Source organism: Microcaecilia unicolor, chromosome 2 (assembly GCF_901765095.1).
Source record: "Microcaecilia unicolor chromosome 2, aMicUni1.1, whole genome shotgun sequence".
In the NCBI taxonomy this organism is placed as follows: Eukaryota; Metazoa; Chordata; class Amphibia; order Gymnophiona; family Siphonopidae; genus Microcaecilia; species Microcaecilia unicolor.
In genome coordinates this window covers 336341203-336456769 of record NC_044032.1, presented here as the reverse complement: position 1 = coordinate 336456769, position 115567 = coordinate 336341203, and the positions used below count along the sequence as shown (strand labels likewise).

The following is a 115567-nucleotide window of genomic DNA, read 5'->3' as shown; positions in this document are numbered from 1 at the left end:
GGTTTCATCCAGTTCCTAAGCAATGTCTCCTTAAGGACATTATGCAAAGGAGCAGTGGACAACTCCTTAGGTGGTGAAGGATAGTCAAGGACCTCGAGCATCTCAGTCCTGGGCTCATCCTCAGTTACCATCGGGAAGGGAATGCCCACAGACATTTCCCGGACAAATGACGAGAAGGAGAGACTCTCCAGTGGAGAAAGCTTCCCCTCAGGTGAAGGAGTTAGATCAGAAGGAAGACCACAAGACTCCTCAGAAGAGAAATACCTGGGGTCTTCCCCTTCATCCCATGAGGCATCCTCCTCGGTATCGGACAAGAGTTTTCTAACTGCACTCCGAAACCAGGCCCGTCTCGACGCCGAGGAACCCCGTCCTCTATGGCGATGTCGAGAAGTCGACTCCCATGCCGGCGACGATGAAGCTCCCGCCAGCAACATCGAAAGGGAGTAGACCTGGGTGGCAGCCAAGGCCGATGCCGCAAGCAGTACTGGCGTCGGGGACTGCACCACAGGCACAGAGCCAGCTGCCACTTCCATCGACGGTACTGAGGGCGCAAGCACCCCCGGTACCGAGACAGACTGACGCAGCAGCCCTTCCAGGAGACCTGGAAGAATGGCTCGGATGCGCTCGTCTAGAGCCGCTGTCGAGGAAGGCTATGGGGCCGGTGCAGAAGTCAGCGTCAGAATCTGTGGAGGCCTGAGAGGCGGTACCGGGCTGTCCGAAGATCTACGCACCGACACCTCTTGTATGGAGGGGTCAGCACTCCTCCCGGCGTCGATGCTTCTCTGGTGCCGAATCCTTCGATGCCCCGGAGCTCCCGGTACCGTGTCTCAAAGGAATTCGATGACAATGCTTCTTTGCCTTTGCTCGATGCACGTCACCGGCACTCCTCGGTACCAACAAGGAGGACATCGAATCCACACGCCTCCTCGAAGTCGGGTCTGACAGCGGTCAGTCCCGATGGGCCTGCACAGCAGGAGCCCTCAAGACAGGTGGAGACCTGCTCGACAGCTCACTACTCCCAGCTAGTGGTGAAGTCTGGACAGCCATTACCTTCTCTCCCGGTGCCGATGTTGACGCCGCCGACCTCGGTACCAATGTCGATGCCGAGGAATCAGTCGGAGCTCCGAAAAGACGGTCCCGAAGAGCTCTTCTCGACGCCTGTATCCGCTTTTTCAAGCTCAGAGACAACTTACAGGCGTCTGGGCGATGGTCGGGCCCAAGGCACTGGATGTACAGTACCACGCATGCGGGTCAGTGCCCGAGATCGACCGTTGGCACCGAGCACACTTCTTGAAGCCGCTGGGAGGCTTCGAGGACATGAGCGGAAAAATTGCGGCGGCGAAATCAAAAGGCTCGATTGTGCCAACAGAGGGGCACAAAAATGAGAACCACCTTGAAAGCGAAAGGAAACTTAAAAAGGGGGGAAAAATAAGAAAATAAGGATTTCTTTTTTTTTTTTTAACTGGAAAAAGAAAGACACAAGAGGCAATGAAAAAAAGAAAGCGCAAATTAACAGCGCTAAAACGCCGAATTCTTTCTCTGGGCCTGAGGGAGAGAGACCAACATGCAGCCACTCTCCTCTGTGGTGTAAGGAGGTTGGAGGGTTTAAGCAGGCTAGGAGGAGGTATGGGGCCAGACTACATTCCCCACAAGACCCTGAAAGAAAGAATCGGGGTGGTAGGTTCCAAAACCCGGTAGGGACACCCCGTGGAAGGGAGGGAGGTAAGGACTGGAAAGAGCAGCTGTTATGGCAGACAAGGGCCAGAAGGGGGAGCCGGGATGACAAAGCTCAATTCCCTTGGGTCAGAAATCAGTACAAGATTCCTCCCACCTGGGAGGAAGGGGAAGGCACTAACCAACAAACTAGCATAGAAGCAGAGTTAATGGAGTGCTTGGAGGAAGGAGAGTCAGGAGGGCCCAGCTCACCAGGTTTGGAGGAACCGATTGTCATGGACTGTAATTGTACTCTGGGGCAGAGTTTCAGGGATTGAAGGCAGTGGGTGGTCACAGGAGTCAAGTAGCTGTGTTGTGGGAGGTGTACTGCCATTCTGCAACCACCCAAGAGGAGAGACTTTTTAAAACTAAAACCCAGGCGGTTGGAACTGGGAGAACTTGGATGTAAATTGAGAGTTTTTCTTTTTGCTATGTTTGGAACTGAATGGAACATTACCCCCCTTTGAACTGAGTTTGTGGAGGAGGGGGAATAAACTGGGTTTGAACTAAAAGCTGTGTTGTCTGGAAGGACTTTGTTTTGGACTGCTGAAGGGAGCTACCACCACCCCAGAGGGATTGCTACCGGGATACAGATATTACAGCGGAAAAAGAAAAACTGAGGCGGGAACGGACACGCGCAGGTGGGAAGATGACCGTGCATGCACAGTGCGTCTGTCCCGCGCTCCAGAAGCTTCCACAAAGTTTGTTGATTTTTGCTGGAAAAAATCTCCGTTCCTGGGCCACTGTGGACGCCGACCCATCAGTGAGAACAAGCAGCCTGCTGTCCTCAGAGAAAGACCTGAATGGTCCATCTAGTCTGCCCAACAGTCACACTCATTATCAAGTCATGAATACTTGATCATTGTCTCTCTTTGGTATTTCTGGGACAGAGACCATAGAAGTCCACAAGACCCTGTCCTTAGATTCCAACTACTGAAGTTGATGTCGAAGCCCACTCCAGCCTATCCAAATCCTTCTTGTCAATTTTCAAGAAACGGACTGTAAAAGTCTGGCCAACACTGTCCTCATGTTCCAAATTACTGGAGTTTCAGTCAAAGCCCTCTCCAGCCCATCCTAAACCGGACCATACAAGCTTGCGCCTAGCACCGGCCTTAGTTCTTCACAGCTGGAGTCATCAAGCACCACTTGATATGCAACCATTTTCAACATTTTTTTTTATACCATTCATTTTCTAAATAGAGATCCTCTGTGTTAAAGGGGATAGGATTTGATATACCACCTTTCTGTGGTTACAATCAAAGTGGTTTAGAATTTACCCCATTATGCTCCTAACTCCATTAAAAGGGCAGTTGGGGATGATACGGGAGATTCGCTAGAATTTCAATTTGATTGCTATTTTTGAAACATGAGTGGGACACCACACAGAGGTACTGTGGTGGTTTCCTTCATGAATGCTTTGGAATGGGATTTGATTTTGGAAAAATTAATTCTTACCTGATAATTTTCTTTCCATTAGTCCCAACAGATCAATCCAGAGACCCGTGGGCTGTATCCCTCCACCAGCAGGTGGAAACAGAGAGAACCTCCGAGGTTTGCTATATGTGGACCTCTGCAGCCAAGTAAACCTCAGTATGAACGATACCAAAGCAGTGGAATGGAAACAATAGAAAACTCTCCTGACATTGTCAGACCAAATGCCCAACATACTTCCACCACTTCCAAATTTATTTGTTTTTATTATTTAATCAAATGAAGGTGCATTCAGAATAACGAAATCTGAAAAAAACTAACCAACCGAAACAAAACCACAGACAGTAAATCCAGGGGGGGGGGGGGCCTCTGGATTGATTTTGGGGACGTGCGCCAAGATTGAAATTACTGCAAGGGCCGGACGGTAACTCCAATTTGGCGAGTGTAGGCGCCTACGCGGCTTAGTAAAAGGGCCCCTCAGTGACTTGTCCAGAGTCACAAGGAGCTGGTTCTCAGGTCACTGCACTAACCACTAGGTGACTCCTCGAACGTTATTACTTTATAAAGAATTCTATCAATGAAAAGCTCATAAGAAAAAGAGAATGATAAAAGCTCTTGTAAAAAACAACATGGAAGGAAAAATAAAATCATTATGAGAAGTGTCTTGACAGATCTGAAAGGATCAGGATCATTAAAGATCAGGAAGAAGATCCAAAGAATCCATTCTGCATTAATGGAATATGACCAAAAATTAATTTGCTTCAATAATGAATTCAAAGTGGAAACTAAACCACAAAAACTGTGGAGATACAAAGAAAATAGAACTATCAGAATAAACTATTTAGAGAACCAAAAGTGTTTCACAGGGCACTGGGGAAGGACATTAGAATGATAGAAACACTACTTATTCTATAAAGGTTATGCTCCTAAATTATGTGTAATCTATGCTCCTAAATTTATGCTCCTAATTTAGGGCCTATCATGCTCGTAAGTTTAGCATACATTTAGGAGCATAAACTAAGCAAGTACAAATTTAGAGGTGCATAAATTATGTTCATAAATTTAGGAGTGTAAATTTAGGAGCGTAACATTTATAGAATAAAGCCCTATATGGATAAAATGGAAACAATCTGGAGAAATGTATTCAAAGATCCTGTATAGCACAATTAAGAAGCAGAATAGGTATGCAAATTCTCCCTGCATATGGGAGAATTTGAACAAAGCAAATATCACACCAAAGAAATGGTCTGAAGTAACAACAAAAGAGTTGGACAGCAGATTAAAAACAGCCCCGGGCTGATAGAGCCTCGACTCAGATGGACTGATCAATTTTTGCCTCAAACATTTAAAATCATCTCTCAAAATTGATTGATCCTCTAAGATTCTTGGAATCATATTAGACACTTCTCTTTCCTCAGAACCACAAGTAAATCATCTCTAAAAAGTTACGTCAGCTGCGTCACGTTTGCCGGTACTTTGATAGACCACATTTTGCCATTGTAATTCAGTCTTGTATTTTGAGTCATTTAGATTATTGTAATGCTCTGTATTCATCCATCACTGTAATTATAAATTACAGTTGTTGAACTTCCGGTCATGCGGTGAGCAAGGCAGCAGCAGCAGCTAGCAGCTCTGGGACCCCCCCCCCCCCCCCCCCCGCCCCAAAATGCATGAATTAACAGCTTTATAGCGCAAACTGACCCTCCAGAACGACCCCGCGTGTGAAGGACTGCATGGAAAAGTTTCTTACCAAGTCCCCAACAGAAATAGCACAGAAAACGGGCTCAAAGGCAAAAGGAAAGGCTGGAAGCGGAGAATCCAAGATGGCGGAAGGGCCCACGCCGCAAATCCCCGCTTTCACGGAGGCACAGTTAGACCAGCTGACTGCAGTGGTGATCCGCGCCTTAGACCCACGCTGGAATGCGCTATCAAAAAATATAGAGGCGATACAGGTAGGGCTCAACAGTTTGGAAACCAGGACGGGAAACCTCGAGGCCAGAGTCTCTGCCCTCGAGGACGATACTCGCACACAGGGCCCAGATATCGCCCATCTGCAAAAACAGCTTGTGGAACAGTCAGATAAAATTGAGGACTTAGAAAACCGGTCCTGCCGGAACAACCTCAGGATAATAGGGCTCCTGGAGCGGGTACCGGAGAGAAACTTGGCAGACTGGCTGGAAACATGGTTTTTGAAAGAATTTGCCCTGACGGATTCCGCAGGCCCATTAATCATAGAATGGACACATAGAATGGGGTGTAGAGTCGATGGCGCGCAGCGCCCAAGGGCGGCCATAGCAAAGATACTGAACTTCCACCACAATGAAGAGATCTTACGGGGCTACCGCCAGAAGAGAGACAGCCTAACATTTGAGGGGTATAAGATCATGATTTTTCAGGACTATTCTCAGAAAGTTCAGGAGCAACGACGAGTATTTCACCCTTTATGCGTGGAACTAGCGCGGAACCAGGTAAAATTTGCACTACTGTATCCAGCACACCTAAAGATCCAGCACCAGAACGTGTGGCGCCACTTTCAGACAGCGGCAGAAGCACAGGTGTTTGTAACTAAGCATAAACTCCTGCAGGCAGCCTAAATGACTTAACCGGAGGGTAATACAAACGGTAATGTATGAGACAGATCATCAAGCGCAATTATATGTTCTATAGTACCCACGCAGAATAGGGAAGGTCCACTCCGCGAGTCCGCTCACGGAGACGAGAGGGAGAGTAGGGTTGGAAGGGGGGAAGGGTTTGGGTGGAAAAGGGGGGATAATAAGATTTCTGTGTATTCACTTGACGGGGAATACAGAGGGGTGACCGCTGACGCAACCACAGATAATAGGGGTAGATACCCCCAAAGCAAAAGACTGAGGCAGCAAAATTGGGTGGAGAACCCGGTAGGGCCAAAAGTTTTAAACACCAGAGGCAAAAAGTGGAAAGCCCATAGGAGGAAAGGTAGAAGTCTAAAGAAGCAGATTAAAGCGTATACTGCCGCAGTAAAGAACTTGCAAGGCAGATCATGCCTGCCAGAATCATAACATGGAATGTGGGAGGCATAAGCTCTCCCATTAAAAGAACTAAAATATTGACAGCCCTGAAGAGACACAAAGCCGATATCGCATACCTACAGGAAACCCGACTCACAGAAATAGAGCATGGAAAACTGCAGAAATTATGGGTGGGTGAGACTTATGCGGTGTCCTCACAAGGAAGAAGGGGAGGAGTAGCGGTATTATTTCAAAAAGGCCTAAATTATAAAGCTAAATTGTTAACTAAAGGGGAACAAGGGACTTATATCATTTTGCAGATATGGCTCCAGGGCATTGAATTCATACTGGTGGGGGTATATGGACCAAATGCGTACGGCCCAGGGTTCTATAAAGTTTTAGCGAGCCACTGTTTAAGACAAAAGATTAAACGATTATTGATATTGGGAGATCTTAACATGGTAGCCGACCCGGACATTGATTGTACGAACCCAATGTCACAGCACTATTCAGGGGCCAGAACCCAAGAGTTTCAGACTTTCTCCCAAATGTTAGACTTAATTGACGTTTGGAGAACATTACATCCTGGAGAAAAAGACTACACCCATAGGTCCAGGGCACATGACACACTAGCTAGACTAGATTACATCCTAACAGATAAATCCCTATTCCCCTGGGTGAAGGCGGTCACTATAGGTCCTGAAGAATTGGTATGGGTAGACATAGAAATGCCAGAGGACGAGAGGGGAGGAAGAAGATGGCGATTCCCGTCCCACTTACAATCTGACCTGCAATTTCGACAGCACATCTCAACTAAGTGGGAGGAATATGCCCTCAATAATGCAGAACATGCACGTGCACAGCCAATTTTATTTTGGTCCGCCTCCAAGGCTGTGTTACGAGGGGAAGTGATAGCATACAGTAGTCTGAAAAGAAAGAAAAGGGCACAAGGTATCTTATATTTAGAAGAACGATTGAAGAAAGCTAAGAGAGCACATATACAACATCCTACCAAAGCCTCATTAGATGGGTTGAGGGCTGTCCAAATCGCGCTCAATACTTTATTACATGAACAGGGAACTAAATCAGCTCTGTACTATAAATATAAACTACAGAGATATGGTAACCACCCTGGGAGGCTCCTGGCAAGAATTATACGAAATTGGGGTGGCCCTAGGACAGTGACAGCCTTGAAAGACACACATGGGAACATTGTTACAGGCAGGGAAAAATAGGGAAAACGTTTACTGAGTACTTCACAGCACTATACTCGGTAGAACAGGGGCCGATCGGCAAGCAACTCCCTGAGTACCTAGAGAGAGCAGGACTAACACAATTACCCCAGGAGGGTTTAGACCTACTCAATAATCCGCTTACAATATCAGAAATACAAACTGCCATAAAATCTTTAAAAGAGCAATCCGCTCTGGGGCCAGATGGGTTCACGGGGGAATATTACAAAATGCTCCCCCCCAGGGGCACTAGTATCTCTCTTAGATTATTATGAAGCAGTAATTAAAGTAGGTAAGTAGTATGCAAATACTGCATATATCACGCTGATATCTAAACCAAACAAGCCAGCATAAGAAGTTGGCTCATATAGACCAATTTTGCTGTTAAATGTAGATGTGAAAATACTGTCTAAAGTGTTGGCGGAGAGGCTGGCCCAGTGGCTTCCCACACTTATAGGCCCCGAACAAGTGGGGTTTGTCCGGCACAGGCAGGCAACCCATAATGTTAGGAAACTACTATCGGCAATGGCATCTTGCCAAGCAAAAGGGGAAACGGCAATAGTGACTAGTTTAGATGCCGAAAAGGCATTCGACCAGGTGCGTTGGGATTTCTTATTTAGTACATTAGGTAGCATGGGTATACAGGGATGGTTCGTGAAAGCAGTGAAGACCCTATATAGGGATCTAGGGGCTAGGGTAATTGTAAATGGCCTGAGTGAGGAAGAGTTTGCTATTGGGAGAGGGACAAGGCAGGGCTGTCCATTCTTGCCTCTCCTCTTCGTACTCGCCCTGGGCCATTGCTCCGAACTTTGAAGAATACAAAGGAGATAACAGGCATTGAGGTGGGGGGGCAAGAAGTGAAGGCGTTGGCGTATGCTGACGACTTGTTATTGACCTTGTCAGATCCGGGTAGTTTTTTGAAAGCCCTCCTAAAAGACATAGAACAATACGGCCACTTATCTGGATTTAAACTAAACACAGACAAATCTTACATTTAAGGTTGGGCCCTGAAACTCAAGCTGATGCAAGTAAAGAAACGCCACTGAAAACAGCGAAGGGTGTCATCAAGTACTTGGGGGTGAATATTCCCTCAGATCTCACAAAACTGTACGACCAGAACGTACACTGGTTGATCAAAGAAACTGAAAGGAGGCTGCAGGCCTGGACCCCCCTGCCATTGTCACTGGGGGGGGTAGAATAGCGCTATACAATATGATGATTATTCCCAGGTGGCTATCCAGCTTATTTTCGAAAGAGAAAAACGCCTATAGTGTGACCTAAATCAGGAGATAGACGTTTGTCTCGCAAAGGCGCCCAAATCGGTATAATCGAAAGCCGATTTTGGGCGTTTCCAACTGCACTCTGTCACGGAAACAAATAAAGTTGACGGGGGCGTGTCAGAGGCGGAACTGGGGCGTGGTTATCAGCCGAGGATTGATGGGCGTCTTTAGCTGATAATTGAAAAAAAAAAAAGGCGTTTTTACCGTGATTTTGGGTCACTTTTTTTTCACGAACAAGTCCCAAAAAAGTGTCCCAACTGCCCAGATGACCACTGGAGGGAATCGGGGATGACCTCCCCGGACTCCCCCAGTGGTCACTAACCCCCTCCCACCAAAGAAAACCCACTTTAAAAACTTTTTTCCCAGCCTGTATGCCAGCCTCAAATGCCGTACCCACCTCCATGAATGTGGGTATGTTCCTGTCACAGCCTTTCCCTGGGTTAGATGTGGCTCTCGGGTGCAGTACAGGGTCACATAAGCATTGCATTGTGGTGGGTGTAGGGTATTGGGCTCCGTGATTTCATTAGCTTGTGTTACAGTCTCACAATGTTGGTAGTTGGTAGGCTCTTCTCCCATGGTGCTTTTCCCTCTGCCTACTGGGTCAGAGTGTGCCCTGTTGTGTTTCCTGTTGTAGTCCATGCGGTAGTGGCCATTTTTGTAAGCCAGTTTTAGTTCCCTTTCCTGTGTTAGCCACGTTAGAGAACTTAGTTCTTCCCTTGAATGTGGCTGAAAGAGGGCATTGTACAGCATTCTGCCAGCTCTGACCTATTGCTCATCTCAGTACCAGGGAGACTCGTTGCCAGTGGGGCACAACCTCTGATCTGCAGTTAACTGTGAGTAAAGACGGTTATTCCAATAAAGGACGTTTTCGTAGAGATTAATCTTCAGGTGTCAACTGGTGTGCCAAGGTTATATAGCAGCAATCAGTCCTAGAGGCCTGCATGTATGCAGGTCCCTGGAGCACTTTTAGTGGGTACCGCAGTGCACTTCAGCCAGGTGGCCCCAGGCCCATCCCCCCCCCACCTGTAACACTTGTGCTGGTAAATGGGAGGCCTCCAAAACCCACTGTACCCACATGTAGGTGCCCCCTTCACCCCTAAGAGCTATGGTAGTGTTGTACATTTGTGGGTTTGGGGGGAGGGGGGTTGGGTGTTCAGCATCCTTGGTAAGGGAGCTATGCATGTGCGAGCTTTTCTGAAGTCCACCGCACTGACCTAAGGTGCCCAGTTGGTGTCCTGGCATATCAGGGGGGCCAGTGTACTACGAATCCTGGCCCCTCCCACGACCAAATGGCTCAGATTAGGACGTTTTTGAGCTGGGCGTTTTTAGTTTCCATTATCGCTAAAAAAAAACAAATGCCCGGCTCAAAAACGTCCATTTTTTCGAAAATACGGTTCGGCCCGCCCCTTCACGGACCCGTTCTCGGCGATAAACACCCATGGAGATAGGCATTTCCGTTCGATTATGCCCCTCTATATATACTCCAGACAATCCCGGTGTACTTAACCAGGGCAGATGAGCAGAAATTAAATTCTATGCTACGGCGGTTTCTGTGGCGAGGAAAGGGGGCACGCCTCCCATTTGCAACACTGCAGATCCCGGTAGAATATGGAGGATTGGGGCTCCTTAGCATGCGATATCTAAACGTGGCAAGTGGTATGAGACACATCAATGATTGGTTCAGAGCAACACAGGAGTACTCTAACACGCAATTAGAATTGCAATTAACCTCAGGGGTCCACTTCAGTAACTACCTACATGGCACAGGGGCCCCAATTCCGGAAATATTAAAAGTAACTAATATTATACAATCCGCTAGAGCGTCTTGGCGATGGATTTGTCGGATGCATAAGTTCTCTCATAGAACAACTCCATTTTTGCCAATATGTGGTAATGTACAATTTAAACCGGGGCAGCTATACTCAGTCTTTCGCCGATGGGAACAGAAGGGAATAAAATATTTATTGCAGGTAGTCACGGAAGAGGGGCATATGAAATCTTTTGCTGACCTGCGGGAAGAATTCACCCTACCAGAGACAGACACCTTCCACTATGCTCAGTTGCAACACTATGTGGCCTCACTGCCTTGGGATTCACTGACTGAAGACATACAGGAAGAGTTATCATCAGCCTTTTCATTGGAGTCCCAACACAAAGTACCATTATCTTTTTACCATAGACATATAAGAGACACAATGCCAGAACTAATCTATGGAGGCCGCCTGGCAACAGGACCTGAACATAGTATTACCAGTGGATACGATCAAGACGTACGTCCTGTCTATCAGGAAAAGAACAAGTTGGGCTGAGCTTCAAGAACAACAGTACAAATTTGTACTCCGTCTATACATACCACTGAGGAGAGCCTTCCATATGGGACTGTCGCCTTGGGGAGCATGCCTGAAGTGTGGATCCAGCGGGGCAACATTGGGGCACATGTTTTGGTCCTGTATAGGCATCCTCAAATTTTGGACAGACTTGGCGCAATATGTAACCAAGATATGGGGCAGCACATGGAAGTGCAAACCAGCCCAGCTCTTTGGTTATGCTCAATTGGGACATCCAATTCCAAAGGGCTACAAAAAGTTTATCAACAAAGCGATAGTGGTGGCCCAACAAGTCATTCTGCGGCAATGGTTGACATACAAATACCCAACTGTGGCACAATGGCGAATGCAAATGATACGCTTGCTGCGTATGGAACGTATAGGAATAGCGGACATAGAATCCACTCTTGGAGAAGAATTACAAATGGTGTGGTCACCCTTTTGGAATACCCTGACACCAAAGGCCAGGAGCTATTTGTTGAACTTGTGAAGACGCAGAACGGACGAAGAGAGATCAACGCATGTGAACATAAATTCTAAATAAACACAAAGCAGGTACCGCAGCAACAGGTTTTTGCTTCCCTTCTAACGCTCGTCAGTTTATTCCCTCTCCTTGCCCCCCCTTTCCCACCCCCCTTCCCCCCTTTCCCACTTCTCACATTCAATTATCATTGGGACATGAAGGAAGCAACAACCTGTAATATCGTCAATCTCACTCGAGAGCCAATGCATGTCAGCATAGACCTATTAATGAAATTAGTATCGTTCCTCTTAGTATTTTCCCTCTCTTCACCCCAGCTTGGCTCTCTCATCCGTCCTTTATCTGGTGTTAACAGGAGCCAAGACCACAGTTCATCCTAGCATGCGAGTACTGGTGCCCCCCTCATGTTGATTGCCCAGCCAGGTAACGGGGGAGGGGGGGGGGGTGTAAGGTTCTGACCAATGGCTATCTGAAATATGCCAGGCTTTGGATCCTTCCCCCCATCTCCATCAGTGTTAAGCTAAATTATGCTATATCTAAAAGGCACTAAAAGTTTAGCAGCAAACTTCTTCCTCTACGCGGAAGGGTGTCCCACAAAGGCTCCCACTGTGCCCGAAATCGCCGACCTGGTACGCTATCCATGTCAGCGATTCCACATTGATCTACTAGCATCTGTTTTATCAGTTGTGTCCTCCACACCTGCAGAAGGGGCTCCTCTTTAGATCTCCAAAATTGCAAGATTGACACAATTCCAAAATACACAGTCATCCTAGCAAACGCCCTAAATCCCTCTGGGGGTTCTGTTGAAAATTTGAAAATATGAAATAAGAATAGGGGATCCCTGAGAAAGGTACAGTGCCATATCTGATCTGTCTCTCGTCCCACCCTTTGCCAAAACCGCGCAATGTACTTGCAGCTCCAAAACATGTGCTCCAGTGTGGCTAAGCCATGGTTGCACTTGGGGCGATTCCCAGATGTTGCAATCCCTGCTCTGAGTGCCCTGCAGGGGGATATGTGTGTTCTCAGTACCCACCTATATAGTCTCTCTCTCTGTGGCACCGAGAGCCTCTATGTGTATAAGGATTTTAGAAACGTCCTGCAAGTACCCACCGGGATCTTGCAGCCAAGATCCCCTGACCATTCCTGGGCTAGCCGGACAAAGTCCAGCTCTGCGGTTGTGTCTTTTAGCTGTTGGTGGTGAACTCTCAGGGGCACCGGGACCTGGGCACCCAAGGTAAAATCCTCAGATAGGACCTCGACCACATCTTCTGTCAAATCTGTCCATTCTAGGGAGGAGACATAATGCTTGAACTGATAGTATGCAAAGGGATACCCTGCCTGGATCTTGTATTTCAGTTGTAATTCTGGATACGAGTATATTTTCCCTTCTTCCGTCACTATATGTGCTAGGTATACCATTCCCGTTTTTGCCCATTTGCTAAATATGCTGCCCCCCTGGCCTGGTGGGAATTGGAAAGCCGGATTATTGCAGATAGACAGCCATGGGGATATCCGGGCCGAAAAATGATGGCGTTTACACACCCATCTCCAGGTTTCCCTAAGGGCTCGCACCAGTGGATGGATTTTAAAGACGTCTCGGGGTAGTTTACCCCCGGTGTGGAGCAAATGGCTGAAATCTACTCCAGGGAATCTGTAAACCTCCACCGACGTCAATGAGAAGTCCGAGGTCCCTCGGTACCAACCATTGATATGGCGCATAGAGCAGGCAACTGTTAAGAACTTAACATTTAGAAGACCCATGCCCCCTTCGTCCCGCGGGGATGCAATTTGTTGGTATGGTATTCTAGGTTTTTCCCCTGCCAGAGACAGCAAAGCCTTTTATATGGTCCCTCTAGAAATTACAGACCAATACACAGAGTTCGGTATGAGTGTTGCATGAGGATACATGGAAGATATGTGTGCTTGAGTTAAGGAAGGGGTCGGGGTTGTTTGCTGTTGGGTGCTATAGGGTAGGGTGAGATGTTCACATCTGGGGGTCTTGCGGGGGGTGGGGGGATGGATCCCTCTGTACCTTACGCAAAGAATGTTAGATGGGTAGAGGGGAGGGGGAGGGGCAGTGGTGTGCTGGACCCAGCTCGCACCGGCTCGCAAGAGCCGGTTGTTAAATTTTCTTCCGGCTTGCGAGCCGGTTGTTGAAAATAGCGAGCCGGCTCTGGGTCTCCTCCGGATCCACCTCACCGCCCGCTTATTTTTTGAATTCTTCGGGGCAGGCAGTCTTGCCTGCCCGCTTCCAGCGCTGACTGTCCTCCTCCCTTGCCGATTTGCGCTTTAAAAATGGCCGCCGAGACTTCCAGAGCCGGCCTCGCGAGACTTCGGCTGAAGTCTCGCGGCCATTTTGAAGCGCGAATCGGCAAGGGAGGACAATCAGCACTGGAAGCGGGCAGGCAAGACTGCCTGCCCGAATAATTCAAAAAACAAGCGGGCGGTGAGGGACCGGATCGGGAGGGAGGAGAAGAATTCACGAAACAACTCGGGAGGGGGTGACGGGGGAAAAGGGAGTCGCTGCTGGGCATGGGTGGATGGATGGGGTCGCTGGGTATGGGTGCATGCAGGGCAGGGAAAAGGAGGGTACATTGCTGGACATGGGTGCATGCAGGGCAGGGGAGAGGAGGGTCACTGCTGGACATGGGTGCATGCAGGGTAGGGGAGAGGAGGGTACACTGCTGGACATGGGTGCATGCAGGGGAGAGAAGGGTCACTGCTGGACATCTGGGTGCAGGGCAGAGCAGAGGAGGGTCGCTGGGTATGGGTGCATGCAGGGCAGGGGACAGGAGGGTCACTGCTGGACATGGGTGCATGCAGGGCAGGGGAGAGGAGGGTACACTGCTGGACATGGGTGCATGCAGGGGAGAGAAGGGTCACTGCTGGACATCTGGGTGCAGGGCAGAGGAGGGTCGCTGGGTATGGGTGCATGCAGGGCAGGGGAGAGGAGGGTCACTGCTGGACATCTGGGTGCATGCAGGGAAAAGGAGGGTACACTGCTGGACATGGGTGCATGCAGGGGAGAGGAGGGTAACTGCTGGACATCTGGGTGCATGCAGGGCAGGGCTGAGGAGGGTCGCTGGGTATGGGTGCATGCAGAGCAGGGGAGAGGAGGGTCACTGCTGGATATGGGTGCATGCAGGGCAGGGGAGAGGAGGGGAGAGAGAAGAAATGCTGGACATGGATGGAGGGCAGAGAAGAGTGAGGAAGGAGATGAGATGAGGGAAAAGGAAGGGAGGAGAAAAACTGCACATGGATGAAAAAAATAGGCAGAAGCTGAGGACCAGAAATGAAGAAGAAAGGAGGAAAGAAATAAATGGAAAGGAAGCCCTGGAAACGGAGTTAAGAGCAGCAGAATCGGATACTGGGCCAGCATGATCAGAAAATGTCACCAGACAACAAAGGTAGAAAAAAAATCATTTTATTTTCATTATAGTGTTTGGAGTATGTTCACTTTGAGAATCAGGTGCTCAACATTAAAAGTTTATATTTATTTACCTATTTATGGCATTTTATCCCACATTAAACATGAATTAGATTGGAACCTGGGATCATTTATTTTTTTTTTCCTGGAGAGAGTAATGCATTGCCCCCCCCCCCCCCCGGCTATAGCCAGCTCTGCAATTTTGGGGGGGCGCAGAGGTGGACGGGGGGGGGGGGGGCGCAGTGGTGGACGGGGGGGGGGGGGGGGGGGAGGTGCGCTGAGGTGAACCAGGGAGAGAGCCTGTTGTTAAAAATTTACCAGCACACCACTGGGGAGGGGGGTTGGGATGTTAGAGTTTCTCCCAGGGATGATTGTTCTGTAGTAGAGAGCGTTATGTGGATGTGTGATTGCCATTACTAAATGACTTCCCAAATGAGGATTGTAACCTTTAATGTGAAAGGACTTAATGTGCCAAGAAAGAGACAATTGATCTGGCAAGAAATACTTAGACTGAAACCCCAGGTTGTGATGCTACAAGACTAAGACGGAGGCCATAGCAATGGGGTTGACTGAAGAAGAGTATGGTAGATGTAAACAAAAGTATCCCCTAGCTTGGGTGACCGAGAGTATGAACTACTTAGGGATCCGCCTTACGAAGAGCTTTGAATGTCTGAGTGATGCTAACTATGTCCCATTGTTGAATAGGATTAGGATTGATCGGGACCATTGGGAACACCTGTCCCTATCGTGGTTTGGGCGCATAGCCACTATTAAAATGAATATTCTCCCTCGCTTACTCTATCTTTTTCAAGCTCTACCCATACCAATTAAGGGACAATTAATCCAGTCGATGCAGAATCGCTTACATAAATTTATTTGGCAGGGAGGCAAACCTAGACTTCCCTGGGCTGTTATGTATAGGGCACGTAGGACAAAGCGGGGACTGGGTGTTCCTAAATTGGATCTTTACCATCTGGCTGCACAAGCCAAAGCTGCGGTAGAGTGGTTCCAGGAGCCATTGCATAAGTTATGGGTACAGATGGAACAAAGTTTGGTTAGAAGCCCCTTGAAATTGGGACATTTGATTTGGCTGGCCCCTGGACGACGATATCTGGGATCTACCCTGCCTCCTATTATTCAGTACACATTCACATGCTGGGATAAATTGGAACGTAAAAAGGGTTTTTATAACTCTCGATTGTCCCCTATAGCATATCACTCAGCTTTTCCACCAGGATGTGTTCCCTCTGCCTTCACTAGATGGAGGTGACAAGGATTAGATTTATGGGGGCAATTAGTGGAGGGTACTGGATTTGTTCAGTTTGCTGATCTGGCGGATACTTACAGTTTGCCCCACAGGGATCAATATGCTTATAACCAACTTTTGCATTTCCTACAATCTCCTGGTGTTCGGCATGAAGGCACTAGGGGGCTGATAACTTTGTTGTATGGATACTTGAGGGATTCTCTGCCTGAGACTAGTCATTACCGTACTAGATGGGAAAAGGAATTAGGCGTGTGCTATGAGGAAGCCGAATGGCAGAAAATGGAGAGAGGAACCGTTAAGTGTTCCCCAGCAGTTAATATTCAAGAGAATAGTACTAAAGTCTTATATCGTTCGTACCTCACACCATCCCGTTTGAGTCACATGTTTCGGGGGGTTTCGTCCCTTTGTTGGCGGAACTGTGGCCAAAGGGGCACTCATGGTCATATTTGGTGGTCATGTCGGAAGGTGCAGGCTTACTGGAAGGCGATTCAGTGGAAGGTGCAGATGTGGGTGGCCCACCCTATTCCTTGGGACCCAGCTATATTTTTGTTTAACAAACATGTTCCTGGGGTGCTGGGAGGGAAACAGATCCTGGTTAAACACTGCTTTAGTGCAGGTCGGTTGGTGATTGCTCGATCATGGAAGCAACCTGGGTGTCCTTCAGTGAGTAAGTGGAAGGCTCTTCTTGAGTATATTGCTGAGAGAGAGCGACTGTGGGCTAAAGAGAAGAACACTTTGGCTAAATGGAAACAGGTATGGGCAGTTATGGGTATTTCTTAGGTTGTTTTTGATATGAGGACTGGCAGGGTATAAAGGTGGGGAGGTCCCTGGGAGGAAGAGTTGGGGGGTAGGGATTAGGGAATTTTATTTTGGCTGAGGTTTTGGTGTTGATAATTTTGTTATAAAATGTTAAAATGTAACTGGGAATGGCTTTGTATTAAGAAGGTGTTCTGTGACAGCAGAGACCTTCGGAGAATTGACTTTGTCTACTGGAAATGATTAGCTGTGTTTATGTCATAATGTATGTGTGATAAAGTCTTTCAATAAAGCTCCTGGTTAAAAAAAAAAAAAAAAGAAATTACAGACCAATAACATATCTACGCACAATCTATAAGCTGTTCACCACAGTAGATGCTGACAGAATATACGATCATATCAATTACAATACTATCAAGGCAATAAAGCAGAAGGGAAATACAAAGGGAGCATGTGGAATGAAAGACCAGCTATTACTGAATAAAGCCATCATGCCCAATGCTAACAAATGAAATCTCAATATAGCATTGACTAACTCTACTACTACTACTTAGCATTTCTATAGCGCTGCCAGGGTTACGCAGCGCTGTACAAGTTTAGACAAGGGGAAGGACAGTCCCTGCTCAAGAGAGCTTACAATCTAAAGGTAATAAGCTATGTAGTCAGTGTATGTATCTGGAATGGGGAAGGTGGTTAGGCGCCAAAAGCAAGAGAGAAGAGATGGGCCTTGAGTAAGGACTTGAAAATGGGCAGGGAGGGCGCATGGCGTATGGGCTCAGGAAGTCTGTTCCAGGCATAAGGTGAGGCGAGGCAGAAGGGGCGGAGTCTTGAGTTAGCGGTGGTGGAGAAGGGTACAGATAGGAGTGATTTGTCCTGAGAGCGGAGGTTAAGGGTGGGAACATACGGGGAGAGGAGGGTAGAGAGGTAATGGGGGGCTGCAGATTGAGTGCACTTGAAGGTCAATAGGAGAAGCTTGAATTGTATACGGTAGTGGATCGGGAGCCAGTGAAGCGACTTGAGGAGAGGGGTAATATGAGAGTATCGGTTCACGCGGTAGATAAGACGTGCGGCGGAATTTTGGACAGATTGAAGGGGGGATAGGTGGCTAAGTGGGAGGCCAGCGAGGAGAAGGTTGCAATAGTCAAGACGAGAGGTAACGAGTGAGTGGACAAGAGTTCGGGTGGTCTGTTCAGAAAGGAATGGGCGAATTTTGCTAATATTATAGAGGAAGAAGCGACAGGTCTTAGCTGTCTGCTGGATATGGGCAGAGAAGGAGAGGGAGGAGTCGAAAATGACTCCGAGATTGCGGGCTGAAGAGACGGGGAGGATGAGGGCATTGTCAACAGAGACGGAGAGTGGGGGAAGAGGAGAAGAGGGTTTGGGTGGGAAGACAAGGAGCTCAGTCTTAGCCATGTTCAGTTTCAGATGCTGGTTGGACATCCAGGCAGCGATGTCGGAGAGGCAGGCCGAAACTTTGGCCTGGGTTTCGACTGTGATGTCGGGAGTGGAGAGGTAAAGCTGGGTGTCATCAGCATAGAGATGGTACTGGAATCCATGTGATGAGATCAAGGAGCTCAGGGAAGAGGTGTATATCGAGAAAAGAAGCGGTCCAAGGACAGATCCTTGAGGGACCCCAACAGAGAGCGGGACGGGGGTGGAAGAAGAGCCATTACAAAATACTCTGAAGGTGCGTTGGGAAAGATACGAGGAGAACCAGGAGAGGACGGAGCCCTGGAACCCAAATGAGGACAGTGTGTCAAGAAGTAACTTATGATTGACGGTGTCAAAGGCGGCAGATAGGTCGAGGAGGATGAGTATGGAATAGTGACCTTTGGATTTGGCAAGGAACAGGTCATTGCAGACTTTAGAGAGTGCTGTTTCTGTTGAGTGTAGTGGGCGAAAGCCAGATTGAAGCGGGTCGAGGACGGCCTGAGAGGAGAAGAATTCAAGGCAGCGGCTGTGGACAGCACGTTCAAGTAATTTGGAGAGGAAGGGTAGAAGAGAGATGGGGCGGTATTTGGAGGGACAGGTGGGGGTCAAGCGATGCTTTTTTGAGAAGTGGTGTGATTACAGCGTGCTTGAAGGTGTCAGGGAACGTAGCAGTGGAGAGAGAGAGGTTGAGGATGTGACAGATTGAGGGGTTAACTGTAGGAGAGATGTTGGTAAGCAGGTTGGTGGGAATGGGATCAGAGGAACAGGTGGTGCACTTAGAGGAAGAAAGAAGGCGAGCAGTTTCCTCTTCGGTGATCTGAGGGAAGGAGGAGAAGGAGGCCAGGTTAGGTTGGTTGAGTGAGTGGGTTAAGAAGCCACAGGGAGGAGAAGGCTTGGAAGTGAATTCAAGGTTTATCTTCTGTACTTTATCACGGAAGTAGTCAGCTAGTGTTTGAGGAGAGAGTGAGGGGGGGGGGGTGGGAGCGGAAGGTACTTTAAGTAGGGAGTTGAGGGTGGCGAAGAGGCGACGAGGGTTGGAGCCAAGAGAATTGGTTAATTGAGAATAATATTCCTGTTTGGCAAGGAATAGGGAGGACTGGAAGGAGGATAGCATGAATTTGTAATGGGTGAAGTCTGACAGGGTACGAGATTTTCTCCAGAGTCGTTCAGCAGATCGGGTGCAGGAGCGGAGGTAACGGATGCAAGGGGTTAACCAGGGCTGAGGATTAATGCGCTTAGTGGGGCGAGAGACAGATGGTGCTAGGGTATCCAGAGCAGTGGAGAGAATTTCATTGTAGGTAGAGACAGCCGTGTCGACAGATTCAGAAGACGAGATGGAAGGGAAGAGAGTGGAGATGTGAGAGGATAGGGTAGGGGGGTCGACAGCTTGGAGATTCCTGAAGGCAGTGGTTATAGTTGGGCGAGGTTGAGGGGGAGGGTGATGAAGTATGAGGGTGATTAGGTGATGATCTGAGATAGGAAGGACTGAGGTGCAGAAATTGGAAGGTGAGCAGGAAGAGAAGAGAACGAGGTTGAGACAATGGCCATCACGGTGAGTAGGGGAGGTAGAGCATAGTTGGAGGTTAAAGGCGGATATCAGAGTAAGGAATTTAGAAGCGTAGGAGTTGGATGGGTTGTCAACGTGGATGTTAAAATCGCCAAGAATGAGGGATGGAGATGCGGGATCAAGAAAGACGGTGAGCCAAGCGTCGAAGTCAGTAAGGAATGAAGAGAGGGGCTTATCAGGGGGGCGGTAGATGACTGCAACTCTGAGTGGTAGTGGGTAGAATAGCCGGATGGAGTGAGCATCAAAGGACGAGAAGCAGTGAGATTGCGGTAGGAGGAGGGGTTGGAAGCTACAGGAGGGCGAGAGAAGTAACCCGACGCCTCCGCCACGGCCATCTGGGCGGGGAGTGTGGGAGAAGAGATAACCTCCATGACAAAGGGCCGCGACTGAGGCAGAGTCGTCAGGGGAGAGCCAGGTTTCGGTTAGGGCAAGCAGTTGGAGGGAACGAGAGATGAAGAGATCGTGGGTGAAGGGCAGTTTGTTGCAGATCGAGTGGGCATTCCACAAGGCGCATGAGAAGGGGAGGGAAGAGGGGGGGAGGAGGGGAATAGAGACGAGGTTGGAGACGTCACGGAATCGTTTGCATGGATAGGAGGACAGGTGAGGGGGGCCAGGATTAGGATTAATGTCTCCCACGGAGAGCAGGAGAAGGAGTAAGAGAGTGCGGAGGAGGGTGGGGGAGGTCGGGCGACGAAGACGGGGTGCACTTAGGAGGAATGGTGAAGGGTTAATGGCAGGAAGGAGGTGTTGGAGATTAAGGGCTAGGAAGAAGGAGGAGGACAAGAGAGATGGAGAGGTGGTGAGGGATGGGGGTGAATAGGGTATTGCCGTAGCAGGCAGGACGGGAGGGAACACAGGTGGGCAATGAGTTCCAGCGGTAGACAGGGGTAAGGGGAGGGGAAAAAGATTAGGAAGGGACAGGGCAAGGAAGAGGATGTGGACAGGGGCCATAAGTAGTGATTGCGATGTGACAGGTATAAGTGTAGTGACTAAGGTGAGAAGCAGGTAGATAGAGCGAAGAGCCGGAAGTTTGGAATTGGAGGGATTGATGAACTGGAGATTGGTTAAGTCAGTGGCTGGCAGGTTAGCAGGCAGGCAAGTCAGGCGGTGGATAGCAGCCCACATTCATGGTTTATAAATTGACTTCAAGTGTACAAAATAAACTCTGCATTGATCAATACATCATGTTCACCATTAAAATGTGGCAGACCACACTCATTCTGCAGTTTGGCGATGGGCAGTTTGTCATTCCTAATAAGGATCTAGTGAGGAATACTCCAGGGATACACTCTGTTGCCCCTTTTATTTTGTAAATCACTTAATCCACTGAATAACCTTATTAACTCATTGGTCTATATATTTAGCTCTACTCATGTGTACACCCCCTAGCAGTTACAAGCTATGGGACTCTTTAGCAAAGTGGCGGTTAAGCCCAATGCGAGTTTATCATGTGCCAATCTAGAGCTACCGCCGGCCCAATGTGGCTGCCGGCGGTAGTTCCACCACCTTGCGCATTTCCAATGCTAGTGGAAATATTCAAAACATATTTCTGCAGGCGCTAACCAGGCAGCACAGCATGATACCCAGATATCAACGGGTTAGCACAAGAGCCCTTACTGCCACCTCAATGGATGGCGATAAGTGCTCCCCCCCCCCAACATGACCATGCTGTAAGTGAAATCTTACCACATGGCCATTTGTTTTTTTAACCGCTGCAGTAAAAAGGGCCTTGGCGCACAGCAAGACTGACCCCCCCCCATCACCACCACTAGCACCGGGCCCTTTTTACCGCAGCTTGATAAAAGGACCCCAGCACTTACGTGCTACCATATAAAATAGAGCATAGTGCAATTATGCACATAAATGCATTTTTCTGTGCGCTTACACAAATAAGGCATGCACAGTAAATGAAACTCTGCCCCCCCCCCCCCCGCGATCACTCCTGGCTCTCCGCCCCATGTCTGACACTGGTAGTCCCTCCCAGGTCTAATGATCTCTTTGGGGGCAGGAATGAACCCTACTCATCCCTGCCCTGTGTGCTGCTCCAATGGAAATAGCTGCCCCCAAACAGACTGCAGGACCACGGGCCGAAAGCCAGCACGAGTGAACAACCCGAGACGACCTGCCTGCTGTTTGCCACGAGGTCGAAACGCATCCCTGGCCGGCAAGGACTACCTGGGCATATTTAAGCCTGCCTGGATCAGTCTGATCAACCCCGGCTGCGCTGAATCTGGAGCTGAGACCGCAGCTGAAACCGACCGGTGGAACACCGGCGGTCCGACCGGTCTGAAATCCAGCCGGACCGAGGCCGACCGACGGCCTAGCGGGAGACCGCCATGAGACTGGCCACGAGGTTGCGCCCCCGCGATCCAAATCCGGAGCACCGAAGAGACCATCGAAACCAGTGTGGAGAGGGAGAGCCCAGAAGTGGAGAGCCCAGAGGTGAGCCGCGACTACATCTTGCAACTCCGTGCGGCCACTCAGTGAGCTCGGGGAGCCGTGTTCGCGGCACCGGGGACGATCCAGCCGACCACGCGACTGGTGGAGAGTCGGCCAGAAAGTGGTTCGTTGCCCGGAAGGCCGCGGAACGAGCGGAGCGCCGACCGGCCTGGTTGGCCTGAGGTCCGGAAAGCAGGAGCAGCCTATCCCCTATGCGGCGCGCTCCTGAATCGTCCGACTGCAGCCCAGGACGCCGCGAGCGGATTGAGGGAAGCAGGCGCACCCCGCACCCGACTGCTCCACGCTTCGGAACGCCGACAGACAGGAGTTGATCAGCTTGAGGAGCGGCAAAGCGACGACGACTCCTGAGCCACACGCAAATCATGTGGTGGCTGTGTTAGAGACACCGAGCACCAGACAACCGAGCCACTGGTCCCGTGGCCGCCGTTCGGGACATCAAGGCCGAATGCTGACAACCAAGATCGACTGAGAGGACCAACCTGCCGGGAACAGGAGCTGCCTGCCGAGGCTGAACAGAGTAATAAAATACCTGCTCATCTTAAATGCATGCATTGCTTTAGCATGATTTAAAAATCCTCGCTATACTCTGCTGTGTCTTATGGCAATATAGCACCTTAACTGTTGCCATGCTTTAATTTAAATTGCTGCTAAGACTAATGCAAATGTAAATATGACCTCATTCGCATAACAGCGAACTGTTACCAAGCAAGCTTGCATGCACTGCTTTAGCTTTTACATAATTTAAAAAATCCTTGCTTTACCCTGCTTTGCTCTGCTTACTCTAAACTGAAAGCCACAGTGTCCTATGCCAAAATAGCACCTTTAACTGTTGCCATGCTTCAATTAAAATTGCTGCTAAGACTAACGCGAATGCAAATACTACCTCATCTGCCTAATAGTGAACTGTTGGCAAGCATTCAGAGTAGGCTCGCCCAGCAATAAACTGTTGCCAAGCTCTAAATTAAATTGTTGCCATACTAAAATACAAAGTTAAGTGACACTGTGCCTGCCTAGCACTGAACTGCTGCCAGCTTTGAACTAAATTGTTGCTAGATTAACTGAAAATGTTAGCACTACTTCGCTTAAATTGTAACCAAGCTCAAATGCAATTGTAACGTAGTATTGCTCAAATACACACCAATTACTTATTTGCCACAGCACCCAACACATAGAAATGAACACCAGCAATACACTCATAACCATCCAGTGTCTCATTATATTCTCACATGCAAACACAACACAAAACCTAGACAACAACAACTCCACTACTCACAATCCGCATAACACTCACACACACACCATGCACACCCAAAACAACAACCACAACAACCCACTTACATATCACCAATCCCATGCACAACCTTTAAACAACCTACCAAATCAAAGACACAACAACCAACCAACAGGAACAAACCCCGAATATTTACGAGAAAACAGGGAAAACAATGACAACAGCAAATTCAACCATCGAAGACACAGACAGTTAATAAAAATAAACACATCTAACCCCGCCTTGGAACCACATCACCAAATCAAACTAGGATACGTCAATGCAAGATCAGCAGTAAGCAACTCGATAGACATACTAGATTGGATCACCACAGACAAACTAGACCTCTTATTTATCACAGAAACCTGGTTCCATAGTCCTACAGACCCCGCCATCCTACAAACGTGCCCACCAGAATACAAAATCACGCACTGGACAAGAAATGGAGAAAAAAGAGGAGGCGGAATAGCTTTAATATACAAACCTGAATTCACCATCACAATCACAGGCGAATCTACCTCACCACAACTTGAAATTGCATCGACAAGAATCAACCATCCAAGTCTAATAGGACACCTTAACACAATCCTATTCTACAGGCCACCAGGAAAATGGCAAGACGCCCAAACACAACTCATGGATTTCATCTCGAATACCTGCGTATCAACCTCAAACATCCTCATACTAGGAGACATCAACTTACACCTAGAAGATGACACCCTACCAAGTACACGAGAATTCAAAGAATTCCTACAACTCTGGGATCTGCAAACACCCAACTTACAACCAACACACGAAAAAGGACACACACTAGATATCATAACAAATAGACTCGAACCGAACTCAACTATCACACTCACCAACACAAGATGGACACCCACACTATGGTCAGACCACCATAAAGCAAATGTCACACTTTACTGGCAAAAAACACAACCAAACACAATCAACAAACATGAGCGAACAACCTACACAACAAGAGGAAAAATAGACCCCACAACATTCTGGCAACAGATCTACCAGAGTGAATGGACTGCAAACGCTGGCACCATCCAATTCCTCCAAGAATGGGACGATATAAGCACAACAACATTAGACAAAATCGCCCCAGTCCAAACCAGAACATCACACAGGAAAAATGCAAATCCATGGTTCAACGAAGAGCTGAAAAAACTGAAAACACAAGTCAGGAGACTTGAACGAGCCTGGAATAAAAAGAGAGATGAACAAACACTAAACGACTGGAAACAACTTCGGAGAAAATACAAATACACCATCAAACAGACAAAAAGACTACACTATAAAACATTAATAGGACCAAACTACAAAGACACACATAAACTCTTCAACCTCGTGAACAAACTGTTAGACACCACACCTGTTACAACCAACGGCAAAGATACACCAAGTGTTGACAACCTTGCAAAATACTTCAAGGAGAAGATTGTACAATTACGACAAAAATTACCCGCCAGCATTATAGAATACACCACTCTCCTAGACTGTCTAGATCCAGAAGAAGGAACACACCCAGCAGACAGAACCTGGACCGAATTTGAACTATTACCAGAAGAACTCATCTCTAAAACTCTCAAAAAATATGCCAAATCCAACTGCAAACTAGACATATGTCCAAATAGCCTCATGCAAACTGCTCCTCAACAATTCATAACAAACCTAACAAATCACATAAACTACATGCTACAAAATGGACTCTTCCCAAAAGAAAAAGGAAAAATCCTACTCACACCAATTCCTAAAGACACAAAGAAAAACACGAGCGAAATAACCAACTACAGGCCAATTGCATCCATACCACTAATAACCAAGCTAACCGAAGGTATGGTAACCAAACAGCTCACAAACTATCTAGACAAACATTCAATACTGCATGATGCCCAATCAGGATTCCGTTCGAATCACAGCACAGAAACAGTATTAGTCACCCTAATGACCAGATTCAAACAAAGAATTGCAACCGGCAACAATATACTCCTCTTACAATTCGACATGTCCAGCGCCTTCGACATGGTTGATCATTAAATCCTAATACACATACTTGAATACTTTGGCATCGGAGGAAATGTCTTGAATTGGTTCAAGGGGTTCCTAACCCTGCGCTCGTATCAAGTCACATCAAATTCAACCACGTCCAAGGCATGGATACCTGAATGTGGAGTCCCACAGGGATCACCTCTCTCTCCAACTATATTCAACCTAATGATGATCCCTTTAGCAAAACTCCTATCAAACCATAACCTCAACCCGTACATATACGCCGATGATGTGACAATATACATCCCATTCAAACAAGACATCAAAGAAATCTCCAGCGAAATCAATAAAAGTCTACACATCATGAACACATGGGCAGATGCATTCCGCCTGAAACTGAACGCAGAAAAAACCCAATGCCTGATACTCACCTCCCAATACAACACAACAGAATTCAACGTGATAAACACACCAAACCTAAAACTTCCAATCTCAGAAACACTAAAAATCCTTGGAGTGACTATCGACCGCCACCTAACACTCGAAACTCACGCAAACAACATAACCAAGAAGATGTTCTTCAGCATGTGGAAATTGAAAAGAATTAGACCATTCTTCCCAAGATTCGTCTTCCGCAGCCTAGTGCAATCCCTCGTCCTTAGCCACTTGGATTACTGCAACTCATTATACGCTGGCTGCAAAGAGCAAATACTAAGGAAACTTCAAACAGCCCAGAACACAGCAGCCAGGCTCATCTTCGGAAAACCTAAATATGAAAGGGCAAAACCACTACGAGAGAAACTACATTGGCTTCCACTCAAGGACCGCGTTACTTTTAAAACTTGCACACTAGTCCATAAGATCATTTACGGTGAAGCCCCAGCGTACATGTCTGATTTAATAAACCTACCACCTAGAAACGCCAAAAGATCATCCCGAACTCACCTCAACCTTCATTACCCAACCTGCAGGGGCTTGAAGTACAAGACGATACACGCGTCAACCTTTTCCTACAAGAGCACGAAGTCTTGGAATACATTACCACGCAACCTAAGAATGATCAACGAACAAGCCTCCTTCCGTAAACTACTGAAGACACACCTGTTCGAACAAACTTATGGAAAGAGCCAATACACATAGAGACCACTCACTGTCCACAATGCAATACACATCCACATCTGATCCATCATCCCTTTATCCAGTCAACCATACATTCGTCCACGGAACTATGTACACTATATGTCTAGGCGCCTAATAATGCCCTTTTTTCCCATTGTCTCTTTCTAATGTCTCTGTGTTTTGTCCCATTGTTATACTACCAACGATATTCGAATGCCTCGCACAACTCTGTTCAATGTAATCCATAACTTAGTTGTAACAAATGTATTTCTATTATTCAAGTCTTATTGTAAGCCACACTGAGCCCGCAAATAGGTGGGAAAATGTGGGATACAAACGCAACTACTACAGCACCAGGGCTTTGTAAGGTAAGATTGGGAAGGGGTAGGCTTTTTTGTTTGGGGGGGTGTGGGAGGAAGAGGCATTTTTATTTATAGTTACAGTTTCTGCCGAAACCAAGCAGCCAATTTTGGTTGCAGATTCAGTTTTGGCAGAAACCAAAAATTCTGGTTTCAGTCAGACTCTATGTGGAACTGCATACTTTGCTTTTGCCAAGTCCTTTGTCTATGCTTACAGTTATTAGTTTCACTGTGTTATCAGTGCTGAATTAAAATCTCTGCACACCTTAAACTGCCTCTCTGATTGGAGGAGTCAGATCCCACCAACACTGGCACAGCCAATCAGAGATATTTGCAATCGAGTGAGAATTACATAAGGCACATAAGTATCGCCATGCTGGGACAGACCAAGCGTCCATCGAGCCCAGCACCCTGTCACCGACAGCGGCCAAAAGAACAAGCAATTTGTCCCGCCCATCCTAGAAATACTGTATTCCCTCATCCATTCAACAACATTCTATGGCTTTTTCCTCCAGGAAGCCGTCCAACCCTTTTTTGAAGTTCGCTAAGTTAACCGCCTTAACCACCTTTTCCGGCAGCGAATTCCAGAGTTTAAGTACGCGTTGAGTGAAGAAAAATTTCCTCTGATTCGTTTTAAATTTATCACACTGCAGCTTCATTGCATGCCCCCTTCTCCTAGTATTTTTGGAAAGCATAAACAGACGCTCCACATCGACCCGTTCCATTCCACTCATTATCTTATAGACCTCTATCATATCTCCCCTCAGCTGCCTTTTCTCCAAGCTGAAGAGCCCCAGCCTATCCTGATAGGGAAGCCGTCCCATCCCCTGTATCATCTTTGTCGCCCTTCTCTGCACCTTTTCCAATTCCACTATGTCTTTTTTGAGGTGCAGCGACCAGAATTGAACACAATACTCGAGGTGCGGTCGCACCATGGAGCGATACAACGGCAGAATAATATCCTTATTTTTGTTTTCCATCCCTTTCCTAATGATACCCAACGTTCTATTTGCTTTCCTAGCCACAGCAGCACATTGAGCAGAAGTTTTCAATGTATCATCAACGATGACACCTAGATCCCTTTCTCGGTCTGTGACTCCCAACACTGAACCTTGCATGACGTAGTTATATTTTCAGTTCCTCTTTCCCACATGCATCACTTTGCACTTGTTCACATTAAACGTCATCTGCCATTTAGATGCCCAGTCTCCCAGTCTCGTAAGGTCCTCTTTTGTAGTTTTTCACAATCTTCCCGCGATTTGACTACTTTGAATAACTTTGTATCATCAGCAAATTTGATTACCTCACTAGTTACCACCATTTCTAGGTCATTAAATGATTATGTTAAAAAGCAGAGGTCCCAGCACCGATCCCTGAGGGACCCCGCTAACTACCCTTCTCCATTGCGAATATTGACCTTTTAGTCCTACTCTCTGTTTCCTATCTTTCAACCAGTTTTTAATCCACAGTAAGACACTACCCCCGATCCCATGTCCCTCTAATTTCCTCTGTAGTCTTTCATGAGGGACCTTATCAAACGCCTTCAAAAATCTAGATACACAATGAGGCTTATTTTCAAAGCACTTAGCCTCCCAAAGTTCCATAGAAACATATGGAACTTAGCCTCCCAAAGTGCTTTGAAAATATGCCTCAATATCAACCGGCTCACCTTTGTCCACATGTTTGTTTACCCCTTCAAAGAAATGCAGCAGACTGGTGAGGCAAGACTTCCCTTTACTAAATCCATGTTGACTTTGTCCCATTAGTCCATGCTTTTGAACGTGCTTTGTAATTTTGTTCTTGATTATAGTCTCTACCATTTTGCCTGGCACTGACATCAGACTCACTGGTCTATAATTTCCTGGGTCTCCTCTGGAACCTTTTAAAAATATTGGCGTTACATTGGCCACCCTCCAATCTTCCGGTACCACGCTCGATTTTAAGGATAAATTACAAATCAATAACAGTAGCTCCGCCAGCTCATTGTTTAGTTCTATCAGTACCCTATGGTGAATACCATCCGGTCCAGGAGATTTGCTGCTCTTCCGTTTGCAGAACTGCTCCATTACGTCTTCCAGATTTACAGATATTTCAATAAGTTTTTCCGACTCTTCAGCTACGAATGCCCTGTCCGGCACCGGTATCCCACCCAAATCTTCCTCGGTGAAGACGTAAGCAAAGAACTCATTTAGTTTTTCTGCTATTTCTTTGTCTTCCTTGATTGCCCCTTTTACACCCCGGTCATCCAGCGGGCCAACCGATTCTTTTGCCGGTTTCCTGCTTTTAACGTATCTAAAAAAATGTTTACTATCAGTTTTCGCCTCTAACACTATCTTTCTTTCAAAATCCCTCTTTGCCTTTATCATCAGCGCTTTGCATCTGACTTGACATTCCTTATGCCGCTTCTTATTTTCCTCATTCGGTTCCTTCTTCCATTTTCTGAAGGATTCCTTTTTAGCTCCAATAGCCTCCTTTACTTCACTTTTTAACCACGCTGGCTGTCGTTTGGTTTTCCATCCTCCTTTTCTGATACGTGGAATATGTTTGGCCTGAGCCTCCAGGATGATGCTTTTGAACAGCATCCATGCCTGTTATAGGTTTCTTACCCTCTCAGTCGCTCCTCTTAAGTTTTTTTTTTTACCGTTTTTCTCATTTTATCATAGCTTCCTTTTTTAAAGTTAAACGCTAGCATATTTGACTTCCTATGTTTACCTTTTTGAAAGCAAATTTCAAAGGCGATCATGTTATGATCACTGTTGTCAAGCGGCCCCCGGACTGCTACCTCCCGTACCAGATCATATGCTCCACAAATTAGATGAATCATGTCCTCAATGAGGAGACAGAAGGATGACGAGGAATGCACTAGTACAATTACTGTACATAATAGCAACTTTGTGTCATCTTCAAGGTTTTCATAGCTAAATTTAATGCTCAGGAAGTCCCTGGTACTAAGTTTGCAGCATATACACAGTAGAAAACAAAGAACAAGGTCCATATTCATTCTTCATTTTCTGGCAGCATAGCCTTGACAACTGTTTAACAGGTCCACAGTGCTTTGTGGCAGTATCCATGATGGTGCTCTTGAGCACTTCCTCTGTAGCCTAGTGGTTGCTACAGAGCTCCCTTACAGGCTAAGTCACAAGAAAATGAATGGTTTAAAGGGTTGCATATGTGTTTGTATGTCAAGTGGTCAACTAAGGCCGGTGCTGAGCTGGCTTTTACTGCCTGAGTCCCGAATATAGAATCTGGTTTGGGATGGGCTGTAGAGAGCTTGGACAGAAACTCCAGTAATTTGGAGTGCAAGGACAGTGGCAGGTAGACTTTTATGGTCTGTGTCCTGCAAATGACAAGATAGCTTTGGATAGGCTGGAGTGGGCTTTGACAGCAACTCCGGTGGTTGGAACTTAAGGACAGAGCCGGGAGGCCTTCTATGGTTTATGTCCCAGATTCAACAAAGAGAAACCATGATCAAGTGCATAATATCACATTCATTGTTGATTTAATCTAGAATTAAAAATGAATGTGACTGTTGGGCAGACTAGATGGACCATTCAGGTCTTTATCTGCTGTTATTTACTATGTTACTATGATGGTGAGCTTCTGGCCTCATATGCATACAATCAAGTTGATCAGGTTGTGCCCCTATAATATGATAGGAAATTTCTTTATTTTTCTGCCACATCCTTCTTAGAAGCAGATTACATTATCTCCTTTATCTGCAGGAATCCACTTAAATACAGTTAATGTCTCCCATGTGTTTATTCCATGGCTAAAATAATTTGGCCTGATGCTCACAGGAAGAGATACACCATTAGCCAATCATAAGTTTATCATAGAAGCTTATTTATTACAAATAAGAAAATAGACATCTAATTGCTGTTTTGCCAATTTACAATTATAGTACATAAGTAGAATATACAAAAAGAGTCTCTTTCTTCCTGTGAGAAGAACTAGACCGGCCTGGAAGCAAAGTGCTTCTCAGTGCTAGCAAAGTTCCTGTTTCTGAGGTAACAAACCATTCCTTCTATACGTTTAACTGTGTGCACATGACCATTTTCACATCTGCTGTCTCTGCCCCCCCTTATCTAACAACATCTGGCTTTACTTGTTCCTGCAAAACCAAACTCACCAACTCCAACCACAAATCTTGCACATGATAGTCCTAGGGCTTGTTCATCCCTCCCTGTTGCTGTGCTTACAAGTGCAATGTTAGATAAGAACTTATGTTGACATTCTGTCTGAACTCCTGATGACCTTATCTTGCTGTATTACAGAAAGAAGAGCAGGATCTTAGGAGTTACACAGTGGTCCACCATCTTATGGACCGCAGATTTATACACACACAAGTCTTTTGGTGAATTTTTAGACTTGATAGCCAGATGAACTTTACATTACCACAATCTCACTTTGTATTTGTTAAAACCGATATTGGCCATCGCTTCTACGGTACTATGTAAGCCACATTGAGCCTGCAAATAGGTGGGAAAATGTGGGATACAAATGTAAATAATAATAATAATAATAATTACACTTAGTACATGGAAATGGTTTCTCCCACATATGGCTCTTTTAGTGAAGTTTTTATGACACTCAATATATGGAAATAGTTTCTCTCCCATGTAGATCTTTTGGTGAATATTTAGACTTGAAAGCCAGATGAAGCTTTTATTACACAGTACAGAGAAATGGTTTAACTCCTGTGTGGATCTTTTGGTGGGTTTTTAGATTTCAAAGTTGAGTGAAGCTTCTACTACACTCCGCACACTGAAATGGTTTGTCTCCTGTGTGGATCTTTTGGTGGTTTTTTAGATTTGAAAGTTGAGTGAAGCTTCTACTACACTCCGCACACTGAAATGGTTTGTCTCCTGTGTGGATTCTTTGGTGAGTTTTTAGAGCTGAAAGGTGAGTGAAACTTTTATTACACTCTGTGCATGTAAATGGTTTATCTCCTGTGTGGGTCTTTTGGTGAATTTTTAGACTTAAAAGCCAGGTGAAGCTTTTATTACACTCAGTACAGTGAAATGGTTTGTCTCCTGTGTGGATCATTTGGTGAGTTTTTAGAGCTGAAAGGAGAGTGAAGCTTTTATTACACTCTGTACATGTAAATGGTTTATCTCCTATGTGGATCTTTTGGTGGTTCTTTAGAGTTGAAAGCTGAGTGAAACTTTTACTACACTCAGCACATTGAAATGGTTTATCTCCTGTGTGGATTCTGTGGTGAGTTTTTAAAGTTGAAAGTAGAGTAAAACTTTTATTACACTCAGTACAGGTAAATGATTTATCTCCTATGTGGGTCTTTTGGTGAAGGTTTAGAGTTGAAAGGCGACTGAAGCTTTTACTACATCCACTATATTCAAATAGTTTGTTGACCATATGGATCATTTGGTGCTTTTTTTAGATTTGAAAGCTCAATGTTCCTTTTATTACACTCGCTGCAGACAAATTGTTTTTCTCCTGTGTGGATTTTTGGGTGCTGTCTTAGAGTTGAAACCTGAGTGAAGCTTTTATTACACTCAGCACACAGAAATGGTTTATCTCTTGAGTGCATCAATTGGTGCTTTTTTAGATTTGAAAGCTCAGTATACCTTTTATATTACACTTGCTGCAGGCAAATAATTTCTCTCCCGTGTGTATTTCTTGGTGATTTTTTACAGTTGAAACCTGAGTGGAGCTTTTATTACACTCAGTACTTGGACATAGTTTCTCATTTCTGTGATTCCTTTCGTGCATTTGGAGCTTTGAAAACAAGGGAAAGTGCTTATTACATTTCGGACAAATAAAACTGCTGCTCCTACTATATCCAGTACATGTAAATTCATGTTGGTGTATTTTTCCTTTCCCCCCATCTTGGTGGAATTTAGAAGTCACTTGATCACTTTTAATAGTTTGGAAGGGTCTTTCTGCTAGGTGTCTCTGGTGCACAGTGATGTTATTGAGCTCCCTGTCATTTCTCTCACACTTACTGACTCCAACCATTGAGTCTCCTGCAGGGTCTCTTTGCTCCACTGATTCCTGCTCACAATTCCTTGTGTTAATCCTCTTGGATCCTTGGGAAATACTCTCAAAGACATTTTCTGAATGTCTTTGAATTTCTTCCATTTCTACAAGATGTTCTCCTTGATTCTTTTTAGTCTTTTTTTCTTGTGTAATCTGATGATCAGCTGGACATAAACAAAAGGTATTAACCATGTGCTAGAAGACAGTGGTGTTTTGTAAGATATTACCTATGCATAATAAGAAACAGAATATGATATATTGTTGGATTTTCTAAGCAGTGGCGTTCCTAGAGGGGCTGACACCTGGGGCGGATCGCCGATGCGCCCTGCCCCCCTGGTGCACCGCGACCCCCCCCCCCCCCCGGCGAAAGGACACCCCCCCACCCCAGCGAAGGAACCCCCCCCCCGGGTGCACGACGCTGGGGAGGGGGGGGATGCTGCGCGCCAGTCAGCGTCGTTCATTTCCATGCTCCCTCTGCCCCGGAACAGGTTACTTCCTGTTCCGGGGCAGAGGGAGCATGGAAACGAACAACGCTGACCGGCGTGCACCCGGGGCGGACCGCCCCCACCCCCTTGGTACACCACTGTTTCTAAGCATGGCTTAAACATTGGTGGGTTTCTTATTTGCACACCGCTTCTTGAAGCCTCGCTCTCTACACACTGCAAGATTGTGAGATGATGGAATGTCCCTTTCAAATGGCAATGTGTAGACATAAGAGCTTTGAAGAATGGTCTGAATAAGAATTATATCTATCTGCTTACCAGGGAGTTTCTTCCACAGTGATGAACCATTAACACCTGATCCAGACCCCTACTGAAACACGGCCACTGTTGGGTCAAGTTTGTCTCCATCCTAACTTCGAAAATGAAGAACTTCTGAATGGAACATGGAGACATATGACAGAAAATCTGTTTAATGTGACCCAACATAATTAATGATGCGCTGTTTATAAAGTACTCAAATATAAGGGGCCCAATATCCAGGCAGAAGAGGCTCCTACCCTAAGTTCTGCTCATTGAGTCATATCTGAATTTTCAGCAGCACTTATGTAGACAGCGCCACTGAAAATCTTGTCAGACTATGTCAGTACTATTCATGTATTGCCAAGGCAGTCCGGATGAAGTCAGGAGTTACCCGATTAGCACAGAGGCAATGATCTGCATGTGGACAATCTTCAAACAGAACAAAGCAGACCAGAATATAAGAATATTACAATATTTATTAAACCAAATGCCCAACATGGTCATGTTTCGCTTCCCAGAGGCTGCATCAGAGGCTGTACTTTCCATTACTATTGTCGCAAAGGGTACATAAACCCAATAGCGGGTAGCATTAAAACAAACAGTAGCATGAGATTCGAGGTGGAGGAGTCCTGTCTGTTAGAGCATTTGCTATTGCTGGCATTGAATCTTTGCTGCTGTTTGATTTAATCAGCCTCTGGGAGCAAAATGTGGTCACGTCAGGCATCTGTTTAATAAATATTGTGTGGTTCTTATATTCTTGTCTGCTCTGGTCTGTTCAAGGGTTACTCGATTAGCAGCAATATTCAGTTCCCTAATCATAGAACTAGCCAGATAAAGTTAGGACAGCAAAAGAGGCTATCTTAACCTATCTGTGTACTCTTCTGAATATTACCAGTATTCAGTTAAGTAACAGAAGCTACATTACATTCAGATATTCAGCATTGGTATCTGGATACAGCCTAGTGTCGAATATCCAGTTATATAAAATGCCTGTGGTGGAAAACATAAAAAAAAAACTGACTACAGTGAGCTGAATTTTGATCTGCAAATACTTATGGGGCATAATAAGGGCAACTTTGCAGAAGTCAGTTATGTTAAGAAATGGGCATCTAAGTCAGCAGTGATCCACTTATAAAACACGCCTATCACTGCCCCTGAAAATACACATGTAAGTAGCGCCATATATAATATACACACACAAAAATGTATGTGTGGAACATATAAATGTCACAACTCTGAATCTGTGCATAGAAGGCTCCTCTAACATAGCTAGCCCTGTAATTCCTGTGCTTGTCCATCCAGGGTCCACTCAGGTCCCAAGACATCCCGTGCAGCCAAAAAATACCTCAGGTAATGTTAAAATGCCACAGAACAGCAAATTGTTACTCCCTGGAGACTATTTTTAGAGGCATTAATATGGAAACATAGTTCATGGGACAAAACAAATGTGTGCAGCTCCATTTTAGTAAAGTCGTGGAAGTTGGAGCATAGATATTTAGAGTCTGTGACATATTTTAGAAATGCAGGGCTGAACATTTTAGTCCATTGTAAAACTGATATATCTCCACTCCCGAGTAAGATGTCTTAAAGGCCGCCAAAAGTACAGCACATCAAGAGTGATGTTTCAAAATGTGTGAATGTAAAACACTGAAGCAAATAAGTGTAACCCAGGTTGCCCAGGAAGCTGAAAACGGTTCACAGGAGCCCACAGAAGCATGGACAGGCACATGGTGTCTCTGAGGTGTCCAAATCAGTGCTTGTAAAGCAGAACGCCTTGTGCCGCTTCTGGCTCATGTGCAAAACGTATAAGCCCAGCTGCAAAGCATAGTGCTAGCCCCGTCTACAAAATGTACAGAGGCACATGATGCATAGTGCTAGCCCCAACTGGAAAAAACAAAAAAAGGGCACAACATGTATAGCACTAGTCTCTGCCGCAAAAAATTACAAAACGTCCAGTCCCTGTTTGTAGTGCTGTATATGCATCACCCATCCAAGCAACAACCTGGAGAGCTCTATACCTGTGGGGCTTGCTTCCCATACATATACCACACCATACAATACGAGAAACTTCAGCGACAAGGAGTTATATTCTCTCACCCTCCTGGACCTCCAAAATGAGGAGAAATTATATAGGAAGGGCAGGCAGAGGGTGCCCCAGGCCACAGCTGTGTGGGTGTAGTGCATAAACTGTAGAACCCTGGCAAGGCGAGTTCAGAGAGTCTGCAGAACAGTGCAGACAGACATCTCTGAACAGAAGAAGGCACACAGCCACCCATAACAACTCTCTAAGCCTTTGCAACAGGGCAGACAGGTATGTCAATGGTGGGATGTGAAGAGCTGTCATTATAGGTTACCATCTGGGCAGGGGGGGGGGGGGATACCTGCTGGCCCTCCTCATAATGTTCACATCACCAAACAGAGAGCTACCAGAGATCACCCAATTATGTGACTGCCAATGTGTCTGGAACACTAAGAGACCCATGCCTCCCCACTACACATCCCAGACTATGCTGGTACCAGTATTGCCAAAACAAGAAATATCAGTCTAAAAACGAGCACAAAAATAAGCCCTATTGTTTTTTCATGCTGTGAGCTTTAATCATATGCTACAACACTCTTTTCAACATTAAACATGTTAATATATAGGAAAATTCTCTTAAAACAAAAAGAAAACAGGGAACTCACCCACAGAGATAATTCAATGTATAAACTACTAACTCCTGCAGCTATCTGCTGAAGATGAGTCCTTAGTGTCCAGGATCAGTGGATGGCTGGACCGGCTGTCTGGGCTAGCTGTCTGTGCTTAGCAGGCTGAAATTAATTTTCTACAGTTTGTTGTTAGTAGGATATGTAGGATTACGTTCTCTGAATCCATCAGTCGTTCATAACGTCCAAGACATTGTTTAGGAATAATTGAGGCTGAACACAGGACAGGAAGAAATCCGTTTCCTAGTCCAAAAATGAATGGGCGCATAACCCCCGCTTCCCCTTGCAACCAATAAGTGGTATGCAAAGTGTGGTGGACAACACACTGCTCCCTTGACCCTGGCCCTGCCTGCTGTTACTGAACAGGCTCAGAGCTATGCAGAAAACTCAGACGCTTCACTTGCTTCTGAGTCTGGCCACAGCTGTCACATTCACCCACAGCTCTTCATAGTTACCAAAGCAGTTTTGAACTACAACTAGTAGAACTGTAATGTATCCTAAAATTTAAAACCTAAGGTTTTTGCAATAAACCCTTTTCACTTTAACACTGGTGCCCTAGGTCAGTCTAGAAATCCACAATAAAAAAAAATAAGAAAAAGCAATGAATCATCTTGTGTAAATAGGAGGAGCAGTGCCAGATGGTATAGTTTGCTAAAGATTAAACGTGGTTAATTAGAACTGGAAACAAGGTTGAAGTGACTAGATTATCAGTAGGTTAACACAAGATCAGTGTCAGAGATCTACTTTGCTCAGGATTAGAGGAGAGCTGATCAATAAGATCAGGTTAGAAATCTGCATAATTAGATCAGGATCTGATTACTTTGTTCAGGATCAGTACTAGAGCTCTGAGAATTTGATCAGAACCATTCCAACTAGACCATTAAAATTACCGTGCAACAGACCTAAGCATTTGCATCATGACTGAAAATCTAACAGGTTAGGCCAAAGCAGGTATAAAGTGTTTCTGGTTTCTGCAAGAGACAGGTAGTACAGGCTGCCACAGAAACCAAAGAGAACTCTCTCAGCTGAATACACGAATGGCTGAGGAAGAACCTTCAGAGACAGCGGCATCAGGGCACGACAAGTTGCCCGGAGGCAAAACCACAAGCAAGAGGCCAAAGACCCCACACCAGAGAGCCATTTACCATTGCCAATCACTCAAGAAGCTGAACCAATACGTTTCCCATGCGGCCACTGCCACTTGCACTCCTGGAGCTGAGATGAAATGCTCCCTAGATGGTTATTGCCGCCTGTTATTCCTGACGTTGAGCACATACATCTAGGTGGCCAGTGCTGTTCACCACTCAAGAAGCTGAACCACTAGGTCTCCCAAGCACCCCCTGCAGTCAGGCAAGAAAGCCAGGCCATGCAGAAGAACAGTCGGCTGCCAGATGCATAATGTAACCAGCGCTAGAACCGTGGTATACAGCCAGCTAACACACACTTGAAACCCCAGCAGGAGAGCCTAGCACAAAAGAGCAACAGGGGAGGAAGGGAGGGACTTGGCACCACCAGGTACAGTGGTGGAAATAAGTATTTGATCCCTTGCTGATTTTGTAAGTTTGCCCACTGACAAAGACATGAGCAGCCCATAATTGAAGGGTAGGTTATTGGTAACAGTGAGAGATAGCACATCACAAATTAAATCCGGAAAATCACATTGTGGAAAGTATATGAATTTATTTGCATTCTGCAGAGGGAAATAAGTATTTGATCCCCCACCAACCAGTAAGAGATCTGGCCCCTACAGACCAGGTAGATGCTCCAAATCAACTCGTTACCTGCATGACAGACAGCTGTCGGCAATGGTCACCTGTATGAAAGACACCTGTCTACAGACTCAGTGAATCAGTCAGACTCTAACCTCTACAAAATGGCCAAGAGCAAGGAGCTGTCTAAGGATGTCAGGGACAAGATCATACACCTGCACAAGGCTGGAATGGGCTACAAAACCATCAGTAAGACGCTGGGCGAGAAGGAGACAACTGTTGGTGCCATAGTAAGAAAATGGAAGAAGTACAAAATGACTGTCAATCGACAAAGATCTGGGGCTCCACGCAAAATCTCACCTTGTGGGGTATCCTTGATCATGAGGAAGGTTAGAAATCAGCCTACAACTACAAGGGGGGAACTTGTCAATGATCTCAAGGCAGCTGGGACCACTGTCACCACGAAAACCATTGGTAACACATTACGACATAACGGATTGCAATCCTGCAGTGCCCGCAAGGTCCCCCTGCTCCGGAAGGCACATGTGACGGCCCGTCTGAAGTTTGCCAGTGAACACCTGGATGATGCCGAGAGTGATTGGGAGAAGGTGCTGTGGTCAGATGAGACAAAAATTGAGCTCTTTGGCATGAACTCAACTCGCCGTGTTTGGAGGAAGAGAAATGCTGCCTATGACCCAAAGAACACCGTCCCCACTGTCAAGCATGGAGGTGGAAATGTTATGTTTTGGGGGTGTTTCTCTGCTAAGGGCACAGGACTACTTCACCGCATCAATGGGAGAATGGATGGGGCCATGTACCGTACAATTCTGAGTGACAACCTCCTTCCCTCCGCCAGGGCCTTAAAAATGGGTCGTGGCTGGGTCTTCCAGCACGACAATGACCCAAAACATACAGCCAAGGCAACAAAGGAGTGGCTCAGGAAGAAGCACATTAGGGTCATGGAGTGGCCTAGCCAGTCACCAGACCTTAATCCCATTGAAAACTTATGGAGGGAGCTGAAGCTGCGAGTTGCCAAGCGACAGCCCAGAACTCTTAATGATTTAGAGATGATCTGCAAAGAGGAGTGGACCAAAATTCCTCCTGACATGTGTGCAAACCTCATCATCAACTACAGAAGACGTCTGACCGCTGTGCTTGCCAACAAGGGTTTTGCCACCAAGTATTAGGTCTTGTTTGCCAGAGGGATTAAATACTTATTTCCCTCTGCAGAATGCAAATAAATTCATATACTTTCCACAATGTGATTTTCCGGATTTAATTTGTGATGTGCTATCTCTCACTGTTACCAATAACCTACCCTTCAATTATGGGCTGCTCATGTCTTTGTCAGTGGGCAAACTTACAAAATCAGCAAGGGATCAAATACTTATTTCCACCACTGTATACCCTATAGTGCACTGGGCACCCTCAATCCTGAACTCAACTGTCCCAGGAAAGGGAAGGAGCCAGCAGCAACACACAGCGGCACAGGACAGCTGAACATCTGGCTGGCCCCGGAGTGCAACCCCAAGGGGCGATATAACAAGAACACCCAGTTACAGATGGGTGCCGTAGTTGGAGCGTCCAGCTGACCCACACATGTAAGCAAGAATCAAAACGAGGCCTGGTAACTGTGCGCAACAGGAAAGTGATAGTAGTCAGCTCTGGAGTGCCCTCTGTCTAAATTCAAAAGAACTGGCATAAGGAAAAGGGACCAAGATATGCTAACCTTGAACCCTGGACTTGGGGTCCATGTGAGCACCTAGGAGACCAAATAGCTTTGGCACGCCAGTGAAATGCTCGGCCAATGCCAGCAGGTGTGCAATAGAACTGGGCGTCACCACGAGACAGTCAAGCAACTGGGTTGTCCTTAACAGCCTGCCTGTAACCAGCGCATACAGATCCACTTCTCAAGAGTATGAGATCCATAACCAGATGAGGGAGGACAGTCATGCAAAGATGCCAACCGGGCTAAGCTTGGCATGGGTTACTGTTTGTTTAGGTTTTTTTTTTTTTTTTTTTGCATGTCAAACCTTGCCAGCATGTGTCCTGGACAGCCAAGGACTCACTGCACGGCAGCCAACAGCCGACTGGACCAAGAGCCCAGACTAAAGAATGGAAAATTCTAAGAGAGTCAAAGGGACCAGCTCCAAAGACAAACCAGTAGCCGCCCAACCAGGTGAAACTCTCAGGCCTGCACTGAATATAACCACGCCAACCAACAGAGGCTCCATCCAGATACATCAAGGAGGACAGAATGCCCAGCAAACAGATGCACATACTGTACTGTGAGGGATACTATAGGATGCTGCTCCGCTCCCTTAATAGCAGTCCTTCACCGAGTCAGAGCCATCCTAAACCACTTAGTCCCATCAGTGATATATTTACAGACTAGCTAGGAGCACTACATTGTGGCCCTGACTTACCTGGGGACTAGACGTACCCCCGTTCACCTCATCACCTGGAACAGACAGGTAAACAAGTGCACCCTGGATAAACGCCCAGACAGACATTCGACCCCAGAAAGAATGCAGCTAACACCAAGGACGCAGCCAGGAATGTGCAGAGGAGACAGACAGGGCCAGAAGACCAATAGGCAAGGGAGCCAACACTGAAGAACTGTGATGTGCCAGCTTAGGCTCAGCAGCCCTAGAGCCGCCAGAGCTGGTTGCAACACTGTGCACAAGCCCGACTAAGGCACAGCCTCCAAAGTTGCCAGCCGCAGCACAGAATTTCCAGGAAGAGCAACTGCAGCACAGACCCCTGCCAGCAGCTAGAATTAGCCCCAATGCCTTACAGCTGCCAGCCGCAGTAGGAGGGTCCACGGTGAACAGCATCAATAGAAACTGTGCACCTTGCTGACATGCACTGCCAAGAAAACTCCACAGCTGAGAAAGATGCTGTAAAACCAGGAGCAGAGGGAAGGAAAGCTCACCAAGTGGATCGACCCTGCTGAAAATCCCCACAGGAGAAGATCAGTCGTGCAACTCTGCCACTGACCAAGACGAGTGCAGGGTGACAGCTGCAAGAATAACCTGCCAAGCAGAGACACAAATGAGCCGCCACATAGGAATGGAAGGCAGATGCAGGAGGAAGCCTCATAGGAGACTGGGAGCTGAGAACCGCAAAAGGAGATAATGGAGCTCCAAAGTTCCCTCAGCGATGGGGGAACAGAGCAGAGCTGCAGATGACAGACTGAGTAGGGCAAAAACAAACAGTGGATCCAATAAAAGTCCTCTCACAATGAGTGTCTTCCTGAACAAGGTCTTTATTAACAGTAGCACAATTGACCCGACACGTGACGTGTTTCGGCCGTAAGGCCTGCGTCAGGGGTCTATAAAATAATATACATAAAAATGCAAATGTAATTAAAAACATAATTAAACCATGAAAATACAAATGACATTGTATTGTATAGATAACACTAGATATGTTCCCTATTTTGGCATTATATATTGTTGAGCACTTTATTTCATGTTTTGTTCTCATTTATGTCTATGTGAATAATTTTATTCCTTATTGATTTATATTCATAACATTTTCATTTATCATTATTTGATATATTTTTTATTCTATTTAGTTGTTTTAATGGTTCAAACATGTATACATGTGCTACTGTTAATAAAGACCTTGTTCAGGAAGACACTCATTGTGAGAGGACTTTTATTGGATCCACTGTTTGTTTTTGCCTACCGTTGGTTTTCCTGTGGAGAGCTCACCTTCTGTGGGTGTTTGCTTCGTTAGACTGAGTAGGGCAGCAGAGACTCAGCCCAATAGCCACCCTAGGTGAGAGAACAAACTGAGCACCACAAAGGCAACAGATCCAGTTGACAAGCCCCAGAGGGGACATTCAGAGGAGCCCGAGTAACAGCCCATAGGAGACAATCGCCTGAGAATCCCCATAAGTGACGGATCGAACTGAAAACCCGGCAAGGTAACAGATTCTGTCGAAGAAGAGACAGGATCAGCACCGCTGCGCTGAGAAGTCTCACAACCAACTGCTCTGACTGAACAAGGAGAAAAAGAGTGAAAATTCCCGGAACCAGAGACAATGGGGAAGAAGAGTCCACAGTGAACCGGGCCTGAGTTGTAGATCTATAGATCACAAAGGCCAGAAAGGCAGAGAAGGGCCTAGCATAGAACTCAGCCAGAAAGGTGCAAATGAATCTGCCAGAAAATAGGCATGGGTGCCTCAGACAACAAGAAATACCCAATAACACTCAGATCAAAACCAAGGAGGTCATGCCCCTGCAGGAATGCTAGAACGACAAGCCAGAGCATCTCCATTCCAAAATGGCTACATGCCCCAGTCATGTGGTTGCTAACAGAGACAGTTATGCATGGAACCAGCCAGTTGAGAGAGGTAAGAAACTCAAGAGGCAACCTAAACCTCACAGCTTAAATCAATAAAAGAGAAAGCACAACAAATCTGAAAATACTAGAAGGCTAGCCCCAAAGGCAACATGAACTCTGGAGACACACCGCCAGAAAGGGTAGAAAACGAAACAAACAGTGTTTTGTAAACCAAGCTAGCCTAAGCCTACTGAAGCACAATAAAGATGTAAGTATATAAATAAATGCACACACACAAACATCTGGCTCAAAGGCCATTATGCCATGCCAAGAGTCAGTAGGCAAGTACACCCAAATAAGCGTGGTAACAAAAGCTGCGAAAGAGACCCGACATATGCCACACCCAGCAGGCAAACAATGAAGCCACGCAGAGGTAACATACCAGGAAAGGCAGAGTGAGAAACACATTTCTTGCAATCATCTCCTGCGCGCCTCAGGTTTCGAGTGGAAGCATGCCTTAAAAGTCCAATGGAAACTGCAAGGCCACACCAGCGTGGGTATCTCTTCTTTTTTTTTCCTTCCTTGCACCACAGCCGAGGCACACGGTCTAAGAAAGGGTGCCAACGGAGTACAAAAATAGTGGCACATTTATTGTTCGTTGTAGGCTGTGGTAGTAGGAATCTGGGTCCCTGATGAAGATATTTTTGAAACTCTGAAGTGTCAGACATTAACAGTATCCTGCCAGCATAAGACTGTTGAAGTTCGGAAGGCATCAGCAAACACTGTGTGAAAACATCATGGCTGCCAGGTGCAGTGCACTCACTCGACAGCCATAAAGTTAAGTGCACTTATCAAGCAGCATTTTAGTTTTATAAGTTAACTAGTTCACTCAAATGTACACACTGATATTGCATAAGTGTTTCTAGATGTGACAGGATATGGGCACTGTTGGAATAGACTATTATTTATATAAGAGACTATATCCGAATATAGACATTGCTAATATTGTCAGTTTTAGCTGTACAGTACATATATTATATATGAGGGTTACAAGTACATATATGTGTGCTCTTCATAGACAGGAGCACATAGGAAATACTAGTATACATTATGTATATGAGTATGTGAGATTGGTTTTCCAAGATGATATTTCATGTTTATAGTGTATCACTTAGGTGTGAGTATTAGTAAATATATACATTATATATGCCACAAATGAGTATGTGAAGTTGTCCAAGATATTTTCTTGTTTACAGTGTATGGCTTAGGTGGGAGTATTAGTAAATAGAAAAGAATTTGGAGCACTGGGTGTGCTTATATTTATAAAAGAAGAATAATTAAAATATTCTTACAGCAAGGAGATCTTCAATGATTGAGAAGCTTATCCACCCTCTAAGAATAGCCTTTGACCTTACAGTGGCATTCTGCTTGGGTGAGTCCTTACTCTGAGAATTTCGCCTCATGTTCTTCTTGATACGTGATTTTTTGCATTTGATTTCTATCCACAGCCATACACTGTTTTCAGTTGATTAATATTGGGCATTCAAGAATTTTCTTATGTTCCTCTAGTTATTAGGCACAGTACACCCTGGTTTGTAGTTGTTGTTGCAGGAGTACAGATGGCAGCTGAGCGCACGGATGTGAAGCCTGCCACAAGATGTGCCAAATCCTCCCTCTGGCTGCTCTAGGAAACCACCTTGCATATTCTGGAAACCCAACTTACTTACCTCCAGCCTTGGTTTCTCATTATCCATTTTCTCATGAAGGGACTGAATTAACAGAAGCATCAGATCTAGGGAGCACTGTTTCAGTATGTTGTTCCATTTATTAACAAACACCTCATCCTTTGGTAGTAGTTTAGCCCCTTTTACATGCTACGTCTTGCAAGGTTCCGCGTTAGGAGTTACGGATCAAGAAAGGGATCTGGGTGTCGTCGTCGATGATACGCTGAAACCTTCTGCTCAGTGTGCTGCTGCGGCTAGGAAAGCGAATAGAATGTTGGGTGTTATTAGGAAGGGTATGGAGTCCAGGTGTGCGGATGTTATAATGCCGTTGTATCGCTCCATGGTGCGACCGCACCTGGAGTATTGTGTTCAGTACTGGTCTCCGTATCTCAAAAAAGATATAGTAGAATTGGAAAAGGTACAGCGAAGGGCGACGAAAATGATAGTGGGGATGGGACGACTTTCCTACGAAGAGAGGCTGAGAAGGCTAGGGCTTTTCAGCTTGGAGAAGAGACGGCTGAGGGGAGATATGATAGAAGTGTATAAAATAATGAGTGGAATGGATCGGTTGGATGTGAAGCGACTGTTCACGCTATCCAAAAATACTAGGACTAGAGGGCATGAGTTGAAGCTACAGTGTGGTAAATTTAAAACGAATCGGAGAAAATTTTTCTTCACCCAACGTGTAATTAAACTCTGGAATTCGTTGCCGGAGAGCGTGGTATGGGCGGTTAGCTTGACGGAGTTTAAAAAGGGGTTAGATAGATTCCTAAAGGACAAGTCCATAGACCGCTATTAAATGGACTTGGAAAAATTCCGCATTTTTAGGTATAACTTGTCTGGAATGTTTTTACGTTTGGGGAGCGTGCCAGGTGCCCTTGACCTGGATTGGCCACTGTCGGTGACAGGATGCTGGGCTAGATGGACCTTTGGTCTTTCCCAGTATGGCACTACTTATGTACTTATATAAATCTCTTGGAATAATTTATTGTTAACTACTACTTAACATTTCTAAAGCGCTACTAGGGTTACGCAGTGCTGTACAAATTAACATAGAGGGACGGTCCCTGCTCAAAGAGCTTACAATCTAAGAGACAAGTGAACGGTCAGTCCGATAGGGGCGGTCAAATTGGGGCAGTCTGGATTTACTGAACGGTAAGAGTTAGGTGCCAAATGCAGCATTGAAGAGGTGGGTTTTAAGCAAAGACTTGAAGATGGGCAGGGAGGGGGCTGGCGTTAGGGCTCAGGAAGGCTGTTCCAAGCATAGGGTGAGGCGAGGCAGAATGAGCGGAGCCTGGAGTTGGCGGTGGTGGAGAAGGGTACAGAGCGGAGGGATTTGTCCTGTGAACGGAGGTTACGGGCGGGAACGTAAGGGGAGATGAAGGTAGAAAGGTAGTGAGGGGCAGCAGACTGAGTGCATTTGTAGGTAAGAAGGAGAAGCTTGAATTGAATGTGGTATCTGATTGGAAGCCAGTGAAGTGACCTGAGGAGAGGGGTGATATAAGTATATCGGTTCTGGCGGAATATGAGACGTGCAGCAGAGTTCTGAACAGATTGAAGGGGGGATAGATGGCTAAGTGGGAGACGGTGAGGAGTAAGTTGCAGTAGTCAAGGCGAGAGGTAATGAGAGCGTGGACAAGAGTGCGGGTGGTGTGTTCAGAAAGGAAAGGGCGAATTTTGCTGATGTTAAAGAGGAAGAAGCGGCAGGTCTTGGCTATCTGCTGGATATGCGCAGAGGAGAGGGAGGAGTCAAAGATGACTCCGAGGTTGCGGGCAGATGAGACGGGGAGGATGAGGGTGTTACCAACTGAGATAGAAAGTGGAGGAAGAGGAGACATGGGTTTTGGTGGGAAGACGATGAGCTCGGTCTTGGACATGTTCAGTTTCAGGTGGCGGTTGGACATCTAGGCAGCAATGTCGGATAAGCAGGCTGATACCTTTGCCAGGGTCTCTGCGGTGATGTCTGGTGTGGAGAGATATAGCTGGGTGTTATCAGCATAGAGATGATACTGGAAACCATGAGATGAGATCAGGGAGCCCAGGGAAGAGGTGTAGATTGAGAAGAGAAGGGGGTCCAAGGACAGATCCCTGGGGAACACCAACAGATAGGGGGATAGGGGTGGAGGAAGATCCATGAGAGTGAACTCTGAAGGTGTGGTGGGAGAGATAGGAGGAGAACCAGGAGAGGACAGAGCCCTGGAACCCAAATGAGGACAGTGTGGCAAGAAGTAAGTCATGATTGACAGTGTCAAAAGCGGCGGATAGATCAAGGAGGATGAGGATGGAGTAGTGGCCTCTGGATTTGGCAAGGAACAGGTCATTACAGACTTTAGAGAGTGCTGTTTCTGTCGAGTGAAGAGGGCTAAAGCCGGATTGAAGTGGATCGAGGATGGCATGAGAGGAGAGAAAATCAAGGCAGCGGCTGTGAACGGCACACTCAAGTATTTTGGAGAGGAAGGGTAGGAGGGAGATGGGGCGGTAGTTGGAGGGACAGGTAGGGTCAAGTGATGGTTTTTTGAGGAGAGGTGTGACTACGGCGTGCTTGAAGGTCAGGGACAATATTCAACTAGTGTAACACTATGGAGCTCCCATCAAATACAATTTTTATAGTCCTTTAGAAGATCTGCCCATTCTGAAATTTCATTGTGCTCTACACCAGGTTGATATAATCCAGCTGATTTTCAAAAGTGATCGCCGCCCATCTTCCGCCACAAATCGGGAGATGGGCGGCAATCTCCTGAATCCGCCCAAATCGGCATAATCGAAAGCCGATTTTGGGCGGCTTCAACTGTGTTCCGTCGCGGGGCCGGCGAAAGTTGAAAGGGGACGTGTCGGCATGGTAGCGAATGCGGGACGTGGGCGGGACATGGGCGTACGTTGAGATGGCTGGCTTCGCCCGATAATGGAAAAAAGAAAGCCGGCCATCAGGAGAATTTGGTCCGTTTTATTTGGACCCTTTTTTTTTAGGTCCAAGTCCCAAAAGTGCCCCAACTGACCAGATGACCACCAGAGGGAAGCGGGGATCACCTCCCCTTACTCCCCCAGTGGTCACCACCCCCCTCCCCCACAAAAAAAAAACCAGACATTTTTTTGCCAGCCTGTATGCCACCCTCAAATGTCATACCCAGCTCCCTGACAGCAGTATGCAGGTCCCTGGACCAGTTTGTAGTGGGTGCAGTGCACTTGAGGCAGGTGGACCCAGGCCCATCTCCCCCCCCCCCATTACACTTGTGCTGGTAAATGGGAGCCCCCCCAAAACCCTCTGTACACACATGTAGGTGACCCCCTTCACCCCTTAGGGCTACGGTAATAGTGTAGAGTTGTGGGCAGTGGGTTTTGGGGGGGATTTGGGGGGCTCAGCACACAAGGGGAGGGTGCTATGCAACTGGAAGCTAATTTTGTTTTTTTTTATTAATTTTTTTAAGTGCCCCCTAGGGTGCCCGGTTGGTTTCCTGGCATGTCAGGGGGGCCAGTGCACTAGAAATGCTGGCTCCTCCCACGCCCAAATGCCTTACATTTCGCCGGATTTGAGATGGCTGGCTCCGGTTTCCATTATGGCTGAAAATCGGAGTCGGCCATCTCATCTAACCCCGGCAAGCGATTTGGCCAGCGCCAAGCATATTTTGAAAATACGCTTGGCTCCGCTCGCTTACAGCGCCGGCCCCGAAGATGGCCGCCCATCGATTTGGCCGGTGCCGTTCGATTATGCCCCTCAAAGTGTCCTACATGTAAATCTGACCATTATACTCGGAGCCCCCAAGTTCCTGTGGCTCCTACTGAAAAAAAGATGTGAGCTAAATCCAAATAAATAATTGAATAGCAATGCATAAAAACCTGGTAAGTCACAAATATCAAATTTTGACTAAGCAGTTGCTGTATTTAGGTGTTTTTTTTTCCCCTGCGAAAGCCATCATTCACAGGCTATATTGTTGTTAACTTTATTACATGTCATCAAAGCAGTGTCGGAAAAACAAAAAATAATGTGAAGACTACTGTCTAAGGTTTCTTTTATTTATTAGTAGAAGAATTTTATTGAAAAATCAAGACACATATATCCATTAACAAGAACCAATAGAATAACAGGAACTAGGTAGTGTCCAATCACTCCAATAAACTGAAGTGAAATGACAATTCTTCCATCTTTTTTTTAAAGGATAAGGTCAATGTGAAATGGAACAAAACAGAAAGCTGTACAATAGACCGAAAAACAATTATTCCCTCCCCTCAAACCCCCCCATCTCCCACCCCTTGTGGATGAGGACAATACAGGGTCAACAACTGAGACTCATCAAGACCAGACTCCAATCACAGAGAATAAGCCTATAAAAATGGAGACAAGTATTCTCCCACCTTGCTTGAGCCCATCTCGTAAGTGCAGTCAAGCGTTCTATATCGCAGATATACCACATTTAGAAATCCACCTCAGCAAGGAGGGAACTGGCACATGTTTCCAATGCCTAGCCAGGTTCAGGCGAGCAGCTTGACTGGCTACGAGTGAGCCCCTGCGGCTTTCTGCCAAACAAGAATACCGTAGGGTGCCATTGAACAGCACAGCCCAGCCAACCTTGCAAATGGGCCTGAACCGCCTTCCAGTAAGCGCGTGCCTTGGGACAGGTCCAGCAGAGGTTTCCCATTGTACCCTTCTCCAGACAACCACGCCAACAGTAAGGCGAAGCATCTGGAAACATGTGATGCAGTCTAACTGGGGTAAGATAACAGTGATAAAGCACCTTAATCACATTTTCTTTAACTGGCACAGCAATAGATGACTTTAATAAGGCTTTTTCCATAGTAAACCAATCATCAGAGGATATAGCAACCCCTAGTTGTTGCTCCCAGTTAACCCTATGGAGGTGATAAAGGGAAACTGATTTACTCAGATGCAAGTACAGGCAGGTAATGAGACCTTTAGTGTGCCTTGAATCTTCACACAAATCCTCCAAGTAGGAATCACCTCTCACTATGCAAGAGCGAATAGTAGGACTAGAAAGAAAGTGCTTCAACTGAACATAAGCATACTGATCGGAGGGCAACAGCTGATACATGGCTGCTAAGGATTCAAAGGACATACAATCCTCGTCTTCAAAGAGCTGGCCCCAGGTGCTCAGCCTGAAACGCGCCCAATGAGAAAGAACTCCCCCGGAGAGAACAAAGGGTTTCCTGTGCAATAGCATTGCTCTAGTATTGACAAACAGGAAATACCAGTAATGAAGAGTAGAGAGAATCGACGGACACAGATCCGGCAGCAAAAAATGATACTTGCGAGGTAACCACATAATATACTTCAGTAGCCGTGCCCCCAGCATATGCTACATAGTAACATACTAGATGACGGCAGAAAAAGACCTGCATGGTCCATCCAGTCTGCCCAAGATAAACTTATGTGTATACCTTACCTTGATTTGTACCTGTCTTTCTCAGGGCACAGACTGTATAAGTCTGCCCAGCAGTTTTTCCCGCCTCCCAACCACCTGTCCCGCCTCCCATCACCGGCTCTGGCACAGACCATATAAGTCTGCCCTCCCCTATTCTCGCCTCCGAACCACCAACCCCTCTTCCCCCCACCTGCTCCGCCACCCAATTTTAGCTAAGCTTCTGAGGATCCATTCCTTCTGCACAGGATTCCTTTATACATATCCCACGCATGTTTGAATTCCGTTACCATTTTCATCTCCACCACCTCCCGCGGGAGGGCATTCCAAGCATCCACCACCCTCTCCGTGAAAAAATACTTCCTGACATCTTTCCTGAGTCTGCCCCCCTTCAATCTCATTTCATGTCCTCTCGTTCTACCACCTTCCCATCTCTGGAAAAGATTCGTTTGCGGATTAATACCTTTCAAATATTTAAACGTCTGTATCATATCACCCCTGTTTCTCCTTTCCTCCAGGGTATACATGTTCAGGTCAGCAAGTCTCTCTTCATACGTCTTGGAACGCAAATCCCATACCATTCTCGTAGCTTTTCTTTGCACCGCTTCCATTTTTTTGACATCCTTCGCAAGGTATGGCCTCCAAAACTGAACACAATACTCCAGGTGGGGCCTCACCAACGTCTTATACAGGGGCATTAAAACCTCCTTTCTTCTGCTGGTCACACCTCTCCCTATACAGCCTAGCAATCTTCTCGCTACGGCCACCGCCTTGTCGCACTGTTTCGTCGCCTTCAGGTCCTCAGATACTATCACCCCAAGATCCCTCTCCCCGTCCGTGCCAATCAGACTCTCCCCACCTAACACATACGTCTTCCTTGGATTTCTACTCCCTAAGTGCATCACTTTGCATATCTTCGCATTGAATTTTAATTGCCAAATGTTAGACCATTCTTCTAGCTTCTTCAGATCTTTTTTCATGTTTTCCACTCCCTCCGGGGTGTCCACTCTGTTGCAAATCTTGGTGTCATCTGCAAAAAGGCAAACTTTACCTTGTAACCCTTCGGCAATGTCACTCACAAATATATTGAACAGAATCGGCCCCAGCACCGATCCCTGAGGCACTCCACTACTCACCTTTCCCTCCTCCGAGCGAACTCCATTCACCACCACCCTCTGGCGTCTGCCCGTCAACCAGTCCCTAATCCAGTTCACCACTTCGGGTCCTATCTTCAGCCCATCCAGTTTATTCAAGAGCCTCCTGTGGGGAACCGTGTCAAAAGCTTTGCTGAAATCTAAATACATTACGTCCATAGCACGTCCTTGATTTAATTCTCCTGTCACCCAGTCAAAGAATTCAATGAGATTCGTTTGGCACGATTTCCCTTTGGTGAAACCATGTTGTCTCGGATCTTGCAACTTATTTGCTTCCAGGAAATTCACTATCCTTTCCTTCAGCATCGCTTCCATCGCTTAGAGGAAGACGCATGAAACCATTAAATAGCCGCTCGGGCCTGAGCAACCCTATAATACCAAACCAGATTCGGAACTGCCAAGCCTCCACTGTGCTTACCTTTATAAAGGAAGGCCTGAGGGAATCTTGGTCTTTTATTATTCCATACACACTGGATCAAGCGGTCTTGTATCCCCGTCAAAAATGACCTAGGGGATGTAAGGGCAACACCTGAAAAAGATACAAGAAACGAGGAAGAATGTTCATCTTAAGGTTGGCTGTACGGCCAAACCAAGAAAGCTCCAAAGGGGACCACCTATCCAAATCCAGTGACCTCATAAAGAAGAGCTGGATAGTTAGCCTGAAAAAGAGTGTCAACATTTTTTGGCAAATTAACACCAAGATAGCGAATGGACCTGGTCACCCATTTAAAGGGGAAAGAGGTCTGCAAAGTCTCCACAAGAGCAGATGAAAAGCTAACAGCTAATCCCTCAGATTTGCCCTCAGATTTGGAAGCATTAAGTTTATACCCTGAAATCACAGAGAAAGCCTTAAGTTCCTGAAGTAAATTTGGAAGAGATATCAGGGGATGACTGAGTGATAATAACATCATCTGCAAAGAGGGCAACTTTAAATTCTGCAGCTCCACACCTCACCACCACAATGTCAGGGTTGTCCCTAATTGCCACCGCCAAGGGCTCAATGAACAAGGCAAATAATGGGGAAACTGGGCACCCCTGATGTGTCCCTTGGGTAAGAGAAAACAGTGCCAAATTATCCCCGTTAATACGAACACAGACTTTTGGCAAAGCATAGAAAGATTGGATCCAAAGACGAAACACCTATCCAAGACCATATCTAGACAATGTCTTGTCAAGAAATGCCGAATGAACCCTATCAACGACTTTCTCAGCTCTAAACCCAAGAGACATAATGGTAGTCCCTCCCACCGAAATAAAGCAGATTAACGGTACAACACACATTGTCCATAGCTTGGTGTTTAGCTATGAAACCAACTTGGTCTGGGTGCACCATGTCAGGAAGAACCCCAGCCAGGCGGTTAGCCAGAATTTTGCCAATATCTTAATATCTGAATTAAAAGAAATATGGCACTAGGATGCACAATCAGTCTTATCCTTGACAGGCTTTGGTATAACAGCCACCCAGGCCTCCATCATAGATGAGGAGAGGGGGATGCCCTCGCAAACGAGTTTAAGATCAAAGCCAAGTAAGGCACCAAGTCTGCCCCAAAGGCCCTGTAGAATTTGTTGGTAAACCCATCCAGTCCAGGAGATTTACCTGTAGGTAGGTTTTTAATCACTGACAGAACCTCCTGAACAGGGGCATCCAAACTCTCGATCTGAGTGGCAGAAAGAGTAGGAAGTTGTTTAGAGTGCAGATAAGCATCTAACTCTTGCGAGTCAATACATGGATCTGCTGAGTACAGAGCTTCATAGAACTGCTGAAAACGCTCCCTGATCTGAGAAGATTTTGTCAAAAACTGTCCACTACCATCCTTCACCCGCAGGATATGCCGGTCAGCCCTCGCCCTCCTCAATTTCAGAGCCAAGAGCCTACCAGTTTTATTACTATGTTCATAATGAGTTTGCTTCAAACGGGTATTAAGAAATTGCAAGTGTTCATCATTGGTAACGGCCAATTCTAATAGAACCACCTGGAGCTCCCGGTCAGCAACAGAAGGTTTCTTTTGTTTTTTGTCAAGAATTTGTGATTAAGAATGCAATAGTTGTGCTAATAAAACAAGCACAGTTTATATCCTAAATTCATCCACTGTCCTCTTCCATTTCATTTGCTGAACTGTTTTTAGCTACAAACTGATGGTAGCAGAAGTCTCGGTGAGATTCTGGAATGTTTGGCCAAGCACCTGTGAAACATTTTAGGCTAAGCTTTATTATGTGATCTAGAAATGTTATGTTGTTATTTTATATTACATCACACTGTATAAAAATGTTAGAAATTTCACATCCTGTCATGTTTATTGCACATCACAAAAGTAGTACATGATAGAATTTGTTTGTGCAAGAACTTCTCAAGTCCACTCACCTTACACAGCCAGTTGTAGCTTCTTGGTTTGCTATTTTCATTTCAGAGCTAATGCTGTTTGACAAATTTGGTTGTCATTCCTCGCAGATACAGATTCCGGGTTGCATGATCTCTCATGTTATTGAAAGTTTAAAAGATTTCTTGCTTACTTAGGTCATTTAAACCACTCATACAAAAGTTCTTTACCATGGGAGTCTGTAACCTGTGCTCCAGAGATACTATAGGTTGCTGACTCCCATGGTAAATCAAGGTGCAGTAAAAGCACCTTGATGACGTCCCCCCTTTAATGAGGAGCTTTGCAGCTTAGCAATCTTTCTCTTTTTTTTAATGGATTTATAAACTTTTCAATTGCTTTAACTGTAAATTCTTGGCTAAGACATTTCAAAATCTTTGAGCAATAATTTTAATTGTGTCCTTTCAATTAAAAAGTTGTCACTTACTAGTCTATGCCCAAAAGCTTCAAAGGAAACAAAACGGGTCATGATTTTGCAAAACAGTGACTGAGACCATGATAAGAGGAATTTCTCCTCCAGGCTAAAGGATGTTTTTCCAGTGGAAGAGATGTCACCTTGCTGTGCTTAAATTCTGTATATTTAATTTATTTAAAAAGAAAAATTATTCCACATGTCACAAAATGCCTAGCCACCCACCAGGGGCTACCCTGCGGCCACTTAGAGGGTCTATCCCCAGCACAGCCAGGTTTGCCTGCACCTGCCACTTGTGCTCTACACTAACACCCTCCTCCCACTGACTGGGTCCCAACAGCCTCTGGGTAAGTCTTCCGCTCTCAAAGTATTCCTCAGTGATTTCTAGGTTACTGGGGCCACACTCCCAATGGTCCTACAGTTCCTAGAAAGCACTCACAGACCCAGCACACAAACCACCAGGATTCTTAGTCAGTCCAGACAAGCAGAGGTATAAACTAAAAATGTTTATTGTCATGAAAAATTAGAACAATTAACAGAAAAGGTGCAAACAGTAACAAGTAACTGAAATATGAATCAATTATAACACTATCTAAACATTTGTATACTATCTAAATAGCACCTGGGGAGATCAAGACACATAGAGGCATATTTTCAAAGCACTTTGGGAGGCTAAGTTCCATAGGTTTCTATGGAACTTTGGGAGGCTAAGTGCTTTGAAAATGAGCCTCATAGCTGCTTACAAGTTACCAAATAGAACTGTTTACAGGGCCTCAGCAAAGAGATCTTTCTCTCCTCTCTGGCTAAGACTGGAGAAAAAGAAACCTCAGTATATTCTAGATGAATTGAGCTCCTGGGCCAATCAGAGCCCAAATCAACAAGTTTTAAAAATGGCCACATCACTGCAAGTTACCTCTTATCTGTGTTAACTAAGGGGGTCTTTTACTAAGGCGCACTCACGTTTTTGGAACACGCTAAAATTGTAGTCGTGCTAAATGTTAGAGACGCTAATGCATTCCTATGGGCGTCTCTAATGTTTAGCGCACACACAGTTTTAGTGCACCCTAAACAAGTGAGTGTGCCTTAGCAAAAGATGCCCTAAGGAAGGAACGGTCAGTTCTCTGTAACAGCTTTAAACATAAACATGCACCACCTGCTGGCCAAACTAGAGAAATACACTTGAAGAATTAATTAAAGCAGTATTACTGGCTTAACCCCCCCCCCCCCCCCCCACACCCACACTGATTTGTCACATCACACAATCCTAAATTCTAGGCGGACCACAAGGCAACACACACAATTGTTCTTGTAAAACCCCCCACAAAAACAATAGGACAATACAATTTAAAAATTCAATGAGTTCAATTAAAAAAAAAAAATCAAAATCACATATAAGTGGAGGAGTGGCCTAGTGGTTAGGGTGGTGGACTTTGGTCCTGGGGCACTGAGGAACTGAGTTCGATTCCCACCATAGGCAGCTCCTTGTGACTCTGGGCAAGTCACTTAACCCTCCATTGCCTGCCGCATTGAGCCTGCCATGAGTGGGAAAGTGTGGGGTACAAATGTAACAAAAAATATAAGGTCAGATAATTCAGATCCCAAAAAGGTCAGGTTGTTTCTTAGACTGTGGATTTCAACAAACGACTTGGAAAACAGGTATGCTTTAAATTGCTTGCTGAAAATCATCAATGAGTCAATTTTCCTTAGTTCCAAAGTTAAGCTATTCCATAATTTTGGACCAGCCACTTAGAAGATAATAGTGTGAAGTCCTAGGAGACAGGACTCATTTTCCAAACAAAAAAAGTTTAAAAAGTAGCACAATGCAACAGATGGACATTTTTCTTGCAAAAATGTCCAAATCACTGTTTCAAAACACGTATTTAAAAATCTTTGAGCAATCATTTTAATCATGTCCTTTCAATTAAAAAGTTGTCAGTTACTAGCCTATGCCCAAATGCTTCAATGGAACCAAAACGGTTCATGATTTTGCAAAACAGTGACCTGTGAGACCATAAGAGGAATTTCTTCTCCAGGCTACAGGATGTTTTTCCAATAGAAGAGACATGTCACCTTGCTGTGCTTTTCTGTATATTTAATTTATTTAAAAAGAAAAATTATTCCACATGTCACGGAAGTGAAGGAGTAGCCTAGTGGTTAGTGCAGTGGACTTTGATCCTTGGGAACTGAGTTTGATTCCCACTGCAGCTCCTTGTGACTCTGGGCAAGTCACTTAACCCTCCATTGCCCCAGGTACAAATAAGTACCTGAACATATGTAAACCGCTTTGAATGTAGTTGCAAAAACCTCAGAAAGGCAGTATATCAAGTCCCATTTCCCTTTTTCTATGCAGTTCATCTGCACTGTGTCCAAATTACAAGGCGGTGTGTCAAGGGCGGGATTTGGGCGTTCCCACAACTTGGACTTTTTTTTTTCCATAATGGAACAAAGCAAAAACGTCCAGGGCTAAAAGTTGGACGTTTTGGTCTGGACCTGTTTCAATCACGACTAAGGCCCTGATGCTCAAAACTTACTGTGCTTGCAATGTTTGATTTAGACTAGTTGTAACCGGACTAGTGCACACATTATTCAGGGTCTAATGCACAAAGGGGTTCTCCATCGCTTTTACTGTTCGTAGTAGCAGTTACATAATTCTATGCAAATGAATTAGAATGAGGTTATTAGTATCAAAATGAGCATTCTAAGTGATGCACACTACCTTTAGTGTTCAAAATGTTCGTGGCAGCTCTGGAGCTGCCTTGCATGAGGGGAGACTTCTTGGTGGAGCAGTCTGCTTGCATTTTTTAATAGTACCTGCATGTGTGCGAGAAATGTGCCATGGAGTGTATTATATGCATGTTTGTCCCATACATAGCAGTAATGTTAAAATATTGTCGTGGAACATTTTTTTTAATAGTATCTGCACATGTGCGTGTATTATATATATGTGCCCTACACGTAAACAGTAGTGATAAGTTATTTTGGAAATAAAAAGCAAATTCCATGTGACATTACTACACTTAGTTGTTGTCTTTTTTTCCCCTGGGCATGCATAGAACATTGATGCTGTCCGCAAAACTGTTCTGTGAATGTGCTGCTTGCAGGGTTTCTGTGCATCTCATTTACATGCGATCGCCGTTTCAAAATTGGTAATTTCAACTGCGGATATAGACACACTTAGTACTTAATGGTGACTTTTGAGCATCGGGGTCTAAGTCACAAAAAGGTGCCCTAGATGACCTGTGGAGGGATTTAAAGCATGACCCCCTCCCACCCCTCCCCAAGATGTAAAAGAAACAGTACATACCAGCCTCTATGACTTATGAATAATGGAAGAAAGGTTATAAAGGGCATCTGTAATATATACTAAGTCAAAACTGTATTATCTGTCTGTGTAGATATATTATGTATTTAATTTTGTATCTGCAGTGTTCTCCTGGTATTAATCATGAGTTATATTGGTTTTCATCTTATGTAGCTAGTTTGTTGGTTTGCTGTGCTTTCCTGTAATGATTGGAGTTCTAATGTTTGTCCAATTTGTACTTATTGTACTGCTTTTTTTTTTTTTTATAAATTGTAAACCGTTCTGTCTTGCAGTAGCAATAAGATACGGTATATAAATTGATGTAAATAAATAAATAAATAAATAAAATAAATGAGATGATATGGCCAGTCCTAATAGAGCAGCAATCAAGTACCTGGAGTAGCCAAGTGGTCGGTGCAGAGTATTGTAGAGAAGGGACCCAGACCCATATTTCACTCTAACTGTTACACTTGTGGTGGAAATTGAAGCCCACCAAAAGCCTACTGTACCCACATATAGGTGACAACTGCAAACATAAGGGCTATTATAGTGGTGTACAGTAGGTTTTTGGTGGGTTTTGGAAAGCTCCGCATACAATAAAAGGGGTTAACGGTGAGATGTGTACCTGGGACCTTTTATGTGAAGTCCACTGCAGCACCTCTTTCCCAACTCCCTGTAGAACTGTTTTTGGTTCCCTCTGAACAATTTATTTTGAGATCTCTCTTCTCTGTTCTCTTCACATCTTTGCAGTTTTTGCAGTTTGCTGCTAATTCTAATTTGTTATTGGAGCATAGAAATTTAAGGCCTTCCTCTGATAATGCAGCATACCTCAATTTGATGTTTTGGATCTTTCACATTATCTTTACTGATGTTAATCCTGTGAGATACTCATATACCAGGAACACCTCTGCTTATAATGATTTATTTTTCCCTCAATACAATTTTTCCAAGGAACTGTCATCTTTCTCTTCGTTTCCTGACCCTGTATCCTTGCTGGTAGAATTCTGCCAGTAATCATTTTTGATGTAGAACACTGATTAGATTAATTTCTGTGATAAAAGGTATTTTCAGAGAGGCTAAGAGCTCAATTATTAATTCCTCCACCTCTATATCTTTCTCCCACCTTTTGTCTTGCCTTTCATTTATTTCATTCTCATGCAATTCTAGATTTGTTTTGCTCTCTATCATTACCTTATTGGTGATGTCAGTACTCTGTTCTGAGCACCTTCTGCTCATTTATCGACCTTTGCCCTGGCATTCCTTTCTAAATCTCTTCTTTCTCGACATCAACTATTTTATTTGCACTCCTTTCTGGATCCCCTTCCCACCCTACACATGTCTTTCTTTTGGTGATTCTTTTTCAAACCCTTTAATTCTCTCACTATACCAACTTTACTTCTGTTGTTTCCTTCTAAGACTCCCACTTCTTTTTCAGCAGATACCTTAGCTCTGATGCTCCCACCAAGGTCCCCTCCTTCTCTTTCCATTTCTTTTTCTACAAAAGCCTTCATAAGTACATAAGTAATGCCACACTGGGAAAAGACCAAGGGTCCACTGAGCCCAGCATCCTATCCACGACAGCGGCCAATCCAGGACGGCACCTGGCAAGCTTCCCAAACGTACAAACATTCTATACATGTTATTCCTGGAATTGTGGATTTTTCCCAAGTCCATTTAGTAGTGGTTTATGGACTTGTCCTTTAGGAAACCGTCTAACCCCTTTTTAAACTCTGCCAAGCTAACCGCCTTCACCACGTTCTCCGGCAACGAATTCCAGAGTTTAATTACGTGTTGGGTGAAGAAACATTTTCTCCGATTTGTTTTAAATTTACTACACTGTAGTTTCATCGCATGCCCCCTAGTCATAGCATTTTTGGAAAGCGTGAACAGACGCTTCACATCCACCTATTCCACTCCACTCATTATTTTATATACCTCTCTCATGTCTCCCCTCAGCCATCTCTTCTCCAAGCTGAAAAGCCCTAGCCTCCTTAGTCTTTCTTCATAGGGAAGTCGTCCCATCCCCGCTATCATTTTAGTCACCCTTTGCGGCACCTTTTCCAGTTCTACTATATCTTTCTTGAGATGTGGCGACCAGAATTGAACACAATACTCAAGGTGCGGTCGCACCATGGAGCGATACAACGGCATTATAACATCCTCACACCTGTTTTCCATACCTTTCCTAATAATACCCAACATTCTATTCGCTCTCCTAGCCGCAGCAGCACACTGTTTCAGTGTATTATCAACGACAACACCCAGATCCCTTTCTTGGTCCGTAACTCGTGGAACCTTGCATGACGTAGCTATAATTCGGGTTCTTTTTTCCCACATGCATCACCTTGCACTTGCTCACATTAAACGTCATCTGCCATTTAGCCACCCAGTTTCCCAGTCTCGTAAGGTCCTTCTGTAATTTTTCACAATCCTGTCGCGAGTTAACGACTTTGAATAACTTTGTGTCATCAGCAAATGTAATTACCTCGCTAGTTACTCCCATCTCTAAATCATTTACAAATATATTAAAAAGCAGCAGTCCTAGCACAGACCCCTGAGGAACCCCACTAACTACCCTTCTCCATTGTCAATACTGCCCATTCAACCCCACTCTGTTTCCTATCCTTCAACCAGTTTTTAATCCACAATAGGACTTTTCCTCCTATCCCATGACCTTCCAATTTCCTCTGTAGCCTTTCATAAGGTACCTTGTCAAACGCCTTTTGAAAATCCAGATACACAATATGAACCGGCTCCCCTTTGTCCACATGTTTGTTTACTCCTTCACAGAATTGAAGTAAATTGGTCAGGCAAGATTTCCCCACACAAAAGCCGTGCTGACTTGGTCTCTGTAATCCATGTCCTTGGATGTGCTCTGTAATTTTGTTTTTGATAATAGCCTCTACCATTTTCCCCGGCACCGACGTCAGACTCACCGGTCTATAATTTCCCGGATCTCCCCTGGAACCTTTTTTAAAAACCGGCGTTACATTGTGTTAAGTTGCTATTACTACTAACTCTTCTGTTTGATCTTTAAAATTAGGGATCTTAAATTCACATCAGCCACTTTTGAAGCTTTTTCCAGGACAATATTTTTCTTTCCTCCAGTTTTTGGTGAACTATCTTGGGTGTGTTGTATAAACACAGCGGTACATTAACTCCTCTTTATCTGCAGGAGTCCACTTAATTGTAGTTAATCCTCTCAATTTTTTCATTAGCTTCTGTGGCTGACCTCCTGCTCTAGTGGTACATGAACAAGTCCACTAAGGTTTTATCTGCAAAGCTGATGTTCTCTTCATCTGTACTATTGCTGCCGCCATGTTAGCCCTACTAAAAGGTGGGCACCTTTTATCCTGGACGACGTGTGACTAGTATGCACTCTTCCTTTTCTTTCAAATCATACTTCAATTGTAGCTTAGCCCTGCTGAGTTTTCACTAAAGATGTTATAACAATGGGGTCTAGCAGAGAGCGGGAGCAAAGTACAAAGTCTTTTGCTATTATAACAATGGGGTCACCACATGAAAATATTCCGCAAGACTTGAGGAGAAAAATTATTCTCTTTCCCTCACAGATGCACAGTAATCCACCAGCTACGATTGCTGAATTTATACTGCATTCCCTTTAACCTGCTTTGTCTCCAGTGTGATTCATTTTGTGTTTGTTTTTAGATTTGAAAGCCATCAGACGTGGTTTCTCATAGGGGCAATTTATTCAAATAGGTATTGAGCATACAGGAATGAACCTCACTCCTGCACCAGGGTATGTGGAGTATGATCTCAGTTTCTCAAGTCTACTGCTGCAGTGTGGATCCTTTTTTTTTTTTTTAAGCTATGAAAGCTGAGTGAAGCTTTTATTACACTCTGTAAAGTAATTGGTTTCTCTCTCCCACTGGACCATTTGGTGACTTTTTAGATTTGAAAGATAAGCAAACCTTTTATTACACTAAGGGCATGTAAATGGTTTCTCTTCTTTGTGGATCATTTGGTGGTGTTTTAAACTTGAAAGACGAGTGAAACTTTTCTTACACTCAGCACATGTAAATGGTTTCTCTCCTTTGTGGCTCATTTGATGGCGTTTTAGATTTGAAAGAAGAGTGAAACTTTTATTGCATTCAGTACATGTAAATGGTTTCTCTCCAGTGTGGCTCATTTGGTGTCTTTTTAGCACTGAAAGCGGAGTAAAGTGCTTCTTACACTCTGTACATGTAAATCTTTTCTCTTCTATATGGATCTTTTGGTGCCTTTTTAGACGTGAAAGCCCAGAGAAGCTTTTATTACATTCAGTACAAAAAAATGGTTTCTCAGCCAAGTGGATCATTTGGTGACTTTTAAGATGTGAAAGAAGAGTGAAGCTTTTATTACACTCAGTACATATATATGGTCTATCTCCTGTGTGGATCAGTTGATGAAGTTTAAGAGTAGAAAACTGAGTGAAGCTTTTATTACATTCACTACATTTAAATGGTTTTTCTCCATTGTGTATCATTTCATGTCTTTTAGTTCTGAAGGTTGAATGAAGCTCTTCTTACACTCAGTACACATAAATGGTTTCTCTCCACTGTGTATCATTTGGTGGGTTTTTAGCTTTGAAATATGTGTGAACCCTTTTTTACACTCAGTACATACAAATGGTTTATCTCCTTTGTGGATCAGTTGGTGGCCTTTTAGATTTGAAAGACGAGTGAAACTTTTATTGCACTCAGTACATGCAAATGGTTTCTCTCCACTGTGGATCATTTCATGTCGCTTAAGTTCTGAACGTTGAGTGAAGCCCTTATTACACTCAGTACATGTAAATGGTTTTTCTCCGTTGTGTACCATTTGGTGCATTTTTAGCTTTGAAAGATGTGCGAATCCTTTTTTACACTCAGTACATGTAAATGGTTTCTGTCCATTGTGGATCATTTGGTGCCTTTTTAGCACTGAAAGATGAGAAAAGCTTTTCCTACACTCTGTACATGTAAATGGTTTCTCTCGTTGGTCTTGTGTGCTACTTCTTTTCTGCGTTTGGCGCACTGAAAACCACGGAAAGCTCTTCGGGTCACATATGAAATAGATGCTCGTGTTAGATGAAGTATATGTAAATTCTTGCTGGTCTTTTTTTCTTTCCTGCTCTCCCTTATCAGGGTAAAAAGCCATGTAGCCACTATTATTATTTTGGAAGGGTCTCTCTGCTAAGTGTATCTGGTGGTCATTGATGCTAGTGAGTTCTCTGTAACTTCTCTCAAATTTCGTGACTCCATCCAGTGAGTACATTGCATTATCTCTTTTCTCTTCTGATTCCTGGTGATCATTCCTTGTGTTTTTCCTCTTAGGTCCCTGAGAAATATTCTCACAGACAATTTCTGATTGTCTTTGGATTTGTTCTGTTTTTACAGGATCTTTTCCTTGATTCTTTCTTTCTTGTGTAATTGGCTGATCTAGTAGATATAAACAAAAGGTATTAATCATGTGTTAGAAGACAGGGTGGTTTCTAAATATTACCTGTGTATATAGTAAGAGGAAGGATACATTTCTGTTGTACCAGATTCTATGTGTGGCTTTAGAACTGGTATGTTTCTTATTTGCAAATAATTTCTTGAAACATTTGTCTCCACACACCACAAGTCTGTGAAATGATGAGATGTCCCTTGGAAATGGTAGTGTGTAGACATAACAGCCTTGAAAAGAATGGTCTGAATAAGAACATTATAATCTGTGGTGATCAGGGAGTTTCTTCCACAGTGATGAAGTAACGACCCCAGATCCAGACTCCTACTGAAACATGGTCACTGTCAGGTCAAGTTTGTCTTCAACCTAACTTACAGAAAAACAGCTTATGAATGGAGTATATGGAGACAAATGACAGAAATGTTTGCAGTCAACCTGTTAAATGTGTCTGAAAATGATTAAAGAAGAGATGCTTCTAGGATTAGATAGAATATAAAGGGCATAAGATTCAGCGACACTTATCTAGGCAGCAGCAGCTCCTATACAGATGACTCAGTGAGCATGAGTTAATACTCAGATTTTCAGCAGCATTTCCCAAGATAGTGCCGCTGAAAATCTGGACTGTCTTAGCACTATCTAGATAAAGGGGAGTAAAGGATAAAACTAATTGTTATTAAAGAGACTTTTTTAGGCGATTCCTTTTCTGGGATCTTAAGAAAAGGCCTATCACATGTCTGGATACGCATATTGTCTTAGGTCTGATTATTCAACTTATGAGATGTCTGCTTATTGGGTGCACAGTATGAATACAGCTGTGACCTGAATTTCCAAGAGTGATGCGGAAACTGGGCTCACAAGACTGTGCTGGCAATGAGAGAGGGAGAGTGAGTGAAAAAAAAAAAAAAAGATTCACAGGGAGGGGTGAGAAGTAGAAAGCCTTTTGCAGCTGCCTGTGCTTCCCTCTTCTCCAACAGCTCCAGAACAGCCACAACATTTTCTCATTAAATTACGCTGCTCTGGAGCTATGCATCCCATGGAATACCCATTAGAATACTAATGAGCTCACTGTAATACATTTGCATGGGGTTCTCTCAGTGGCTGCTAATGGCAATCATTACAGCCACAGAAAACCCCTTTGTGCATTACTATCTGATCACTTGCTTTAGACTGGCTAGAACCAGTCTAAAGCAAATGTTAATAGCATGTGCATCTGGCCCCTAGTCTTTTTACATCCTTATCAAAATATAGCCTCCAAAACTGAACAAACAGAAGCCCGTGCATTCACGCAAACAAGTCAATCACAGCGAGGATGACAAAAGAAGGAGCAGTAGATGATGTCAAAAGAACAGTAGGCTTTATTATGACATCCAAGACTCGACATGAGTAAGTATATTGAAGATAATACATTTTGCTGAATGTGAAGTGATGCTTAGCTAGCCTTTGTGAAATTCACGTGATGTCTAATGCCTGGAAAGACATATCTTCAAAAATAAAAAGTGTAAAGCAAATGATGAAAATAAAAAAACAAAAAGTGAACGTGATTCATGTTGTAAATCAAATAATATTGTATTTATATTTATTCGCTCCATTCACTATGTTATTTGATTTACAACATGAATCACGCTCAACTTTTTGTTTTTTTATTTCTGTCACTTTGCTTTCCACTAGTACTTTATTGCGTTTTCAGCCACTTATTTCAACAATAGTTTCCAATACACACATCCTTCTTTATCTTAATCATGCAGGTATACATTTCTGTTTTTTGAAGATATATCTTTCTAGGCATTAGACATCATGTGAATTTCACAAAGACTAGCTAAGCATCACCTCACATCCAGCAAAAGGTATTATCTTTTGACAATATTATTATATGACTTATTTTTTTATAATATTACTAGTAAAAAAAGGCCCGTTTCCGAAACAAATGAAACGGGCCCTAGCATGTGTTTAGATAACACCTGGTTAAATTCACTGAAGAAACCTATTCACTTCCCTTCTCCCTACAAAATATTCTCTGCCCTGCTTGACACCATCACCTCTGGCCTGAACCATTGCCACATCTTACCCTCTGCCATTTAACCCCAACGTTAAGAAAAACATGAACTCAGCACCATCTCTTAGTCCCCTTCCCTGTCTCTACCATTCACTCCCTTTCAATCCTCCCTCTCAGTCCCCACCATTGACTCATTCTCTCAATTCCTTTTCACTGTTCCAATCAATCACTATCTGTTTTTAATCCCCCACACTCTATTCCCACCACCACTGTTCAACCTCCTCTCCCTGTTGCTACTACTCACTCTAGTTTCCCTCCTCATCCCCAGAAATATTAGTTCCTTCAACAAATATGGGTTATCTAATAGAAAGTATCAGTGTCAGGAGCTTCTCTGATTAAAGAGAAAGTTCTCATCAAGTGCATCACTGAACCTCTGAGACTGGAAGGAAAAAAAATTCAAGGGGTGAGTATAAGAAATGTAACTTTAGTGATATATTGCACTTCATCATCTGAAGGACTTTTGAGCATGTTGTCAATGTTTGGGAAGCTTGCCAGGTGCCTTGGCCTGGATTGGCCGCTGTCGTGGACAGGAAGCTGGCTCGATGGACCCTTGGTCTTCCCAGTGTGGCATTACTTATGTACTTATGAGTATAGTGCCTTGTTGTTACACAGAAAGTTTTGCACAACATTTTCATAGACTCCCCGCTGTCACATCCCCTACCTCGGCTGTGAACGGAGTCCTCAAGTGACGCGGGGCTCCATGCCGCCTTAGTCCGTGCTCCGGCTTCAATAGGCTGCGCTATGAGTTTGTTTTTCCAGTGCTCACACGCCTCGGCTTGCTTGGCTTCAGCGGGCGCCCGATTCAGCCTGGATGCCTCGCTCTGCCTCCCGGTCCTCGCTGGGATTGGGTGCCCCACGGATGCCCCCCCGCGGCTCCTCCCCTTTCTCCCCACTTGGCCTATCAGGTGCTCCCTTCCATCCTGCCTCTTGCTCCTCTCCCATTGGTCGCCAGCTATTCCCTCCTCCTGCTCTCTATCCTATGGCAGCTCTCTCTTCCCTGAAAGGCTTCTACTGACGTCAGACGGCAACACTTTATCTGCTGATCTTTTTTCTGGGACCTCGCTTCGGCTTCTACTAAGTTTCGTCGCATAGCAACGGGTTGGCGATGCCATTCGTTCAGTGTCAGTGCTCCGCCCTCGACGTCATCACGTTTGACGCGTGGGCGGGGCAGACAATCATGGAGGAAAAGCGATCTCTGCCACTTCACTTTTAGAACTTTGGGAAAGTGAGGCTTCATTAGAACGTTGGAGGTGCATTTTATATAGAGAGATCATCTGCTATACTGGGTCTGTGCAAATATATTCTTCAACGTACTTAGGGCCCCATTTACTAAGCTGTCCTAGAGGCGCGTTAGTACTTTTAGAGTGCATTAACCATTAGTGTGCGCTAATTTTGTAGGCGCCCATAATATTCCTATGGGCACCTACACAGCAAGCGCTAATTTTGTGCCCGCTCTAAAAACGCCAGCACACCTTAGTAAACAGAGCCCTTAATATGTTTTTAACTATTATGTTATTTATTTTATCACTTCTGCACAAGAATAGTACATATATGTATCATTAAATCTACATGTTATTATATTTTTATTTGATCCATACTGTCCAAAGTTGGTACTTTATAAACTGAAGGACCAATACTGAAAGTAATTATGGGCTTAGCTGCAGGGTTCCCCAAAGTTGTATGTGCCAAGTGATGCAGAGAGGAATTGTGGACGGGAGTTACCTTGTGTGGGAAGATAAAGCCTTAGGTTATATTAAAATGTATTCTAATAAGCTAATTAAGGTATTTTGTGCAATGCAGAGTGTACACTGCCCGTTTGTGATGCACACACGTGATAATTTTTTCACTAGGTCCAGGGCTGCGTGGAAGGTTTTGCAGAGAGGATTTCTGGTGAGTTTTTCTCATTTAAGTGCTGGTTTTGTCTTGTTTTGCAAGTGGAAGAAGCTCGTACAAGTTTTAAACAGAGATGGTAAGTAACAAACGTGCTTTTGTCCAAACAAAACCAAAAGTGAAAGCACATATCAGCGCCTGTTCTTCTGCGCCTAAATATGAGCATCTCAAAAATTTCACATGCAATTTGTGCAAGGCTCATATTTAGTCACAGAACAAGCGCTGATGTGCACATGTCCAGACCAAAACAAAAGTGTCAACACACAAGAAGGCACCATGAAACCTTGTGCACATGTCTGGCAGACTCCTCAACATTTACCTCAGGTTTTCTGTGCAAAACATTTGCATGTAATTAACTTGATGCATTCCACAGACGTGTATGTGGGTCCACCACGAGCTTTTTTGCATCGAGTGCACAAAATCCATAGCATGCAACTGCAAGGGGTCATGGACCTGGGAGGGGATTAGGTGGGTCAGGGGAATACTATAACAATTACACACACACCCCCCTCATCCACGTTTCTTCCAGTCACCCTATGATACAGAGCACTCTCCAGCCTTCCCTCCCTCCCATGGCACATACAATCCCACCCACCTTTTTGTAGCCCTCCACCCCTCTCCCATGGTGTGCATACATACCCCTCACCACTTCACCAGCCCTGACCCATACACACTTTATCCACCTTTCTCCAGTTCCCCTGCTCCCTTTGGCACATTCCATCCTACTCACCTTTCTCCAGCGAGGGAGGGAAACTGAGCCATGCAACACCGCACCTCTGAGCTATTAGCTGACTGTGCAGGTGGGTAATTCTGTGCAACTTCTGCATTGCACAGTATTCCCCCAGGAGTAACAGGTGGTTGGGGCAATACATGAAAAACAAGATGCTATACTGTAATGATGGTCTACATCTTTCTGTGGCAGAAAAAAGGATCCTAAGTGAAAAATTCAAGCAATGCATAGATAGGTGTTTAAAGCAGAGGAAGGGGATGACAGAATAAAGTACAGGATATTACCCCCCAGCAGAAGCATTACAATAATAACAAAAATAAAAGGAGCCATCTTAAATCACTCATCAACCAAAAAAGGGAAGAGGACACTGGAATAAAAGCTATACAAAACCCAAGGAAGCCAACCAAAAAGTGCTGGAGGGGTATCAGTAGAAATGCTCACAATCTAGGCAACAAAATTCATGATCTGGAAGCCCTGATGGTGGAAATGGACTTGGTTCAATGAGTTTCATGAATGATATTGCCACACCTAGCTATTTAGGAGGGATATGTAAAAAAAAACCAAAACACAAACAAATACCCAACAACAATAATATTAAAGCAGCTGAAATGCAGGGAGTGTGAGGAAAAAAGGAAACGCTGTGAATAGTCTTTGAAAGAGAAGATGCACTTCCATCCTCACAGATGTTGCCTACAGACTTCCAACTCAAACAGAAAAACTAGACGGGATCTGATCGGGAATGAAGGGAGAGGTGATAAACTGGGTGGCTTGAATCTGCCAGATGTGGATTGGAGTATCCCATCTATACATCTGTAGATAAGTAGAAAGATTGTAGATGCCTTAGTTACAAGGAGCTTTCTTCAGGCAGACGGTGAAAGAATCCACTAGAAGAGTGACAATGCTGGATCTAGTTTACACAAATGGAAAAAGTGTGCCTAAGGTCTGGGTGAGTGTCCACTTACACAGCAATGATCATCACACGGTGTGGTTCAATATACAAGTTAGACAGATTTCAGTCGCACCAAACTCAAAGCTCTGGATTTCAAACGCACTGGATAACCAGAGAATTAGATCAAGGACATGCTTTGGATATGGTATACTTAGATTTTCAGAGCAAAGACTTTGAAACTGTTCCTCGTAGCAGACTTATAAGAAAACTGAGTGCTCTGGGGATATGTTCCAAGTGGTAAACTGGATCAGAAATTGGTTGGAATAAAGAAAGGCGAGTAGTGGTATGCCTCAGGGATCAGTCCTAGAATGAGGGACGGAGATGAGGGTTCGAGAAAAACGGAAAGCCAGGCATCAAAGTTGGTAAGGAAGGAAGAGAGGGATTTATTAGGGGGGCGGTAAATGACTGCCACTCTGAGTGGCAATGGATAGAATAGCCAGATGGAGTGTGTTTCAAAGGATGAGAAGCAGTGAGACTGTGGTAGGAGGAGGGGTTGGAAACTACAGGAGGGCGAGAGTAGAAGCCCGACGCCTCCACCGCGACCAGCTGGGCGGGGAGTGTGGGAGAAGAGATAACCTCCATGGCAAAGGGCCGCAACTGAGGCAGAGTCATCAGGGGAGAGCCAGGTTTCAGTTAGGGCAAGCAATTGAAGGGAACGAGAGATGAAGAGATCGTGGGTGAAGGGTAGTTTGTTGCAGACCGAGTGGGCATTCCACAGGGCACATGAGAAGGGGAGGGAAGAGGGGGGAAGGAGGGGAATAGGGACGAGATTGGAGACCTCACGGAATCGTTTGCATGGATAGGGGGAGGACAGGTGAGGGGGGCCTGGGTTAGGATTAATGTCTCCCGCGGATAGCAAGAGGAGGAGCAAGAGAGTGCGGAGGAGGGTGGGGGAGGTCGGGCGACGAAGACGGGATGCATGTAGGTGGAATGGTGATGGGTTAATAGCAGGAAGGAGGTGTTGAAGGTTAAGAGCTAGAAAGGAGGGGGAGAAGAGAGATGGTGAGGTGGTGAGGGATGGGGGTGAATAGGGTATTGCCGTAGGGAATAGGACGGGAGGGGGCATGGGGGGGCAATGATTTCCAGCGGTGGACAGCGGTAGGGGGAGGGGAAAAAGATTAGGAAGGGACAGGGCAAGGAAGAGAATGTGGACAGGGGCCATAAGTAGTGATTGAGGGGTGACAGGTGTATGTGTAGTGACAGGGGGTAGGCGGGCTGGAACAAGCTGGTGCAGATGGACAGAAACGAGCAGGGGGAATTGATGGACTGGAGAGCAGGTAAGTCAGTGGCTGACAAGTTAGCAGGCAAGTGAGTCAATGGCTGACAAGCTATTTAACAAGCAATTGATGGACTGGAGAGCAGGTAAGTCAGTAGCTGACAAGTTAGCAGGCAAGTGAGTCAATGGCTGACAAGCTAGCAGGCGGGCTAGGACAAGCTGGTGCAGATGGACAGGAACGAGCAGGGAGAAGCTGGATCCGACGGACTGTGGCAAGCTGGAGTAGGTAGCCGATCAAGCGGGCTGGAGCAAGCTGGTGCAGATGGACTGGAGCGAGCAGGGAGAAGGTGGGAGAGGCTGGATTCGATGGGACTGCGGCAAGCTGGAGCAGATAGCTGGTAGCAGGCAGGGAGAGGCTGAACGAGCTGGATCAGGCGGGCTGGAACAAGCTGGAGCAGATGATTGGGACAGGCAGGGATAAGCTGGATCCGACGGACTGGGACAAGCTGGAGCAGGTAGCTGGATCCGACGGACTGGGACAAACTGGAGCAGGTAGCTGGAACAAGCTGGATCCGACGGACTGGGACAAGCCAGAGCAGGTAGCTGGAACAAGCAGGTAGCTGGAACAAGCTGGATCCGACGGACTGGGACAAGCCAGAGCAGGTAGCTGGAACAAGCAGGGAGAGGCAGGAGCAGGTAGCTGGAACAAACAGGGAGAAGTTGGATCCGACGGACTGCGGTGCGCTGCGGCATGCTGGAGCAGGTAGCTGGAACAAGCAGGGAAATGCAGGAGCAGGTAGCTGGAACAAACAGGGAGAAGCTGGATCCGAGGGACTGCGGCTGGGCGAGCTGGGCAGCAGGACTAGAGCGAGCTGGAGCTGGCTGGATCAGGTGGACTGGAACAAGATGGGCAGAGGAGAGCTGGGCAGCAGGGCTGAAACACACTGGAACAGAGGAGAGCTGAGTGGCAGGACCGGAACATGCAGGAAAAGACAGACTGGAGCGATCTGGAGCAGGGTTCATGTTGGTTCGCTGTCTGTACTTGACGAGTGGTGCTGGCCGGCGTTGAAGTTTCCTGGTTGGGTGCTTCAGGCGCCGCCACGCGGGTAGGTCGCGTCCGCGTGGGTGAGTTGATGGGTCAGGGCGCCAAGCCGGGCCTCACGAGCCGTCGGTAGGCTCCACAGCACCGCGGGTCTCCGGCTCCGTCTCCTGTCTGGTTGGACCGGGCAGGGACAGGCGTGCAACGTGAACAGCCGACTAGGAAGGAAGATCAGCGTCTCCCGGGCAGAAGCGGTCTGGTGATCCACGTCCAGTGTCGGAGGCCGCTGGCCGGCTCACTCTTTTCTCCGCTGTGATGACTCGACTCCCGGGCAATTCCTGCTGGGGGGGCGCGACGGCGGTGCGAGGGTTCCTGGGATCGGCAAGGCTAAGGCCTGGTTAACCAGGGCATCCACGCGAAAGGATCACTCCCGGGTTGTTCTGCCGGGGAGCACGCCGTCGGACCGTGAGTTTCCGGAGTCAGTGGAAGATTATGTGTCCAGGGCTCACCTTGCAACCTTCAGTGCCAGAAAACCGATCTTCCCTAATAGCAAGACATGTCTGATTCTTTATTTTGTTTCTAATAACTGTTTCCTTTTATCTCTGATCTGTTCAGAAATGAATTGTGGACTGCCAGCTATACAGCTTACATGGCTGCATAATTAAGTTACCTGAAGGAACCTTCACATTCCTCTTTCAAATTCTGTTTAATGTTTTTGTGAGCGATATGGCTGAAGGGATAGGAGTATGCTTTTTTTGCAGATGACACAAAAATCTGCAACAAAGTGGACACCCCAGAGGAAGTAGATAGCATGAGAAGTGATCTACAAAAATTAGAAGCTAAAGCTTGGCAGTTAAGCTTTAATGCAGAGTGATGCAATTTGGATGCAGAAATCCACAGGAGCTATATTCAACAGGAGAAGAGAGGGTGATGTGTATGGACCAGGAGAGGGACATCTGGGTGATTAAATTTGCTGACTGCACAAGTAATTCAAAGTTGGTAAATTACAAGAGGATTCTGAAAAATTGCAATAGGACCTTATGAGACTGAGCATCCAAACGGCAGATGATATTTAATGTCAGCAAGTGCAAAGTGACGCATGTAGGGAAGGGGAACCCAAATAATGCAAAGTTCCACATTATGAGTCACCGCAGAGGAAAGCTTTGTAGGTATAACTTACAATTCCTTATACCCCTTCAAGGAAGCTTCATTCACTAGATGCCCACCGCTTAGTGCTTCCAGGCCCAAAGAAAAGTCCACTACAAATCTATGAGACATTCAGCATTGTATTATTTGGCCTCCCAGACACTGGAATGAGTTACCCCCTGTTTTATGATCAGAACAATCTTTTATTAAATTTAAAGCCATGCTTAAGACTCGTTGGGGTCCTTTTTCTAAGGCACATTAGTGCTTTTAGCGTGTGCTAAACGCTAGAGACGCCCATATATTCCTATGGGCATCTCTAGCATTTAGCACATGCTAATTATTAACACGCACTAAAAATGCTGGCTCGCCTTAGGAAAAGACTCCCATTATTTCCAACAGGATTTCGATGACAATGCACTCTAGTTTGAACAGGTCGAGCAGCTGATGAAGACTTTACTGGAGATGTCGATTACTCGAATGTTTGAGAACTATCCTGTTTTTACTGGTGTTCTTTTCTTAAATTATGGTTTTAGTATTGTAAACCGCTTAGATCTGCTGGGCAATTAAAGCAGTATATCAAGTACAATAAACAACGATACGTTGAAACCCTTTGCTCAATCTGCAGCAGCAGCAGCTAAGAAAGCAAATAGAATGTTAGGAATTATTAAGAAAGGAATGGAGAACAAAACTGAATACTGTATATAATGCCTTTGTATCGCTCCATGGTGCATCTGCACCTTGAATATTGTCCACAATTTTGGTCACCGTATTTCAAAAAAAGATAATACCAATCACACGAGTGAGTTTACAATTATGCGTTAAGTACAGACAGAGTGCTCAGTGGTATTCTAGAAAATACACACACAAAAATGCCTTAGCATGTAAATGCAAAGTTTCACTGGGGGAGGAGCATGGGCAGGGCTCACATTTACATAAGTTACACTCTGAAGTGCCACATATATGCGTGCACATTTACACTGCCTAGGAGAGAACCTACTGAAGGGGCTTTGGTAGGGCTTTTGTCTGTTTTCTCTTTTCTTTGTCCCTCAATTCACCTTTAAGCTTTTTGAGCCTTATGCGTTATAGTTTTATTTATTTGTTACATTTGTATCCCACATTTTCCCACCCATTTGTAGGCTCAATGTGGCTTACATAATTCCGGAGAGGTAGTTGCAGACTCCGGGGTCAGCACATACAAAGTGTGAAATATAGTAAAATAGATCAGGTAAGGACTGTCCCGAGCAGATTGCAAGGGGTGGGATCCTGTGGCAGAGGATCAGGTGTTGTTTGTTTCCTATTTTCGGTGCTGTCATTCATTTTTGATGAGTATGTTGGTTCTGAGGGGTATGCCCAGTGGTGTGCTGGAGCCGGCTCGCAAGAGCCGCTTGTTAAATTTTGACAGCTCTTGCGAGCCGGTTGTTGTTCGGGGCGAGCCGGCTCCATTGCACGAGGTAAGCATGGCAGGAGGGCGCCATGCTTACCTCCCCTCCCACTCCCATCCAAGTCTAGCGATGTCCTTCGCCCCCACCCTCCCCTGCCGCTCCCATCTGTCACTTTCAATTACCTTCCTCGAAGCGCCGCCTTATTTAAAGCCCTGCTACCCGTCTCCAGCTGCCTTCCCTGCCTGCTTCTGAGGCGTTCGCGCCCTTAGTCCCGCCTTCTGACGTCATTCTGATGTCATTTCCTTTTTCCGCGGCGGGACTAAGGGCGCGAACGCCTCAGAAGCAGGCAGTGAAGGCAGCTGGAGACGGGCAGCAGGGCTTTAAATAATGCAGGGCTTCGAGGGAGGTAATTGAAACTGACGATGGGAGCGGCAGGGGAGGGTGAGGGCGAAGGACATCGCTAGACATGGATGGGAGCGGGAGGGGAGGGAGAAGAATTGCTGGGCATGGATGGGCAGAGGGAGGCAGGGGAGAGAACTGCTGGGCATGGATGGGCAGAGGGGGGCAGGGGAGAGAACTGCTGGGCATGGATAGGTAGAGGAGGGCAGGGGAGAGAAGAGAGTTTCAGGACATGGATGGAGGGGAGGGCAAGAGAAATTCTGGACATGGATGGAGGGGAGGGAAGGGAGACAGAAGAAATGCTAGACATGGAGGGAAGATAGAGGAAGGAGATTAGATGAGGGAAAAGGAAGTGAGGAGAGAAACTGCACATGGATGGAGAAAACAGACAAAAGCTGGATCCACTGTACAGTCAAGTCTGCAGAGGACCACAAATGAAGAAGAAAGGAGGAAAGAAAAGAAATAAATGGAAAGGAAGCCCTGGAGTCAAGGGAACAGATAGAGAGCAGCAGAATCAGATACTGGGCCAGCATGATCAGAGAAACAAAGTCACCAGACAACAAAGGTAGAAAAAAATAATTTTATTTTCATTAGTGTTTGGAACATGTCCACTTTGAGAATCAGGTGCTGAACGTTAAAAGTTTATATTTATTTACTTATTTATGGCATTTTATCCCATATTAAACATGAATTAGATTGGAACCTGGGATCATTTAATTTTTTTTTCCTGGAGAGAGTAATACATTGCTCCCCCCCCCCGGGGCTATAGCCAGCTCTGCAATTGTGGGGGGGGGGGGGGGGGGGGGGGGGGCCCGAGGTGGATGGGGGGCGCAGAGGTGGACCGGGGAGAGAGCCTGTTGTTAAAAATTTACCAGCACACCACTGGGTATGCCTTTCTGAAAAGGTGAGTCTTTAGGTTTTTTCGGAAGTTTAGAAGATTATTCGTGGTTTTCAAGTCTTTTAGTAGCGCATTCCAGCGCTGTGTGCATATGTAGGAGAAACAGGATGCGTATGTTCATTTGTATTTCAGTCTTTTGCATCTTGGGAAGTGAAGGTTTAGGGATGACCTTCTGAATCAGTTGTGCTTCTAGTAGGTAGATCGATCAGTTCAGTCATATAACCTGGAGCTAGGCCGTGGATTATTTTATAAACCATAGTACAAATCTTGAAGGATATGCGTTCTTTTATAGGTAGCCAGCATAGTTTTTTTACAAAGGGGTGTCACGCTTTCAAATCGTGTTTTACCGTAGATGAGCCTGGCTGCTGTGTTCTGAACAGTTTGGAGTTTTCTTAGGATTTGTTCTTTGCATCCTGCATATATTGTTGCAGTAATCGATGTGGGATAGTACCATTGATTGAATCATGGTATGAAATGTTTCCCTACGAAAAATTGTCCTACGTGTTTGAGTTTCCACATTGTGTGGAACATTTTCTTTGTAGTAATTGCCACTTGAGTCTCAAACATTAGGTTGCTATCTATGGTAATTCCGAGCATTTTCAGATTATTTGAGATTGGGAGAGTATAGTCTCGGGTAATTATGGTCGAGAGGTGATTTGAGCTATGTTGGGAAGATAGGATGAGGCAGTGTATTTTTTCTTTGTTGAGTTTTAATTTAAATGCCGTCGCCCAGGAATCCATGATGTTCGTAATTACATTAGCAATTTCTGATGAGTTTGATTTGAAAGGTATAAATATAGTGACATCGTCTGCGTATAGAAAGAGGTTTAGACCTTGATTGGATAGGGACTTAGCAAGTAGGGTCATCATTAAATTAAATAGGATGGGTGAGAGGTGATTCTTGTGGTACTCCGCAATCAGCTTTCCAAGGTGGTGAGATGTTATCATTCGACTTTTACTTGGTATGATCTTGTGGTTAAGAATCCCTTGATCCATTTGAGTATATTCCCTCCAATTCCTATCTTGTTGAGTATTTTATTTATTTGTTACATTTGTATCTCACATTTTCCCACCTATTTGTAGGCTCACACTGACTATGTTGCATTTGCAACTTAGTTCACAGACGATATTATACTGTATTTAAAAAAAAAAAAGTGCTTTTGATGTATGATTTCATTTATGTTCTTCCTTGGGTTGCATGATTTTTCCCTTTGACGTACTTTTCCCATACACATTTTTTTCTCATAATGTTCAATGTTTCCCTATAGGTATGAACTGTTTTTTCCATCATACTATTTAGAATGTTCACATAGAGGGGCATAATCGAACGCGAACGCCCATCTCCATGGGCGTCTATGTCCAAGAACGGGTACGTGAAGGGGTGGGACAGACCGTATTTAAAAAAAAAAAAAAAAATGGGCATCCATCTTCCGCTTCGAAAATACAGTTTGTACGGACCAAAATGCCATGGATTTAGTCGTTTCCGAGCTGGGCATTTGTTTTTTTTAGCGATAATGGAAACTAAAAACGCCCAGCTCAAAAACGTCCCAATCCAAGCCATTTGGTCGTGGGAGGGGCCAGGATTCGTAGTACACTCGCCCCCCTGACATGCCAGGATACCAACTGGACACCCTAGAGGTCAGTGCGGTGGATTTCAGACAACGCTACCGTGCGCATAGGTCCCTTACGGTGCTGAGCCCCCAAACTCACTACCCACAAATGTACAACACTACCATAGCTCTTAGGGGTGGGGGCACCTACATGTGGGTACAGTGGGTTTTGGAGGCCTCCCATTTACCAGCACAAGTGTTACAGGTAGGGGGATGGGCCTGGGTCCGCCTGCCTGAAGTACATTGCGGTACGCACTAAAAGTGCTCCATGGACCTGCATACACGCAGGCCTCTAGGACTTGTTGCTGCTGTATAATCTTGGCACACCAGTTGACACCTGAAGACTAATGTCTCCGAAAACGTCCTTTATTGGAATAAGCACGTTTACTCACAGTTAACTGCAGATCAGAGGTTGTGCCCCACTGGCAAAGAGTCTCCCTGCTACTGAGATTAGCAGTAGGTCAGAGCTGGCAGAATGGTGTACAATGCCCTCCTTCAGCAACATTCAAGGTAAGAACTAAGTTCTGTAACGTGGCTAACACATGAAAGGGATCTAAAACTGTCTTACAAAAATGGCCACTACCTCATGGACTACCGGAAACAAAACAGGGCACACTCTGACCCAATAAGCAGAGGGAAAAGCACCATGGGAGTAGAGACTACCAACTACCAACATCGTGAGCATGTAACACAAGCTAGTGGAATCATGGAGCCCAATACCCTACACCCACCACAATGCATTGCTGATGTGACTCTGCAGTGCCCTTAACAGAAAAGGTGTCACACTCAACCGAGACCCGCATCACAATCAGGGAAAGGCTGTCAGAGGATAGAACATATTCTGCTGTCATGGAGGTGGGTACGGCATTTCAGGCTGGCATACAGGCTGGGAAAAAAAAGTTTGTAAAGTGGATTTTGTTTTGGGTGGGAGGGGGTTAGTGACCACTGAGGGAGTCAGGGGAGGTGAGCCTCGATTCTCTCCGGTGGTCATCAGGTCAGTTGGGGCACTTTTTTGGGACTTGGACCTGAAAAAAAGGGTCCAAATAAAGCGGACCAAATTCTCGTTAAAAATGCCCTTCTTGTTTCAATTATCAGCTAAAGACGTCCATCTCTCCTCCGCCGATAACCACGCCCCAGTCCCACCTTCACCATGCCTCCGACACGCCCCCATCAACTCTGTTCATTCCTGCGACGGAATGCAGTTGAAGACGACCAAAATCGGCTTTCGATTATACCGATTTGTTCGCCCACGGGAGAAAGACGCCCATCTCCCGATTTGGGTCGAAATATGGGCGTTTTTCTCTTTCGAAAATAAGCTGGATAGTAACATAGTAAATGACGGCAGATAAAGACTTCAACGGTCCATCCAGCCTGCCCAACAAGATAAACTCATTTTACATGGTATGTGATACTTTATATGTATACCCGAGTTTGATTTGTCCTTGCCATTCTCAGGGCACAGATGGTAGAAGTCTGCCTAGAACTGTTCTTGTACTAAAAGTTCTAAAGCGAACGTCAAAGCCCCTTAAATTTACACTCCAGCACATCCATATCTATTCAGTTATGATCAGGGCGTAGACCGTAGAAGTCTGCCCAGCACTGGTTTTGCTTCCCAATTATCGGCATTGCCACCCAATGTCCGCCAAGATTCCGTAGATGCATTCCTTCTAAACAGGATTCCTTTGTGTTTATCCCACACGCTTTAATTCCATTACAGTTTTCATCTCCACCACCTCCTGCGGGAGGGCATTCCACATATCTACCACCCTTTCCGTGAAAAAATAGTTCCTGACATTGCTCCTGAGTCTGCCCCCCTTCAACCTCAACTCATGTCCTCTAGTTCTACCACCTTCCCGTCTCCAGAAAAGGGTTTGTTTGCAGATTAATACCTTTCAAATATTTGAACATCTGTATCATGTCACCCCTGTTTCTCCTTTCCTCCAAGGTATACATGTTCAGGTCGGCAAGTCTCTCCTCTTATGGTTTGCAACGCAAATCCCATACCATTTTTGTAGCTTTTCTTTGCACCACTTCCAGTCTTTTACATCTTTCGCAACATACGGCCTCCAAAACTGAACACAATACTCCAAGGAGGGCCTCATCAATGACTTGTAGAGGGGCATCAACACCTTCTTTCCTCTGCTGGTTATTCCCCTCTCTATGCAGCCTAGCATCCTTCTGGCCACAGTTTGCTTTTTTTTTTTAGCACTGAAACAAGGTTTTTTAATCCCAATCTTCATGGTGATCACATCTTTTTAAAGTATATTTTTACGACAGTGTTCCTAATTTCTGCCTGATATTTTTGTTCCCCTTATGTATTTTTTTTTACTTTATATTCTTTTGTATTTTCTGGTGGATTGTATATCAATTTGTATATGTCATTTTTAGACTCCTGAGGCAGGTGCTCTGCACTGAAACATGGTTCCATGTCAAGTCTACAAGGTGTATTTTTCGAAATAAATACTGTATTTGAAGATCATTCTGTTTTTACCATGTTCTTGGATGTGCCATTCCCCTTACTCTACTCCACTGACTTATTCTCTTTTCTTTCAACAGGTGCAAAAACTTCTGTACCTGCAGTATGGTTGGGAAACATTGCATCACCAAAGCTGTTGTTCCAGTTATAGCTTCTACCTCTGTACAGACAGAAAATGTGATCGAAGGAGAGGAGTCGGTTCCAAGTGGCAGATGTCTCCAGTTTGAATTCCTCATGAAAGAAATAGAAAAGCTGAGAAAGGAAATGCCAAGACAAAAGTATCTGTGAGAATTCATTGGACCCTACCTGCCCTTCCAACTATCGCTCCATCTCCCTCCTCCCTTTCCTATCCAAGATACTTGAACGTGCTGTTCACCGCCATTGCCTTGATTTTCTTTCATCTCAAGCTATTCTTGATCCACTTCAATCTGGCTTTCGCCCCCTTCATTCAAATGAAACAGCACTTGCTAAGGTCTCCAATGATTTTATTTATTTATTTAATTTATTTATTTATTGCATTTGTATCCCACATTTTCCCACCTCTTTGCAGGCTCAATGTGGCTTACAATACATCATGAGTAGTGGAGACATATAAGAAAATATACATTTAGCATTACAGAAGGATCTTGGGTAACATGATAATGATGAAACATACTAGTAGTTAACAAGCAAATAATGTAAGGCAGTTCTGGATATTTGTATAGGAGTTCATATTTGTTATCTTTGTTGTATGTCTTGTTAAAGAGATGGGTCTTTAGTAGGTTGCGGAAGTTAGTTAGTTCATAGAGTATTTTTAAGTTGCGCGGCAACGCGTTCCAGAATTGTGTGCTCAGGTAGGAAAAGGTTGATGTATGCGTTGATTTATATATTAGACCTTTACAGTTGGGGAAGTGAAGATTAAGGAATGTGTGGGATGATTTTTTAGCATTCCTGGATGGTAAGTCTATCAGGTCTGACATGTAAGCTGGGGCGTCTCCGTGAATGATTTTGTGAACTAGGGTACATATTTTGAACATGTTCCTGGCCAGATCCAAAGGTCTCTATTCTATCCTCAACCTTCTCGATCTATCTGTTGCTTTTGACACTGTTGATCACAGCCTACTCCTTGATACACTGTCCTCACTTGGATTTCAGGGCTCTGTTCTTTCCTGGTTTTCTTCTTATCTCTCCCAGCGTACCTTTAGTGTATACTCTAGTGGATCCTCCTCTACTTCTATCCCACTGTCAGTTGGTGTACCTCAGGGATCTGTCCTGGGACCTCTTCTTTTCTCCATCTATACTTCTTCCCTTGGTACTCTGATCTCATCCCATGGTTTTCAGTTTCAACATTTTTTTATTGATGAAATTGTAAATAAATAAACAACAAGCTCAACCAATTGCATGTTACAGAGCCAAATCTTCCAAACATGAACATAAGAACAATCATATCATCAACAGTTTGATTTTTCCCTTCCCACCCATACCCCTCCCCTTACCCTCCCTTTCAATTATAAGTTTTCATAATTTTTAGTGACGTGAAAACACAACAGTGCTTGTTCATCCAATCTCAAGCCATATACGTGAACATCCAAACATAGTACAAGTACATATAAAAGTTCCAATGACTACGCCAATCATCAGACTTTTAAATTTCCCCTCCCCCTCCTCCAACCAAACTGAGCTCTCAACCCGATTGGCCACAAATCTCGTTATCCTCTTCATTCGCAGCTAATCAAATAATAAAATATATTAGCTGTCTTCGTATTATTAGCATGTACTCCCTCCTCGCCTTCTCTCTTTTATATTTCCTCAATTTTTCTTTGCTAAAACAGCACAATAATCATTAATGTATGTTAATATAAACAAACTAATAATTGCAACATCAATGTATTTGAACAATAGCCCTTTCCCTCCCCCCCTCCACTCCATACCCTCCCTTCTCTTCCATCCAAACAAAACCCCCACCTTTCCTCCCCTCTACCCCCCTTTCCATTGTACCTTCAGAAGCTGTTAACACCGTTCGTCCTCCCTCCTAACCTGACCCTTACCTATTCTCAACTAATTTCATATTATTAAGGATGAGACTACGCCCCCGGGGACTCAACATTTGTAGATATGGATTCCATATCGCCGTATAGGATTTACACCTCTTAGGTGACCCTTTCACATCATGCGCCTCCCAAACTGCCAACTGATGGACCTGATTTCTCCAATGCCAATATGCAGGCTGCTCTTCTACTGTCCAATATTGCATAATTACTTTTTCCCCCACTAAGGCAAGTTTACGACACAACAGGGCCGCTGATTTACTCATGGTGTTAAACGCCTGGGGCACATCCCGTAGCAGTTGCTCCATCGTCCCACTTATATTTCGAGCCAACACCCTGCCCAAAAAACTCTAGTTCTGCCCCCTAAAAGCTTTAATGATGGGACATCCCCAGAGAGCGTGCGCGAGGATGTGAACTGCCACCTTGCATTTCCGGCACTTATATACTCCATGTGCCCCCATGTGTGTCAGTTGAGTCCCCGACATTTATGCTCGAAGCACTACCCGTAACCCACATTCCCTTAGTCTGGCATCAGTGGTCAATGCTGGTAAACCTCGAATGGTGGCAGCCACATCCCAGGGACCCAAAACCACCCTAAGGTCAGCTGCCCATTTATTTTTCAACAGGCTAAAATCTCTCTCTGGTCCCCCCTTTAGGAGAGTCTTGCGTAAATTTGAAACTGAAAATCCCACCTCGGAAACTTCCTGGAAAAATTTTCGAATTTTCTCAACCAGAGGTATCCGTAAGCCCTGTTTTCAGTGCCAGCATGTAATGCTTAATTTGTGTGTACGCAAATCTGTTACCCCACGTTGCCCCCACCCTTTCTTGGAGCTGTGTAAAACGTATTATCTGTCGCTCATTCGTCAATAAATTCTCCAATCTGGCTATACCCTTCTGTTCCCAAAGTCTGAAAACTGGGTTATCAGTCCCTGGCTCAAATGTTATATTACCCCTGATTGACAACTGGTCCGAGACCTCTGCATATCCTCCTAACTTAACAACCAGCATCTTCCAGCCCTCCTACATGGGCCGCAACAAAAACCCGTCTCTCAAATCCTTCGGCGTTCGCGCCCTCCCCAAATGTAACAGTGAATAATACTCATGCGGGGCGTATAGGTCTTGTTCTAAGTCTGTTGGAGTGTATACTTGTTTAGATTCATACCAGTCCCCCAAATGCCTCAGTAAACAAGCCCAATTATATTGTCTTAAGTCTGCCCCCCCCCCTCGATTCCAGGCATCCATCAACCTGTCCAGGGGAGAGAAGAGAATTGCTGGGTATGGATGGATAGAGGGGGGGCAGGGGAGAGAAGAGAATTGCTGGGGATGGATGGATGGATGGATGGAGGGGGTTAGGGGAATGAAGAGAATTTTTTTTTACATACTGTGAAGTTTAATCATACCCCAAAACACTCACCCAGCTACTCCCCTTCCAACTACCGGGTGTTAGAGTAATCAGAACGGGAACCGGTGCTTACCTTGACCCTATTCTGCACTCCAGCTCTGCACTGTTAGTGCCTGGTGTACCACCCTAAGAGACCGCAGCTCAGCCAATCGCGAGATGCCAGAGTTGTGGCTCAGGCCGCTGGCAACGTATGTGAGTTGTTCTGTACACATATGCTGCCAGCGGCAGCAAACCCCAAAACAAGCTACTCGCAAAGAGAGAAAAAAAAAGCCCACAAGTCCTAAATAAGCACAAACTCGCGGAAAAAAAAAAAGCAAGATTGACAACACAGCTTTAAACGCTGGCTGGGTCACATGATACAGTGTGAGCTACATTGAACTTTAATGACACTAATACTAACCGGACTAAACACCCATAACTCTTAAAAAAAAATTTTCAAAAAATAATGAAATATTCCAAGAAGGCACAACTACCCTGACATGCTCACCACTCCAAATAAAACAAATACCCCCCCTCCTTTAACAAAGCCGTGCTAGCAGCTGCCGGTGTGGTAATACTGAAACAGTCCTTTCAAAGTGAATGGGCTGTGTCGGCATTACTGCGCTGCTTTGTAAAAAAGTGTGTGGGGAGGGGGAGTCATTAAAATTTGATTAAAACAGCAGAATCAAAATGGCTGATTACAAAAAATTAAAATAAAACCTTCAAAAACACTCTTTAGATGATTAAAAAAGACATATTCTGAAAAGGCACAGCTCTCTTGACTTGCACGTATATATATATATATATATATATATATATATATTATATATATAATTGAGCCTTAAAAATGCTCAATTTGGGGAAGAGAGAGACATATTTAACTCCCCTCACTTGTACATGTCAAAAAACCCCATCAAATTAAAACAGAAAAAATGTGATTTAAAAAGCCAGAAATAAAAAGGCTGCTGTCTTAAAAACTGAATACAATCCTCAAAAATATTTGTTCTGAAGAAAGAGGGCAACATTGTTAAAGGGCACAACTTCCCTGACTGGCCTATGTCCAATTAAACCAAAACATAAATAAATAAAACCATTATAAAACCATAGTAAAAAAAAAAACCCAGCCAAAGCAAGGTAACTGGAGCAAATCATAAACAGGTTCTGATAAAAAACGCAGATTCTCATAAAAAAGTATATACACAACAAACCATGCTCATAAAAAGACAGAAGATCCAACTCCTGACTGAGAGACCCTTAGGACTTATTGTGTTAAATTTAAAAATCAGCCTTTGCTCTAGTCTTAATAGCAATGAATCTAGGTCACCACCTCTGCAAGGGGTCCTTTTATAAAGCCACAGTAAAGTGGCCTGTGATAGTGTGGGCACGTCTTTTAGGCGCAAACAGGGCCATTTTTTTACCGCAGTCCTATTTAGATTGTAAGCTCTTTGAGCAGGGACTGTCTTTTTTCTTGTTTGGTGTACAGCGCTGCCTATGCCTTGTAGCGCTATAGAAGTGATAAGTAGTAATAGTAGTAGCTGGGAAAAAGGCTATTTTTTAATGGGCCGGGAAATGGGCCTGCGCTAATATTAAAACTAGCGCACGCCTATTTGCAGCCTGAGCTATTACCGCCACCCACTAGCGGTAAAGGCACATGCACTACCCACATGGTAATGCCAACATGGGCGTGCTGCCAGTTACCGCCATGAATACCCCCCCCCCCCCCCCCCCCCCCCCCCCCCCCCACGATAGAAAATTGAAAATTATTTTCTACCACTGGATTTGGTGCACACCAAAATCAGAATTACCATTGGGTGCATGAGCTATCCCGGCAGCAGTGCCAAACGGGTGTATGCTACTTGTGTGTTAGCCCTCCCGGGCCTTTGTAAAAGGGCCCCCAAGGCAGGATTTAACCAGCTATGCATTAGCCAGTTCTGCATAAACTGATATTCAGTGCCGAAGCCCGGACATGGCATTGAATATCCGGATATAACGCCGCCAGCTGAATATTTACACCATCGTTGAATTGGTGAAATTTGCCTTTTTCTTTGCATGAGAGAATACAATTAATAAAGCTGGTGCTTCTATCAAAATGGCTTTTTCTTTTCCAGAACTAGAGAGGGATTACACGAAAGCAGAACTCCAGGAGGGGGTGACGGGATGAGATGGTCTAGTGGAAAGTATGCAATTAAGAGAAATGAAAATATTACATTGTTTACATCTGCATCCAACATAGATTGGTAAAGTGTGGACAAGCATTTCTAGAAATGTCAACGTCAAGAAGGGACATACATTGTATTAAAATAGAGGAATATTGGAAGGAATTGAGGACCCATCTGGAAAAATGTTAGGGCAAATTATTCACAAGATGAAAGAGTTATGCATTTTGGATTATGGATCAAGATCTTGAATTGGAAACTAATGAACAATGCTTAGCCACCTATCCCCCCTTCAATCTGTCCAAAATTCCGCCGCACGTCTTATCTACCGCGTGAACCGATACTCTCATATCACCCCTCTCCTCAAGTCGCTTCACTGGCTCCCGATCCGCTATCGTATACAGTTCAAGCTTCTCCTATTGACCTTCAAGTGCACTCAATCTGCAGCCCCCCATTACCTCTCTACCCTCCTCTCCCCATATGTTCCCACCCGTAACCTCCGCTCTCAGGACAAATCACTCCTTTCTGTACCCTTCTCCACCACCGCTAACTCCAGACTCCGCCCCTTCTGCCTCGCATCACCTTATGCCTGGAACAGACTTCCTGAGCCCATACGCCATGCGCCCTCCCTGCCCATTTTCAAGTCCTTACTCAAGGCCCATCTCTTCTCCCTTGCTTTTGGTGCCTAACCACCTTCCCATTCCTGATACCTACACTGACTACATAGTTTTTACCTTTAGATTGTAAGCTCTCTTGAGCAGGGACTGTCCTTCCCCATGTTTAAACTTGTACAGCGCTGCGTAACCCTGGCAGCGCTATAGAAATGCTAAGTAGTAGTAGTTATCTGTGCAAAAAATGTGTTTAATTACAAAGAAATGTATCTTGATACAGTGGATACAACCTGAACCCCCTACGGTGATGCTATGGAAAAACCAAATGATTATTTACTACGAATGGAACGGTGTCAGTTCAGGGGAAGGGAGAGAAGAAAATAACTGATTTCATAAAAATTTGGATCCTGTTTTTGAGAAGTATATTGTTACTTAGATGTTTAACAAATATGATATTCAATATAGATAGGAAAGTGAGGGTGTTTGATGCAGGGATGGTTGCTGGTGGGGGGAAAAGAGAGAATGTCATGTTCAATACCATGTTGAACAGAAAACTGTTAGATGACTACACTATTGGTGACTCGTGTTAATGTTCACTCTGTGTGAAAAAGATATTTTCACATAAAATGGATCTTTGCCCATCATAAGGACCAAAGTATCTCAAGCCTGCTCAGATAAAGATATGCCAGGTATGGAAATTAAAGTTACAACTTCATCTCAGCAGTTTTACCCCAGTCCTCTTATTACTGCACTCACCTGACCAGCTGCTTTTTCCAGTTTCTCTTTCCTCTGATCCTGGCTCATCCCTGATGTATGGTTCTTCTCCTTGTTCAATGTGGGATATAATGTCAGGGATAGCAGTCGCAAGGCCTGTTCCTGGAGTTAAGAAAACTGCATTAGGTTTCCCAAAATCATTTAGTGTCTGATTGCTTCAAATTCAAGACCTAGACAAATTTCCAGCATAAAGAATTTCACCAACTTCAATGAACAAAAATACTGAAACCCTCAGTAAGAGCAACTGCTTTGGACCTTGCAAATCCCAGTAAAGTTTGATAAATCTTCTTAAATCATCTTTGTAGCATAGTTCCCACTCTAAATAGTACAAAACATTATCAACCTCATTTCAATATGTATGAGCTTCCTTATCCCTTATACAACATGCAGGTCTCCTTCATCACATCCAGAAAGGTGGAAAGAAGAGAAAACGTCAGCCAGCATGGTTAAAAGGTGAAGTAAAAGAGGCCATTACAGCCAAAAGACTGTCCTTCAAAGAATGGAAAAGGACCCAAAAGAAGAAAATAAAAAGCAACATAAGCACTGGCAAGTCAGATGCAAAGCATTCATAAAACAGAATATGAAGAGAAGCTTGCCGCAGAGGCTAAAACTCACAGTAACAACTTTTTCAGGTGCATCAGAAGCAGAAAGCCTGCAAGAGAATCCATGGGATCATTAGATGACGAAGGAGCAAAAGGGACGCTCAGGGAGGACAAGGACATAACAGAGAAACTGAATGAATTCTTTGCTTCTGTCTTTATGGAAGAAGATCTGCCTGTACTGGAAATAGTTTTCAAGGGTAATGATGCGGAGGAACTGGCAGAAATCTCGGTGAACCTGGAAGATGTACTGAGCCAAACTGACAAATTAAAGAGTAGTAAATCACCTGGACCGGATGGCACATTGACCAGATGGCATACATCCAAGGGTCCTCAAAAACTTCAAGCATGAAATTGCTGATCTGCTGTTAGTAATATGAAACCTGTCGTTCAAATCATCCGTAGTACCTGATGATTGGAGGGTGGCCAACGTGACGCCAATTTTTATAAAAAGAGTTCTAGGGGTGATCAGGGAAATTATAGACCAGAAAACCTGATGTCAGTGCCGGGCAAAATAGTGGAAATTATTATAAAGAATAAAATTACAGAATATGTAGACAAACATGGTTTAATGGGACAGAGTCAGCATGGGTTCAGACGATGGAAGTCTTGCCTCACCAATTTGCTTCATTTCTTTGAAGGCGTGAATAAAGCGAATGCTACATACCTGTAGAAGGTATTCTCCGAGGACAGCAGGCTGATTGTTCTCACTGATGGGTTGACGTCCTCGGCAGCCCCCTCCATCGGAAAGTTTACTAGCAAAGGCCTTTGCTAGTCCTCGCGCGCCCATGCGCACCGCGCATGCGCGGCCGTCTTCCCGCCCGAAACCGGCTCGAGCAGGCCAGTCCAGTATGTAGCAAAACAATACACTTCAAGGGAAGACTCAACTCCAAAGGGGAGGCGGGCGGGTTTGTGAGAACAATCAGCCTGCTGTCCTCGGAGAATACCTTCTACAGGTATGTAGCATTCGCTTTCTCCGAGGACAAGCAGGCTGCTTGTTCTCACTGATGGGGTATCCCTAGCCCCCAGGCTCACTCAACACAACAACCATGGTCAATTGGACCTCGCAACGGCGAGGACATAACTGAGATTGACCTAAAAAATGTATCAACTAACTGAGAGTGCAGCCTGGAACAGAACAAACAGGGCCCTCGGGGGGTGGAGTTGGATCCTAAAGCCCAAACAGGTTCTGAAGAACTGACTGCCCGAACCGACTGTCGCGTCGGGTATCCTGCTGCAGGCAGTAATGAGATGTGAATGTGTGGACAGATGACCACGTCGCAGCTTTGCAAATTTCTTCAATGGAGGCTGACTTCAAGTGGGCTACCGACGCAGCCATGGCTCTAACATTATGAGCCGTGACATGACCCTCAAGAGCCAGCCCCGCCTGGGCGTAAGTGAAGGAAATGCAATCTGCTAGCCAATTGGATATGGTGCGTTTCCCTACAGCCACTCCCCTCCTATTGGGATCAAAAGAAACAAACAATTGGGCGGACTGTCTGTGGGGCTGTGTCCGCTCCAGGTAGAAGGCCAATGCTCTCTTGCAGTCCAATGTGTGCAGCTGACGTTCAGCAGGGCAGGAATGAGGACGGGGAAAGAATGTTGGCAAGACAATTGACTGGTTCAGATGGAACTCCGACACGACCTTTGGCAAGAACTTAGGGTGAGTGCGGAGGACTACTCTGTTATGATGAAATTTGGTGTAAGGGGCCTGGGCTACCAGGGCCTGAAGCTCACTGACTCTACGAGCTGAAGTAACTGCCACCAAGAAAATGACCTTCCAGGTCAAGTACTTCAGATGGCAGGAATTCAGTGGCTCAAAAGGAGGTTTCATCAGCTGGGTGAGAACGACATTGAGATCCCATGACACTGTAGGAGGCTTGACAGGGGGCTTTGACAAAAGCAAACCTCTCATGAAGCGAACAACTAAAGGCTGTCCTGAGATCGGCTTACCTTCCACACGGTAATGGTATGCACTGATTGCACTAAGGTGAACTCTTACAGAGTTGGTCTTGAGACCAGACTCAGACAAGTGCAGAAGGTATTCAAGCAGGGTCTGTGTAGGACAAGAGCGAGGATCTAGGGCCTTGCTGTCACACCAGACGGCAAACCTCCTCCAATGGAAGAAGTAACTTCTCTTAGTGGAGTCTTTCCTGGAAGCAAGCAAGATGCGGGAGACACCCTCCGACAGACCCAAGGAGGCAAAGTCTACGCCCTCAACATCCAGGCCGTGAGAGCCAGAGACTGGAGGTTGGGATGCAGAAGCGCCCCCTCGTCCTGTGTGATGAGGGTCGGAAAACACTCCAATCTCCACGGTTCTTCGGAGGATAACTCCAGAAGAAGGGGGAACCAGATCTGACGCGGCCAAAAAGGAGCAATCAGAATCATGGTGCCTCGGTCTTGCTTGAGTTTCAACAAAGTCTTCCCCACCAGAGGGATGGGAGGATAAGCATACAGCAGGCCCTCCCCCCAATCCAGGAGGAAGGCATCCGATGCTAGTCTGCCGGAGGCCTGAAGCCTGGAACAGAACTGAGGGACTTTGTGGTTCGCTCGAGATGCGAAGAGATCCACCAAGGGGTGCCCCACGCTTGGAAGATCTGTCGCACTACCCTGGAACTGAGCGACCACTCGTGAGGTTGCATAATCCTGCTCAACCTGTCGGCCAGACTGTTGTTTACGCCTGCCAGATATGTGGCTTGGAGCACCATGCCGAGACGGCGAGCCCAGAGCCACATGCTGACGGCTTCCTGACACAGGGGGCGAGATCCGGTGCCCCCCTGCTTGTTGACATAGTACATGGCAACCTGGTTGTCTGTCTGAATTTGGATAATTTGGTGGGACAGCCGATCTCTGAAAGCCTTCAGAGCGTTCCAGATCGCTCGCAACTCCAGAAGATTGATCTGTAGATCGCGTTCTTGGAGGGACCAACTTCCTTGGGTGTGAAGCCCATCGACATGAGCTCCCCATCCCAGGAGAGACGCATCCGTGGTCAGCACTTTTTGCGGCTGAGGAATTTGGAAGGGACGTCCCAGAGTCAAATTGGAGCAAATCGTCCACCAATACAGGGATTTGAGAAAACTCGTGGACAGGTGGATCACGTCTTCTAGGCCCCCAGCAGCCTGATACCACTGGGAGGCTAGGGTCCATTGAGCAGATCTCATATGAAGACGGGCCATGGGAGTCACATGAACTGTGGAGGCCATGTGGCCCAGCAATCTCAACATCTGCCGAGCTGTGATCTGCCGGGACGCTCGCACCCGCGAGACGAGGGACAACAAGTTGTTGGCTCTCGTCTCTGGGAGATAGGCGCGAGCCGTCCGAGAATCCAGCAGAGCTCCTATGAATTCGAGTTTCTGCACTGGGAGAAGATGGGACTTCGGATAATTTATCACAAACCCCAGTAGCTCCAGGAGGCGAATAGTCATCTGCATGGACTGCAGGGCTCCTGCCTCGGATGTGTTCTTCACCAGCCAATCGTCGAGATATGGGAACACGTGCACCCCCAGCCTGCGAAGTGCCGCTGCTACCACAGCTAGGCACTTTGTGAACACCCTGGGCGCAGAGGCGAGCCCAAAGGGTAGCACACAGTACTGGAAGTGGCGTGTGCCCAACTGAAATCGCAGATACTGTCTGTGAGCTGGCAGTATCGGGATGTGTGTGTAGGCATCCTTCAAGTCCAGAGAGCATAGCCAATCGTTTTGCTGAATCATGGGGAGAAGGGTGCCCAGGGAAAGCATCCTGAACTTTTCTTTTACGAGATATTTGTTCAGGGCCCTTAGGTCTAGGATGGGACGCATCCCCCCTGTTTTCTTTTCCACAAGGAAGTACCTGGAATAGAATCCCAGCCCTTCTTGCCCGGATGGCACGGGCTCGACCGCATTGGCGCTGAGAAGGGCGGAGAGTTCCCCTGCAAGTACCTGCTTGTGCTGGAAGCTGTAAGACTGAGCTCCCGGTGGACAATTTGGAGGTTTTGAGGCCAAATTGAGGGTGTATCCTTGCCGGACTATTTGCAGAACCCACTGGTCGGAGGTTATGAGAAGCCACCTTTGGTGAAAAGCTTTCAACCTCCCCCCGACCGGCAGGTCGTCCGGCACTGACACTTGGATGTCGGCTATGCTCTGCTGGAGCCAGTCAAAAGCTCGCCCCTTGCTTTTGCTGGGGAGCCGCGGGGCCTTGCTGAGGCGCATGCTGCTGACGAGAGCGAGCGCGCTGGGGCTTAGCCTGGGCCGCAGGCTGTCGGGAAGGAGGATTGTACCTACGCTTACCAGAAGCATAGGGACCAGTCTTCCTTCCCCCGAAAAATCTTCTACCTGTAGAGGTAGAGGCTGAAGGCTGCCGGCGGGAGAACTTGTCGAATGCGGTGTCCCGCTGGTGGAGAGACTCTACCACCTGCTCGACTTTTTCTCCAAAAATGTTGTCCGCACGGCAAGGCGAGTCCGCAATCCGCTGCTGGAGTCTATTCTCCAGGTCGGCGGCAACGCGCATGAGAGCCTGCGCATCACCACACCTTGAGCAGCGGCCCTGGACGCATCATCAAAAGTGTCATAACTCCTCTGGCCAGGAATTTTCTGCACGCCTTCAGGCGGCCTGACCACCTCCTGAAAAGGCTTGGCTTGCTCAGGGGGAAGGCATCAACCAAGCCCGCCAACTGTGCCGCACATTGTTCCGCATGTGTATGCTCGTTAGAGCTGGTAAGACTGGATCTTGGCCACGAGCATAGAGAATGGGTAGGTCCTTCCTCCCAAAGGAGTCTAAGTTCTAGGGTCTTTGCCCGGGGGCGCCGAAGGCATGCTCCCTAGAACTCTTATCCTTCTTTAGGGCCAAATCCACAAATCCAGAGTCATGAGGCAACTGAGTGCGCATCAGCTCTGGGTCCCCATGGATCCGCTACTGGGACTCAATCTCTTGGGAAGGTGGGGATTACTTAGTGGCTTGGTCCAGTTCGCAAGCATGTCTTTTCAGGACATGTGCAAGGGAACAGTGGACGCTTCCTTAGGTGGAGAAGGATAGTCCAGGAGCTCAACATTTCAGCCCTGGCTCGTCCCCACAACCACCGGGAAGGGGATGGCCGTAGACATCTCCCCGACAAAGGAAGCAAAAGACAGACTGCTCAGGGGGGAAAGCTGTCTTCAGGAGAGGGAGTGGGATCGGAAGGGAGACCCTCAGACTCCTCGTCAGAGAAATATCTGGGGTCTCCTCCTCTTCCCACAGAGGCCGTCACCCTCGGTGTCAGACACAGTTCACCGAACTCTGTGTCTGCAACCTCGCCCTGCTCGACTCGGTGGAACCCCGTCCCTCGGTGTGGGGGCGTCGAGAGGAAGAGTCCCTCGCCCGCATCGGCGAAGCTCCCTCCGCCGACGTAGTCGGGGAGCCTTCTGGGAGGTGGCCTCTGTCGGCACCGCACGCTGGTACCGACGTCGGGGACCTCAACCTGGCGAATGGGCCAGCCGCGCCACGCTCGACTGGCACCGGTGGCGCAAGCACCGCCGGGTACCGAGGGGTAGGGCGCAACAGCTCTCCCAGAATCTCTGGTGAGAACGGCCCGGTAGGCTCCGTTCAGAGCGGCTGCAGAGAAGGCTGAGAGGTCGATGCAGTCGTCAACGTCAGACCTGTTCCGGGCGAGGAGGCTGTTCCGGGCTGTCCAGAGCGGAGCGCATCGACACCTCCTGAACAGAGGGTGAGCGGTCCTCTCGGTGCCGATGCCTGCTGGGTGCCGAATCCCTCGGCGACCCAGAGCTCTCGGTGCCGACATGGGGAGGCGACCGGTGTCGATGCTTCTTCGACTTCTTCCGAAGCATGTCACCGGAGCTCCCCGGCACCGACGAGGAGGACGTAGAATCCATCCGTCGCTTCCTCGGGGCCGAGACCGAAGAAGGTCGATCCCGGGGGGGCTGTACCGCAGGAGCCCTCAGGGTAGGAGGAGACCCACCCGAAGGCTCACCGCCACCAGCAGGGGAATGGACAGCCCTCACCTGCACTCCTGACGATGCACCTCCGTCCGACGACATCAGCAGACGAAGTCTCGGTACCACCGACGTCGATACAGTCGCCCGATGCCTCGGCGCCGATGCAGAGGCCCGATGCCTCGATGCAGTCGATGGAGCGGCAGCCAAGGAAGATGGTCCGGACGCTGACGACGTCGATGCACTCGATGCCTCCGGTGCCGATGCCGACGAAGAGCCCGAGAACAAAACGTTCCACTGGGCTAATCTCGCTACCTGTGTCCGCCTTTGTAACAGGGAACACAGACTACAGTTCTGAGGGCGGTGCTGGGCCCCTAGACACTGAAGACACGCAGAGTGCCTATCAGTGAGCGAGATTACCCGGGCGCACTGGGTGCACTTCTTGAAGCCGCTGGAAGGCTTCGATGTCATGGGCGGAAAAATCACGCTGGCGAAATCAAAAGCCGAAATGGCGAAAATTGAAGCACCAAAATTTAGAGGGAGAAAAATCTCGACCGAGGCCAAAAAAGGCCTACCCCGACAACGAAAGAAAACTTACGGGGCAAAAAAACTGAGAAATACGGGAAGGGCAGAAAACCCGAAAGGGCCTTCCGGAACACTTCCGGAGCGCTTCCCGAACTTTTTTTGTGAAAAAGAGATGAAAAACACGTCGAAAAGGACGCGCGAGGTCGACTCTCTAGGGCACGAACGGCGTAACACGACCGTACCGAGCGCGGACGAAAGAAGACTGGCCGGCTCGAGCCGGTTTCGGGCGGGAAGACGGCCGCGCATGCGCGGTGCGCATGGGCGCGCGAGGACTAGCAAAGGCCTTTGCTAGTAAACTTTCCGATGGAGGGGGCTGCCGAGGACGTCAACCCATCAGTGAGAACAAGCAGCCTGCTTGTCCTCGGAGAAATATATGGATAGAGGTGAGCCGGTTGATGAGGTGTATCTAGGGAGGTCTTTTACTAAAGCTTAGCTCGAGTTATCTGCAGCAGGGCTCATAAGAATAAAATGGGCCCTGCTGCAGATAACTCGAGCTAAGCTTTAGTAAAAGATCCCCCTACATTTTCAGAAAGCTTTTGATAAAAGTTCCTCATGAGAAACTTCTAGAAAAATTAAAGAATTATGGGATAGGAGACAAGGTTCTGGTGTGGATTAGGAATTAGTTATTGGACATAAAAACACAGGGTAGGTTTAAATGGCCATTTCTCTCAATGGAGGAGGGTGAACAGTGGAGTGCCACTGGGATCTGTACTGGGACTGGTCCTATTTAACATTTATAAATGATATGGAAATTGGAACGATGAGTGAGGTGTTCAAATTTGCAGATGACACAAAACTATTCAAGGTTGTTAAAACACGTGCAGACTGTGAAATATTGCAGGAAGACCTTAGGAAATTGGAAGACTGGGCATTCAAATGCAAATGAAATTTAATGTGGACAAATGCAAGGTGATGCACATGGGAAAGAATAATCCGAATCATAGTTACCTGATGCTAGGGTCCACCTTTGGGGTCAGTGCTCAAGAAAAAGATCTAGGTGTCGTTGTAGATAATATGCTGAAATCTTCTGCTCAGTGTGTGGCGGTGGCCAAAAAAGCAAACAAGATGCTAGGAATTATTAGGAAAGGGATGGCGAATAAGACCAAAAATACTATAATGCCTTTGTAGCGCTCCATGGTGCGTCCACACCTTGAGTATTGCATTCAGTTCTGATTGCTGTATCTCAAAAAAGATATAGTGGAATTAGAAAAGGTTCAAAGAAGAGCGACCAAAATGATAAAGGGGATGGAAAGGATAAAGAGGTTGGGGCTCTTCAGCTTGGAAAAGAGACGGATAAGGGGAGAGATATGATTGAGGTCATGTAGAATGAGTAGAAGTAAACCGATTTTTTATTCGTTCCAAAAGTACAAAGTCTAGGGGAAACTCAAGGAAGTTACATGGAAATACTTTTAAAACAAAGAGGAGGAAATATTTTTTTCACTCAACGAATACTTAAGCTCTGGAACTCTTTGCCAGAGGATGTGGTAATAGCGGTTAGCGTATCTGGATTTTAAAAAGGTTTGGACAAATTCCTGGAGGAAAAGTCCATAGTCTGCTTGAGACAGACATGGGAAGCAACTGCTTGCCCTGGGGTTTGTAGCATGGAGTGTTGCCACGTTTTGGGTTTCTGCCAGGAACTTGGCTTGGCCACTGTTTGGAAAACAGGATACTGGGCAAGATGGACAATGATCTGACCCAGTATGGCTACCAACCCCTCTTCCCCCCACCTGCTCCGCCACCCAATTTCGGCTAAGCTTCTGAGGATCCATTCATTCTGCACAGGATTCCTTTATGCATATCCCACACGTTTGAATTCCGTTACCGTTTTCATCTCCACCACCTCCCGCGGGAGGGCATTCCAAGCATCCACCACCCTCTCCGTCAGGAAGTATTTTTTCACGGAGAGGGTGGTGGATGCTTGGAATGCCCTCCCACGGGAGGTGGTGGAGATGAAAACGGTAACGGAATTCAAACATGCGTGGAATATGCATAAAGGAATCCTGTGCAGAAGGAATGGATCCTCAGAAGCTTAGTCGAAATTGGGTGGCGGAGCAGGTGGGGGGAAGAGGGGCTGGTGGTTGGGAGGCGAGGATAGTGGAGGGCAGACTTATACAGTCTGTGCCAGAGCCGGTGATGGGAGGCGGGACTGGTGGTTGGGAGGCGGGAAGTACTGCTGGGCAGACTTGTACGGTCTGTGCCCTGAATAAGGCAGGTACAAATCAAGGTAAGGTATATACATATGAGTTTGTCTTGTTGGGCAGACTGGATGGACCGTGCAGGTCTTTTTCTGCTGTCATCTACTATGTTACTCTTATGTTCTCACTCACAAAATACCACCCCGAAGGGTGGAGGTACTCTAATTTCCCACGTCAAAAGATGCAGAAGTAAAGAGTAGGAAGGTTAGGCTCTTCTCAAAGACCGAAGGAGACGTGATGATGAAAATCAACTCTTCCTCAGGAGTCTAGAAAATGTGCATTAAAAACATATAAAAGGATCTCAGGAGTCTACATATGTATTGTATTCCCATAGCACCTTTTTCCGAGATAGTTTTTTTATCTTTTAAATACCCTTTTATATGTTTTTAATGCACGCATGGATGAGACGATGGTGCAGGGAGGAGGGTTTTAGATTTGTTAGGAACTGGGCAACATTCTGGAGAAGGGGGAGCCTATTCCGAAAGGATGGGCTCCACCTTAACCAGGGTAGGACCAGGCTGCTGGCATCGACACTTAAAAAGTAGAGCAGCTTTTAAACTAGAAACGGGGGGGAAGTCCGACAGTTGCTCAAAAGTGTATGGTTCAGGATAAGGTATCTTTCAAAGATATCACCAAAACAGGGAAGATAGGGTATCCTGATAGTGAGGTTGCAAAAGAGACCGTAGTAGATCAGGTGTCCTTAAATAAAAATAAAAATCAGACAAAAGATTGCAAATTAATACTGTCAAGTACTAAGCATGATGTAAATAGGAACAACAAACAAAGTTTGAAATGTCTATATGTGAATGCCAGGAGCCTAAGAAATAAGATGGGAGAGTTAGAATATATTGCATTAAATGAAAAATTAGATACAATAGGCATCTCTGAGACCTGGTGGAAGGAGGATAACCAGTGAGACACTGTCATACTGGGGTACAAATTATATCGTAGTGATAGGGTGGATCAAATTGGTGGAGGGTTAGCATTGTATATTGACAGCCTTGAATCAAATAGATTGAAAATTCTGCAGGAAACTAAACACTTCTTGGAATCACTGTGGATTGAAAATCCATGTGTAAAGGGGAAAAGGATCGTGATAGGAGTGTACTACCGTTCGCCTAGCCAGGATGAACAGACGGATGCAGAAATGTTAAAGAAATTAGGGACGCAAACAAACTGGGCAACACAATAATAATGGGTGATTTCAATTACCCTGATATTGACTGGGTAAATGTAACATCGGGGCACGCTAGGAAAGTAAAATTCCTTGATGAAATCAAGGACAGCTTTATGGAGCAGCTGGTACAGAAGACGACGAGAGAAGGAAAACTTCTAAACCTAGTCCTTAGTGGAGCACATGATCAGGTGCAGGAGGTAATGGTGCTGGGGCCGCTTGATAACAATGATCATAATATGATCGGATTTGATATTAGCTTTGAATAAGTATACGTGGAGGGGCATAATTGAACGCAAACGCCATCTCCATGGGCGTCTATGTCCGAGAATGGGTACGTGAAGGGCGGGACAGACCGTATTTTTCGAAAAAAATGGGCGCACATCTTTTTTCCTTGATAATACGGTTTGGGACCGCAATGCATCGGATTTGAGCTGGGTGTAATCGTTTTCAGCGCTATAAAGGACAACCAAAGGCGCCCAGCTCAAAAAAACAAATCCAAGGCATTTGGTCGTGGGAGTGGCCAGGATTCGTAGTGCACCGTTCCCCCTCACATGCAGGTTTACCAACCGGTGCACCCCTAGGGGGCACTTGTAACAAAAAAGAAAAAGTAAAATACCTCCCAAGTCCATAGCTTCCCTTCCTTGGGTGCTGAGCCCCTCAAATCCCCCCAAAAACCCACTGACTACAACTCTACACCATTACCATAGCCCTTATGGCGGAAGGGGGGCACCTACATGTGGGTACAGTGGGTTTTGGGGGCGGTTTGGAGGGCTCCCATTTACCAGCACAAGTGTAATAGGTAGGGGGGGATGGGCCTGGGTCCACCTGGGTGAAATCCACTGCACCCACTAACAACTGCTCCAGGGATCTGCATACTGCTGTGATGGAGCTGGGTATGGCATTTGAGGGTGGCATACAGGCTGGTAAAAAAAGTTGTTAAAGTTTTTTTTTGGTGGGAGGGGGTTAGTGACCACTGGGGGAGTCAGGGGTGGTGATCCCCGATTCCCTCCGGTAGTCATCTGGTCATTTAGGGCACTTTTTTGGGACTTGTCCGTGAAAAATAAGGGTCCAAAAAAAAGTGACCCAAATTCACGGTAAAAACACCTTTCTTTTTCGATTATCGGCCGAGGGCGCCCATCTCTCCTCCGACACGCCCCCGTCAACTTTGTTTGTTCCCGCAACAGAGTGCAGTTGAAGATGCCCAAAATCGGCTTTCTATTATACTGATTTGGGCGCCTTTGCGAGATGGGCACCCATCTCCCGATTTGGGTCAAAATCTGGGCACCCATCACTTTCGAAAATAAGGTGGATAGGAAATCAAATACGTTAGCGTTTAACTTTTAAAAAAAGGAGACTATGATAAAATGAGAAAAATGGGGGGAAAAAAAAAAAAAAGAGGAGCGGCTGCGAGGGTCAAAACTTTACATCAGGCGTGGATGCTGTTCAAAAACACCATCCTGGAAGCCCAGGCCAAATATATTCTGCATATTAAAAAAGAACGGAAGACCAAAACACAGCCGGCATGGTTAAAAACTGAGGTTAAGGAAGCTATTAGAGCTAAAAGAAAATCCTTCAGAAAATGGAAGGAACTGACTGAAAATAATAAGCAGCAGCATAAGGAATGTCAAGTCAAATGCAAAGCGCTGTTAAGAAAGGCTAAGAGGGACTTCGAAAAAAAGATTGCAATGGAGGCAAAAACACATAGTAAAATTTTTTTATGTATATTAAAAGCAGAAACCCGGCAAAAGAACCGGTTGGACCGCTAGATGACCGAAGAGTAAAAGGGGCAATCAGGGAAAAGACAAAGCCGTAGCGTAGAGATTAAATGAATTTTTTGCTTTGGTCTACACCGAGGAAGATTTGGGTGGGATACCAGTGCCGGAAATGGTATTCGAAGCTGACGAGTCTGAGAAACTTAATGAATTCTCTGTAAACCTGGAGGATGTAATGGGGCAGTTCTACAAACTGAAGAATAGCAAATCTCCCGGACTGGATGGTATTCATCCTAGAGTACTGATAGAACTGAAAAATTAGCTTGTGGAGCTTTTGTTAGTAATATGTAATTTATCCTTAAAATCGAGCATGGTACCGGAAGATTGGAGGGTGTCCAATGTAACGCCGATTTTTTAAAAAAAGGTTCCAGAGGAGATCCGGGAAATTATAGACCAGTGCCGGGCAAAATGGTAGAGACTATTATAAAAAACAAAATTACAGAGCATATTCAAAAGCATGGATTAATGAGACAAAAGTCAACATGGATTTAGTGAAGGGAAATCTTGCCTCACCAATCTACTACATTTCTTTGAAGGGGTGAACAAACATGTGGATAAAAGTGAGCCAGTTGATAATGGGGAACTGGATTTTCAGAAGGTGTTTGACAAAGTACCTCATGAAAGATTCCAGAGGAAATTAGAGAGTCATGGGATAGGAGGTAGTGTTCTATTAGTGTTCTATTGTGGATTAAAAACTGGTTAAAAGATAGAAAACAGAGAGTAGGGTTAAATGGTCAGTATTCTCAATGGAGAAGGGTAGTTAGTGGGGTTCCCAGGGGTCTGTGCTGGGACAGCAGCTTTTTAACATATTTATAAATGACCTAGAGATGGGAGTAACTAGTGAGGTAATTACATTTGCTGATGACACAAAGTTATTCAAAGTCGTTAAATCGCGGGCGGATTGTGAAAAATTACAAGAGGACCTTACGAGACTGGGAGACTGAGTGTCTAAATGGCAGATGACGTTTAATGTGAGCAAGTGCAAAGTGATGCATGTGGGAAAGAGGAACCTGAATTATAGCTACATCATGCAAGGTTGCATGTTAGGAGTCACAGACCAAGAAAGGGATCTAGGTGTCGTCGTTGATGATACGTTGAAACCTTCTGCTCAGTGTGCTGCTGCAGCTAAGAAAGCAAATAGAATGTTAGGTATTATTAGGAAAGGAATGAAAAACAAAAATGAGGATGTTTTAATGCCTTTGTATCGCTCCATGGTGCAATCGCACCTCGAATATTGTGTTCAATTCTGGTCGCCTCATCTCAAAAAAGATATAGTGGAATTAGAAAAGGTGCAGAGAAGGGCGACGAAAATGATAAAGGGGATGGGACGACTTCCCTATGAGGAAAGGCTAAAGCGGCTAGGGCTCTTCAGCTTGGAGAAAAGGCGGCTGAGGGGAGATATGATAGAGGTCTATAAAATAATGAGTGGAGTTGAACGGGTAGATGTGAAGCGTCTGTTTACGCTTTCCAAAAATACTAGGACTAGGGGGCATGCGATGAAGCTACTACAATGTAGTAAATTTAAAACGAATTGGAGAACATTTTTCTTCACTCAACATGTAATTAAACTCTGGAATTCGTTGCCAAAGAATGTGGTAAAGGCGGTTAGCTTAGCGGAGTTTAGAAAAGGTTTGGACAGCTTCCTAAAGGAAACGTCCATAGACCATTATTAAATGGACTAGAGGAAAATCCACTATTTCTGGGATAAGCAGTATAAAATGTTTTGTACTTTTTTGGGATCTTGCCAGGTATTTGTGACCTGGATTGACTACTGTTGGAAACAGGATGCTGGGCTTGATAGACCTTTGGTCTTTCCCAGTATGGCAATACTTATGTACTTATGTAACAAACACACTGAGCATGCTCAGACTGTGAGCTCAGAGAAGGGCAGAAGCCAAAACTTTTTTCCCACATTCCTCGCTACAGAAAACTTTCCTGCAGTAAAACAGTAAATGACAGCAGATAAATACCTGCATGGTCCATCCAGTCTGCTCAACGAGGTGGTCAGAGCCACTCCCACCACTCTGTGAGGGGCCCAGTCACCCATGCTTTAATGCTGGTTGTCTTCACCATGCCAACCACATAGATAGTGAAACATGATGGGGATGACATATGGTTACAACCAAGACTCCAAGTATTGTGGACAGTATTCAACTTACCAGTCAAGATGTCTTCCTTTCCTCCCTGAGATGTGCAGCACCTTCTCTCACAGCATGTGACAATAAAGTGATCTACAACACTGGAGTTGCCAAACCTTCACCTGTCTTTGCCATTTGTAAGACACTGACCATAGAAGTCTGTCCAGTATCGGCCTTGGATCCCCCAATGCTGGAGATACAGAATCTCCTTTCAGTCTTTTGCCATTTGTGGGACGCAGAGTGTCGAAGTCTGTCCAGCATCAGGCTCAATTCCCACTACTCTTGCTCACCATTTTTGATTCCGTCATCTCTCTTAGAATTGCATTCTAGGCGTATTTCCCCATGCTGTTCCTAAGTCTATCTCCCTGCAACCTCCATTCATGTCCTCTAGTTTTACTGCCCTTATATCTCTGGAGGTTTGTTTGTATCTTAATAGCTTTCAAGTACTTAAATATCTATCATATCACCTCTCTCTCTCTCTCTCCTTTTCTCTAGTATATACATATTCATGTCCTTCAGTCTCTTCTCATATGTCTTATGCACAAACCCTGTGCCATGTTTGTCACCTTCCTCTGAATCACCTTAAGTGTTATGTCCTTGAAGAGATACGGCCTCCAAAACTGAATACATTACTCCAAGTGGGGCCTCAACACCTCCTTTCTTCTGTTAGTTACGCCTCTCTCTATGCAGCTTAGCATTCTTCGAGCAACAGCCACTGCCTTGTCACATTGACTGCAGAAAGTCAGCCATTTCAGAGATTACCCTCAACCAATGCTGCAAGGATTTCTTCTTAGTTCTAACTTTAGAGATTTCTTGATATGTTTTTGCAGACTGTATCCTATTCCCACTATTACACATGAAACATTCATCAGACACAAAGTAAATCTTATAACTAACTTGAACCTGAGCTGTGGATAGACTGCTGGTATGGAAGATATGAACACTGCTTTCTACTGTCTTTATCCTGGATTCCTGCCTGCCTCTGTGACCCATGGATACTTCAGGATAGCTTGGCTCCACCATCTTTTTTGAGGTCATTGGCCTATAATACTCACAGTATCCCCATCTAAGGAGCACGGCCCTTTACAGTCCATGACATTTAGCTAATATGTTTTAGTCTTTTTACTGTTTTTATAGTGGGTGTGAAGGAGTCTACAGGAAGCTACCACTCCGCCTTAATGACACTACCTCACAGTGTCAGAATCACCTTCAAAAACTCAGTCCCACCCAAGGGGGAAAGGACAAGGGAGGGATGGAGCCAGGAGGGTATGGTCTAGGAAGTATAAAAGCTAAGGGCACAGCTAGGTTAAGGAGGACCAGAGGGAAGAAGCAATGCCTAACTGCATATGCCTCCACCACGTATCTGTGAACTGCAACTGCAAAAACCAGGTAGGCAAAGTTCAACTTGGGATCTTGCAGATTTGTATGTTTGACCCAGCGGGATGTAGACTGGCCTATGTTAAGTACTAAAGATTGTACTGGTAACTCTGGAGAACCAGACCAGAGCTAAGCAGAGTGTGCTGCCTTGCTGAGAGGCAGCAGTGCACGTCATGGTCATGGCCCTGCAGAAGCAGGCCACCAGAGGACATTCTCACATCTAAGGACCAGTTTTGCGTTTACTCCCCACCCCACCCCCCCACAATGAACCGAACAGGACACCTTACCTGATACCTTTAATAAATATTATTTTCGTTCACCTTAATCCACTGCGTGGCGGCTCCATTCTATCTGGGATCTGGGCTTGCTTCATTCATGTTGCCATAGTAGGTTTTATTTTAACGTTTTGGAAGGTTTTATCTTCTGTAGATTGTTCTTCAGTTTATGGAAGATGGAGGTGATAAAAGAAACTTTCTTTTAATGTGGTTATTGTTATTTGTGTACTGTTCCTATCTGTGTTAATCGTGTGCCAGTGTTATGGTTAATTGGGGTGGCTTTGGCTGTAAGCTATAGGGAAGTTAGGTTAAATTAGGCATTGCTTCCTAGCTGTTCAGGCCAGGCCTGAACTGTATTTTTAGGAGAATTATTGATCCAAGCTGGTGTATCAAAGAGCAACGTAGAGCTGAACTATTTACTCTAGGTGAGACCATGAGACAGAAGAACCATGGTCCAAGGTCAGTAAGGTCACGATAATCTCAGACAATTATGCCCACCCATGAAGGTGGTCAAAGGGTACGTCTGCAAAGACTTCCCTTTGATGGGCCTATCAAAGAATGGGTTGTGTATGCTTAAGCTGACTAGGCCTTTGCATCATAGGACCAATTCCCATGAAATAATCCTCATTAAACTGGACCAATTGTAAAATGCCAAGTTCATTTACTTCCATCTTAGCCTGTCAACAGCAATGACAGGACATACCATTAATGGCTATAGAGGACAAATCCTATATAACATGGGATTTCCTGGTATTAGCCAGAATGTGTGAGTGAGAGAAGGGGCGAGTGAATGAGTTAGAGTATGTGAAAAAAGTGGTCTCCAGCCCAGTAGAAGGACGGAAAGATGTGCCATGGAGAAAGATATCTCTAATTCCTATTCAAGTTGAGCTAACATCAGAAATGCTGCTTCAGTGAGATTGTTTTTAAATCCGACTCTTTTTGGAATAGTACTATCCTGACAGCAGACAGCACAGTCTAAGTCCATTCAAGCAAACAGGGTAAGCTAGGTAATATGTGGTATTGACACTGTGGAAACATTAAACATAACATCTTATTGAAACACAGACATTTGTAAGTTTCTGCATAGTTCTTTAATCAGACCTTAATTAAAATTAATTACTCTATTAATTTGAGTTAATAGAAGCCATATGTTATATAAGCGAGAAGTGCTCAGTCAATACAACTTTGCATAACATTAAGAAGGTATTCAGGTAATGCCTAATAAGGTATAAACAGATCTTCTAACACCAGGATCAATTAATAACATTTGGTTATGGGGAGAGGGAATTATTGTATGAATTTTTCCATTCACATGGCTAAAAGGGGAGACTTCTTTGTCTCTTTGTACTTTAAGGAAAGAACCTTATGAAACTACCATAAGAGGAGTTTAAGTTAAGTCTTATAATGTGTGCTCAATGGGAAAGGTAAAGATATTTACCTGTCCCAGGTATTCTCGAGGCACAGCAGGCTTCACATTTTCACACGTGGGTAGACACCGACTCACCTCACCCGGTCGGCATTTATGCCAAAGTAAAAAGTTAGAACTTTGTGAAGTGCGAGCTGTGCTCCACTGCCACATGCGCGATCGTGAGAATGCGGTCCCTTAGTTCAATATTAAAGCAAAAACAACAGTAAAAATAATGAAGGCAACAACTCCAAGGGAGGGGCGGGATTGTGAGAATACAAAGCCTCCTGTCCTCGGAAAATACCTGCTACAGGTAAGTATCTTCGCTTTTTCCCGAGGACAAGCAAGCTTGCATATTCTCACAAGTGGGGAATCCCTAGCATCCAGGCTCACCCAAAACAACACAGTGGTTAATTGGGCCTCGCATTGGTGAGGACATAACACAGATTAACCTGAAAACTATATACAACTGAGTAAGAGTGAAGTCTGAAACAGAATAAAACGGGCCTGGGAAAGTGGAGTTGGATTCTAGACCCCAAACAGATTCTGCAACACTGACTGCCCAAACCGACTATCGCGTCTGGTATACTGCTCAAGGCAGTAGTGTGATGTGAATGTGTGGACTGAAGACCATGTCGCAGCCTTGCAAATTTCTTCAACAAAGGCTGACCTCAAGTGTGCTACCGACGCAGCCATGGCTCTGACGTTATGAGCCGTGACATGACCCTCTAAGGCCAGCCCAGCCTGGGCATAAGTGAAGGAAATGCAATCTGCCAGCCAATTGGATATGGTGCTTTCCTGATGGCGATTCCCATCCTGTTGGGATCAAAAGAAACAAAAAGCTGGGCGGACAGTCTGTGGGGCCTTGTCCATTCCATGTAGTAGGCCAATGCAATCCAAGGTGTGCAAGCTGCTTTCGCCAGAATGGGCATGACGTTGGGGAAAGAATGTTGGCAAGACAAATCGACTGGTTTAGATGGAACTCCAACACTACCTTTGGCAGAAGCTTAGGTAGCATGCGGAGTACTACTCTGTTGTGATGAAACTTAGTATAAAGTGCATCCACTACCAATGCCTAAAGCTCACTGATCCTTCGAGCTGAAGTAACAGCCACCAAGTACTTCAGATGGCAGGAATTCAGTGGCTCAAAAGGAGCTTTCATCAGATTGGTGAGAATGATGTTGAGATCCCATGACACTGGTGGAGGTTTGACAGGGGGCTTCGACAAAAGCAAACCTCTCATGAAGCTAACAACTAGAGGCTGTCCAGAGATGGGCTTACCCTCCACACATCAATGATAAGCACTAATTGCATTAAGGTGAACCCTTACTGGGTTGGTCTTGAGACTAGACTCTGATATGTGTAGAAGGTATTCAAGCAGGATCTGTTAGGGCAAGAAAGGCGATCTAAGGTTCTCAGACCAAATGGCAAGCCTCCTCCATTTAAAAGAGTAGCACCTCTTAGTGGAATCTTTCCTGGAAGCCAGCAAGACCCGAAAGACCCAAGGAAGTGAATTCTAGGCTCTCAACATCCAAGCTGTGAGAGCCAGAGACCGGAGGTTGGGATGCAAAAGGGACCCCTCCGTTCTGCATGATGAAGATCGGAAAACACTCCAATCTCCACGGTTCTTCGGAGGATAATTCCAGAGGAAAAGGGAACCATATCTGCTGCGGCCAGTACAGTGTGATCAAAATCACGGTTCTGCGGTCTTGCATGAGTTTCAACAAAGTCTTTCCCACTAGAGATATTGGAGGATATGCATACAGAAGGCCTGTCCCCCAGTTGAGTAGGAAGGCATCTGATGCTAGCTTGCCATAGGCCTGAAGCCTGGAAGAGAACTGAGGGACCTTTGTGATTTTGAGTAGCAAAAATATCCACCAAGGGGGTGCCCCACACTCGGAAGATCTTGCGGGCTACACCCATATAGAGAGAGTCCACTCGTGCAGTTGCATTATCCTGCTCAATCTGTCGGCCAGGGTGTTGTTTGTGCCCGCCAGATAAGTGGCTTGAAGAAACATTCTGCGTTTGCAAGCCCAATGCCACATCCGGACACCCTCCTGACACAGAGGGTGATATCCGGTGCCCCCTGCTTGTTGGTGTAATACATTGCAACCTGATTGTCTATTTAATTTGGTAAGACAGCCGATCTCAGAAAGCCTTTAAAGTGTTCCAGATCGCTCGAAGCTCCAGGAGGTTGATCTGAAGATTCATTTCCTGGGAGGACAAAGCACCTTGAGTGTGAAGCCCATCTACATGTGCTCCCCAACCCAGGAGAAATGTATCTGTTGTCAGCACTTTCTCTGGCATAGGCCTTCAGAAGGGCGGAGAGTCCCTCTGCAAGTACCTGCCTGGGCTGAGAGCTGAATGAATGAGCTCTCGGTGGGCAACTTGGAGGTCTGAGATGCCAATTGAGGGCATATCTGAGAGAGACTATTTGAAGAACCCACCTTTGGTGAAAACATTTTAACCTCCCCCGACCGGCAAGTCATCCGTGACGGACACTTTTACTGCGACTATGCTCTGTTGGAGCCAGTCAAAAGCTCGTCCCTTGCTTTGCCTGGGGAGCAGCAGGGACCTTAGGCACACGTTGTTGATGAGTAGGCTGGTGAGCTGAAGAGTTGTACCTACACCTAGGATAGTAGAAGGAACTCCTCCTTCATTTGCCAAAAGTCCTCATAACTGATGTTGATGCAGAAGGCGCAGAAGAGATGGTATCTGTGTGTTTTTTGATTTGGTCAGTGACCTCCTCAACCTTCTCTCCAAAAAGGGTATCCCACGGCAAGGGGCATCCGCCAACCTCTGCTGAACCGCAGGTTCCAAGTCAGAAACATGCAGCCACGAGAATGTGCATGTTGCTATACTTTGGGCAGAGATCCTGGATTCACTAATTAAAATCATAAAATTTACTAAAAAGAAAGATCTTTAAATTCTTACGAAATTGAAAATAATTAGATCTAATTAGCAAAGGTGTCATATTCCAAATCTTGCTGGATAAAAAACAGAGCTTACATGAAATCGCTTCAGTTTAATATTCTTAACCGATGGAAATCCCAGTTTAAGAAATTAAAACAAGAACTAAGTCTCGTAGAAGGGAAAGTTAATAATTCAGTAAGAGATAATGAACAATTGCCCATAATAATTTTATACACCCAACACCTTACCTTAAACTCCACCCTAGCTTCAACAGGCAACTAATGTAATTTACACACTAAAGGAGATGCCCAATCAAACTTTTTACACCTATAAATTAATTTTGCCGCTGTGTTCTTTAGAAGTTGGAGTTTATATAGAAATTTATGCTCTAATCCAGCATATAGAGCACTACAATAATCAAGCTGGGTCAAGATCAATGCCTGTACTAAGACCCAAAAATCCTACTGGAAAAATGAAGACCTCTTATTTGATTGATGTAATTTATAAAAAAAAAACCAAAAACCGAAACCTTTCTGCTCAAATTATTAACCTGATTTTCCATAGTCAACTCAGAATCTAAAATAAAAGCTAAAACCCTTGAAGAAACATCAAAAGGAAGTTCCTCACCTGATTTTAAATTTACAGGCTTAGGAATATCTGAGTAGAATGCTAGAATACATTCAAGAAGTTTTCTATCACTTCACTATCCAAGACGCAGCAAAATTGATTATAAAACTATACATCCTGCTAGTTTTGCTTTTCAAATGACCAAATGGTGGAAATTATTACCATTCAAAATTAGATCTCAGAAGAGTTATACTATGGGCCCTGTTTACTAAGGTGCGTTAGCATTTTTAGCACATGCTAAATGCTAGAGATGCCTATATATTCCTGTGTGTGTCTCTAGCAAACGCTAAAAACACTAGTGCACCTCTAGCACGGCTTAGTAAACAGGGGCCTTATGTTTTATAAAATGTTTTTAGCTACAAATGATACAGGTGTTAAGAGATTGCTCTGGTATTTTTTACTTTGCTGTTAGCTGTTATCAATTTAAGGAATTATACTTTTACTAGTAAAAAAGCCCCGTTTCTGATGCAAATGAAACGGGGGCTAGCAATGTTTTCTTCTGTGTGCATGTGGGAGTGTGTGTGTCCCTGCCCTCTGGCCTCTCTCCCCTCCCCCCTCTGAGTCCTTCACTGTTACAGAGCCAGCGATTTGATTTCGTGCTCTGCTGTTTTCCTTCACTGACTGCGTACAGAGAGGGCGGGGCAGACACTCATAAGGAAACCGGATATCTCGCCCCCTTCACACTTCCGGCTGGAGGCTTCATAGAACGTTGGTGTTGCCTTTTATATAGAGAGATTCACACTTCCGGCTGGAGGCTTCATAGAACGTTGGTGTTGCCTTTTATATAGAGAGATTATTGTGTGGTTTATTGAGTAATTGTAAGCCACATTGAACTCAGTCGGCTAATGTGGGGTATGAGTGTCAAATGTAAAACTGTAAAAAATGTATTTCAATTACCAGATGAAGAACATGGACACAGCTGTATTTCAAGTCATTTTCATTGTTTACATAGTTTAAGCACGGTCATGCAAAGATATTTTGCTTTATATATTTGACCAATTTAACAGGAGATACATACTGCAGGGTTTTAACCTGTGATTAATAGGTGCCAGTTTGTGATGGGACACTGTCAGCTGCTGCTTATTTTTTCACCGATGTGATCAGTTTGAGTGCAACAGTGCTTCGACATAATTTTATTTTTGAGCATTAACATATTTGATTTTCTGTGTCATTTTTTGCTCTTTTTTTGTTTGCTTTTCAGCTTTATAATGATGCCCAGGTACTGCTAATAAAAATGTAAAATTATCCCTTACCCAGTGACATCAGGGTCTGATAATTCTCCTTCATCACCTCCTTGTAAAGCTCCTTCTGCTCTTCATGTAAATACCCCCACTCCTCCTGGGAGAAAGAGACAGCGATGTCCTCAAATGAGACCCACATCTGAAATACAAGCCAGACAAACACTCAGAATCTTTTGTATTGCATCTGTGAGGAGATCTCCCAATGCTGGTATGCACTGGGTCAGGGAAAAGTTTCCTGGATTCATATAATTTAGAATTACATAACACACAGAAAGGCGGTATATCAAGTCCAATCCCCTTTCCTTTCCCTCAACAAAGTTGTATTTCAGACCACTACTACTACTTATCACTTCCCAGTGCTGGGGCTCAGCAGAACAGAAGGACTGATTTCAGTGTGTTTATAATTTGCAGACACCATCACACAGCAGGATTAAAGCAACTAGAAGCTGGTTAGACAGAACCTGGGACACAATCTCCCTTTGTGGGATCTCTGATCTCTCTCCTACCCCACAGGAAGGTCCCAAAGTCCCTACCCAGGTCTGCTTGGGGTCCAGACTGTGCAGTGTACCAGATTAGAAAGCTGCAGCAGTGTTTGCAACAAGGAGGTTTACCGAAGACAGGAGATGGCATGATGTCAAAAAGTTGAAGCTCTCTCTCCCCGCCATTCTCAGCCACCATATTGGTGACACCAAAACACATTATCTGCTGCCACATTCTTGTTGGTAGCATTTTTATTTCATCTCGGTTACAGAAATAAGCTGACTTGTGCAGGTACAGATGTACACAGAGGAACCGTCAGAACAGAACACCTTTCATCGGTTAGAGTAGTAAATATTTCTAAATCGTAATCAATATGCTATTTCAAAGGCGCTGGTTAAAGGGACACTCAAGTAGTGCTGTCTGAGTTGGCCAAAATTTTTTCGATTCAGTTCACTGATATGAATCGTTTTTTCCAATTCGATTCAGTCCTTTAAGGCCACTATCAATAAATAGAAAATACAATTCATCTTTCTACCTTTGTCGTCTGGTCTTTTAATTTTTGTAATCATGTCTCTGGTTTCCACTTTCCTCTATCTTCTCAACTCTTTTGCCAGGGTCTCCTAATCCATTTGTTATTCTCTGTCCATATCCATCTTTCAACTCCCCTCTATGTCCCTGTCCTTATCTTCCTGACATGATGAGCATCTCCCCCCCCCCATCTTTATTCTTGCCCTGTCCAGCAACATTTCTCTGTGTCCCTATCCCACCCATGTCCAGCATCACATCTCTATGTCCCTATTCCTCCACATGTTCAGCTTCTCTTATTCCTCCTTCCCTCCTGTCTCCGATCCATTCTTGTCATTTCTCTTCCAGGACCAGCATCTCCCTTCCTTCTCTCCCCCTTCCATCCAGCCTCTGCCCTCCTCTCCATCCTTCCATCCATGGTCTGCCCTCCTTCTATCCAGCCTTTGCTCTCTCCTCCCACTTCTTCTATCCAGCCACCGTCCCATCTCTGTAACCCCCAATATAGCAACTGCTCTCCTTTTCTGTCTTTCTATCCAGCCTTTGCCTCTCACTCCCCCACCTCTTCTATGCAGCCACTGTCCAATATCTGTAACCCCCAATCCAGTATCTGTCCCCTTTCCATCCAGTCTTTGCCCTCCTCCCCCCTTCCATCCAGCCACCTTCCCATCTTTGTAACCCCCAATCCAGTATCTGCCTCTTCTCTGTGCGCCCTCCTATCCTTTGTCGCAGCATCAAAAGAAAATAAACTCACCATGGGGCCGGACTCTCCATTGGCACAGCTGCCGGTTCTGAGCCTCTGATGTCACTTCCTGTTCCGGGGAAAAAGAAGGCATCCTGCACCAATAGAGAGACCAGCCCTGTGCTGAGTTTATCTCCTTTTGTTGCCGTTGAAGGAAGCAGCATCAGCGGCTTGGGTGATAGCGGGAGGGAGGTAGGGAAGTCCCGAATCGGGAATCCCGAATTTTTGCTGAAATGAATAGATTCAAATCAATTCACCCAAAATGAATCAGTAAATCGATCTGATTTGTAAACTGGACAGCACTACACCCTAGCACGCATTATACTGGTGCCGAGATGTTTTCACCTACTAAAGGGCCACCAAAACAAAGATCATGTTATGAGAATCAGGTGCTCAACATTCAGAGTTTTTAGTTTTAACTACGAACCTTAATCAGGTTCAAACCTAGAAGCATTTAAAATCTTTTTTTTCCTGTGCCTAGATCAAAAGAGAAAGATGGTATGTGGGAACATGCTCCTTTTGTTTTGTGGAATGCAGTGGTATATTATAAAAATACACTTGATATTTTTTTATTACTAAAAGAGAGGTATTGAATAACGAGGGAAGTGCTACTTTCATATAGAAGTCCAGAGTCAGTCTGTGTCAATTATGTTGTATATATTTATTTCTACTTAAAGTCTCTTTGGATGTAAATACAAGCAGTACATTATTATAGTTTATTAAAAGCCTTTCTGTACCACATATTGAAAGGAAAGAGACAAAACAAAGGGCATTCAATCAAGAAAATAAACAGGTTAAAAATATAAACAAGTTTTAAAAACATAAATTAAAATATAAACCTCCAGATTCTATAGCGCACGACTTAATGTTGTGTGTATAATTAGTCATGTTAACAAACCAATCAGCACTGATAATTGTCACTTAAGAAATTGACACTGTCATTAATTAGAATTTATATGAACTGTCTAGGCATATTCCATAACGTGATGCAAGTAAATTCTAAGTCGCATAGTTAAAAAGGGGGAGTGGCCATGGGCACAGAATGGGCGGGTCGTGGGCATTTCTAAAATCTACGTGCTTTATTATAGAATAAACCCAGTCCACGCCTAATTTAGGTGTCTGGATTTACACCAAGTTTTACTTGGCGTAACTGCCTGCAAGTAAATTTAGTCATATGGATCGTTACTCAGTGTATTCTATACACCGCATGGAAATGTAAGCTTATTCTATTAAAGTATGCCTAAATTACGCTGAGGCGGATTTCATTTTGGCACCGATATTTTAGGCATGATATATAGAATTATTCCAAAACGCATTAAGGAGGGACAGAATTCCAAAGGCAGTGAGCTGGGAAGAAAAAGGCAGAATGGATTTGTAATGAATGGGCTGTTTTGGGTGAAGGGAGCACCAAACGGTGGGCAAGGAAGTGGTCTAGCAGGCATATAAGCAGAAATTAGATTAGAGAGGTAATAGGCCACCAGATTGAAGTGCTTTGAATGCCAAACATAAAATCTTAAAGTGAATACGCCAGTGATCAGGAAGCCAATGAACAGATTTCAACAGAGGTGTACAGTGATCAAACCAGGATGCATTACTGAGAAATGTGGCTGCTGTGTTTTGTAGTGTTTTGAGGCACTTTAACTCTAACTGGGAAAGGCCTGGTGTATATACTACATTACTGTGGTCAATATGAGAAATCACAAATGCATGAATTAGTGTGCCCAAAGCTGGGGGAGGGGGGTTAAGAATTTCTTCAGTGAACGTTGTTTGTGGACTGCTTAAAAACCCGACTGAAGAACTTTGGAGCAGGGGCGTATCTGCGTGGGGCCACAGGGGCCTGGGCCCCCGCAGATTTCGCCCTGGCCCCCCTCCCCCGCCGTCAACCCTCCCCCGCTGCTTACTTTTGCTGGCGGGGGGCCCCAACCCCCGCCAGCCGAGGTCCGACCCTCAGTCTTCATATTTCGTCTTCCTCCGACTCCTCCGTGGCCATGCTGTAAGTAACGCTGCTGATTCGTTGAATCCAGTTCGGAGTCTGACGTCTCAGCACGTTGCCTCACCAATCTAATGCATTTTTTTGAGGGGGTAAGCAAACATGTGGACAATGGGGAGCCGGTTGATATTGTATATCTGGATTTTCAGAAGGCGTTTGACAAAGTGCCGCACGAAAGACTCCTGAAGAAATTGCAGAGTCATGGAATCGGAGGTAGGGTATTATTATGGATTAAGAACTGGTTGAAAGATAGGAAGCAGAGAGTAGGATTGCGTGGCCAGTATTCTCAGTGGAGGAGGGTAGTTAGTGGGGTCCCGCAGGGGTCTGTGCTGGGTCCGTTGCTTTTTAATGTATTTATAAATGACCTAGAGATGGGAATAACTAGTGAGGTAATTAAATTCGCCGATGACACAAAATTATTCAGGGTCGTCAAGTCGCAGGAGGAATGTGAACGATCACAGGAGGACCTTGCGAGACTGGGAGAATGGGCGTGCAAGTGGCAGATGAAGTTCAATGTTGACAAGTGCAAAGTGATGCATGTGGGTAAGAGGAACCCGAATTATAGCTACGTCTTGCAAGGTTCCGCGTTAGGAGTTACGGATCAAGAAAGGGATCTGGGTGTCGTCGTCGATGATACGCTGAAACCTTCTGCTCAGTGTGCTGCTGCGGCTAGGAAAGCGAATAGAATGTTGGGTGTTATTAGGAAGGGTATGGAGTCCAGGTGTGCGGATGTTATAATGCCGTTGTATCGCTCCATGGTGCGACCGCACCTGGAGTATTGTGTTCAGTACTGGTCTCCGTATCTCAAAAAAGATATAGTAGAATTGGAAAAGGTACAGCGAAGGGCGACGAAAATGATAGTGGGGATGGGACGACTTTCCTACGAAGAGAGGCTGAGAAGGCTAGGGCTTTTCAGCTTGGAGAAGAGACGGCTGAGGGGAGATATGATAGAAGTGTATAAAATAATGAGTGGAATGGATCGGGTGGATGTGAAGCGACTGTTCACGCTATCCAAAAATACTAGGACTAGAGGGCATGAGTTGAAGCTACAGTGTGGTAAATTTAAAACGAATCGGAGAAAATTTTTCTTCACCCAACGTGTGATTAGACTCTGGAATTCGTTGCCGGAGAACGTGGTACGGGCGGTTAGCTTGACGGAGTTTAAAAAGGGGTTAGATAGATTCCTAAAGGACAAGTCCATAGACCGCTATTAAATGGACTTGGAAAAATTCCGCATTTTTAGGTATAACTTGTCTGGAATGTTTTTACGTTTGGGGAGCGTGCCAGGTGCCCTTGACCTGGATTGGCCACTGTCGGTGACAGGATGCTGGGCTAGATGGACCTTTGGTCTTTCCCAGTATGGCACTACTTATGTACTTATGTACTTATGTACGGCACTGAAAATAACAAAGCAAGCTCTGGAGTACACTACTGACAAACACATTTTAAATATAACCCTATCCCCTCCTAACAAAGAGAATGCAAAACCAAGGAGGTTTAATAAAACGACATAAACCTCACGTTTGTTACTGTTTTCAATGGCGAATGCTATTGTTTTGCTGTGACCAATAAACCGGTAAGCTCCGCCCACTGCCTTCAGCCCAGAATTATTATTATTATTATTAGCATTTGTAATGGGCCAGATAGCCAGCTCGTGCCTTCTCCTGTCATTAACCCTCCTTCGTTTGCAACGAGGTTACGTGGAAGTTGAGGGAAATTCTCCTACCTGAGAAGAAGCTCCTGCAGGCATTTTCCTCTCTGCTTTTGCAGTTTGCAGAATTACAAATGAAGGGATCTTTGTCTGGTTGAGAGACAGGAGCTGAAGATTTGTCTTTTGCAGGAACAAAAGGGCAGAACCTAAGATTTGGAGCTGGAAGCTTCTCGTTAATCTGCAAATTAACAGAATGAAGACAAAACTCGGCCTCTTGCTGCTCTGCACTGATTGACGACATCACAAATGAGAGGGTGGAGCTTAGGCTAGACCTGATCCTGTTGGGCGACAATCATTCTCGTCCCCACCCTTTTTACTGCTGATTGGTCAGAATTTCCTGGGGGTGGGAAGAGTTTGCGCTACAGGAGCTTATGTGTGGAGGCAAGGGATAGGGGCTGGAAATGGCTGTAGTTTCAGCTACGAGGCTATTTGCTGATAGAAAAGCTCTGTCTGTAGCCATTCTCCTGCCCGTTTCCACCCCAGGCTCAGAAAATTCTGCAGCCATTCTTCTGTCCTTTACCACAGCGCGTTTTCTAGCCCCGACAGCCGCACACCCATACTCCGTCTGTCCAAACCTGCATGGGCCCCTGGAATAAAGATCATACGTCTCCTTTTTTCCGTGTCCAATAATATTCTGACCAGTATTAGTTCCAGTCTGATGAAGAACCTTATCCCAAGGAGGTTGAGGAAAACAGCAACGGCATGACGTCAAAAGTTTAAGCCACTTAGGTTGATCTCCCTTTCCCCTCCCCCGTGCAGACGTCATTCAAGAACACTCACAGCAAACGTATGAGCTGCTACATCGATGTTATCGTTCTTTATTGCTGGTAGCATTTTTGTTTGATGATCCCATTTATATATTCAAACATGCCGGCTTGGGCAGCATACGGATATACACAGGGGAAGTATAATAAGGGAATAACTTTTCATATGTAGAGAAGTAATTTGTTATAAATCGTAATCAGTGTGTCATTTGGAGGGACTGGTTCAGTGGCTTAGCCAGACCTAAGGTTTTGGGTGGGCCCAGAGCTAATATGGGTGGCCACACACTGTCTATATAAGTATGAGTAGTGGCTCTTGGGATCCTACAAAATAATGCCTTAGAATTCACTTGATGATGGATTTCTAAGTAGTCTGCCCAACAGCTGCCCTGCATCAGTATAACCACATACATACTTAATGGAAAAATTTATATTTTTAAATATAATTACATTATCCCACAATCTGCAAAATGCTATACACAAACTTGTGCAAAAACACACTCATATCCTTACTAAACTATAACAGCACTAATTCCAAGGACAGGATGAGCTACAACATTATGCTTGAAAAGGCAGAACTGTAATTACACTAGGCTCTAAAACACCAATACACTACCTCGTGAAAAAAAAGCAAAACAAAAAGGGCTGCAAATACTACATGCTAGCAGAATACTGCACCTTGATCACACATGAAAAACACATGACACAAGGAACTAGAAATCAAAAAATATGAAGGCAAAATACTGAACTGGAAAGTTAACTCAAGAAGTCAGACTCAGCATGCAGCAATACCAGAAAAATTGAAACTTACATGCAAAATATCACAGATGCACATTTCCAAAAGCTGACATATTCCAATTAATAAATTCTGAATAAAATACTTTTTTCTACCTTTGTTGTCTGATCTATTCGCTTTGGTCCCAGTGTCTTCTGTTTTATGCAGTGTCTTCTTTCCATTTGATATTTTTTCCTCTCATCATGTCCACCATCCTCCTGTGTCCTTATGTGTCCTGTCTACCATCTGTAGCCCTGTCCCTATCCTTCCTCGAGTTTCAGTATCTGCTCTCAACGTGTTCCAAACCAGCCCTTAAACTCAGCAGTTTTCCCTCCATCCATAGCCAGCATTTCTCCTCACTCCCCTCCATCCATGTGCATCTACTTCCTCTGTCTTCCCTCCCCTCCATCCATGTTCAGCATTTCTCCTCTCTCCCTTCCCCTCCATCCATGTGCATCTCCATCCTTTGTCTTTCCTTCCCTCCATCCTTGTCCAACATTTTTCCTCTCTTCCCTGCCCTCCACTCCATCCATGTCCAGCATTTCTCCTCTCTTCCCTCCCCTCCATCCATGCACATCTCCTCCCTGACTTCTCTCCCCTCCCTCCATCCATCTGTCCAGCAACTCTCCATTCTCCCCTGCCCTCTCCTCCATCCACCTATATCTTGCAAATGTCCTCTGTCCCCTGCATTCATCCATCCATGTTCAGCAATTCTCCTCTCTCCCCTGCCCTCCTCTCCATCCATCCATGTCCAGCAACTCTCCATTCTCCCTGCCTTCTCCTCCATCCATCTCCAACAAATTTCCTCTCTCTCCTGTCCCCTCCATCAATCCCTGTTGTCCAGCAATTCTCCTCTCTTCCCTGCCCATCCTGTTTCTTTCCATCCCCTTCCCCATTCTATCCGGCGTCTCCCCCGCCCCCTCCCCCTTCGCAGCATCTCCCCTCTCTCAATAAAGAACAACAACGTGGATGCAGCAGCTCACAGGTTTGCTTGCTGTGTTTTGAGTGAACGGCAACGGCTGCGCAGGGGAGTGGGCAGGTTTGCTTGCTGTGTTTTGAGTGAACGGCGATGGCTGCGCAGGGGAGTGGGCAGCCAGGCTCGACTCCGTCCTTCGCTTCCTGCCCTCTCTCCGCGCCATCCCGCCTTCCTCTGTCGTCATTTCCTTTCGGGCGGGCGCGACACTGAGAGGGCAGGAAGCGAAGGAGGGAGTCGAGCCTGGCTACTTGCTACTTTTACATCCGCCCGCTCGCCGCTGCAGGTAAGAAGACGAAGTCATCATCGTCATCGTGGAAAGTTGCAAATGACAGGCCCACCCGTAGCTAC

General features: G+C 45.4%; 1 protein-coding gene and 1 pseudogene across 1 annotated transcript; both read right to left on the bottom strand.

The window, feature by feature from the left end:
* Positions 1-31830: 31830 nt before the first annotated feature.
* On the bottom strand, positions 31831-32475 carry LOC115462051 (gastrula zinc finger protein XlCGF49.1-like). Its single transcript, XM_030192099.1, has one exon. The coding sequence runs from the start codon at positions 32473-32475 to the stop codon at positions 31831-31833; it is 645 nt and encodes a 214-aa protein (XP_030047959.1).
* Positions 32476-59827: 27352 nt separating this feature from the next.
* Positions 59828-112917, bottom strand: LOC115462442 (annotated as a pseudogene).
* Positions 112918-115567: the final 2650 nt, after the last annotated feature.

What these genes read in the sequence shown, in the direction of transcription:
- LOC115462051 (XM_030192099.1), bottom strand. Translation starts at nt 32,475, where the DNA reads ATGGTCAACAAACTATTTGAATATAGTGGATGTAGTAAAAGCTTCAGT.